Here is a 144,179-nt window from a genome sequence, read left to right as displayed (position 1 = left end):
GAGTCTCCGTCTATATATTAAATGTTATTATCAAACTATTTTTTATAAAAATCTTTAAAAATATTAAGTTCTGCATCTATGGTGCATAGAAAGTGTTCCTACGGCGTGTCTATTACTTAATACTCACCATTTCCACATTTGGGCCTCTTGGAACTGTACAGGGAGCAAGGTTATTTTGTAAAGAAAACGGCTTTGTTATTATTACTAAGTTATGGGCTGAAAGGGCCTGTTCACAGCCTTTCATGAGTCCATACGAGTCCATACAGTGTACAAGTTAGTTTGTTGTTAGTTGTTAGTCATACAATCCAGAAACATTCACACTGTGGGGAAGAAATATTTGTTAACACATCATTGTGACATTTTCAAAGACATGACATTATGTTAAAGTCATGACCAACCACTGAAATAAATAGTCAGCTAGACACTGATATGTTTCAGTCACAGAATTTCCACTTTAGTCTTTCAGACCACCCTATAACTAAACTGATATTGTTTATTTTGAACTTGCAACTAGGCTTGGTAGGATTTTTCCCTTCCGGCATGCGCGTCCACATGACGACATGAGAAAAATGTCTACTTCAGTCAAACCAAATCTCAATATTCTAAAGCTCAAATACAATTCCATTCAAAATTATAGATATATATCGCATAAGTATGAAATGGCTCTATTATTAGTACTCCTACTGTTTGTTTGAAAGAAGAACACAGTAGGCCATCAATGGATAACGTTCTTGACTTCTCTTCATATTGTGTGCTGCATCTTTCTAAATATCTAAACTGCTGATTGCTGATGCGAACTCTTCTTTATCCTAAAACTGTCCTAAATAGATTCTCACTTATCCTGCCTTTACACTTAATCGTTCAGCACACCAATTGTGTATAAAAGTAAATCTTATCATTTTGCTCTTGGGGACATGGGTGTCTTTGGCTGTGTATCGAGCTGCATTTCATTGATTTTAATATTATGCCTTTACTAAGTAGTAAGTGTAATAGCATTACTGCTGAATTGTTCATTTTAGCGCTACATAACTCTATTTACCAACAAAAGCCTTGGAGTACCCAGTTTTTCCAATTCACACTTGTAGCCAAAACATGGCATGATCTCATAATGTACACCAAAAGTACTGAACTGGTTCTCCACGCGTGCGTCTCAACAGAAACCTTCACTCACCACCACCCTTATAGATGGAGACTCTTAAGGACCATATATATGGTCAACCAAAATCACAACAATAAGTGTGACCAGAACCTGGCATACTACCTCTTCACCAGGAAGACGAAGTGGCATAAAAAAGGGCATAAAAAACATGTTCGACTTCACCAGGGCTGTAGTGAAGTCATGGACAACCTTGAGCCACCTTGGGGGTGATGAGGGGGGTGTTGGGGGTGAGGAGGGGGGTGTTGGGGGTGAGCCTAGACCAACTAGGAAATGCAGAGTCTGTGCCCGTAACGGAAAACGGAAGGAGACGAGGTTTTACTGCAAAGGCTGTAAGGTCCCCTTGCATGTGGGTCAATGTAACACAGTTTATCACTCTAAGAAGAAATATTTTTAATAGGATTTATTTTTTTGTCATCTGCAATGACAATATGCCGTGCTATACCTGAATGCACACGGTGATACTGTACTGACAATAATAATGTAATATTATATGCAATGTACGGTTACAGTGGTGTAAAGTAACTATACAAAACGTATACAAATCTTTTGAAAATAGCAGATCTACAAGCTCACAATGCGTCGCATTATGAGCTTGTAGATCGGCTATTTTCAAATGGACGAAAATGTATAGAGCTGAAGGGCTGAAGTGATATGTTTTGTGATAATAATCAAAATCTACAAAGTAACTAGTAACTAAAGTTTTCAAATAAATGTTGTGGAGTAAAAGTACAATATTTGGATCCGAGTTGTAGTGGAAGTAAAAGTATATCTTTTTTAAATAAAACTACTGTTGAGATTTCTGATTACATTCATGCATTAATTGTATGACGTGACGCACACTGGCTTCACTGTTGACACCTTCTATCTGTGGCCTTTCTTCTTTGTGTCCACAGTGATCATTTCGTCCTTGTGGAATGTGGAAATCATAGTGACGATCTTGGCTTCCTTGGCCCGCCATGCCACTACCATCACATCCCCTGGTGACGCATCAATGTGGACCCAAGTGCCAGCTTGGACTTGGTCACCTGGCTTATAGGTGGCTGCCCTCTATTTTTACGGAGAGTACCGCTCTGGAGGAGGGCTTTACAGTTCTTGACTGAGTTGAACAGGTTGTCCATATACAACCTGTACCCTTGACCTGTGAGGGATCCTAGCAGGAAGGTAACGGTCTGCTGGTTGGTAAACCGGAGGTCACAGTATGGCTTCATATTGTACAGGTAGCCGGTTGCAGAGTCACACAGCATGTATGACTTGATGCCATATTTTATGGGCTTTGCCGGGTTGTATACTTTGAACTGTAGGCCCCCACGGAAACACAGCGTACCCTCATCAATACTTATGTTCTGGCCTGGCAGATACATCTCCTGGAAATTTGCCAGGAGGGAGTCCAGGACTGGGCGTACTCTCCACATCGGGTCAGCAGGATCAGGAGTGTCACTGAAGTGGAGGTTACTACAAATCAACTGGAACCGGTTCCTAGACATGGTCCTACTGAAGTAGGGGGTTTCCAGGGGCTCATCTGTCGACCAATACTGTTCCAGGTCAGGCCTGATAACAAGGCCGGTCAGAAACAACAGCCCCAGGAAACACTTCAGCTCTCCAACGGTCAACGATGTCCACGCATTCCCTCTGGCATGTGGCAGCTCTGAAATGCTCCACTCAGCATAGATGTTGGTCTGATGACAGATCTCCTGGAGCAGAACATCAGAGAGTAGCAGCTCCGGGCGGTCGGACTGGCGCTCAGCAGCAGCACCCTGAGGGCCCGGATTCCCGGCAGTGAAGGGGATGACTGTCTGATGCCAGTCTGTGTCAGACCACTCATCCACAGGATCTGCAGCTGGACCGCTCTTACAAGCTGTAAATTATAGAAATACATAATTACCATGAAATACATATTTTTTTATTCATGTGGTAAAAGTGTGACAAACAGAAAAAGTGCTTACCTCTTTTAGTGCCGACAGGTGGTACAGGAGTAGAACACGTGGGCTCTGCCTCACTCGACTGTGTGTCTGAAATCGCAGTCAAAATACAGAAATAAAATCTCAAATACTTGGTAAATATTATGTACAGGAATATGCTCCTACCAACAGCCTCACAGCTTTGGAATGGCACACAGCAAGTTTATATTTCAGTCAGCTTCTTTATACTGTAGCTACATTAGAAGGCAGGTACATGTGTGGGTTGACCTGATTTGCAACTCATTTGTGTGATGCCATAAAAAAAGCAGATCTACAAGCTTGTAGATCTGCTATTTTTATTCTTTTTTTTTGACGGGGGGATAGGGCAGCTAACAGTGTACTCTGCACTATGCACTTTCTTGACTGATATTCTTTCCCTGTGTTTACTTTTATTGAGTGTTTTTAAGTTGTTTTATCATGCTTTTATTGTATTGGAGTTTTCGAGCATAAGTGTTTCACATGGATGTACCTAAACAGTGCATCTGACAATAAGTGACAATAAATCTGAATCCGTTTGCCTCTCTTCTCCTCTCCTCTCTCCTCGATCACAACACGCGATCTCCTCTATCTCCTCTCCTCTCACCAAGCAATCGCCTCTCCTCTCCCCTTCCCCTCCGCTATGCTCTGCTACGCTCCTCTCACACACTTTCATGCACTTTCAAACACTATCTCACACACTCAACCTGTCTCAACCTGTCTGACTCACCTGTCTCACTCACTCACTCAAAATGCTCTCTTACCTTTCTCAATCTGTCACTTCTTACTCCGATCTCTATTTGTCTTACTGTCTCTCTCTGTAATTGTTTGGGCAATGGGCACACAGAACTCCTCCTTCCACCGTCAGCTTTTTAACACCTTTGGGTGATCACATGACTGATCACGTGATTTTTTTGTTTTTTCTTCACCTAGAGCTACCGTATTAACGGACAAGCTGCGCAACAGTGCAATTTACGGTAAATCAATAAAAAGACCAAAAGACAGACTTGTCCGTCTTTGGCGGTTAACGGTTGGATTTGAAAAGACTTTGGCGGTGAATGTGTTCATATACAACTAAACCTAAATCACAAACTCACGGCTCCAGAGCCCAGGTGCTCAATCTCATTCCTCTTCCAATCGAGGCCCAGCCAGGCAGAGTGACGTCACTGTCCCTTGTCCAATCGGGGCTCCGGACGAGGTGAAGCCCCGTATGTGGTGTCGGTTGCCTGGCAACAAGTCCCGGTAAGCAGTGTGTGTCCCACGGCTATTCAGAGCCGCGTTGAAGTCTGCTGGGCCGTTGCGATCCAGGACCAAGGCACCAAGCGTGATGATGAACGTGGGCCACGGCCGTAGGTAGAAACTGAGGAGGAAACGGAAGCTCTGTAAGCGATGGTGGCAGAAATCAACGTAGCGTCACACTCACACAATTATGATGGAGCTCGGAAGGACCGTCGCTTTTAGGCCGGGTTGGCTGGCATGTAGCGGTAATCAATCTGCGTGGTCGCGGCGATCCTCAGCGGGACGTCGGGTGCGATCAACGCTGCTCTGCGGCGTTCAGGAGCAGAAACTGGGAAGGAGGATATAAGGTTCGTAAGTAACGGTCTGATTTGCATTATAGCACCACACTCACACAAAGCTGGATCTCGTGGGTAACGTACCTTTTTAAGCAGGGTTAACTGGCATATCAGCAGGGGCTCAGTGTTGTCGGGCGAGCAGCGTGGTCGTGGTGGCGTGCAGCGTGGTGTCGGGCGTCTGGTGCAGTCAGTGGCGTGTCCCTCTGACTCGCGCTGCCGAATAATGCCTCCTTTATACCGCTGCCATCCAATAACGGGGCGTCAGGTATCACCTCCGCCTGTTTCACCGCCCTCTCATTACCTGCAGCGGGAAAGGGGAAACATAGAACCAACACAGGCACTTGCCAGTATATTTATACGAGACACACACAACTATTTTTGACAGTTCAGCAAAAATAAATCATATTAAAAATATTTCTTCTTAGAGTGATAAACTGTGTTACATTGACCCACATGCAAGGGGACCTTACAGTCTTTGCAGTAAAACCTCGTCTCCTTCCATTTTCCGTTACGGTCACAGACTCGGCATTTCCTAGTTGGTCTAGGCTTTTTGAGAGAGGCTTGGAACCGCACCAGTTCATGGGCAGCAGTGTTGCCATCCGGTCTGCTGTCAGGGTCTGTGCTTTGTGGGGCCCTGGGGCTGGGTCCAGCTGGGTCATCATCGTGGTCTTCTTCCTCACCCCCCTCCTCACCCGCAACACCCCCCTCCTCACCCCCAAGGTGGCTCAAGGTTGTCCATGACTTCACTACAGCCCTGGTGAAGTCGAACATGTTTTTTATGCCCTTTGAGTGCTTTGCTTTGAAAAGCACAAAGACGTTGAAATAAGTGATCTGGATAAGGTAAGCAACACGTTTCTTGGGCCACCTCTTTGTCTCCTGGTGAAGAGGTAGTATGCCAGGTTCTGGTCACACTTATTGTTATGATTTCGGTTGACCATACATATGGTCCCTAAGAGTCTCCATCTATATATTAAATGTTATTATCAAACTATTTTTTATGAAAATCTTGAACAATATTAAGTTCTAAATCTATGGTGCATAGAAAGTGTTCCTATGGTGTGTCTATTACTTAATACTCACCATTTCCACATTTGGGCCTCTTGGCTCTTGAGCAAAGTTATTTTGTAAAGAAAACGGCTTTGTTATTATTACTAAGATAAGGGCTGAAAGGGCCTGTTCACAGCCTTTCATGAGTCCATACGAGTCCATACAGTGTACAGGCGTATTTATTGTTAACAAGTTAGTTTGTTGTTAGTTGTTAGTCATACAATCCAAAAACATTCACACTGTGGGGAAGAAATATTTGTTAACACACCATTGTGACATTTTCAAAGACATGACATTATGTTAAAGTCATGACCAACCACTCAAATAAATAGTCAGCTAGACACTGATATGTTTCAGTCACAGAATTTCCACTTAAGTCTTTCAGACCTCCCTTTAACTAAAACGATATTGTTTATTTTGAACTTGCAACTAGGCTTGGTAGGATTTTTCCCTTCCGGCATGCGCGTCCACATGACGACATGAGAAAAATGTCTACTTCAGTCAAACCAAATCTCAATATTATAAAGCTCATATACACTTCCATTCAAAATTATAGATGTATATTGCATAAGTATGAAATGGCTCTATTATTAGTACTCCTACTGTTTGTTTGAAAGAGGATTGGAGTAGGCCATCCCCCTCCTCAACCCCCTCCTCACCCCCTCCTCATGATTGGTCACGTCATGTGTCCACTGTACAATACTGTATATATTCTCTATGTGTGTATTAAACTTGAGAGCTTTTCATGTGATACTGCCTGGTGTCAAGTGGTTCTCCGCGCGTGCGTCTCAACAGAAACCTTCACTCACCACCACCCTTATAGATGGAGACTCTTAGGAACCATATGTATGGTCAACCGAAATCACAACACTTATCAACACCATTCATGTATTGCTTTTACAACGCAACGCACACTAGCTTCACTGTTGACACCTTCTCTCTGTGGCCTTTCTTCTTTGTGTCCATAGTGATCATTTCGTCCTTGTGGAATGTGGAAATCATAGTGACGATCTTGGCTTCCTTGGCCCGCCATGCCACTACCATCACAGGTGGTAGCTGGTTGCAGGGTCACACAGCATGTCTGACTTGATGCCATATTTTATGGGCTTTGCGGGGTTGTATACTTTGAACTGTAGGCCCCCACGGAAACACAGCGTACCCTCATCAATACTTATGTTCTGGCCTGGCAGATACATCTCCTGGAAATTTGCCAGGAGGGAGTCCAGGACTGGGCGTACTCTCCACATCGGGTCAGCAGGATCAGGAGTGTCACTGAAGTGGAGGTTACTCCAAATCAACTGGAACGGTTCCTACACATGGTCCTACTGAAGTAGGGGGTTTCCAGGGGCTCATCTGTCGACCAATACTGTTCCAGGTCAGGCCTGACAACAAGGCCGGTCAGAAACAACAGCCCCAGGAAACACTTCAGCCCTCCAACAGCCAGCAATGTCCACGCATTCTCTCTGGCATGTGGCAGCTCTGAAATGCTCCACTCAGCATAGATGTTGGTCTGATGACAGATCTCCTGGAGCAGAACATCAGCAGCTCCAGGAAGTCGACAGGGCGGTCGGATTTTAACAAGACATATACAACTATTTTAACAAGACATATACAACTATTTTAAGAAGACATATACAACTATTTTAACAAGACATATACAACTATTTTAACAAAACATATACAACTATTTTAACAAGACATATACAACTATTTTAAGAAGACATATACAACTATTTTAACAAAACATATACAACTATTTTAACAAGACATATACAACTATTTTAACAAGACATATACAACTATTTTAACAAGACATATACAACTATTTTAAGAAGACATATACAACTATTTTAACAAAACATATACAACTATTTTAACAAGACATATACAACTATTTTAACAAGACATATATAACTATTTTAACAAGACATATACAACTATTTTAACAAGACATATATAACTATTTTAACAAAACATATACAACTATTTTAACAAAACATATACAACTATTTTAACAAGACATATACAACTATTTTAACAAGACATATACAACTATTTTAACAAAACATATACAACTATTTTAACAAGACATATACAACTATTTTAACAAGACATATACAACTATTTTAAGAAGACATATACAACTATTTTAACAAAACATATACAACTATTTTAACAAGACATATACAACTATTTTAACAAGACATATATAACTATTTTAACACGACATATACAACTATTTTAACACGACATATACAGCTATTTTAACACGACATACACAGCTACTTTAACAAGACATACACAGCTACTTTAACAAGACATATACAGCTATATTAACAAGACATATACAACTATTTTAACGAGACATATACAACTATTTTAACAAGACATATACAACTATTTATACAAGACATACACAACTATTTTAACAAGACATACACAACTATTTTAACAAGTCATATACAACTATTTTAACAAGACATATACAACTATTTATACAAGACATACACAACTATTTATACAAGACATATACAACTATTTATACAAGACATACACAACTATTTTAACAAGACATACACAACTATTTTAACAAGACATACACAACTATTTTAACAAGTCATATACAACTATTTTAACAAGACATACACAACTATTTATACAAGACATATACAACTATTTTAACAAGCCATATACAACTATTTTAATAAGTCATATACAACTATTTTAATAAGTCATATACAACTATTTTAACAAGACATATAAAACCATTTTAACAAGACATATACAACTATTTTAACAAGACATATACAACTATTTTAACAAGACATATACAACTATTTTAACAAGACATATACAACTATTTTAACAAGACATATACAACTATTTTAACAAGACATATACAACTATTTTAACAAGACATACACAGATATTTTAACAAGACATACACAGCTATTTTAGCAAGACATATACAGCTATTTTAACAAGACATACACAACTATTTTAACAAGACACACACAGCTATTTTAACAAGACATACACAACTATTTTAACAAGTCATATACAACTATTTATACAAGACATATACAACTATTTTAACAAGACATACACAACTATTTTAACAAGACATACACAACTATTTTAACAAGACATACAAAACTATTTTAACAAGACATACACAACTATTTTAACAAGACATATATAGCTATTTTAACAAGACATATACAGCTATTTATACAAGACATATACAGCTATTTTAACAAGACATATACAACTATTTTTTACAAGACATACATTGCCATTTATACAAGTCATATACAACTATTTTTAGAAGACATACACAGCTATTTATACAAAACATATGCTGTCATTTATACAAGACATATACAACAATTTTTACAAGACATACACTGCCATTCATACAAGACATACACAACTCCTCTAGCCTTTTGTCCTCCCAGACTAACCCACAAGGCAGCGGGGGCAGTGGTTGGCTGATGCCAGGGCGGTGTCCACACCGTGGGCCTGCACATCACACCTCTGGGGACCACTGCAGCTCCGAGATCCCCTGCCACGTTGGCCTGGGGCCGCGGGGCCCCAGTTACCGTGCGTGGCCACGTGGAGGCCTGGCAGGAGTCTTGGTGAAGGAGAGGCTGTGTACTGGCAGGAGAAGACATACACCAGAGGCTGCTTCTCCGTTCACCACAAGGGGGCTAGCCAGTGGCAGTGTCTGAAAGCGAGAGGTTAGCAAGCAGGAAGTATGCATGCAACCTTCCCTCTAGCTACTGCACTAGACGCATCACAACACCCTGTAGGCTAGGCCCACACACACACACACACACACACACACACACACACACACACACACACACACACACACACACACACACAGAGAGTAAGTCAGTGGTACCCCTTTTCCCTGACAAATCCAATGAAGTGCCCCAGGCCTTTACCAACGTTATGTTTAGAAAACGACAAGACAAAAAACTTTGAGGGGGTTTCAAATGGCTCCTTACGGTGTGTAACTCTGAGAGTGTACAAATGAAACCAAATGGACCCCATAATTAGTATAATTGCGACGTGGATGTGGTTGGGACTTTACCGTCAACAGACACAGAAGAACGGGTAAAAATGGAGTATGCACTGGGCGAGCAACTCCATAGAAGTGAATGGGTGGGGATTTCCACACTTTTCGCCATGCTAAGTTACACAAAAGTAGCAAAAAAAGCCCATCTACAAGCTCAAAACAGTGCGACGCGTTTTGAGCTTGTAGATCTGCTATTTTTGCTATTTTTGAATTGGAATCCAGAATTTTGTTTTTGTCATTTTTTTATTGGAATCCTGAAAAGAAAATTTTGTATTTAATTTCAAATTCATTTAGTTATACTTATGTTAACTTTATGAACTTAAATACAAATACATTGGGCATAAAAAAGACCATCATTTTTTAATACTAGTCATTAAGCTACCAATATAGACTGAAGTAATAAAAGCAGGTCATTTTTGCAGGTTTGGAATTGTAACAATAATATATCACTATTCTGATATTAACCTGTGGGCCGCATTAAGTGAAGGTGGGGGCTGCATGTGGCCCCCGGGCCGCCAGTTGCCCATATATGAATTATATGGACCACAGCTGCATCAGAACAGTTGTTCAGAACCAAGCTGAACAGAACGGCACCGTGGGAAGAGGAAATTGAGCGCTATCGACCAGAGCGAGGACACGAAGCAGCAACATTATGGTTAATAGTAAACACACACACACACACACACACACACACACACACACGGTTGTCCAGAACCAATCGGAGAAAATGTGTAGGAGAAATTAACAGTAAATAAAGATAAGTATACATGTTTACAAACGAACAAACACTCTAGCAATGACTACTATCACAATATAGAGCTATTTAACACTTATTTTAACAAAAAATAAACCCTATAGATTGTACTGTAGGTCAAATAGTAAAAGCCATTGTAGATTGACTATGCATTCTGAACTGGACAATGACACACAACGGACACTAGAGGGAGCCAGATGTCAAGAAATACATAATACACAGCACTACCACTACAGCCGCCTTAGTAGTTGGATTTTTAACTCATATATTTTTGTAAAGTAGCCTACTTTTGGAATTTAAGCACAACTAAGCTTTGTCAAATGACCACTGGTAATAATAATGATGATAGTCTTCAATTCCACTGTGTTTAATGATATTACAATGGAAACAAGTCCACAGGACGTAAAATTGGAAATGCTCCAGTAAAGTAAAAATGCCTCAAAATTGTACGTAAGTACAGTACTTGAGTAAATGTACTTAGTTACTTTACACCACCGCAGACTGTACCACGTGCTGTTTACATTTCTGACTAATAAAGTATTCAATCAATCAATAATAATAATAATAATAATGGCACAAAATACCAACTGTAGTTGTGGTCAAAGTCTCTCCAAAATAAAGTAGTCTATAATAGAATACTAAAATAAAACAATGGTCAGGGACCACATGCAGTACCTCCATGGATGTGATGGGAGGGGGGGGTCCTTCCAGGGGGTCCTTCCATGAAGCTACATGATTGATAGTTAGGATCTGTACACTGAATGCATTACAACACTGGGGGTCCTTGAAATTAAAACGTTTGTGAAGCACTGACGCACAAGTTCACATTTAAGTACTGTCTCAGTTCACAAATATTGTATTTGTTTTAATCACAGTCTTTTGAATAAAATTCCATTTCCTTTCAGTCATATTTTAGTCATCTGGAATGTTTTAGTTTAGTTTTAGTCGACTAAATATCATGAGATTTTAGTCGACTAAATCTACTGTTGATTTAGTCGACTATAATGTATTTTGGCCGTGATGGCGTCGTAATGCCTGATTTATACTTTAGCTGTGTGCTGAAAATAGCAGATCTACAAGCTCGTTGTGAGCTTGTAGATCAGCTATTTTCGGAGCGCGACAACCGAGCATAAAATGGCTAGTGTTTGTTTTACTCTGGATCTTTTCTCCTCTAGTCCCTCCCCTGACATTAGGCTAGTTTTTATTGGTTGACAAAATTGCCAGTGTATTTAATCATAGTTTTTGTCTCCATAGCTTAGTCGTTATTCCGTTTTTAATTTTGTGTTTTTGTTGGTGAAAAAAGGTGGTCTACATCCACCACCTTTTTTCACCAACAAAAGAATTGGCAAACATGGTTTACAACTTGACAAAAATAGAAGAAGATCAAATACAAATGTAGATCTACTGACATGCAGCAGGTTCTGTAGTTCCATTCATTCAGGAATAGAGGAACAAAGTCGGTTCAAGTAGAAATATCTCCTTTATTTATTAATTCATGGACCACTTCAAAGATGTTCACACATATACGTATCTTATTAAAATATGTCTTCAAAAAGGCAATACTCATGTACTGTGTATGTGTATATATATATATATATATATATATATATATATATATATACTATACTGGCAGTGTGGGAAACCAGTCCACCTGAATCGGCTTCAGGTCTTAATGGGTTAAATTCGCCCTACTTTATGATATCAAGAGCGACGCACAAAAGTTGTGATAATAACCGATCTACAAGCTCACAACAAGGCGTTGTGATTGTGCTTGTGTTCTGTAGGTCAGCTTTTCTTTTCTCCAGAATAAAAAGGAACGGTTTTGGACATAGAAGGTTTCGCCCTGACAGAGACCATATACATGCTGTACATACACGCCAATTGTGGTGGAAAAGTAATTCTATCTGAATGGGAGCCACACGGTGTAGACGAAACCCAGGAGCAAACATTCCTGTGACATAATGATAACATTTATGGGCTAATAACGCTGCCAAAATATGTATCTATGAAAAGGGGGGATTAAAACATAAATGCCACCTCGTCACGTGAAATCACTTGATATTTTACATTCTCTACAATAGGAGCGGTGGGGCCAATTCGGGGAGAGGGGGGTCAAAGTGGGGCCCCTGCAAGTGCTGCTTACTGCAGTGGTTCTCAAAGCGGGGGTCCGGGGACCCCAAGGGGTCCTTGAGGGGGGTTCCGGGGGGTCCCCAGGAAAACTAGTTTTTAACAGCATCAGTAATAATCAGTAACAATTTTCATCCGATACATCGGGGTCCGAGGCCAAACACATGACATTTTGGGGGTCCTTGACATGAAAAAGATTTGAGAACCACTGGCCTATACAGCTTTGTGGAGAAACACTGGTTTGATTGACTTCCAGCCTAGTCTCGCGTAGCCAGACAACTATTCCACAATCTCTGAATGCTATATAGAGTCTGGAACTACAACTCCCCAAATCCGAGAGAGGAAACTGGCACTTCCGTTCACGAAAACATATTTTAAAATATCTTTAGATTTTATTATTATTTTTCCATTTCTGCTAAGCAGCAAGCTAAATATACTTAGATGATTTGTATTTATATTAGGATAAATTTGCGCGACTGTAAAGACGAAACGGAAGTGGGGAGGAGGCTTCATATCCGGTTTATATTTTAATCATGATCAGAACTTCAGAGTCCCAGACTGTATGACCAGAAACATTTGAAAATTGTGGGAGGCAACAGTCTGGCCACGCGAGACTACTTCCCGCCAGTGTTGATTTTGACAGCAAATGTTGATTTAGTTTTAGTCATAGTCTTTTGAAATAAACTCCTTTTAGTTTTTAAATCATATTTTAGTAATCTGAAATGTTTTAGTTTTTGTCTAGTTTTAGTCGCCTAAATATCATAAGATTATAGTCTACTAAATCTACAGTTGATTTTGCCGAATACAATGTATGTTGGCGGTGCCTTGATGGCGTCGTAATGTCTGATTTTACACTTGGTTGCATGCTGAAAATAGCAGATCTACTTGTAGATCTGCTATTTTCAGAGCGCAACACCCGAGTGGCAACCAAACATAAAATGACTTGTCTATTAGTTCTACTGGATCTCTTCTCCACTAGATCACTCACTAACATTTCAGTCAAATTTGTATTTGTTGACGAAATTGTGAGCATATTTAGTCTTAGTCATCATAGCTTGGTTTTTCGTCAGTGAAAAAAGGTAGTCGACGACCATTTTTCGTCAGTTTTAGTCGACTAAATCAACACGTGTTCCCGCTCAACACCACCGCACTTCGTGTGTCGTCATGTGACATGAACGCTTCTCCAGACGAGTGAAGGACAGACAGACATACTGTTCATACATTACATACAGATAATCATATACTACTATCATTTATTTCAGTGTTGACAGGTCCTGTATGGCTTGGCAGTTTTGGCACCTTTTAAAAACAAGTCTATCCTCTAGTAATCTATCATTCTTTAGAAATGGCATCAATCAGTAATTAAGGCTTTTTTTTTTCATTAACCCTGTTTGTTGTGGAGATCATATTATATGTCAAACATTCCATCTTAAAGTTTCCACGGCTCTGGGTCTAGAATATATCAAAAATATACTTCTTGGAAATAATGCTGCAGTTTGTCATTCAATCCAGTAACGCATCCATCCGTGTCATTTTAAGATTTATTTGGCTATTAAAAAAAATTGCAGATATACAAGCTCATAGCGCAGCACCGAGTGCCGCTCTATGAGCTTGTAGATCTGCTATTTTGGAAAAATCGCGAATCTTTTTGAAAAGCTTTGAATATATATATATATATATATATATATATATATATATATATATATATATATATATATATATATATATATATATATATATATATATATATATATAAAAGCAAACATTTGTAACTCAAATCTTTGCTTCTGGGGGTCCCTGGAACAAAACAAATTGAGATGGGGGTCCGCGGCCAAATACACATCTAAAAATGTTTTCTGCCCAAGCTCATGGCAGTTCATTTCCATAACTCTGTGACTGGTCAACATCATTTCTTATCTCATGGACAGTATTCACCTTGGAATCCAAGTTTTCCAGCAAGGTTAGATAAAAGCCTCATTGTTGACCATGACTTACTGCAACTGACCGTTTCCAGGAATTAAACACGTTAGCAGCCTTATTTAGGGGGTGGTGGGGGGGGTGAACAATCAGTGAAAATAGTAGATCTATAAGCCCACAACGTGTCATGTTGCGAGCCTGTAGCTCAGTTCACTTTCAGTGAAGATATTTTACAGCTGCACTCTATAACATTCATGTTGTTAGCCAAGATTTGACCCCCCCCCCTACACACACACACACATCATTGAGCTAAGAGAGCACAGCTCCTTTAACTCAATGGAGAAACTGCATTTTGACCTTCAGGCCGTAGTACCACTTGTCAACCAGTGGAGGTCACCCTACCCACAGGATCTAAATGTCTCTCAGTAGAAGGGAGACCAAATAAAAACACTGCAACAGTGTTATATCATATTAACATACTCTACTTATGATGGGTCATTATATATATATATATATATATATATATATATATATATATATATATATATATATATATATATATATATATATATATATATATATATATATATATATATATATATATATATATATATATATATATATATATATATATATATATATATATATATTCACTACAAACGTTACGTAGTGGAGCTTTAAGTTGTTGAAGTTATTCGGGCCATTTGTGTTTTTTAATGGCACGAGTCATTTAGATCAGGGGTTCTCAGAGTGGGGTCCGGGGACCCCCCCAGGGGTCCTGGAGGATTTACGGGGGTCTGTAACTGTGGGAATGGACGGATGGAACCAAATGGACCCTTAAGGGTCCATTTGGTTCCATTTGTCCACTCCCACAGTTAGGCTTTTGTAGTGTAGATTGGTGTCCCAGAGATCATTTTGTTTGAATCAAAATGGGGGTTTATCCATTAGGCCTAATGATGCTATAACTGGGGGTCCGTTAGGCCTAATGATGCTATAACTGGGGGTCCGTTAGGCCTAATGATGCTATAACTGGGGGTCCGTGGCCTAATGATGCTATAACTGGGGGTCCGTGGCCTAATCTAATGATGCTATAACTGGGGGTCCATTAGGCCTAATGATGCTATAACTGGGGGTCCTTGCAATTTACAAGTCTGAGAACCACTGATTTAGACAGAGGGCTTTGACTGTCCCTCAGTGAGCACCATGATGATTTCGAGCACCGACATGGAGGAATTCATAAACTCATATCCAGAAACAAAAGACCACAGCAAAACCCTGATAAAACCAACACTGACAATACTGCAGCAGATAGCATTTCTTTCTAGGCTTTGCTCACAGTACTGCAGCCAAGTCTGATTTGTTTTGCAAATACATTGTTTAGGACTGATTGTTGACAGCCCATAGTCAATTGTGAGCTTCATTAGAAATGAGCAATTCAAACCACCTAAAATCTTATTAGCAATTTTTCAAAATCTGTCGTAGTTTTTTGCTGTTCAGACTTGACGGAACCCTTCTGATTCCAGCTGGATCGGCCTTAAAGTGTTAAGGTCTGAAAATGGAACCGCTTCACCTGTGAACAGTACTATTCGGCCATAGTGCTGTTCACCCGTTAAGGGTCCATTTGGTTCCATTTGTACCCTATCTGAGCTACAGATGCCTAACTCCTCAAGGTCCCCACATTCAGAGAACAGGTGCCGTAAAGCAGAAGATTAAAGATTACTGGGATACCGGACCACTCGGGGACCACATAAGTCGGGAACGATGTACGCAAGTCGGGAACGATGTAAGCAAGTCGGGAACGATGTACGCAAGTCGGGAACGATGTACGCAAGTCGGGAACGATGTACGCAAATCGGGAACGATGTACGCAAGTCGGGAACGCATGCTAGTCGGGAACGCATGCTAGTCGGGAACGCATGCCCCACCTGGTTATGCAATACCTGTTGTACCTACTCGCTGTACCTGTTGTTAAGAGTACCCAGTGTTATTAGCGGTTATCACAGTACTAATAGTTATTACAATCAATGCGTTATTAGTTATAAAAGAGCACCGCCTACTCAGGAACGATGCAAGTTGGGAATCCCACCCCCAGTTTATGCAATGTCCGTTGTACCCAGGGTACCCAGAGCGGAACACTTACCCACTATCATACGAACGATCGACCATGCCGTCAAAAACTGCTGACATCGCGTTAATGACGTACATGGGTATGAATGAGAGACAGATAGAGAGACAGACATTTAGTTTACAGACATTTATGCATCTGTATATAACATTAGTTAGCTTTTCACTCATGCCCGTCTTGAGATATTCAAGTAGGAACATTTAGTTTTTAGAGGAGTCTCAGGAACACCTCAGGAGTAAAACAAGAGGCGCCTCCGGAGGCTCGTGCTACAAAGCAAATCCTACACACCCAGGATATCGTCTCTTTATCCGTCTTCTCTAAGAATCACAGTCACACGCTGTGGTCACATGACGGTTGGTGGTTAGCCAACTCGTTAAGTCAACCCAGGATTTCCCAATCTATCTCTGAGCGTGCTCACATGAAAGGGGGCGGGGTGTTTGTGGCAGCAGAGTGGCATATTTCACATGCAGGTAAAAAGCAAACTGTGATATCACACAACTAAGAACAACTCAAACTGATAAGGCCTAAAAGCAACACTGCTGCAGCTGCCAAATGCAGGAAGGCCAGCTGGCACAGATCACTGACTGTGTGAATGTTTAAATTAATAGGTTTGTAATATTTAAGCTAATAGGTTTATTATAACATCCCAAAATACAAGAGGACCGATGCCCACTGTGACTAAAGCCCATTTCGTCTCATACCATATATATGGGTGTGTATCCCTACCTTTGAGCAGGTTACTGAGACAGTGATCAAAAGGAAGTATATAAACAGAATGGAACAAATCTTAAAAGCACCGGGCATCACAGCTTTGGGTGTTAAGGGTGTTAAGGGTGTTCACTTTCAGTCAAACATGATTCCACTCCGCCCCTCCCCCTGTTCCTGAGGTAGTCATTGATTTAATGAAACCGAGCTTTCCCCCACGCATGAAAACCTATTGGTCTAGACGGATTGATTGAAAGGCCATCAAGCCAATCACAAACCATTTGACCGGGTCCAGCATGCTAGGTAAACAGTTGAGGTATGGTACAGTCATGTGCATGCATCCACAAATAGGCTCTATGCACAGCAGACATATTGGAAAGAAACTGGGCCTCTTCCTTACTTCCTTCACAGGTTGTTACCAATGATACTAATGAAGGCTCTGTTCCATTCTGGTCAAACAGAGTCAGGGTGTTGACTCACTGGAAACACTCTGCTACACCAGTGGGTCTCAAAGTGTGGTCCAGGGACCCTCATGGGTCCTTGAGGGGGTTCCAAATGGCCCCTGACGGGTGTGTAACTCTGAGAGGGTCCATTTGGTTTCATTTCTACACTCTCCGAGTTATGAGGGTCCTTGAAATTAAACAGTTTGAGGACCGCTGTGCTACACTAAATGGAACAGAGCCTTCATTCTTATCATTGCCTGTGAAGGAATTAAGGAAGAGGCCCAATTTCCAATATGGCTGCTTCGCAAAAAGCCTATTATGCTGCTTCAGTCACTTCAAGTCTAGTAGCTACGTCAGTACAGTGACACGGGCTTGCTAGGTGTTCACTTTAGCAATCGTTAAAGTTTACATATTAATATTAAAAGGCATAGTATGTAGCTTTTCCCTGTGTTTTTTCATAAAACAATGCATATTTTTTTGACCCATACTTCCCCTCTATAGCAGCAGTTATCAGTCACTACAGTAGTGTGGTGGTGTTTACCTACAGAAACACGGTCCTCTCACTGTATTTTGGTTGGGTTTGTTTTGGTAGACAGGGATGTTTTTGGTCCGTCTACTAAAACTTACAGTGAAAACACCAAACTACAGCGAGAGGACAGTGTGTTTCTGCAGGTAAACATCACCACGCTACTGTAGCGGCTGATAACTGCTGATATAGCAGGAAATGTATTGTATTGAAAAAAGTATTGTTGCGTTACGTAAACACAGGGGAAAGTAACATACTGTGCCTTTAACTCAGAGTTCCATTATGTTAATGGTACGTTTTTTTGTGTTTACTTTCTAGGATGGGGACATGTAGAAATGCATGGCATTAATTCATTTATTATATTTGGCATTGTATGCAGACTGGAACACGCACACACACACACACACACACACACACTCCACAAGGGCTCAAACTCAATGGAAAACGCCTAAATACTGCAATTAGTTTAAGGCCGTTAACAAAACCCAAATCTCCATATAGGTCAAATGAAAGGCAGTTTGTTTTTCTGTGCATGAGTTTAAACATGCCATAAATATCATAATCTATTCATAACTAGAGGTCATATAATCTATTAATATGTTTTCCTTATAAAAATACCCATAATCTCATTAGAAGAGGCCAGCATTTTAAACATGTACATTTACTGGCTGGAACTGATGCTAATACAAAATAGGTCAAATTAGCACCCAGCATTTCTAATGCTAAATCCTTCAAGTGAGATGTTCTTTTTCTCCAGCCAATCCGGGACAGGGATGACAAGTCACATGGTCTCTGCCGATTGGACCGTAGCCCTGGGGTCACTTCCTGTGAGGGAGGGGTCTTCTCGGAGGTCGCCGTGGCTACGGCGGTGTGTTGGAATACTTGTGAAGATATCTGTCAAAGGCGTCGTAGATGGCCTGCCTGGAGATGACACAATCACACTGGGTTTAGACCAGGGGTCTTCAACAGGGGGTCGGGGACCCCTAGGGGGTCCTCAGAGTTGCTAAAGGGGGGCCGGCCGATTAATTAAGTTACCGGCCGATTAATCAGCGCCAATATTTGTCTTTAACTCTTTAACTGCCAGAGTAAAATTGTAATTGTCACCCCAGTGCCAGCGAAAGCTAATGTTTTGACCTACCTTTATTTTCTGTGAACGCTGTCTACACGGTGATCCCCTGGATCACCGTGTGGACAACACGGTGGCAACGGTGAAAATTGCTGAACGTGGTAATCCGTTCCATAGTTGCGGCAAGTTGAAAATAGCATGTTTTGCCAAAAATACATAGTAAAACACAGGAGCCGAGATACAGAATATTTCCCTAATATTTTCAATTGTCAATGGCCATGTGGACCAAGTACCATTGACTCGAAAACGCGTCCATGGCAGTTAAAGAGTTAATATATATATATATATAATCGGTCGTTATTCCTTTTTTTTTGCCCGATTTCTCTCTGAATCTAATGATTTATGGATATCAGTCCAATTTCAGCCGATTATTATTAGTATTTTTTTTGGCCTATCTGTAGATAGAACACCAATCACAGCTTTCTATGTCCATGAGCAAGTGCACTGGTATCAAAGCACAGGTTCATAACTTGTAGATTTGTTAGTTTGTGGGAGAAAACTAGCAGCCAGGGCAGTTCTGCTTGTTTTTATTTTCACATTATTACTGATGCCGAAAAAAACAAACAAAAAAAGGTAATCGGTTCTTGATCGTCCATCGGACTTCCCTATACTCTCAATATCGGTCGATCACTACATCTATCCATCTACAGGTTACCTGAACAGGTTCTGTTTGAACAGTTTAAATGTTACGGTTACCTGAACAGGTTCTGTTTGAACAGGCATAATGTTGAGGTTACCTGAACAGGTTCTGTTTGAACAGGTAGAACGTTGAGGTTACCTGAACAGGTTCTGTTTGAACAGGTAGAACGTTGAGGTTACCTGAACAGGTTCTGTTTGAACAGGTAGAATGTAGAGGTTACCTGAACAGGTTCTGTTTGAACAGGTAGAACGTTGAGGTTACCTGAACAGGTTCTGTTTGAACAGGTAGAATGTTGAGGTTACCTGAACAGGTTCTGTTTGAACAGGTAGAATGTTAAGGTTACCTGAACAGGTTCTGTTTGAACAGGTAGGCACTGATGTGTCCTCCGTTCAGGTACCGGACCTCACATCCAGGCCAGATGTCCTGCAGGCTGAGGACTCCCGTACGAGGGATGTAGGCGTCCTCCTTAGCCTGGACCACGATGATGAGGCTGGGGTCCACGGGAACTGCAAGGAACAAGGGACATTTTAGATTTTAGATTAGATTGTAGCCCCACCCCTGCCAATATCCAGGTCCCTTATCGCCCCCCCCCACCCGATATTCAGGTCCCTTAGTGTTGGGTGGGAGGAGTATAGGACAAAGGCTCTACTGCGTCCTCTCGGTGGAGGCTCCTCACGGGCAGGTGAGTACGGGTCGGATCCATATTTTATCAAAATCACTCTGGGTCGGGTCGTATCGGTTCTATTACCTCGGAACTCGGGTCTGTCTATCATTATGTGTAATACCCGAGTGGATCCGCAAAAGACCCTGATCAGGAGAGAAACTTTAACTTTTGTGATGATTATGCTAGTCTGCGATCCGATTACAGCAGCGGAAAAAACTAAAAAAGTTGAGCTACGCAATGAATGTGCAGTTTGCGCACCATACTGCAAGGCAAGTCAGCTGCAGCTGCCAGGCTGATTTGAAAACTCAGATGTGCAATCATGGATTCCTCCGACACTGTTGTCCTCAACCAGGTGAAAGCAAATCTTTAATCAAAAAATTGTCATTGGTCAATAGGTCTATTATTTCATAAAGTCCACATTTATAGACAAAGAAAACGTATTAAATTAATAGCCTACCGATCTGCGCATTATTTATTTTTGTATTCGTTTCATGTGCGCTTTTTTGAAGGGGTGTCTGTGTCGGGTCTGTAAAATCTCGGAACCAATCGGAATCGGACCAAATTGTCACGGGTCCACTCGGCTCAGTGCCGTTATTTGAAGAAAAGAAAATCTTGGAACGGTTCAGAATGGGACCACAATTCAGGGGTCCATTTCGGTTCGGTCCGTTTTATTGGACCCGTGAAGAACTCTACTGTGATCTGTGCTTTATTAATCTGTGCCAGTGAGTCATTTTATTTTAGTTTATTGTCTGGCTGAATGCGGGTCAGCGGTGGGCCGTAGACTATGTTTAATGCTCCCGTCTGTTCGTCTGTGTGTCCGTGTCTCTGTGAAACTTTGCACGCACACTCCCAGAGTGGGCCAAGGGAAAAACTGGCCTCATGGTGGCGCTATAACAGGGCCCTTCACGTTTTGGTCTATAATGCTTGAACCTTAGGTCCTACAGTCAAACATTTTCCCTGGAGTCCTTGGCACCACTCCCCCATGTAGGCTACGGTGATAAGATTTCTTTGCCATTTTGCGTTTTCTCAGAGGAGCGCTCTTTTTTATGTTTTATGTTTAAATGCTTTTTGTTGCTGTTGGTAGTCATGGCTGCCAGTTCCCACCTGATGTTGTGTGGGAGTTCAGACTGCTCCACACCGTACTGAATGACCGCTAGCTTACATAACGTCTTCAGGCTAGGACTTAAGTCTAAGACATACAGGCAGGGTTCCCACACATTTTTACCAACGAATTTCCAAAACTTTTCCAACACTTTTCCAGAATATTTAACCCAATTTCCAAGCCTGTATAACATTATTATATATAACATTCAGCGCAATAATGAGTCTCTTACTCTTATGTGCAATGCCCAAAGACAGGCAGTGTAGCAAAAATAAAGAACTAAACTAAAAACTAAAAAATTGACTAACTACGCATCACGCTGCAGCACGTTGTGAGCTTGTAGATCTGTTATTTTTGTCACGTCCGGTATACATTAGGCTGCAATCACGCAGCCCGTTCGGAAAGAAAATACATATTTTGTGTAATGTTATAGATGTTTTGGAAAGAAATTGCCAAAAACAATGCATAGCCAAATATTTTTCCAGGACCCTTGATAAATCCCAGGACCCTAGACAAATTCCAAATCTTTTCCAGGACTGGAAAAAGATTTTTCTAATTTCAAAATATTTCCAGGAATTTCATGACCGTGGGTACCCTGTACAGGTCATTGGCTGTTTTTATTCCTCCTCCGAGGATGATACGATCTCCCACCATGCAACAGCACATCCTCCTCAACGTCGGAGACGGTCCTTTCCCCTTGGGTTCAACCTTCTTCCAGGAGAAGGTCTCTGGATTGAATTTCCACAGATCATTGAAGGTCTGGTCCCTGGTGTGACCACCAAATGTGTACAGCTCTCCATTGTAGGCAAAGGCTGAATGATCTATACATCCTGCTGGAAGGAGCTGTGCAGAAGGAATGTTCAGCCAGCAGTTGGTCTCTGTGTCAAACACTCTGATGATGTTGTGGTCCCTCCAGTCCCTGCCCCCAAATACAAACATCTTTGTCCCGATGATGGTGGCAGAGTGACGTGATGAAGCAGGTGCTGTAGTGCCTCTGGTGTTAATTAAAGACCAGACCATTGTGGTGGTGTCCAACTTGTACATGTCATTAGTCTCTCCAGTCAGCAGGGTGTATCCTCCATGGATAAACATGACCTTCCCCAAGACACAGGCTGAGTGGTCCTCCCTCCCCTCTGGAACAGACCCAGAAACCTCGGGTTTGGACCATCTGTGGGTGTCCACATCAAATGCATAAATCACAATGAAGGAACTGGACCCTGTAAAGAGGTAGATGATATCTCCTATCAGCACAGTCCTGTGGAGATGGCTCTCGGATTTAAGCTCAAGGTGACGTTCTCCTCTTGCAGGTGTCACCGGGAGCAAGTTCCTCCAGCGCAAAGACACCGAGTTGAAGACGTGCACGTCCGTCCGAGCCATGTCGTCGACACAGAGCCCGTTAAAGGCGTACACATAGTCTCCAACTGCGATAGTGGTATTAACAAATGTTATCGGTGCTCCATTCAGATGTACCGTCCAGTTAAACATTTCTCACGCCGTACTTTGAGTCGGATTTGGACTGAAATCACGGAGTCCCGTTATGCACGTTATCGCTTATATTGCTTCGTGGCACAAATGTCACGTAAAGTTTCACAAATCCACAAAGCCGATGAGTTGGGTTGGCCAATCGAGGAAATAGATGACTGTTGATCTCCTAATGTGGCAAATGTAAGCCATGCGCTACACAGCGGACAGTCTGTTTAGCAGTGTTCACAGAAAGATTCAGAGGAAGATGCTAGGCAGCTGGACTTGTCACAGCTAGATTTCATCCATACTGTATCCTTATCAAGGTGATGGTAAGACTTATTTAGGCTATTGTGTGGCGTTCATGTGATCAATATATTATGAATGAATACAGCGACATTGGAGGCTCGGTCTGTTGCCTCCTGCGTCATTAAGGCATGATTGTCTATTTTCATCATTACGTGAAACTGACACGCTGAGGCTAATAATTTAGCTCTAAATACAACTGATATGTAAATAAAGATCGGTTGGAATTTGTATCACGTCTATATAATATACATCCAAACAATAGATTGTTTAAAATACACATGTCTTTCTTGTCTTTTATGTGTGATGACAGATGTTGGGCGCAGCAATATTTTATTTGAGGTTTGGCAATATTGTAATTGAGTTTGCATGAAGAATAAGGCATTCTAATAACATAATACGAAAGGTCCATCTATCTATCAGGTCTGTCTCCGAGCAGCCCAGACAGACAGACAGACAGACAGACAGACAGACAGACAGACAGATAGATGTGCATGCGTGTGATGCTACTAACCAGAGAAGTTGGCCATGTGAGTGCATTCATCCATCACTCCCTTCATGAAGCACAGGGACTCTCTCTGTAAGGACTGCCTGTAAGGAGGGCTCTGGGCCGCGCCGGAGCTCTTCTGATGCCTGGTGTCAGCATGGAGGATGCTAAGAGGACACACTATATATAATAAATATACAAACAAACAAACCTTGATACCTCATTGGCCTCTGCAGTTCATTGGAGCGACCTGTATCGTGGCCGCCATTTTGGAGAAGGTAAGCTTGCTGACTACTGGCCAATCACAGCGCGTCTTTTCCGGGACTTGGCAGAACAAGTCCCGGAAAGTCCTCTACTGCAGGGGCCAATATTCTCTCTCTCTCTCTCTCTCTCTCTCTCTCTCTCTCGTTTTCACATATATATGATTTGTAAGCGGTTTTCGTCGGTTTTCTCAAAACAAAATAAGGCATTGGATTCCTCATATATGACAACCAAAAAAAAATTCAACCTAAAAAAAATTCAATCAAGTTTCTACCTGGTTTAGTCAAAAGGATATGTTTTTATACATTTCAGTATGGTGGTGGCCACTATCTTTAAAGGGCAAGACCACTTTGGTAGAGGTTTCGGTTGTGTAGTTACCTTGCCATGATGTAACTCCAAAGGTGGGCAAGAAATAAAAAAATAATTGCTCCATTGATTAGAAATTGATAATTCTAAAAATGCTCCTCATTGACTTACATTGTACGGTAAAACTGCTCTCAAAGTCACTCTTTTAGCACAAAAACGAACGCAAACAAAGTTGATTCAGACAATATAGAACATCACCAAACCTTTTTTTTTTTAAATAAAAATGTCAACTTCCTGTTGATTTTGCCATTTTTAATAAGTAGAAAACCCGGACTGGATCGGCGGATCCGGATCCAGATCTTCAAATAGTAAAATCAACAGGAAGTTGACATATATTTTTTTTGATGGAGGGGAAGGGAACTGGTTGGAATAACGTGTTCCTTCCACGCGCTACGTCCAACCAGGGAAACTACCCCCTGTCAGGTGACAAGAAGGTCAGTTGGCTCTCATGCATTGAAGGAGGCATGAGCTCGGCCCTGGCCTCCCTAGGTTGGCAGGGGACCGTAACATAGAACCTAACCTAAACCTAACCCTAACCATAACCTTAGTGGGGGAACATAGGTCCGGGGAACATAGGTATGACCCCGTTGGCAGAGGGAAGGTAGTGCCCAGGATTACATAGACAATTGGCACTGGGTGTAAAAAAATAGGTTTACAAAATCGTGGGATAAAAATGTAAGTAAAAAAAAAAGAAGTTGACATTTTTATTAAAAAAACAAACAGTACTGGGTTTGGTGATGCTCTAGATTGTCTGAATCAGCTATGTTTGGGTTCATTTATGTGCTAAAAGAGTGACTTTAAGAGTTGTTTTACCGTACAATGTAAGTCAATGAGGAGCATCTTTTGCATTATCAATTTCTAATCAATCGAGAAATTATTTTTGATTTCTTGCCCACCTTTGGGGTTACATCATGGCAAGGTAACTACACAACCCAAACCTCTACTAAAGTGGTCTTACCCTTTAAATGGTCCATTCTGAGGCATTAATAGACATGTTTGAGCTGGGCACACAGAAAACATAAATTAGCACGATTTGGCAACAGGGTAAAAAAATTATGAAATCTGACCTAGACTACCAAAGTTGACGATCATTTGAGGTTCGATTATTTATTTGACAGTCCTACAGTGTCAAGTTTTTGTCAGTGAAAAAAAATGGTAGCCGACGAAATGAACACTGCTCTACTACTAGAGTTCTCAACAGGCCTGAAAAGTAAGGCCCGGGCCCTATCTGGGCCGGCCCGAGGTTCGCCGATTTGTGTTTGTTTTAGTTTTGGCCATTGTCACACGTTTTTCTTAAATAACACCGGCTAAGACGTTCGGATGGCGACAAACTATATACCTGAGTAAAGTTCACTTTCAGCTGCATCCAACACATCCACTGCCATTTCTGTCACCCTTACCATTAGGCCACTAGGGGCAGTTGTACCGTTAGGCCGCTAGGGGCAGTTGTACCGTTAGGCCACTAGGGGCAGTTGTACCGTTAGGCCACTAGGGGCAGTTGTACCGTTAGGCCACTAGGGGCAGTTGTACCGTTAGGCCACTAGGGGCAGTTGTACCATTAGGCCACTAGGGGCAGTTGTACCGTTAGGCCACTAGGGGCAGTTGTACCATTAGGCCACTAGGGGCAGTTGTACCGTTAGGCCACTAGGGGCAGTTGTACCGTTAGGCCACTAGGGGCAGTTGTACCGTTAGGCCACTAGGGGCAGTTGTACCATTAGGCCACTAGGGGCAGTTGTACCGTTAGGCCACTAGGGGCAGTTGTACCATTAGGCCGCTAGGGGCAGTTGTACCGTTAGGCCACTAGGGGCAGTTGTACCGTTAGGCCACTAGGGGCAGTTGTACCGTTAGGCCACTAGGGGCAGTTGTACCGTTAGGCCACTAGGGGCAGTTGTACCATTAGGCCACTAGGGGCAGTTGTACCATTAGGCCACTAGGGGCAGTTGTACCGTTAGGCCACTAGGGGCAGTTGTACCGTTAGGCCACTAGGGGCAGTTGTACCGTTAGGCCACTAGGGGCAGTTGTACCGTTAGGCCGCTAGGGGCAGTTGTACCGTTAGGCCGCTAGGGGCAGTTGTACCGTTAGGCCACTAGGGGCAGTTGTACCGTTAGGCCACTAGGGGCAGTTGTACCGTTAGGCCACTAGGGGCAGTTGTACCGTTAGGCCACTAGGGGCAGTTGTACCGTTAGGCCACTAGGGGCAGTTGTACCGTTAGGCCACTAGGGGCAGTTGTACCGTTAGGCCGCTAGGGGCAGTTGAAATGTACTTTTTGGGGTTAATATATTTTTTTCTTCACTGAACCCGAGGCTCGGCCCGGCCCGACTAATTAGCATAGATGTTGAGGCCGGCCCCAAAACGTCTGGTCGTGTAGGGTCGGGTTCGGGCAGTATCTGAGAACTCTACCTCCTACAGCCAAAGACAAATAACACTGAACCTCTCATTACCGTGGTGTTGTTCCAGATGACAGCAGCGTGTCCACTCCAGCAGCACCGCGGCCCCCGTCAGACGGTCCACCCACGACCCCTGACCTGTGAGCAGCAGACTGAGACTGGGCCCCTGGGCCCCTGGGCTCCTTGTCTCGGGTCAGGCCCAGGAGGTGAGCCAGCGAGCCCAGACCGTCCGGGGAGTTCTTCAGCAGGTCCAGACCCATCTTAAAGGAATCAGCCTGAACAGAGAGACAGAGACATAACACCTGATTTATACCTGGCTGATCTCATGGATTCATCCATTATAAGACCGAACGCATCTGTGTCATGTTAACATTTATTTGGGCTATTCAAAAATAGCAGATCTACAAGCTCTGGTGCCGCGCTATGAGCTTGTAGATCTGCTATTTTTGAAAAATCTTGAACATTTGTGCAAATCTTTGAATATATATTTTTAAAGCGAACATTTGTAACTCAAATCATTTGAACACTCATTATGTTGTCCCAGCCCCCCCCCCCCCCCCCCCCCCCCCAGAAGCAAAGATTTAAGTTACAAATGTTCATGTTTAAAAAGTATATATTCAAAGATTTGCAAAAATGTTCACCATTTAAAAAAAATAGCAGATCTACAGGCTCATAGCGGGGCACTATGAGCTTGTAGATCTGCTATTTTTTAATAGCCGAAGAAATCTAAAAATGACACAGATGCGTTCAGGGTCTTAATGGGTTAAAGCAAAATAAAATCTCACGACTGAAAATGTTTGTATCCTAATGTACAATTAGCACCCTCTGAGACACAATCATCATGGTACTACAGAGAGCAGATCTACAAGCTCACAACAACAACACAGAACCCTCTGAGACACAATCATCATGGTACTACAGAGAGCAGATCTACAAGCTCACAACAACAACAACAACACAGCACCCTCTGACACACACACACTTTTTCACGTCAAGGAGCCACAAATTGATACATATAAGACCCCCATTTGAAAAGGTATGCCAGGGCCCCCCAAAAGAGACTTTTTTTAAGGTTATATAGCAGTGATTCTCAACCATTTTAATTTCAAGGAACCCAATTTGATATGCATTATTAGGCCATTGACCACCATTTAATTTTTTTAATCTCTGGAACCCGAAATCTACACTGAATCATCAATGTTAATCTAACTCAGAGAGTGTACAAATGGAACCAAATGGACCCCTCCCCCAACACCACTGACGTGCCCTTGTGCAAGGCACTGAACCCCCAACTGCTCCAGTGGAGCTCCTAAGGGCCAACAGTATCAGACTGAGGTTGTACTGGTCAGCTCCCAGTACAACAGTATCAGACTGTGGTCAGCTCCCAGTACAACAGTATCAGACTGTGGTTAGCTCCCAGTACAACAGTATCAGACTGTGGTCAGCTCCCAGTACAACAGTATCAGACTGTGGTCAGCTCCCAGTACAACAGTATCAGACTGTGGTCAGCTCCAGTACAACAGTATCAGACTGTGGTCAGCTCCCAGTACAACAGTATCAGACTGTGGTCAGCTCCCAGTACAACAGTATCAGACTGTGGTTGTACTGGTCAGCTCCCATGGTCCTAATAGACATGTCTGTCTGTGTCTATGTGCAGGGCGTTGCTGGAAATGAGCTTTTGTGCTCAGCTAGTATCCTGGATAAATAAAGAAATAAAACAATAAAAAGGAGACCTACCCCACAGTACTCCAACAGGTGGACGATCTCCTCCTCATAGACTGAATTGATGGCATACTGCTTCTCCAGCTGTCTCCAGCTCACCGCTTTACTCAGCACCCCCTACACACACACACACACACACACACACACACACGTAAACACACACATACACACACACACACACACACACACACACATACACACATACACACACACGTAAAAACACACACACACACACACACACGTGTGAATAAACACTGTTCAGGGCTACAGCTCCAGCAAGTGAACATGTGGTATGTCATGTACAGTGATGTTCAATTCTTGTTTTATTTATACTGTGTGTTCAACCTCTCAGCACATATGTGTACACACACACACACACACACACACACACACACAGACAGACACACACACACACACACAAAACTGTGGTGAACACACTGAATGCAGTGAATAAAGGTTATATAGTGTTATCTTACTGTGGTGAACACACTGGATGCAGTAGACCAGGAGAGGCAGGGGATCAGAGGGATGGGCTTAGGCCAGTTGGTCACTGCCAGGGACGCCATCTACACACACACACACACACACACAAAACACAAACTTCAATTTTCTTTCGAACACAGATTTTATGAAAGACATTTTTTTACTACAACATCTACTTACGTATCCTCCCATGGAGATCCCGGTTATTCCTAGTGGCCCGTAGCCCTCTCTCTCTAGCCAATGGAGAAGTGCCGCCGACTCCAGGATCAAAGCCCCGCCCATCACAAAGAGGTCCGACACGTTCTTCAAACTGGAGCGCCTACAATACCCAGCATTCCCACGTTCAACATGACAGCCTACAATTAACTGCAGTACTACAATACCCACAATTCCCAACAACACGACAGCCTACAATTAACTGCAGTACTACAATACCCACAATTCCCAACAACACGACAGCCTACAATTAACTGCAGTACTACAATAGCCACAATTCCCAACACCACGACAGCCTACAATTAACTGCAGTACTCAAGCCCCAAGAACAGAGAGAAAACTTAAGTCATGGTGGCCGATTCTGGTACTGCAGCTTACTACAGCTGGGGCCAGACACATGAACAGGCGAAAAAGGTTGCGACCAATGATAATATCTATAATATACCATCTCTGTGATATCATTAACTGCAATTACAAAAGGTCCACAATGAAAATAAGCTTTCCAGCTTTTCCTTTTCCCAGATTTGTACACATGTATGTTCATGCATATGCATTTGTAAAAAAAAAAACATACATCAAACATGAAACCCCAAAATGCTCCGACACACACAGAACTATGTGTCATTTTAATAATAATATAAATATAAGTTGACTTACATTTGGTCTCTGGGTTTCCGATAGCCATGTGAAGGTTAAGTCAAGGAATGGACACAAGACTGTGACAATGGATATAAACTAGTGTACAACTTATTTATAATGCTATGATGCTTAGTGACTAAAAGCTTTCAATCAAAACAATCTGTGTGTGAATACAACATAAATAACAACTGCGCTGGTTGGAGGTAACCTCATAACCTCATAACCTGTCACATTTGTGAGCTTGTAGATCTGCTATTTTCAGAATAAATCTAGCTTTAGTTAATCACTGAAGCCCAATTTATACTTCAGCATACGACAGCGTCGCATCGTGAGGAAATAGCCGAAAGTGATTGAATTAACACTCAGGATTTGACAGTATAAAGGATATAATAAGGGTGTTACAGTATAAAGGATATAATAAGGGTGTTACAGTATAAAGGATATAATAACGGTGTTACAGTATAAAGGATATAATAAGGGTGTTACAGTATAAAGGATATAATAAGGGTGTTACAGTATAAAGGATATAATAAGGGTGTTACAGTATAAAGGATATAATAAGGGTGTTACAGTATAAAGGATATAATAAGGGTTCTCCAGCAGCAGTGAAGCCATGGCCGTCTCTTTGATCATGGGTCTGGCCATCAGGGTCCGTCTGCGCCAGAAATACTGCACACATTATATAGCATAATATTATTACACTCATATAAATACTGCACACATATATAGCATAATATTATTACACTCATATAAATACTGTACACATATATAGCATAATATTATTACACTCGTATAAATACTGCACACATATATAGCATAATGTTATTACACTCATATAAATACTGTACACATTATATAGCATAATGTTATTACACTCATATAAATACTGTACACATATATAGCATAATATTATTACACTCGTATAAATACTGCACACATATATAGCATAATGTTATTACACTCATATAAATACTGTACACATTATATAGTATAATGTTATTACACTCATATAAATACTGTACACATATATAGCATAATATTACACTCATATAAATACTGTACACACATATAACAACATAGCCGATCTACAAGCTCACAACGCGTCACAGTGCGATACATTGTGAGATTGTAGATCTGCTATTTTCAGAGCACAACACCCGAGCGCAACCAAACATAAAATGACTTGTCTTTGGCCTGGCTCAATGTAGCCTGACAGCGCGTTGCGAGTTCGACTCCCGATCCCGACGGACTTTGCTGCATGTCTCTCCCCTTCTCTCTCCCCATTTCCTGTCAGCCTACTGTCATGTCAAATAAAGGCATAAAAGCCCCCACAAAAATAATAAAATGACACGTCTTTTAGTTCTACTGGGTCTCTTCTCCACTAGATCCCTCCCTGACATTTTAGTCTAGTTTTTATTTGTTGACAAAATTGTCAATATATTTAGTCTTAGTTTTAGTCATCATAGCTTAGTTATTATGTAGTTTTTATGTAGTTTTCGTCAGTGGAAAAAGGTAGTCGGCCAACATTTTTCGTCATAGTTTTAGTCGTTAAAATCAACACTGCTTATAAAGGGACCAGCATGAAAAGATAGATCCTTGATCTCACAGGCCAAGCAGTGGAGATCAGCTAACATGGGTGTGAGATATGTTCACGGTGTGTTTGTATTACGATGAAGGGTACAGATCTTACATGGTCTCCAGTCCCGGCCAGGTGGATGCATACCGGTCTGTTCTTCTTCCACTTCTTAGGAACTATGAACTGGAACCTGCAACACAGTCATCACACGTTTGGTTCCTAACTATTAGGCATGTAACGATTTATCGTATATCGATTTAAATCGATTCAAAGTGGTGACGATTTAAATCGATGCAATAAAATATGACATCGCGATGCAACCAGCAGAGGGCGCAATCGAGTCAGTCAGACTCCATTCCTTGTTATCCGCCTACTATTTTGTCCCCTCAGGGCCACCATAGCTCCCTCCGTCGGTCTCTTCTTCACTCACTCAATGGCAGGCTATGAACGGAGAGTGGGGTTCACGTCCTCTCAGTCTATGAAATCTAAACAACTAGGCGATCGCACTGCATAAAGAGGGAAATGTGCGTCGCATGTAAACATGTTTATTTGATTGATGAAAAGCCCAAACTATACCTTTTACCCCCTCCCCCATCTGACAATATTGTTAGCTGTTGTTAGCCTGTCTGATTTAAACTCTGTAGGAAACATACAACTGATAGGCTTCTAATGAAAACGGCTAATTCTGGAGCGCCTCGGTGCGGCTGCCGCTGCAGAGTACAATGAATAATAATCTATATGAATAATAATAATTTAACAATTGTATCAGACTGCTGACAACGTCAAACTCCTTTCAACACTGTCTTTCAGATATATAGCGAATTTCATTGATACTACTAATCAATTAATTATTATCTAATCTCATTTGGAGCAGTTTAAAACAGTTTCCCTTATTACATAAATGTGTTGTTTTATACAGAATGCTGAGAATGTAGCATAGATAAAAAATAACTTGTAAATCCCAAGGCAAAGCCTTAGTTTGTTTATTTGAAGAGGTTTTCTTTATCATTTATTTCATCTGGGATATATGTTTCAAAATTCATTTATTTATTTAGGTTTATTATTTATAGACTTATATATTTAAAGTTATTATTTAACAAATAACATGTCTTAATGTGTCAGTTAATACATGTACCTCATGAATAAAAAGGCTTTATTTAATTTCATATATTAAAAAGAGGATAAGAGAAAATATAGTTTTTAAAACATACATGATTTTTGTAAAATAAATAAAAATAAAGGTTTTTCAGTAATTTTTTTTGAAAATAAATGTGCTTAAAAAATCGTGAGAAAATCGTGAGAAATCGTATCGTGAACCTCGAATCGTGATTCGAATCGTATCGTGAGTTGAGTGAATCGTTACATGCCTACTAACTATCATTCATGTAATAGCTGGGGATCCCTTGGAGTACACCACACTGAGAACCCAGAGGCCCATCTTTTTTTTCTTTTAAATGTTCCTTTTCTGTTTTTTCTCTTTGCTCCACACAACAACAAATAACAAATAATGGAGCTTTTCACACAAACTAATTTCACCCACTTCTTCACACCTGTAAAGCTCTGATGTGACAATAACATTGATTCTGATCCTGCTTGTGATTCTGTGTCTATCTGAAGGTAATAACATACATCGTTGCATGTTTCATTAAAACCGGGAACGCATCTGTGTAACCACTTAAACCATTATTTTATACTTTGGCTATTCAAAAATAGCAGATCTACAAGCTCATAGTAGCTCATAGATCTGCTATTTTTGAAAAATCGTAAATATTTGTGCAAATCTTTGAATGTATATATATTTTTAAAGCGAACATTTGTCAAATCTTTGCTTCTGGGGGTCTCTGGAATATTTTGAGATGGGGGTCCGTGGCCAAATACATATAATTTTTGGGGGTCCTTGACATGACAATGTTTCTACTGATAATATAGCATTTTTTTAAAATCTGTTTCAGACTTGTGTGGAATCCACCAAATTGCAATTTCTTTCACGATTTTTCAGAAATTAGCAGATCTACAAACTCATAGCACGGCACTCTGTGCCGCGTGCTATGAGCTTCTAGATCTGCTATTTTTGAATGGGCAAAGACATCTTAAAAAGACACAGATGTGTTCCCGGTCTTACTGGGTTAAGGCGTCAGCATGGACAGCGGTTGTAAAGTTAAACTCATGCTGGCACACAGAAACACCTGAATGAAAAACATTCCATGTTATCAGCAGCTGTGTTTGTCTGTTAAAATGCCTGCCACCGTGAAAAGGCTCCATTGTGTACCTTCTAACACCATAACAGTCAGGCCGATAAGAAGAAAGGGTATACTATACTATACGCCATGTTGAACCCTTGGGTTGTATATAAATACCTGGCCATGATATATTAAGTCCAACTATTATTCATTGATTCTATGATTGAGGAACCAGAGGTAGTGACTCATTCTCTCATTTTATGGTGAAAAAGGTCAATAAAAAGCAGGGCGAACACTGGTCCTGTGAAACTGTCTGTGGTCATGGCACACGCGCACACACACACACACACACACACACACACACACACACACACACACACACACACACACACACACACACACACACACACACACACACACACACACACACACACACACACACACACACACACACACACACACACACACACACACACACACACACACACACAAGTTTAACAGTCTTAGGTTTTTATCTGTGATGACAGGGTTGAATGAAAGGCTGAACTTGAAACAACTGCAAAAACATTTCTCTGAACTTTGACCAAACTAATTCCTCAGAAGGCCAGCTCACTTTGTTTTCTGTTCAAACCACGTGAGACGCTCATTCAAATTCAAAAGCATCATAAGTAGCAGATCTACAAGCTCAAAACGAGCTTGTAGATCTGCTCCGTATGATGCTTTTGTGTGACGCTGTAAGCATGATCACGCAGGGCGTTCAATTTATGAAAAAAAACACCAAAACTTAAAATATGGAGATGATAGAGCAACGATATGGTAGTGTGGTGTGGTGTGGTGGGGTTGATATGGTACTCAGTGGTAGTGTGGTGTGGTGTGGTTGATATGGTACTCAGTGGTAGTGTGGTCACTGTGGTGTGGTGGGGTTGGTACCTGGCTTTAACAGACTCTGGTGGAAGGATCCCAGGGACCAGGTCTTCCAGAGGAGAGATGAAGTAGCCCTCATGGATGAGACAGTCTGACTGCTCCTCTGTCTGGGAATATCAACAATGATTATTATTACAATGTTAACATCGTTACCTTCAGCTGTGTTCACCTGTCTTTAATGTCTGCTGTGACAATGGTCTGTTGGGGAACCTTGAACAGTAGCAGCTACAAGAACAGTCATTATGTTAGTTAGTCGGTTTATGTTACGGTAGCTTTGATCCAGTGGCTCTACCAGTAAGACTTTAAAATCAGTGGCAATACATACGAGGACAAGACAAGCAATCAGATGAAAGATTAGCAGCATTTGATGTGATAATCTTTCCCATATTGTCGCTGTTGGGCAGAAACCTTTTTTGTCTCTGAGTTTCGAAGTTCCATGTTTTTTCATCAATTAAAAAGGTAGGGTAAGTGATTTACTTTTGTTAAAATAAGGGTTAAATATCTCTATATTGTGATAGTACTCACTGCTATAGAGTGTGTGTTCAGTAAAAGGAGTCTCCATGTCTCTTTAGCTCCAGCTCTTTATTAAACAGAAAATGCGTTTTCAGTGCTCTCTCCTGATTGGCTTAAATTGTGTCACCTACCTGAAAATGTACTATTATTATGTCTACTATTCTGTTTACTAAAGAGCTGGAGAGACCCCTGTGACCGAACAAAGGCTCTGTAGCAATGATTACTATATCAGCATATAGTACTTTAACCTTTTAACAACATTTTTTTTTACCAAAAAATATCACTTACCCAAACTTTAAATCCCCACTTCATCATACAAGAGTGTCGCACAAAAGTAGTGAAAATAGCAGATCTGCAAGCTCACAACGCTGCTCAAACGATGTGAGGCATTGTGAGCTTGTAGATCAGCTATTTTCACTATTTTCAAAGGCCGACGGAAATGGCAGTAGATGTGTTGGATGCAGCTCAAAGTGAACTAGGAATCTAGTTTGTCGCCGTCTGACCTTCCCAGCCCGTGTTATGAAAGAAAGACGGGTGACGATGGCCGAACTCAATTGAAAATGGCCGTTTTCAAGATGTTTTGGCCATTATCTCTGGAACGGAAGGTCCAATTTGCTCAGTTCGAAGCTTGTTGGATGTGTGACTTTGAGGACATTAAGCAAATAATTACACCTTTTTGGGTTTTTGGGCCTAAAAGAATAGTAATTGTTCAGGCCCGTTGAGAACTAGAAGTAACGGTTTTGGACAGGTTTCCACCTGACGGGGACGATTATGCCAGACAGACAGACAGACAGACAGACAGACAGACAGACACATACCTTGTTTATGTAGACAGGATAGTCTTTGGGGACCAGGTCCTTACACCTCTCTCTGTCACCAATGATCTTACGGAACTCAAAGATTCTGCAGAATTACACAAACAAACAAACAGTAAGCAGCTCATTCATGAAGTAGTCACAGAATATTTATCTATTATTTTAATATATTTATAACTATTAACAATCCCCTGATGGTTGCTAATCACAAAGGCCGTTGAAAATAGCACGTCTCGTCAAAAATACATATTAAAACACAGGAGGCGAGATACATCTTTCTCTGCTTGGTTGTTTTTTTCAGCGTTTGTGGCGAGAACAAGCTATATTCAACAGCCAATAACTAAAGAACGGAGGGTCGCGGTGACACGTTTTTTCCCCCCGATGGAAGCAGAGACACTCCTCTGTCTTTTGCGACACTCTGTGTGTCGATCGTCATGGAGCGAAATATTCTGTGGCTCTTAAAAGGTTAGTAAAAAATGCTCCAAAACACTGGCAAGGGCTGATTTATCTACTCATTCATTTATTTCCTGTGGGCAGTCAATGATTTAAGGGTTTTGCCAATTATCTGGGAGCCCACATGTTATATCCTCACGGCCCGCCAACGGGCCCCGGACCACAGGTTGGTAGATAAGACACTGAACCCCTAATTGCTGCCAATGAGCCAAGTTCGCTTCATATTTTCAAAACGGCTTGATGGAAAATGTATGTGTGTGTGTGAATGTGAGAATGTAATGCACACTGTAAAGTTCTTAGGATAAAGGTGCTATATAACATGCACTACGTATACAGCATGTCATGTTAGTTTATATAAATGCACCATGTATTACAGTACATTTGGTACAGCATGTCATGTTAGTTTATATAAATGCACCATGTATTACAGTACATTTGGTACAGTATGTCATGTTAGTTTATATAAATGCACCATGTATTACAGTACATTTGGTACAGCATGTCATGTTAGTTTATATAAATGCACCATGTATTACAGTACATTTGGTACAGCATGTCATGTTAGTTTATATAAATGCACCATGTATTACAGTACATTTGGTACAGTATGTCATGTTAGTTTGTGTTGTTGTGTTCCTCTGACCTCTTGAGGTCCTCCGGCTTCCCCCATCCCTGGATGAAGAGCTTAGTGAGGAGCAGCCGTCTGTAGATCAAATCCAGCCGACTCACACCCATGGACCAGCAGCTGGCATCTAAACACACACACACACACACACACACACACACACACACACACACACACACCTCATTAAATTATTAATTCAACAGGGGGTCAGGGACCCCTAGGGGGTCCTCAGAGTTACTACTACTAGGGGGGCCGCCAAATCTTCAGGAACCTTTTATTTACATTAACCACTTGAACCCTGGCATCCCTATTCTGAGGGGAACATGAACCGAAAATAGCCGATCTACAAGCTACAACGCCGTGGTGAGCTTGTAGATCGGCTATTTTCGGCAATGCGGTGTTCTACGTTGCCTATTGAGGGTGTAGGTGGTTAACTGTCTGAAAATACACATGAATCCAACACAAAACTGATGACAGTGCTGTCAAACAAGTCTATGAAACTATCTATGAAATGTATGGAGTTTAATCTACAACACCGTTTTATACAATAATATGTAGTGGGGGTCCCTTCTTCATCTCTCTCTCAGCTAAGGGGTCCTTGGGCTGAAAAAAAGACCCCTGCCTGAAAATAATTATTTATAGAGAACCTTTTTGAACCAAGGTCTTCACACACAGAGAATAAATACAATGATAAAGGTAATACAATTCAAAACCACATGACCTTCACAGAGAGGAAAAGACGAGGAAATAAAAGCATAAATGTTATGAAATAAGCATCAGATGTTCAGACATGCAGGGGGAAGGAAGGCTGCTCCGTAACTTTATGATCACCTTTAATCTAAGGCTGACATGCAGAATGACTGACACACATCTGAACCTGACAGGTCACCTGATAGTTTTACACAACTACATTCTGACTAGAAGTCCCGGAAAAGACGCGCTGTGATTGGCCAGTAGCCACTTTGAGTGGCAGTCGGGGCAAACTCTCGCCCCCCAAAACATGATTTAGGATTCTGTGCCATCGGTAGGCTTGTACTGTATGTCATAAAGGTTGTGTGGAACACAGACACACAGACAGTGTGATTGTTAACAACACACATAAGTACAGTGTCAGTGAGAAAGACATGTCTGCTTTCATAACATTGTTCTGTAATGTAATGTAATGTAATGTAATGTAATGTAATGTAATGTAAAGTATGTCCTCTTGCTCTGCTCTCTGTGGTTACATTTCCTCTCTCTACCTCACATGTCTTTTACTGTCAAAACTTTTCAGGATTCTGATTTAAAAATGGCAACAAAAAAAAAGCCGATCTACAAGCTCAAACTGTGTCACATGTTGAGCTTGTAGATCGGCTATTTTTGCTACTTTTATGTGACACTGTAGTGAGGAAGTAGGATTCATTTAGGGGGAAAAAAACATAAGTTAAAATATGAAGAAGATTAGAGGTTTCTCCCCGACAGCAACAATTTGTCATGTAATGTTACTGAATGTCCTTGTGTTCTACATACAGAACCATTACATAATACATGGTAACAGCATACAGAACCATTACATAATACAGGGTAACAGCATACAGAACCATTACATAATACAGGGTAACAGCATACAGAACCATTACATAATACAGGGTAACAGCAGACAGCATTGATCTCTGCTGTTACCATTTATTGTCTCCGCCAGGCCGAAAGGCATGGCGAGAGAGTATGTTTTACCCCCTGTCCGTCCGTACGTCCGTCCGTCCGTCCGTCCGTGTGTCCGTCCTGTCCGTCCGTTAGCAGCTAATCTCTGGCACCGTTGGCCCGGCCGCTGCGAAACTGTGCACGCACACTCCCTGGATGCCAACTCAGAACCTCTGGCCCAAATTTTTCAGATTGGCCTGTTATAGCGCCACCAGGAGGCCGATATGTGCAAAACACATTTATTGATACTACTCCTACAGATTTTGTCCAAACATCACACAAATCGGTACACAGTATCTCTATAGTCATGTGATCAACACGGATTTATCCGATTTCCCATATTCCATCCTGATTGCCTAAGATTGGCTTCCAAAGTTTGCAGGATTGTTCCGTTTTGAACAAAATGCCTCAAATCATGAACGCAGCTTGCGATTTCCGTGAAATTTCACACGCACATTTCTATTAGGCCGACGAAGAAATTCAACCCTTTTCACATTGGCCTGTTATAGCGCCACCAGCAGGTCTAATTTTGCAAACATATTTTTGGAACAAAATGCCTCAAATCATGAATGCAGTGTCCGATTGCAGTGAAAAGCCCTTGAACAAATGGCACCCTTTTCACATTGGCCTATTATAGCGCCACCAGGAGGCCACAATAACGTACCTGACCTGGCGGAGACCTGTGCTCCGAGGAGCACTTTTTCTAGTTATGTAATGGTTCTGTATGTCCTTTAGTCAGACACAACAGCAACCATTCATTGTCGGGTCTCTTCTCTACATGTAAAGTGTCTTGAGACAACTTGTTGTGATTTGACACTTTAATAAAATGTAATTGAATTCAATTCAATATGAACTGAAGTCAGACACAACAGCAACCATTCAACAACATGAACTGATGTCAGACACAGCTAAACCAGTGGTTCTCAACCAGTGGTCCGGGGACCACCAGTGGTCCTTGAGGGGGTTCCAGGTGGTCCCCAGCTAAATGATGGAGAGTTGGTAACCAAATGGACCCTTATACATCTTTAACTCTTGAGAGCGTAAAATGAAACCCTTACGGGTCCATTTGGTTTCATTTGACACTCTCAAGAGTTGAATTATTGTTAAACATCTGACTGCATTATTTCATTTCCAATAAGTCTAACACAATTAGAGAATTACATTATGTAGAAGAATTGTTATTTTGATCAACGTTTGCCTGTTATTTCTCCTATTGGTACCAACATCTATACAGCATGGATGGAATTGTGGACAATCGTTTCCAACGACAACAAAATATTCTACGTTTTGGGTCTCAGAGTCTAAACCTCATCAAACGGTGGTTCCGTGGCTCAAATGGCGAATAAATAATGGACCTTGATATTGAAAAAGGTTGAAAACCATGAACTAAACAACATAGCGGCCCAGACAGCTATAGTACATTAATAGTTTCAACTGGCTGACTGTTCACTGGATTCTATCAAACCAGCCTATGGTTCTTGCAAAACAAACAGCTCTCACTCATAGAAAGACAACATGCATCAAGAACATTCTATTTTCTCCATGAAGTCACAACACAGTTGCCCTACAAAGCCAACGTGCAGTAACTACTAACTGGGGGATAAACAATTAACTCCAGAACAGATGTACAATTAGTGTAATATCACTTATAATTAGATATCTCATTTGACTGACCAGTTGAATCTCTTTAAAACCCATTTTTCAGTGATTTTGTTTTTTTTCCGTAGTTACTGCACTTTGGCTTTGTAGGCTACACCAGATGTACTTCAATACCCAGAATGCCTCAGAACACATGACCGTCACCTGCCCCTGGCTTATATAAAAGCAACATTTTCCATGTTGTCTGTCTGTCTGTGCATGTAGTGTGTACTCAGTGACCCCGGCAGAATGTCATGATGACCTACTTTTAGAGAACAACCCTGACATGTTTAACATACTAACCCAGTGCACACAATGTACCCCACACACACACACACACACACACACACACACACACACACACACACACACACACACACACCTGTATGTAACCATACAAAAGTAAATATAACACAATATATATAAAACCATAAACACAATATACCATACACACAAATGTAATACACAATGTAACCTTACGTGCACAGCATGCACACATACAGCCATATACTGTACTGTACACACAAAGTGTACACACACCATATGGTAACCATGCATGTGTTGTTAAATCTGACTCATTCTGCTTGGACAATTTCTTGTCTGTTTTGTTTTTCATTTATGTAACTAAAGTAACTGTGTAACATTGTTCAGAATATAACCATGTACACAATATGTAACCACACACACACACACACACACACACACACACACACGACACACGATATGTAACCAATACAAACACACTATGCAACCATACACACAGCATATGAACCCATACTAATTCACAGAACATGCATCCACACACACACACACACACACACACTATTATGTATACTATTATATAACCCACATTACAGACATCAAACAGTGTGACTCCCTCTCTCCTACTTCTAAACCTCCATGAGAGGATCCCTGTCTGTACTGTGGAACTGATCCTAGAACAGTCTTCTTCTAAACCTCCATGAGAGGATCCCTGTCTGTACTGTAGATCTGATCCTAGAACAGTCTTCTTCTAAACCTCCATGAGAGGATCCCTGTCTGTACTGTAGAACTGATCCTAGAACAGTCTTCATCTAAACCTCCATGAGAGGATCCCTGTCTGTACTGTAGATCTGATCCTAGAACAGTCTTCTAAGCTTAGACATGTTTACTGCACATATACGTTTTTTTGCTACTAGTGTTGATTGATGTCTTGTATTTTATCGTATCATGTCTTTAAATGTCTTGATGAATTGAATACATGCATAGGAGGACCACAATGGAAACAAGCCCTGACGCAGGGCTTTCTGTGTTTTATCCTTTTAACAATCTTATCTATCTTTCTTATAATCTTATCTATTGTATAATGTACTCCACTACATCTCAAAAATATTTTGAAAATAGCAGATCTACAAGCTCACAATGCGACGCATTGTGAGCTTGTAGATCTGCTATTTTCAAAAGGTTTTTTATACATTTGAAAACTTTCTGCACAATCAGTACTTCTTACTTTGGTACTTTAAGTACATTTTGATACCAATGCTTTTGTACTTTTACTCAAGTAAATTCTGAATGTCTCACTCTTACTTGTAACAGAGTATTTCTACTTTGAGGTATTGATACTGTTACTTAAGCAAAAACATTTGAGTACTTTTTCCACCACTGATAACCATGCATTTCCACAACCAGTCATACATTAAAGACTCATGTTGACATCAATGTCAAACACAAACATGACATTAAACATGTGACATCTATGATATGATGACCTCATCTCACACTGAAACTGCATGTAAACTAAACACACACACACACACACACACACACACACACACACACACACACACACACACACGTTGTACTTAAGTAAATGTACTTAGTTACTTTCCACCACTGTGTACTACTTACCTCCATGTGTTTTTTCAGATTTGAAGGAGAGTTCTTGTAAGCCAGAAGCTCGTTGACTTTAGGTTTGAACACTAGGACACAGTTCATTCGCCAAGAATCGTTCTTTGAGCCGACACAATGGTAAAACATTTCTCGCAAATACGGCCATGGGTGCAGCAATGGCTGCTTGTGGTTGATCGTCTGATTCGTCTGGCTCGTCCTGCGTCGAGTCTGCAGTGTTGACCGTTTCAATGTCACTTTCCTCCTCAGTGTCGCTCATTTTTCTGCCTGGTTCGGTTCCGCAAATACGTGTAAACCAGAGTGTAGAAAAGAGAGTAACGACACGCTTTGATCTCGCCGCAAAGCGGGCTCCTATGGGCTATAGTTCCAAACATTGGAACTATCTCATTGAGATAGACGGAGCACTTCCGCATTCCATTCTTACAATGGGAGTCGACGCTAGTGTCAGAACTCTCTTTAAGGCTCTGGTGTAAACAACAACACAGCCGGCGGGTTGAGATACGCATGTGTGCATGTGTGTGTGTGTGTGTGTGTGTGTGTGTGGTGGTGGTCTGTGTTTCCGGGTTTATAGCCAATGAAATGTATTAACATCGTCAGAGGGCCAATCACAAGCTGCGATGTAGGGGACCACTAGTAACGCTTCATACGATTGGCGGAGACTGGAACCATCTACGGGAGCTGTTTTTTTATTGTCAAAAAAGAGATTCCTTGGTCTAATATTATTTTAATCAGTGTCATGCATTAAAATAAAAGTAACGAGCCTATTTTGAAAAAGTACTCAGTAGAAAGTACTAGTACTTGTGTTAAAATGTAACGGATAAAAGTAAAAAGTAGTCCGAAAAATAAGTACTCAGTAAAGTACAGATACTCGAAAAAAGTACTTCGTTACAACTTCCCATCTCTGGTGTGTGTGTGTGTGTGTGTGTGTGTGTGTGTGTGTGTGTGTGTGTGTGTGTGTGTGTGTGTGTGTGTGTGTGTGTGTGTGTGTGTGTGTGTGTGTGTGTGTGTGTGTGTGTGTGTGTGTGTGTGTGTGTGAATATATATGAATTGCACACTGTTTTGGTCTGCTTTGCTTTTTTTTTTACATCTAAACTTGCACTCTGCCAGAAAACACTCTTGTCTTAGACAAGGATTCACAACAAGAATGGTGCTATATGTATTTACATTATTTAAATAGTAAAATGTGTGAAACAAGTCCTAACAGGAAGTATTAGAAGAGCTGACAAGTATTTTAATGTTTTATTTAAAAGTTTTACATGGAAATAAATAGTGTAAAAACTGTAGGTCATAGAATATAAAGACTTAATAAAGACCACACACACACACACACACACACACACACACACACACACACACACCAGCCGTCTTGTCTCAGCACTGTAATTATTCGGTCATCTTGGATCTCGTACATTCACATACTGTAATCCCGTCCCAAGTCTCACGAGACTTTGTACCTCTGTTCCAGTCTGTTCATCTCATACAGGATGTTAGAGAGCAGAGAAAGAGGCAGTTAAACAGTTAAACTTCCTCTCCACCAACACTGGCACCATGCCAAGGAAACTGGCACCATGCCAATGGATGTGTGTACAGTGTGTAGGTTAAGTGTGTAAAGTAGGCCTACAGTATATGGTGTGTTGGATGATGTATTTTTGACCCCACAACTATTTATGAGTTTATGCTACATGTTACCTCCCCCCCCCCCATGTGATCATTTGGAACATAAATTAAATGTGTGGAATTATATGTAAGTTAAAGAAAGAAAAATATATGAGATTAAATGATCACAAACCTCATTGACAGCCATTTCTTTATTGTCTCCGCCAGGCCGAAAGGCATGGCGAGAGAGTATGTTTTACCCCCTGTCCGTCAGTCCGTGTGTGTGTCCGTCATTCTGTCATTCATTTTGTGTACAGCTAATCTCTGGCACCGTTGGCTTGATCGCAGCGAAACTGTGCACACACACTCCCTGGCTGCCAGAGCAGAACCTCTGCTCCAAATCTTTCACATGGGCCTTTTATAGCGCCACCAGGAGGCCGATTTGTGCAAAACACATTTTTGGACAGTACTCCTACAGATTTTGGCCAAAAATCCCCCAAATCGGTACACAGCATCTCTGTAGTCATTAAAAGAAACGGCTCATTTCAGATTTTTCATATTCCATCCTGATTGGCAAAAATTGCCTTTCAAAGTTTGCAGGAGTACTCAGTTTCTAACAAAATGCCTCAAATCATGAACACAGCATGCAATTTCCGTGAAATTTTGCACACACATTCCCATTTGGCCGAGGAAGAAATGCCATTTGAAAATGTGTTTTACCTATAACTGCACCGATCAGTGTAAAACTTTGTATGCACACTCTCTAGAGGCCAAGGAAAAACCTTTGCCCTGCATTTTTCACATTTGCCTTTTATAGCGCCACCAGGAGGCAGACTTATGTAAAACACATTTTTTGATATTAAGCCTTCAGATTTGATCCAAATTTCAAGCAAATCGGTACACATGATCTCTATAGTCATGTGATCAAGACAGATCTGTTTGATTTTTCATATTCCATCCTGATTGGCTAACATTGACATGTAATGTTTGCAGGAGTGGCCCGTTTTGAACAAAATGCCGCAAATCATGAACGCAGCGTCCGATTGCGGTGAAACTTTGAATGCACATTTGCACTACGTTGAGGAACAAATGGCACCCTTTTCACATTGGCCTGTTATAGCGCCACCAGGAGGCCATAATAACCTACCTGACCTGGCGGAGACTTGTGCTCCGAGGAGCACTTTTTCTAGTTCAAAATGTTTTTGGTAAAAATGTTGTAGGTCTATGTACAGTTAATCACATCCAATTGCATTTATTATTTAACTATTTTTTAACTATAATTAAACTATTTCATACAATAAGCATATTTTACAGAAGCACATAAAAAATAATAGAAAATTAAAAAAAATAGCTAAATGCACATTTAGACATTCTAATGCTTATCTACAGTATCATTAAAAACTGATCCAACTAACTAATAACAGAATAAACCTCTTAACTCCATTGGATCCTCAAACTGTCGTTCAAACCACCTAACTCCAACTCAGGTTTTTTCCCGGCTGACTTGGTCTCTTTTTGCTCGTACAGTTCCCATTCTGATCCGGTCTGGACGGAAATAACTTTATGTCATCAGGCGGCCGGAACCGGTGCCGTGCATCTCCAAAAGTATTCCCCTAGTTTAAAATTGGTTTAAATTGGTATAATCGTTTTGTTTCTTTTGGTATAATGATGGTTTGGTACATCCATCTTTTAGTCTAACTCGTAGCACCGACTAGCGAGACTAAACTAATTTTTTTTTTTTGTGACCATTTTTATTGTTCATTTTACATTTTACAAGAGCAACCCATTAGATTAACAGTGTAAGGACAATAGGACATACTGTACATATGTATTGCCTGCATGTGTGCAGAACACATGCACGTATACATCCACTATCACACACCTACACGTCCTGTCACTTATTACACTTTATGTTGTACACAGAGCTACCCTCCCTTCACTACCCCCCCCCCCACACACACAACCCCTCCCTCCTATTGGTTCCATCATAACTACAACTGAACAGACATTCTATAAAACACAATGATTACATATTATATATTATATACAGGCTGGTGATGACAACATAAAAATGTAAGCAAATTATACGTGCCCTTTGACCTTTTCTACAGCATGCATGAGTGCATCCATAGATTAGCTCTTTAACATTTCAACCCTAAAACATTCAGAATAGATAGTTTACATGTTTTAACAGAAAGGGAATGTGAGACTAAACTCATTGATTCTCATTATATGAGGAACAAAAACAATGTGACACCAACCAGAACCAACCACCAGAACAGCAGTTTTCTTTGTTTGTTTCTAAAGCGGATCACAAGGCTCACTTTAGAATGAATACCAGGCTTTACTCCTGGTGTAATGCAGAGTGATTTACAGTAAGCAAGGTAAACATAAGGTAATACATCTAATGCATAGAAATAGTCATCTAGGATCATAGGTAAACCAAGAACCTATCGTGTGTGTGTGTGTGTGTGTGTGTGTGTGTGTGTGTGTGTGTGTGTGTGTGTGTGTGTGTGTGTGTGTGTGTGTGTGTGTGTGTGTGTGTGTGTGTGTGTGTGTGTGTGTGTGTGTGTGTGTGTGTGTGTGTGTGTGTGTGAGAGAAGGAAACTTACTGGCAGAGAGACCTTGTTCTCAGAAACACATGAACATCTGTGGTTAACATTTAGTTTCCTTATATAGAAATAGCCTTTACATGTTGCACTTGTAGGAGGGGGGGGGGTATGTGTGTCCTTGTCAACAGTACCAGTTATGAAGGGACGACATGTTTACTCTGACATAGTTAGAAGAGCCACTGTGTTTCAAAAACTACATTTATAGTTTATTTTGACATTAATTGTGAGCCTACAATTATGTTTGTATTAGAAATGACATTAATATCAACACATTGATGCTGTCATCTAACTGTAAGTTCTGCTGCTTCAGACAGGTTTTAGACTAGACTAGAGTCTAACGTTGACACACACACACACACACACACACACACACACACACACACACACACACACACACACACACACACACACACACACACACACACACACACACACACACACACACACACACACACACACACACACACAGAGCAGTTAGTTCATAAAGCAGCTGATAGACTGACTGATGCTATGAACAGGAAGCATGTTTCCTCTACTCTGACCTCTGACCTCTCTGCACTGACTACCAGTTAAATACACTTAACTTGTATTATTGTTTTTTAAAGCATTAAGCTGAACACACTGTTCTCCTTTATGTAAACCAGGCTGATGAGTGAGCCCTGAATCTTTATAAAAGCATACAGTAACAGTAGGCTATAGTTATAGTATGTACAATGGGCCTCGTTCTAAAAACATATTTTTTCCTCTTTTTTTGGCTGTGGGTTTTGGCAGACGTACTCAAACTCACGTCTGCTCGGAGGCAGACTTACAGTATGTGCTTCAAACCATACGTATCTGTTATTAGAATGACTTATTCTTCATGAAAAATCTATTACAATAGTGGCAAACCTCAAATAAAATATGTATGTGCCCAACATGTGTCATCTCATATAAAATAAAATAAAAAAGATGTCTGTTAAACGATCTATCACTTGGATGCATATTGTAGACATGATGTAAATACAAACTGATTTGTATTTATTTTCAGTTACACACATAGAGCTGAATTAGGTCTCAGTGTGGTTGCCAGTTTGGCCACAGTTTCATGTATTGACGTAAATAAAGAGGTTCATCTGTTGCCTCCTGAGACATCAGGCTTGATAGTATAAATACAGTTTGAGGCCACATTTGCAGAAACGTCAGATGTTGAGGTTCCTACTAATTCAGCTTACTGAAAAAATAAATACAAATCAGTTTGTCTTTGCATCATGTCTATAATATGCATCCAAGCAATAGATTGTTTAGACATAGACATTCTTTTATATATGATGACAAATGTTGGGCAAATAAATATTGTATTTGATGTTTGCCAGTGTATCTACATGTGTGTCATATCATATCATTTAGCTTCTGAACCAATTATTCCTGATAGTCTTAAATTTTTTTCTAACTGCATGAGTTAAGTACATTACTGTAAATGCGAATGAATGAACAAAACAATGAATTGTCTATAGTAAAGTAATAGTAATAAATGACACACAATCATATCAGTAGTTATAAAACACAATGAAGGAAGATCAAAACATCAAAGAAGTCAACAGGACACATTATGATGTCTGATAGGCCAGTTGAGGACACACACACACACACACACACACACTCTCTCTCTCTCACACACACACACACACACACACACACACACACACACACACACACACACACACACACACACACACACACACACACACACACACACACACACACACACCCACCCACACACATCACCCAAGCCCATATCACTGACTTCTTGGAACTGTGTATACGTATGTGTGTACATGTGTGATGTGTGTGTCTATGTGTAGAGGTGGTGTGTTGTTGTGGTTTTTCTGTGTATCTGCTTCATGGATCACGTGACATTCAGACCCTCGTACTAAAAGCAGAGTTCAGTGGTTTTACTCTGAACGATGGAGGATGTTTTTTATCACACTTCTGACTCTGAGTAAACTACAGCTATAAGAGACAGGATGGGGGGGGGTGTGTGGTGGGACTATAGATTCTCATGAACAATCATGCTATTGTTTTCCACTTTTCATGTGTTTTTATCACTTTTTAGGACAGATGAGGGTCAAATGTTATAATTGTCTGGTCAGAAAAACCAAAAACTTTTTTTTTTTTTTAATGTCCTGTAAAAAAGACTAAAGCTTAGACTTGTGTTTCACACTGATTTATTTGTATTTATTAATGTATTTATATCTTATACTGTATGTATGTATGTTTGTTAGTGTCATATTGATGCTCTGGTTTCACTGCTAGATCAGCCTCTCAGACCTGAAACTAATGAACCACATGGTTACATCCTCTGTGTGTGTGTGTGTGTGTGTGTGTGTGTGTGTGTGTGTGTGTGTGTGTGTGTGTGTGTGTGTGTGTGTGTGTGTGTGTGTGTGTGTGTGTGTCTTTCTGCACTGTCCATGAGTCCACAATGGGGGAGGGGGGGGGGGGCTGATTGTATTGTTCACTCCTCTGTGTCTCAGAGTTTTTAACACAGTGTTTAAACTACAGTGTGTTTTGTTGAGAATGTGAATGTTTAACTCTCCATCCATCATCTACACATGATCACTGACTCTGTTTAGTCCAGGGATGTGAACCCTTTGACTCAGGAGTTTAGACAAACTTGTAAAAAACAATACATTATTTTGTGAAATATAACAGCATTTTTTTTTTTGCACTTTATGCACTTGGGTGTAATTCTGCGTGGGGGAGTCCGGCGTGGTCGGTCTGAAGCCACTCTGCCCTGTTAGAGCTTTAGAGTCGTACGTCAGGGCCACACGGGCCCACAGAGTAATGGACCAGCTCTTTGGGTGCTGAAGCAGGAGTGCTTGGACCACTGTTGAAGGCTAGGCTGTCCCACTGGATCACAGAAGTGATCCAGCGGGCATACAAGCAGGCAGGAGGACCGGTGGCGCCTGGAGTGCGGGCACACTGACTCCACCTGTGTGACGGTGGCCTCCTGGATGCTGTGGAATGGTGTGTCTCTGACAGAGATCTGCACAGCAGCACAACATGGTCAACTCTGTCTACATTCACCTGGTTCTACCGACTGAACGTGGCTGTGTCCGCTCCCTTTGGGGAGTCGGTCTTATGTGCTACTGAGCGGTAGGTCTTATGTGCTACTGAGCGGTAGGTCTTATGTGCTACTGAGCGGTAGGTCTTATGTGCTACTGAGCGGTAGGTCTTATATGCTACTGAGCGGTAGGTCTTATGTGCTACTGAGCGGTAGGTCTTATATGCTACTGAGCGGTAGGTCTTATATGCTACTGAGCGGTAGGTCTTATGCTACTGAGCGGTAGGTCTTATATGCTACTGAGCGGTAGGTCTTATGTGCTACTGAGCGGTAGGTCTTATGTGCTACTGAGCGGTAGGTCTTATGTGCTACTGAGCGGTAGGTCTTATGTGCTACTGAGCGGTAGGTCTTATGTGCTACTGAGCGGTAGGTCTTATATGCTACTGAGCGGTAGGTCTTATGTGCTACTGAGCGGTAGGTCTTATGTGCTACTGAGCGGTAGGTCTTATATGCTACTGAGCGGTAGGTCTTATGTGCTACTGAGCGGTAGGTCTTATGTGCTACTGAGCGGTAGGTCTTATGTGCTACTGAGTGGTAGGTCTTATGTGCTACTGAGCGGTAGGTCTTATGTGCTACTGAGCGGTAGGTCTTATGTGCTACTGAGCGGTAGGTCTTATATGCTACTGAGCGGTAGGTCTTATGCTACTGAGCGGTAGGTCTTATGTGCTACTGAGCGGTAGGTCTTATATGCTACTGAGCGGTAGGTCTTATGCTACTGAGCGGTAGGTCTTATGTGCTACTGAGCGGTAGGTCTTATGTGCTACTGAGCGGTAGGTCTTATGTGCTACTGAGCGGTAGGTCTTATGTGCTACTGAGCGGTAGGTCTTATGTGCTACTGAGCGGTAGGTCTTATGTGCTACTGAGCGGTAGGTCTTATGTGCTACTGAGCGGTAGGTCTTATATGCTACTGAGCGGTAGGTCTTATGTGCTACTGAGCGGTAGGTCTTATGTGCTACTGAGCGGTAGGTCTTATGTGCTACTGAGTGGTAGGTCTTATGTGCTACTGAGCGGTAGGTCTTATGTGCTACTGAGCGGTAGGTCTTATGTGCTACTGAGCGGTAGGTCTTATGTGCTACTGAGCGGTAGGTCTTATGTGCTACTGAGCGGTAGGTCTTATGTGCTACTGAGCGGTAGGTCTTATATGCTACTGAGCGGTAGGTCTTATGTGCTACTGAGCGGTAGGTCTTATATGCTACTGAGCGGTAGGTCTTATATGCTACTGAGCGGTAGGTCTTATATGCTACTGAGCGGTAGGTCTTATATGCTACTGAGCGGTAGGTCTTATATGTGCTACTGAGCGGTAGGTCTTATGTGCTACTGAGCGGTAGGTCTTATGTGCTACTGAGTGGTAGGTCTTATGTGCTACTGAGCGGTAGGTCTTATGTGCTACTGAGCGGTAGGTCTTATATGCTACTGAGCGGTAGGTCTTATGTGCTACTGAGCGGTAGGTCTTATGTGCTACTGAGCGGTAGGTCTTATGTGCTACTGAGCGGTAGGTCTTATGTGCTACTGAGCGGTAGGTCTTGTGTGCTACTGAGCGGTAGGTCTTGTGTGCTACTGAGCGGTAGGTCTTATGTGCTACTGAGCGGTAGGTCTTATGTGCTACTGAGCGGTAGGTCTTATATGCTACTGAGCGGTAGGTCTTATGTGCTACTGAGCGGTAGGTCTTATGTGCTACTGAGCGGTAGGTCTTATATGCTACTGAGCGGTAGGTCTTATGTGCTACTGAGCGGTAGGTCTTATGTGCTACTGAGCGGTAGGTCTTATGTGCTACTGAGCGGTAGGTCTTATGTGCTACTGAGCGGTAGGTCTTGTGTGCTACTGAGCGGTAGGTCTTATGTGCTGCTGAGCGGTAGGTCTTATGTGCTACTGAGTGGTAGGTCTTATGTGCTACTGAGCGGTAGGTCTTATGTGGTACTGAGCGGTAGGTCTTATGTGCTACTGAGCGGTAGGTCTTATATGCTACTGAGCGGTAGGTCTTATGTGCTACTGAGCGGTAGGTCTTGTGTGCTACTGAGCGGTAGGTCTTATATGCTACTGAGCGGTAGGTCTTATGTGCTACTGAGCGGTAGGTCTTATGTGCTACTGAGCGGTAGGTCTTGTGTGCTACTGAGCGGTAGGTCTTATGTGCTACTGAGCGGTAGGTCTTATGTGCTACTGAGCGGTAGGTCTTATGTGCTACTGAACGGTAGGTCTTATGTGCTACTGAGCGGTAGGTCTTATGTGCTACTGAGCGGTAGGTCTTATGTGCTACTGAGCGGTAGGCCTTATGTGCTACTGAGCGGTAGGTCTTATGTGCTACTGAGCGGTAGGCCTTATGTGCTACTGAGCGGTAGGCCTTATGTGCTACTGAGCGGTAGGCCTTATGTGCTACTGAGCGGTAGGTCTTATGTGCTACTGAGCGGTAGGTCTTATGTGCTACTGAGCGGTAGGCCTTATGTGCTACTGAGCGGTAGGTCTTATGTGCTGCTGAGCGGTAGGTCTTATGTGCTACTGAGCGGAAGGTCTTATGTGCTACTGAGCGGTAGGTCTTATGTGCTACTGAGCGGTAGGTCTTATGTGCTACTGAGCGGTAGGTCTTATGTGCTACTGAGCGGTAGGTCTTATATGCTACTGAACGGTAGGTCTTATGTGCTACTGAGCGGTAGGTCTTATGTGCTACTGAGCGGTAGGTCTTATGTGCTACTGAGCGGTAGGCCTTATGTGCTACTGAGCGGTAGGTCTTATGTGCTACTGAGCGGTAGGCCTTATGTGCTACTGAGCGGTAGGCCTTATGTGCTACTGAGCGGTAGGTCTTATGTGCTACTGAGCGGTAGGTCTTATGTGCTACTGAGCGGTAGGTCTTATGTGCTACTGAGCGGTAGGTCTTATGTGCTACTGAGCGGTAGGTCTTATGTGCTACTGAGCGGTAGGTGTCACCGTCACCTTCACCAGTCAGGTCAGCCTTGCGTCTGGCGGGCTGGCTTGCGTGGCCCTTCACCCCGGTGGTCACTGGCCTTGGCGTCTTGCGGGACCAGTCTCTGGGTAGCGTCTTGCGCCCGAGCATCTAGCTGTGGATGGCGTCTGGCTGTCCGGCCTCTCAGAGGTTGTAAATATTTTACATTGAACATAATTGTAAATATTTTAACGTCAGTATGTGCTGGGGCGGAGCCCACTGGTGTTGGCTCTGGGGTTCTGGGACTGCTTGGCTTCCTCACAAGGTGTCTTACAGAGTTCCTCATACATATAATGATGTTGGGTGGAGAGATAGTCTGGATACGATAGAGAACGTTCGGTTACGCTGTAACCTTTGTTCTCTGAGTGAAGAGACTATCTCTCCACCTCCATGTCGCTCAGCAGCAGTGTTGATCAAGTAAAACCAGTGTAATCACTCACTGGGCCTTATATAGCTGGGCATGCCTGTAGGACTGGTGTGTCTTACAGAAATATCCACGTTTAAAGCGAGGTCCCCACCTCGCTATCCCCCATATATAGCGTAACCGAACGCTATTTGACTCTACATCAGTGTTTCCCAACCTTTTTGGTGCCAAGGCACACCTGACATAGCCAAAAGATCCCAGGGCACACCTATATATACATACATACATACATACATACATATATACATACATACATACATACATACATATGTAGTGGGTTGAGCTTTTCCCTAGTTGTGTAACGCCCCCCTAATCACTCCTATTCAGGACAGCTGAGACACCTGGCTGCTGGCTGATTAACAGGGAGCTGCACCTGGCCATGAGTAGTGAAGCTGGCTGGCCTGTGTTTGCCTGGTGGTGTGTTGGGTCGTAGGTGTGGGAGAATCCTGAGTGTTCTTTGATCTTACAGGCATCTGACGGTGGGGTAGGTTGTTTTCCCCCCACCTGTCGTACAGCCTTGTATGCCAGTCTGCATGGGGAGCTGCTGATGACTGCATGGCGTCCTCCCCTTTCTAACCTGTTGAATAGCCTCTCATGCCAGTCTGCATGGGGAGCTGCTGATGACGGCATGGCCTCTCATTTCCTAGTGTGGCTCTTTTGATCTGAGGTAAAGGGCTGCCTATATTATGTTTGTTATGTATATTATGTATATCTGTTTTAAATTGTGTTGATCAGTGTTTATTAATATTGTCTTTTGTCTTATGAGGAGGAGCTCTGTGCCCCTGCTGTTTTTGTCATTTTATTATTTTGGTTATTTTATTTGGTTATTTTATGTTGGTTTATTGTGCTGTGCAAACCAGCTGTTTATTTCTGTGAGGCTTAATGATAAGAAACGTTGAGCTGCCAAGTCTCACCCTTTGAGAGTGAGAGTCACGCAATTTAACCTCTTTCACACATATTGTTTGATGGCAATGACTGATACAAATGAAAGAAGACCCTAAGACACTAAATAGAGACTTTTACATTTTAAGAATCGCGTGCATGTGTGCGTCCCTGATGAGTCTCACTCCTAGATGTTCCTGAAACTTGGCAACCCACCATAGTTGTAGTCCAGACAGGGTGGTTGGTCACGTGTTGTAGGCTGTGGTGGGGTTTTAACTCTAGTGCATGATATCCTGCTTCCATGCTTATTGTTATTGTGAAGAAACCCAGTGTTTATTTAACATTATTCTCGTGTGTGTGTGTGTGTGTGTGTGTGTGTGTGCGCGCTCCTCACTCCCTGCCTCCCTCCTGTGTGTAAGGACACCTGTGGTACCCCCCCCCCCCCCCCCGGCTACTGGTATAGTAGGATATAGTCATGATACATTTTGATACATTTTGTTGTACATTTTAAATAGTCTTTAATTAGTAAATATATTTTCTAACCTCATGACCTTTTTCCACTTTGAAGTCTTATTTTTATCTGCTTTACTCTGCCTTGAATTATAAATAAAACAATTATTATTTTTAAACTGTAAACACACGTCTCTGCTCCTCTTCTTATTTCCGGGCAAGTGCCCTGGCTACACATACATATGTGTGTGTGTGTATGTGTATGTATATATATATATATATATATATATATTAGAGATGCGCGGATGGCTTTTTTTGTCACCCAAATCCTCGTTAACAAGTTCATTATCCATCCGCCATCCACCCGCGGTACTTATATCATCCTATTTATAGATCCGCACCAACCGCACCAAATAATTGTTATTTTCCTGACGTTAGTTTTCTTATAAACAGTGTTACTCACCACTGTCGCGATGCAGTGACTGTATACAATCCACAACCATGGTAACAACAAGCGCACGTCTTCATTAAGTTACTTTCGCTTTCAACCACTTTGTTGCCATGTCGGCTTTTTATAAGCTTTTTATAAGCGACTTTTAAAATAATAAACTTTATTTATAAAGCACCTTTCATGACATAAATGCAGCTCAAAGTGCTTTACAGAAAAAGAAAGAAAAAGTGAAAACAAAACACAGAGCAAAAACAATGCTCTGCGTTGCGACTTTTGGGCTTGTTTGGCACTTGTTTTGGGCTTGTTTTCATAGACCTGGCTACTTATTTCTCTCGCAACCTGGCAACACTGGCTGCTTGCAAAGCAACATGTCGTGAGCGGCTATTTTTTGCCTGGTGTAAAATGACGTAATATTAAAATACTACAAACGCACACACGGTGAAATTTAGTGCTTTTTAAAAGCTATTATAGGCCTATAGATTGATATCATTAATTTAATTCCCGCATTATTTCACCCGCGGTTTATCCAATATGAATTAATAATTATATTTGATTGACCCAAATCCACCCAAACTGCGGTTAACTGCGGCAACCGCGGCTAAAACCGCGATCCGCGCATCTCTAATATATATGTATATATGTATACACACATATATATGTATACACACACATCTATGTATACACACACATCTATGTATACACACACATCTATGTATACACACACATGGGCCGGCCCAGCCCGAACAATTACCATACTTTTAGGCCCGAAAACCAGAAAAAAAAGAAAAGGTGTCATTATGTGCTTAATGTCCTCAAAGTCACACATCCAACAAGCTTTGAACTGAGCAGACCTTCTGTTCCAGAGATAATGGACAAAACATCTTGAAAACTGACACTTTCACCGATTTTCCATTGAGTTTTGGTCATTGTCGCCCGTTTGTCTTTAATAACACGGTCTAGGAAGGTCGGACGGAGACAAACTAAATACCTGAGTAAAGTTCACTTTGAGCTGCATCCAACACATCCAACACATCCACTGACATTTCTGTCAGCCTTTTATTTTATTTTAAACAGAACACCAAGGCATCTCAGACGGCACACTATGTAGACCCCGGCTGGATAATAAGGGTGAAGCCTTTAGGGTGCAGTCACACCAAACTTTAAGTCTGCCTATGAGGGTGGATTCTGACAATGCTTTTCAATGGGAACCGAGCGTTTTTTTCCCCCCGGAAATCCTTGATTGGCAACAAACCTCTCTGTTCCCTTTGAAAAGCATTAGCAGAATCCAACCTCTAAGGCGTGTGCAACAAGTGCAACAACTCTATACAACAGCACACAAACAGAAATAAAAACAGACAAATGATGAAATGAAACAAATATTTATGACCAAATACACAAATAATGATTAGTTAATGTTGATCAGCCCACACTACAGCACCCATTCTATGTTGAAGTGTCCAGCAAGACACTTAACTCCTAACCATGTTTTAACCAGGACTTTACTGTTGTTGAAAACATTTTAATATAGACTGCTTTAGCTGGCAGGTAAGGAATTTCAGAGGGTTGTGCCTTTTTAATTAATTGATGCAGTTTGTGCAAAGTAAGTCTACTATGTTTAGTTCTATAATTTCCTTCTGATGTACTTCAGGTGTTAGTGGAAATACACAGAATTATAGTTCTGATGCTAGATGGAGACATTTACATGTAAGTGTAAGGATGGAATAATTAAGTCAAAACTAAGAGGATATCATGTTAAGCAGTGTCTGATTTACCTAAAGGTTTGAACATTGACCCTAACAGTTTGACCAAACTCCTTCTTTTATGTTCATCAAACCTTAGCTGAGAGTCCCAAACAATTCCAAGATACTTTCTTGTAGTCTAGACTCTGTTACTAGTTATAAAGTAGACCCTCATTATGAACTCAAGTGATGTGATAGATCATTATAATTCTCGTTCAATAATGTCTTTCAAAGCAGGAAGCTTTCAAATTCAAATCTTTATTAGAATGCACTTTACATCATGCAAGGAATAGAACAATTACAATAGTTTATAATGATTAATAATGATTAATATTTCCAGATGTACAGACGTAAAAATGAAAGAATTGAAAATAGAAGGAAAATGTAATCTTTTTTGCCTGTACAGCTTTACACACACACACACACACACACACACACACACACACACACACACACACACACACACACACACACACACACACACACTATCAGATAAAACAATAAACTAACAGATAAAACAATAAACAAAAATAAACCAAATATGAACGACCTAAACTTACCTAATCAAATGAATCAGAAATAAAGAAAACACCTGACCTGTAGACATGTTATCATCCAGGATGTACAGTATATACAATATTTACATGACATTACATTTGATTTGGAAGGGTTATGGTTCCTAATAACGCATACTGTGTGTGTGTGCGTGTGCGTGTGTGTGTGTGTGTGTGTGTGTGTACTTTTTTCACACCCCCTCAGACAGATTTAACTATGCTGGTAGTTGGTACCTGGGTTTATTATAAATTAATAGCGTGTCATATGGAGTTGGCATGAAAGTCCAAATAAAATGAAATGAATTATTGAGCTCTAAATGAATTCAGCTCTAAATTAATTGAGCTCTAAATGAAATGCGTCAAAATAAATACAAATCTGTCGAATTTGCAATTTTGCATCATGTCTATAATATGCAAACAAAGAACGTTTGACATGTTTTCTTTCTTTTCTATGTGTTTACAAATGTTGAGCACATAAATATTTTATTTGAGGTTTGGCACGATTGTAATAGATTTAGTATGAAGAATAATACATTCTAATGACATACAGTATACATAAGCGTTGGTCCCATAAGTCATGCCTCCAAGCAGACGTGAGAAAGAGCGGCCCTCCCGTAAAATTGACAGACAAAAATAGATTGATGAATCAGACACACAATGAACTTTCACTCCCTACAACACTAACCTTACGCTTAATGACAAACCACATACAGTGTCACTGACTTAACACACTGCTGCTAATGTAAGCTGCTAAATGATAAGTCATCGTACCCGTCTAACCCTAAGCCTAAAGCTCCTTACACACCGGGGCCATTGTTTTCATGAGAATAATACCTTTTTTAAAAAAACCTTATAAAGTCAATGCAAGCTTCCATGGAGCGAAAAAGCGTCTTTTAATTATTCGGGACGTATATTTGCATATTGGCCGGTGTGTAATGACCTTAACTCTTGCTTACGTTGCATCCAGAGACACATTGCATTTACTGTCGGGCAGAAACCTCTTATCTCCGTTTTTTTACTTTCTCCATAAATTAATGCCGTACTTCGCCATTCGCCATTCAAAAATAGCAGATCTACAAGCTCAAAACGCATCGCAGTGTGGCGCGTTTTGAGCTTGTAGATCTATTAATGCTATTTTTGAATTGGAATCCTGAAAAGCAACATTTTTATTTAAATTAAAATGCATTTAGTTATACTTATGTTAACTTTATGAGCTTAAATACAAATACATTGGACATAAAAAAGAGAATGTTAATACTAGTCATCATTAAGCTACTAATATAGACTGAAGTCATTAAAGCGGGTCATGTTTGCATGTTAGGAATTGTAAATCAATAATCAAGCTGAAATCAATAATAAATCAGTTTTCTGATATTAACCTGTGGGCCGCGTTAAGTGAAGGTGGGGGCCGCATGTGGCCCCCGGGCCGCCAGTTGTCCATGTATGTTGTAATATATAATTACGTTAAAATGTTCGTCCCAATAGCATTTTGCTGCTTGTACTGTAAGTTAAATAAAGGTCAAATATGTTATATTCAATGTACAGACTATTTATTTTTGGATAGTAAACTGTTTAGACTGATGATAGGTTGTTGGTTTACCTATGATCCTAAATTACTATTATATAATTATTATATTACTATTATATATCATACTGTTTAGACTGATGATAGGTTGTTGGTTTACCTATGATCCTAGATTACTATTTCTATGCATTTGATGTTTCTATGTTTGATGTCTCCTTGTGTTTTCCTGCTTACTGTAAATCACTCTGGATTAAGAGCTGATAAATGCCTAGATTGTATACTGTACATATAATCATAATCATAAACACAATCATAATCAGAGAGAGAGAGAGAAATCCACTCGTGACTGTGACAGGCAGTGCTTTGCTGAGCTATCACCTTCAAACACTTCTGATTGGCTACTCAGCTACCTGCATGATGACATCATTGGCTCTTCTCCTCCTCGCATTGGCTGCTGCCTCTGCGAGAGAGAGAGACAGACAGACAGACAGACAGACAGACAGACAGTAAAGATCATATAGAACACTTTATTATTTGTAGGTATTATTTACAGAATGAAAGTCAATTTATTCACCAAGTATGTAGATTATAAACAAAAGATCATAAGCAAGATTATAACAGTTAGAGATCCTCAGAGGGACAGTGTGTCACAATCTGTGTCATGTTGTGTCTCTTGGTGTGTTTTCTTGTTGTGTTCATGTTTCTTATATTAGTCATAGTTAACGTTTTATGTTACAGTTGTGTTCCTTTAATTGTGAAGAAATGTGTCTTGTTTCTTAGTTTGAATTAGGTTTTTACGTTATAATTGTGTACCTTTATTTTGTAGTGATGTCGTAGTGTTTCCTGTTCTCCTTAGTTACTCTTACGTTACCTGTCCTGTCTCACCTGTCCTGTGACTGTATTGTTCTATCCTGTGTTCATTATCCATTGAACTCTTTGGTTATAAACCCTCAGTCCCTTGTGTTCTCTGACTGTCTGTAGATGTTGCTACAGTGTTCTGTTAGACTTATATTATTATTATGGGGTTATTATTTCCTAGTCCATTCCTACAGTCCTCAGTGTATCTTCCTCATGCTCCTTGGGTTCCTAGGTTATTGGGTGAATAATTCCTTTGACACTTGACCTGCTCTGCCTCAGCCTGTCCTCTGGTCCTGTGGCTATAAAAGGCCTGTTAAGAAGGCCACACGCTAAGGTGTGTTTTATAACATGTTTGTCTCAGTCTCACCTCTGTGTGATTCTGTACATAAGTATCATTATGATGTTAATATGTCTCTATATGAGTATCATATGATGGACACAGGTTGGTGTTTATATAAGGTGTGTTTATATAACTCACCTCTAGCTCTAGCTCTGTCTCTCAGTATGATGGACACATTTTAATATGTCTCTATATGAGTATCATATGATGGACACATGTTAATATGTCTCTATATGAGTATCATATGATGGACACATGTTAATATGTCTCTATATGAGTATCATATGATGGACACATGTTAATATGTCTCTATATGAGTATCATATGATGGACACATGTTAATATGTCTCTATATGAGTATCATATGATGGACACATGTTAATATGTCTCTATATGAATATCATATGATGGACACATGTTAAAGTGTTTATATAAGGTGTGTTTATATAACTCACCTCTAGCTCTAGCTCTGTCTCTCTGTATAGAGAAGTAGAGGAAGGTTGAAATCACATAAGGCGTGGCCACCAGTATCTTAATGATCAGTTGGTTACGAGTGATGAGGGGGGGTTCAGCAGACTCAGAGGTTGAATTGGAGGAGGAGCATGAATCTGTAAAGAGAACAATGGCTTTAGTATCCAAACACTGCTTTATCTTCTCATGATGATAATGGTCAAATAATAATAATAATAATAATAATAATAATAATGATAATAATAATAATAATAATAATAATAATAATAATCTGACAAAGACTCACTTGGCACTTCCATCCAGCTCTCTGGTGACTCTCCAAGGTCAGAGATGTTACACTTGTAGAATCCTTCATCAGACTTGTTGACATGGTGGATGGTCATCTGTCCTGTAGTCTCTGTTCTGATGAGGGATCCGTTTAGATAGAAACCAGCTGGGAGGTCAGAGGATGGTTTACCAGATGTCTTGTCTTTGTACAGGCAGCGGAATGTGGCGTTTCCTCCCTCTGGTACAGGAAGTACAGGACTCTCTAGGATCACATCTAGAACCAACATCAGGTTGAGTTATGAACATCTATATCAGGGGTGATGCAACTTTGATGATGGAGAGGGCCACTATATTTCCACACTCACTCCATAGGGCCACATTACATATACTGTCGGGCCTATGTCACACAAAAGTAGCAAAAATAGCCGATCTACAAGCTCAAAACGTGTCGCAGTGCGACACGTTTTATGCTGGTAGATTTGCTATTCTTGCTATTTTTGAATTAGAATCCTGAAAAGTTACATTTTTATTTAATTTCAAATGCATTTAGTTATGTTACTTATGTTAACTTTATGAACTTAGATACAAATACATTGGACATAAAAAAAACTATTTTAATACTATTCATTAAGCTACTAATATAGACTGAAGTAATTAAAGCGGGTCATGTTTGCATGTTATGAATCATAACAGCTGAAATCAATAATATATCAGTATTCTGATATTAACCTGTGGGCCGCATTAAGTGAAGTTGGGGGCCGCATGTGGCCCCCGGGCTAACAGTTGCCCATGTATGATCTACATTGTTTATATGTAGATGTTCATATTTAATACATTGTTGGATGTGTCCACAGAAATGCAGGTTTTTAGTACATAAATGTACACTTGAAAATAATTAATAATAATTAGGATATACGTAACCAGGAGGATAGCCAGAAACTGGCACTTCCGTTCATGAAAATATCTTTACTTTTTAATTTCCATTTCTGCTAAGCAGCAAACTAAATATACTTAGGTGATTTGTATTTATATTAGGATAAATTTGCGCGACTGTAAAGACGAAACAGAAGTGGAGAGGAGGCTCCACATCCGCTTTATATTCTAATCATGATCAGAGCTTCAGAGTCCCAGACTGTATGACGGAAACATTTGAACATTGTGGGAGGCAACAGTCTGGTAACACGAGACTATCAGGAGGATCTTTATCAAGGAGGAAATGGGATGGTGGCACCAGGACTTTAATGCATTTATTATATTAAAGTCCACAAACTACTTTCAATCTAGTATCCCTATTATCTGCATGTAGGTGACAATTTTCAAAGATTTCCAAACTATTCAAAAACATTTAAATGTTTTCAACACAAAAATAGCTGATCTACAAGTGATTTGCACTCTTTGTCACATGATAATATATAATTGGATGAAGAGGTTAAAGTGTTGATCAAACTCTATATTATCTTTGAACTTATCTGTGAATAAATAAGTAAATTATGATTGCCTGTCATATCAGCCATGTCTGAGGTTGGATAACCTGGGAGAGATAATCCTATAATTTATGTTTCAAACATTCAAACAAAAACGTTATTTTTTATCAAGAGAACACAATAATGAATGAAAATGAACCTATATCTGTGTTAAGAATGATAAAACGTGAATGTTGTCTGTCTACCTTCTACAATTTATAGATAACATTGATGTAATTATGTTTTTTTTTTTTATCTTTGTGTTTATTTGGCATTTTCAGCATGTTAGACAGGGGATAAGCATCATATCATATCATTTCTTCACATATTCTTTCTTTTGTTTTTTCCCCCCGAGAAATTATGTTGAATGTACCAGAGATGGTGATGTTGATGGACCGGCTTTTCTCTTCTGATGTGGACTGACACCAGTAAACTCCACTATCATGAGGATACAAGTCATCCATGACACAGGATGCTCCTACACAGAATCACAATGAAAAGAAAGAAACATATCAGTTAAAAGTTCTGTCTGTCTGCCTGCCTGCCTGCCCATCCATCCATCCATACCTTTGGATTCTCCCCATTCCTCGCCACAGGGTCCATTCCTAGAACTATTGCTCTGTCTTCTCACATTCCGTCCTGGTACAGGATTCTGTTCTTCCTCACAGCTCAGTGAGATGGACTCACGTTGAAAGAACTGACATCTGTCAGGACTGACTCTGATAGACACTGGAGAAGAGGAGGAGGAGGAGGAGGAGGAGGAGGGGGGGGGGTACAGGAATGAGGAGAGATACAGTACATTCTACCTGTCCAAGAGTTATAGGCCAAAACGTGAATCGGCCTGTTATAGCGCCACCTTGAGGCAATCGGACGCATCGGAGAGCGAATGATTGCGACCCGGTTTTGTCTCACTGACATTACCCACAATGCAATGTATTGAAGTGGTCTCACCCTCTGGTTGAGCAGGTCCACAGTAGATGAGGAGATACACCACTGTAGAGAGAGAGAGAGAGACAGACACAGACAGAGTTAAAGAGAGTTAACTATGATGACGCAGACAACACAGTTGCGTTGGGGCCCAGAGTCATTTGAGGCCCACCCATGCCGTCGGTTAAATTAAAATAATAAATACATACAGATGCAATGACAGTTGAGTTGACCAAGCTTTTAAATGGTGGTTGCTGTTTTTTGGGCTTGTTTCTGAAGTGTAGTTATTTGGGGCTTGTTTCCTAATGTTGTTTAAACCAGTGGTTCTTAAACATTTTCATGGCAAGGACCCCAAGATTAATATGTATTTGTCCATGGACATGGCCCTCCATCTGAAAAAAAAACGCTGGGAACATCCCTAGTGAGTTCTCTGCAAGGGCTCAACTGTACTAAAAATAAACCACTTCGCTACTCACCGAAACAAAGTCTGTTTTGTGTTGTTGAAAGTCTATTCTCCAGGGTGGGGAGCCTCTCAGCACCCCACCTTCTATGTAAAATACACTTTATGGGGAGGAAAATAAAATGTGTCCGCGAGATGGAACCACTGCGCCCTCTACAGATCTGGTCAATGGTAATTCATCTTGACCAGAGCCCCTGGCAGGACAGTGGAATTCCTTGTCTATGAGTAGAGCCGAGCGGCTGGCAGGGCGTTAAGGTGACTCTCCATCAAACAGACTGCTTCAGACTGCTTCAGACTACAAAAGACTGGTAGTCGGGTGGCAAAAGTTGGCATTTAGTTCAGCACAAACTGTCAGCCGATGCGCACATTGTTGTGCTAATGCATTGGAGCTGGCAGCACTGATCTGCAAGATCCTGCCAGTGTTGCCAGGTCTGCTTATTATAAGCGACTTTAGGCTTGTTTCCCTTGTCCCCCCCGCCCCCCCAGCCGCGGCCGAAGTAAAAACATTTCTCTGTCTGGGCTATTGTTCTACAGTATGTGTTAACGGCGCGTTAACACCTATCTGCGCCCCGCTATAGTAATGGTATTAGTACTGTAAGTTTGAGCCTGACATCTGAGATTCATGAGGGGGCTGACCAATTGAGCGTGGGGGCTTTGGTCCCGAAGCCCCCCCTATCGGCGCCTATGCTCGCAACTACTGTCCAGCTGCTGTCCTCTTGGTTTATGGACCGAAATGTGTAGTTTGGGCTTTTTTCTGTGTTCTGTTCTGTCTCAAATGTATTGTGCTTTCTCTTCTATAATAAAGGAAACACAGAGAACCGACAATTCTGTCAACAATTTTTCTGCAAACTGATAATAAAGTATTCAATCAATCAATCAGGTAGTTCTCACACATTTCCATGTCAAGGACCCCAAATTGATACAGTATAAAATAAAAAAGTGACTCCTTACTCTCCTTCAAAACCGCTCTAAAAGAGCATTTACAGGTGGAACTGGCCCCAGTAAAAATCCTAAGCTTATCAACAGACATGCCCCCCCCCAACTACTGTACATATTTATCTTTTTGATTATTACTCGTTTATATGATGTTTTTGCATAGTAGGCTACTGTATATTATTGTCTGTCATTAAATGTTTTGATGAATTGAATTCTCAGGACCCCAATGGAAACAAGCCATAGTGCTTTCTTGGGTTTAATCCTCTTAACAGACCTTGTATTATTAAACTGTACTTTCTGTGCTTTTTAGCAAACTGTTAATAAAGTATTCCATCGATCAATTAATCAATCAATCAATCAATCAATCAGTATGTATTAGGCCACGGACCCCAATCTGAAAAGGTTTTGTGCCAGAGATCACATGAGAGAATATCATCATCAATATAGTTGTTAAAATGTTTCAAAATTATTCCACATTTTTTAAAGATTTTTCCAAAATATTAGCCGGAGTATAAAATAGGGTTAAAGTAGTTAAACAGATTTTGATGCTATATTAGCTAATTTAGCTGGGGACCCCCTCAAGGACCCCTGGGGGTCCCCGGACCACACTTTGAGAACCACTGCTCTATCATACAGACCACAGACCTAAACACTTAAAGCACATTTAACTGGAACATAAACTCCTGATAAAGAGAAGTTTGCTACTGAGAGAATCTCAGGTTAATTAATGTTACATCTACACCTCAGAACAGCCACAGCTCCACATAAACACAACTGTCACTCCAGCACTTTAATAACAAAAGCATAACTACCCTGAGTGAGTGAGTGAGTGAATAAATAATAAATAACTGATTTGTGTCATTAAATACATTTAAAAACAAATGAGTGCAAAGCAAAGTTCTCTGATGCTCTGCCTTGGTTAAATAAAGTGTAATAGTTAAAGTGAACTTAAATGAGATATAAATTAAATAAAGTACTCACTTGATATTATGTAGGATGATGTAAATGTCATGATGACAAACTGACTGACTGACTGACTGAGAGCAGAGTTGTGTGGTTTATAGACCCTCTGCTGCTGCATGATGAACAGTCCATTTCCTTTGTGGTAAGATGCTCTGACACACACACACACACACACACACACACACACACACACACACACACACACACACACACACACACACACACCTACATATATTTATGTGAGCACTGTTTTTGTTTTAATTGAATGAATTAATGTATCTCTCAAAAGAATGTTGGAAACATTGGTAAAGCATCAGGCTTTATAACCAAGGACACTGACTGAAGAGTGTTTGCATACATTTCAATATTTGCAATTATCGTTTCTATGCTTCCTGAGAATTCAATTGTGAACTGCTTATTTACGTACTTATTATTTGAAATATGAAGGCTTTTAACACAATTCACTACCAGGCTGTACCAGCAGAGATGTTAAATAAAATATGTGTAATGACTTCACGACCTTGTCCACTTTGTTTTTGTGCCCAGTGTTTGTTTAGTGCCCAGTTTTCTCCTGGGCCCATATTGGTGCCCACTAGGCTACTACTAGGTGCATGATTGCATTACAACAGCACTTCACTAGAACAGTGGTTCTCAACCTGTGGATCGGGATCCCCAGGGGGGTCCCCACATGTTTTTTTGTTTTTTTTGAGTAGGGGTCCCCAGATGACAGTGAAGATGTCATTTAGGGACTTTTAAGACATTTATAATACAAAAAAGAAAGAAAGAAAATAAAAAATACTATTACTGCATCAAAAGTAATCAACAAACTAAACTATAAAAACTGGTCAAACATCGGTCAAATTACATAAGAAAAAGGCGTGAAAATAGCGATCTACAAGCTCACATCGCTTTGCAACGGGAGGCGATGTGAGCTTGTAGATCTGCTATTTTCACAATATTTATCTGTGGAACCGAGTCAAACAAAATGTAATGCCTCAATTCCTACATTCCAAGTGCTTGTCAGGGTGGGGGGTCCCCAGTTCAAGTATGATTATTTTGGGGGGGGGGGGGGGGGGGTCGCGGCCTGAAAAGGTTGAGAACCAGTGCACTAGAACACAATAAACATTGAACATTGAACAACAGTGACCTCTACTGGTACACAATGGTATATATGTGTATATATATGCCATCAATGAAACAGACCGTGTTTTATTCTTTAATAAAATGGCGTCTAACTTGAAGTCCTTTGTTTTCTCTCTACTCAGTGTTTGTGTTAAACCATGGACAGGGATTTATGTCAAACTGATCCTGATCATATGGAGCAGCTGTTACAACACACCTGTGACAGGTAACTTTATGGTTATTAATACAGAGTTATGATGGAGTTATGATAACAATAAGGGCGGGGTTGCAGAAGTTGTGTTAAACTAAGGGCGCGTTCGAAAATACAGCACTGAGCGCACTGGCCAATACAAACTAATAGGCGAGTGTGCTCCGGTGCGTAATTTCCGAACGCACCCTAAGTTAGGCTATTTAACTCTTCTCCACTTCTCGTTTCCTTCCTTCTCATTGTTTATAAATGTTTTTCCCTGATCAAATGTAATATGTATTTGATGCTGAAGTAAGACAGTAGGCTATTAAAATAAAAGTTTGTTTTGGTAAATAGACCTTTAGGCTTATTCCCTCTGCTCTGTGTCTCAGTTGCTCAAAGACAATATAGACCTATTATTTGTTTACCAACATTGAGACTGGACGCACAGGTGATTGTTTCATGCAATCAATTCTCTGTTGTTTCGGGGTGCCCAACCCGTAATATTATACCTCTATGGCCCAACCCCCTCGTGTGTGTTGGCTAGTGCTGCGCGTCCTAGCGAGACCTGACAGAATGGGTTTCATTTGGAACCAGTATGACGCTTGCAACCAGTGTGACGTCGTCTGTTGAGGGGTCTATAAAAACGTCACAGTCAGTCATATCAAAATGATGATGCATGTGCACTTAACAACAAGTAACTTCATCTAAGTTGCAGCTTACAGAAAAGTCTTGTTATATCGTTGTTTAATACAATCATCAGATATAATAGGACTTTTCTGTTTCATTAATTGGCTGTCATGGTTCACATGACGCTCGTCTGTCACAAGCGTCATGGCGCTACTTGTTCCTGTCTCCATTGAACGTGCAGATTTCATATATAAAGTGCTGACCCCACGGCCATGGATGAAACAAGTTAAAACGCTCGGGTCTAAGTACCCGTATCTTCCATATTGTTCAATAAAAAGCATTTTAATCTGATCGGTGGCCATTTTCTCAGAATTTTCTCCATATGCTTTCAACTACGCGACCCTATTGGTTGGGAGGTGTACTGCACTCTGATACATTATAACTCTATGAGAAAATGGTCGCCGATAGGAGTAAAATGCTTTTTATTGAACAATATGCAGGAAACGGGTACTTAGACCCAGGCGTTTCAACTTGTAACATCCATGGCCGTGGGGACATTACTTTATATTTGAAATTTTAACGTTTATGTAGATGTACGGGTTGTAAATGGAGAAAGTGCCAAAACCAAGAACAAGTAGCGCCATGACTGTCATGATATGACAGTCATGTTTCAGGGCTACAGATAGCATAGTGGCCCACCGCTCTGAACCACCGCTATATAGCTTGGAGCGAATACAGGATAGGTGGGCACTATGGACATTTGGGAACCATATTTTTGGGATGACTGGGCACCAGGAAAGGTGGGCACCGGGATAACTGGGCACTAGGAACATGTGGGCACCTGGAAGAGTGGGCACTTAGAGGTGGAGATAACTGGGCACTAGGAAGAGTGGGCATTAGGGACATGTGGGCACCTGGAAGAGTGGGCACTTAGGGACAGGTCGATTTTTAAAGAAGGATACCCCTGGAGAAAATGTATGTACCTTGATCTAAAATGCCATGACCCTCCCTTAGAGTAAAAAAAATGTTTTAACCCTCCCCGCCTAGGAGTGAGTGTCACGACATATTGTCCCACGATATAGCCTATTGTGGTATTAAAATGTGACGATAGGTATTGTCATGATGTCATACTGTATCGTAATAGGTTTTTATAATTTTTTTAATAAAAAAAAAAAACAATTTTTTTTGCCAGTGAAAGTTATAGGAGTTCTTACTGTATGGTGTATGATATGAAATGTAAATCTTATCATAATCACAGTAATTATTAATCATGTCTTCCATCGTATTCAAGGTATTTTGGAGAGAAATTAAACAGACTCCAGTCACTTTCAGTTTAAAGCACTGCAGAGGGGAGGTGTTGTGTGTCAGCTGATGCTCGACTCGTTGACGCTCGTTAATGTGACATGCATCACAGCAATTATTCCTCTGCACTCTCAAATAGGCCTAAGATTGTTTACATGGTATTATACTGTATCTGGTATTATAGATTTTTTTTTAGCTGTTGGAAATAACTAGGCTGCACTTGGTTGGTAAAGTCCAAATGACAAAAATATGAGGTTTGTGGAACTTATAGTTATGCAGTGTTATATTATATTATATTTGTTATATTAGTGTCTATCTGTCCTCTGAAACAATGCCTCAAATTGCCCTTTTCCCAAAAGACCCATTTGAAATGTGGCCTGCCAAACATCTGTGGCCCTTATCAAGACAAACATTTGACAAATAATTATGATTTCAACAATCATAATTATTATTTATAATAAAAATGTTAATGAGCTGGCTGCCATCAGTCAGTTTTAGTCTCACCTGATGCAGTGATGTCAAATGCCCTCCCAGGGGTCATCAACATGTCTTGCCACGGACAAACATGTCCGTGGCAAGACATGTCTTTGTCCGAGGCACATTTTTTATTTTGAAAATAAATTCTAGATATATTCTATATATTTTCTTCATTATAATGTAGAACCATATAAAAATGCGTTTGAATAACTTGACCAAAATCACATAGGCCTAGCCCTAAATATATAATAATGGACTCCTGTGCCATATTGTCTACTCTATTCCAGGGCGCTACACATTTTTAAACAAGCCACTTATCAAATAAATAAATAAAATATTATTTGGGGGAGAAAGCTGATCCACAAGCTCACAACACATCACAGCATGTTGTGAGCTTGTAGATCAGTAACTTTTTAGCCTATTTAATGACATGCCCAAAATTGGGATGTCAGGGTTAAAGTGGTAGCTATACTTTCGAAAACCTGGAGACTGGGAAGTTATCCACTGTATTCTGGCAGGTGGCATTCCTGAGACAGGCATTAAATGTGGCATCATGGTCCAAGTATATTCCATGTCTGGGATTTCAATAATTGGGTCTTATCAGTACAGACAGTGCTTTCATCTTACATTGCAGGAGCAAAAGGGCCATACTTGAGAGGACAGGAAGAGATCAAGTTCTACCAGCTAAACTAGTTTTATGTGTGTCAACTTTAAGAGTTGTGGTTTCCATTAAGGTGAACAGGTACTAGCTATGTTGATGAGAAAGTCTAAGGTATGCCGAACAGATAATTATGTACAGTACACGATGAGTGATTCATGAAGGGCATGGCAGGACTTAAAGGAATGCAGTGTCACAATAGTTTGATGCAAAGGTGCCTAACTTTGATCAGAGGTGAGTGGGAGGTCTGATGGTGAGGCTGTGGATCAAGGGTTTCCATGGATTATGATTGAGTGTTACTATGGTTATTATTAGCATTATTGGACACTTTGAAACGCTTTCTCTCAACTGACATAAATCAACTTTACTTTACTCCAGTTCTGCCCTCCTTTGCCTCGGTGCTCCTTCTCAACAGATGACATGCCTTCTCTTTTTGCTCTTTTCCTGCACCATGTTTCACTGTGGTCACTCACATTACCGTTAATTGTTTCATTGTCTGACACACCTCACACACTCCATTAATCCATTGTCTTAAAAAATATAAATACTAGTATCCCACAAAGGATTGAACGGATGTTTTGACATTTTCAGGTAATCTTGTTGTCTTGTTGTTCTCATATGATCAATCATGTACAGATAAAACATACAATACCACAAATCTCCTGCATATACATTAATGAGAATGTCATCCTGACACTTTATGAGTCACCAAAATTATTCAAACACATTCTTTTAAGATTCATTTGTGTATTTTAGAATATGTTTTTACATTATAATGAAACATATGTAGACTATATATATTTTTCTTTAAAAACAAAAAGGAAAAAAAGAGTGCCACGGACATAGACAAGTCTTGCCACGGACATGTTTGTCTATGTACGGACATGTTGATGACCCCTGGTTCAGAAGGAGATATTTGCTACCAAGGCAAAGGAGGGCAGAACTGGACAAGTAAAGCTGGTTGTCGTTAGTTGAGAGACAGTGTTTCAAAGTGTCCAATAATAACAATTATAACAACTATAATAACTATAATAACACTCCACAATCATAATCCATGGTAACCCTCCATCCACAGCCTCGGACCTCCTCCAACCTAAAAGTTAGCTCACCTCAGATCAAAGTCAGGTGCCTCCGCATTAAACTATTGTGACACTGCATTCAATTAGAATCCTGTCATGCCCTTCACTAATCACTCATCATGTGCATATTTTTTTTGTCTCAAGTTTCCTTGTTGCAGTGTTCCATTGGCATTTTATCCTTGACGTTTCCGTGAGAAGCATTTACCATGTAATTATTATGTCTAATAAATCAAAAACAAATCAAGTGTAGCTTGTAGGGTGTGTCTTACATGTGCATGCCTTGGACTTTCTCATCAACAGAGAATACCTGATCACCTTAATGGAATGCACTACCGTACCCTGCCAAAGCAAATGGTTTAGCTGGTAGAACTTGATCTCTTTCTGTCCTCAAGTAAGACTGTCTTTTGAAAAGCCAGCAATCTCTATATTAGCCATATGATGTATAATACGCACCCACTCACCTTTGCAGCTAAGTGGCCCTTTTGAGGTTGAAGCACTGTCTGTACTGATGAGACTCAACTATTATAATCCAAAATAATTAGGATTTAATTTGTTGGTCGTTCAGTAGTTAAAGCAGACATACTGTACTATTGTTTTAAAATGTGCAGCACATTGGAATAGACCCTATGACACATTAGGAGTCCATTAGTATACATTTAGGGCTAGGCCACTGTGTTTTTGGTGCAATGATTATTTTCATGTCCGTGGCAAAAATGAAATATTAATGTCCATCACAACCTGCCATGGTGATGACCCCTGCTCCCACCTCATTATCCTTGCAGCTGCAAACAACTTGATTTGATACAGGCAGCAAGCATGTTAAGTTCACTCCCCCATCAATCAATTGTTGCTTTAAGTTTTACACTTCACGTTCTGTGCCGATTAGCTAGCTTTTGTTAGCTTAGTTTGTACAGAGTCAGGTTCATTGTTTCACCCTATTTCCAATCTATGTGATAATTAAGTAAACTGGCTCCTGGCTGTAGCTAGAGAATTATTTCTCCCTGGTCTGCTACTGTTGAAGCATGCATGTTACTGCATGCTGCATTAGTTTCTCACCTCAAATGTTTTGCAGGTACATATTTTAGTACATTTTGATCTTCACCTGCCTTATCCGTTTTATTTGATCATTAGTATTGAAGAATGAAAACGGGAATGATGGCCAATAGGCTACATAGAGAAATCTTAATTATTTAAATTTGTACATGGTAATGAGAACGTAATGCTTATTTTACTGAAATTTGCACTGATGAAAGTCCCACATGGACTGAAGCTGTCAAATGAAATTGTAGTTACTTTGCCCTCATCTTAAAGTTAACGTGTTAGGCTGTTTGTGGTATGATTCAGGGATAACGGGATAGCTGGGCACTAGGGACATCTGGGCACCTCGATGTAAAATTGGCTATTCTGTCCAACATGTTAAACAAATAAAATATTTGGAAAATGTTTTGAAGTAAAGTGTACATGATTAGAATATGCTTAAATATTCGGCAATTAAGGTCTAACATTTCTACAATTGCTACAAATTGCTAGAAAACAGATCCAGTCATTTTGGGGCATAAACAAGAAGTTGAAGGATAATCTGATAATGATGTACCATGCATGTTCACATCATGTATACTTTACATTACTTTCAAATATATAAACTTTTAAAATGTTGGTCAAAATAACATGGCCCATGTCATTACTGCCATTACCCTCAATGAGGCAGAGGAGAGGGTACTGGCAGTAATGACATGGGCCATGTTATTGTGGAACATCTTGCTCCATTAGCATAAGACATCCAACATACTACATTTCTGGTGTGAAATGGCACGAGGGACTAGCCTGGTAAACCCTCCCTCCGGAAATCTCAATTCCATTTGATTTCAGGAGTGAGTCTGGCCTGATCCGCCTGTCTGCAATATTGGCTGTGCTGGAGTTGGGCGGGAGAAAAATGAAAAAGATGGCTGCCGTTCGTGTTTTGGGCTCACTCGAACTCGCCACCTGATTGGCCAACGTAAGCTGTCAATCACAGAACAATGAGCGACGACGCTGATAGGCCCGGCCGTTTGGCATACAGAGCCAATATTGCAGAAAGGCGGATCATGCCAGACTCACTCCTGAAATGAAATGGAATTGAGATTTCCGGAGGGAGGGTTTACCAGGCTAACGAGGACACCCACAAAAACACCACCCCAAAAATCGGTGTGCGCATATCTGACCTTTCGTGGACATTTTGAGCAACTGCCCCTTCAGCAGTCTCTGCACGGCCCTGTTCCACATTGATTAGAACATTACAGTAGCCAGTCTTGTGCACAGTGTAGTGTCTGTAGTGGTGACAGAATGGATAGTGTTCTCAACTTACATGTGGTAAACCCATTGAATCCTGCCTGGTCAGATTGAAGAAAGTTGAGTATTTGGTAACCAGTAGTTTACAACTTTTTGTCACTCTGCCCTTTTAATTATTAACTACAGTGACTACACTGTTGCCTAACATAAAACAAATTAGGCTATCAATTATGGCCAGATTATTCTGGTTTTATTTGTGGAGCTAGGCTGGCATCTATACACAACTGTCCATATGATTATGAATATCCAGTTATAAATTGGTCATTGTAACCTACCTGGTGTATGTAATTCTATGAGCAACAAAAACACACTTAAAAGAGGATATGTCTGTGTTGGAAAATAGGATAATGCATCTCTCCAATATGCCTAACGCCTGTTGAAGTTTTGCTTAATTGTTCAACCACCATCGTTAAGACGCTGAATAGATTTGACTGGGTCGTTCACACTGGCTGTGCATTGATGGCTTGTTAACGACCGTCATTGATTCTAAACAGACCAAGGTGTACTTGATTTGAATTCTTTGTATCCTTTGAAATAGAGAGGGGTCATTGACCACTTTTCTGCTGTACTAAAAAGGTATATAAAAAACGGACTACTTTATCAATTCAAAATTGCATGACCCTCCCTTGGATTCAAAGTAAAAATTGCTGACCCTCCCTTGGACTAAAATTAGAAAGGCATGACCCTCCCCTATTTTCCTCCAGGGACCCCCTTCTGTACATTTCGACTGGTCCCTTAGAGGTGGAGATAATTGGGCACTAGGAAGAGTGGGCATTAGGGACATGTGGGCACTTAGGGGTGGAGATAACTGGGCACCAGGAAGACTGGGCACCAGGAAAGGAGGGCACTGGGAAGACTGGGCACCTGAATTAGGATTTGTGTCCACAAGTGTTTTTTTAACATAGCTTTACATAGCATGCTGCTTTGTTGTTGGTGATATTTAACCGAATGTTCTTTAAACCCCCAACATCAGAATCAGAATCAGAATCAGAATCAGTTTTATTGTCACATCACAGGTTTACAAGGTAAAGAAGTGGGTGAAATTCGTTTTTGTACATCGTTCCCATCGCAACGTTAATTTCCATAGAAAGAAGAGGGGGGAGAAGAAGAGGGGTGGGGGGCAAGTGGGAAGGAGATCAAAACAAGAGAGCAACAGAAGGCCAGACAAGTTATCTACATATTTACAAAGTACCTGAGATAATAAAAAACTAAGGTGCCTGAGCATAGCAGCAATGTATGTATACTGTGCATGTTATACTTATACTGTGCATGATATACATATGGACGTTAAGGTGCTTAGAGAAAAAAAAGCACAATAAAAAAGACAAAAAAGTCAGTGCGTTATACATGGGATTAAGGTGCAAAAGCTCAGTGCGTGTCCACCTAGGGTGGACTGACCCTAGTATAATCCGCAAGTAGCTCCATGAGGGAGTGCAGCAAAAAAGTCATTTGTACCTGGTGTAGTCCACAGGTGTGTCCGAGGGGGAGCTAAGTCCAAGTCATTGTCCCTGGTATAATCCACAGGTGTGTTCAGGAAGAGCCAGAAAGGTTTTGCACCGCCTGCTGTCAGGCTGCTGAGCAAGGCTTATGCCTCATTCAGCATCCTGACAGCAGCCGGATTAAAACTACACCAGTACCTGGTGGTGGAACTCTTGATACTGCGTAGAGCCCCTTGCCCGGTCGCGGTCGTTGTAGGGGTTTGAACAGTCTGTGACTTGGGTGGTGCTTGTCCTTGATGATGCGCTTGGCTTTGACCACGCACCGCTTTTTGTACAGTTCCTGGAGCGCTGGGAGCTCGATTCCCATTATCCGCTCTGCCGATCGCACTACTCGCTGTAGGCTGATCTTTTCTCGGGCAGTGCAGTTCCCGTACCAGGCCGTGACACAGCCTGTTAGGATGCCTTCAACCGAACTGTTGTAATACAGCCTGAGGATGCGACGTCCTACTCCGAGCTTCTTCAGGCGGCGGAGCCAGTACAGTCGCTGCTGAGCCTTTTTCCTCACGTGTGTGGTGTGCGTCTCCCATTTGAGGTCCTCCTCGATGTGTACTCCGAGGAACTTGAACTCGCTGACCCTTTCCACTGCAGCACCGTCGATGAGGATGGGCGCATGGTCTCTCCGCGGCCTCCTGAAGTCCACGATCAGTTCTTTGGTCTTGTCGACGTTAAGAGAGAGGTTGTTCTCCCTGCACCAGCGTGCCAGTGAGTTGATCTCCTCTCTATAGTCAGACTCGTCGTTGTTGACGATTCGGCCTATCACTGTCGTGTCGTCCGCGTACTTTATGATGGTGTTGGAGACATGTGTGGCTGTGCAGTCATACGTGTACAGGGAGTAGAGGAGAGGGCTCAGCACGCATCCCTGGGGTGCTCCGGTGTTGAGGGTCAGGGGGTCGGATGTGATGCTGCCCATTCTCACCACCTGATGTCGGTTGGACAAGAAGTCCTGTATCCAGTCGCACATGCTTGGGTGTAGCCCTAGGTCTCTGAGCTTTTTGTCAAGTATTGCTGGGACAATGGTGTTGAATGCTGAGCTGTAGTCCACGAACAGCATACGTACATATTTGTCCTTCAGCAGCTTGTTGTCCATGTGCGAGAGGACGGTGTGGAGAGCCATGGCAATAGCGTCGTCGGTGGATCTGTTTTTGCGGTATGCATACTGCCACGGATCCAGCGAGGCAGGTAGCGTGGAGCTGATGTATTCCCTCACCAGTTTCTCGAAGCACTTGCTGACGATCGGGGTGAGAGCGACAGGTCTCCAGTCGTTCAGGCATGTCACTTTGGCCTTTTTGGGAATGGGCACAATGGTTGACATTTTGAACCCTGCAGGGACCACAGCCTGGGAGAGGGAGAGGTTAAAGATGTCAGCGAAGACACCCGCCAGCTGGTCTGCACATGCCTTAAGGACCCGGCCTGGAATCCCATCAGGTCCGGCTGCCTTGTGGATGTTGACCCGTGCGAAGGCTGTACGCACTTCTCTCTCCGAGATGGTTAGAGGGTTCTCCTCTGCTGGTGCTGCTGATGGCCCCGCTTGGCTGCCGCGGTTGGGGCTGATCTCAAACCGGCCATTACATTACAACAATGAGGTCAAAAGTACAATATAAGAGTTTATTTGCCAAAATAACTGAGGTCAAAAGAGAGATAAGCAGGTTTACGTTATGTATAGATGTCTAAAAAACTGAATCAAGCTACAAGCAAGTCTATCACCAACTCTCATCCATGACAAATCATTATGCATTATTTCAATACCAGTCCTAAATGAGCAATGCAGAGCTAGTCTCACAGTTTAGATGCATTGGGTGATCTTATCTACTGTGGCTTACAAGAACAGAGTAAACAACATAAACTCTTTTGAAATAAGTAGGCAGGCGGTGAGGTAGTTCTAAGAAAACAATTAAGTGCTACAAAGTAGGATAGCAGGTAACATTAAACCTTCAATCTGTCTAAACCAGTCTTCTCAAAATATTTTGGGGGTCACCAGATGATTAACTCAATGTGCAACATTGTTTTCTCACTTTAAACAGTAAACAGTAAACAAACCAACATACGTGTATATACAGGGTATCTGCACATTTATAAAGTGACAATTTAATTACTTTCAAAGACCTTTGTAATACCGCTAACATTTTTTTTAAAAGAACGAAAATAAGACCATTACTGCGTCAAAAGTAATCAACAAACTATACTATAATAAAATTGGCCAAATTGTGAAATATTACCTAAGGAAAAAGGCAAACATTTTGAAAATAGCTGATCTACATGCCACAAGGCGTTGTGGTCTTGTAGATCTGCTATTTTCAAAATTTGCATTTGTGGAACAGAGTCAAACTAAACATAATGCCTCAACGCCTACAATTACAAGTGCTTGTCAGGGTTCAAATATGATCATGTTGGGGGGTCCCCAGTTCAAATATGATTATTTATGGGGGTCCCCAGTTCAAATATGATCATGTTGGGGGGTCCCCAGTTCAAATATGATTATTTATGGGGGTCCCCAGTTCAAATATGATCATGTTGGGGGGTCCCCAGTTCAAATATGATTATTTATGGGGGTCCCCAGTTCAAATATGATCATGTTGGGGGGTCCCCAGTTCAAATATGATTATTTTGAGGTCGCGGCCTGAAAAGGTTGAGCATCACTGGTCTGATCAACATACTAAGATAGTATTGATGACATGTTAACAGCATACATACATCTATCTAAATCTAAATAAAGATGAATATTTTAAGATCATTATCACCACTAAAGCAGTTTTATTTTGTTTTGTTTTAAGGTCAACAGGTCATCGGGTCTCAGCCTGTTCTGGCCATAGAGGGAGATGATGTGATCCTTCCATGTCACATTAAACCATCTCTCAACATGGAGAAGAAGACGATGGAGTGGACCAGACCTGACCTGAAGCCAGAGTTTGTGTTTCTCCTCCAAGGAGGACGTCACATCACTGACGTTGTGAACCCCTCGTACCAACGGAGGACGTCCCTGTTTGCTCAGGAGCTGCAGCATGGTAACATCTCACTGAAGCTGACCAGGGTGAAGCTCTCAGATGAGGGGACCTACACGTGTTTTGTTCCAACCCTGAGGAGCAGCAGTTTGATCCAGCTCCTTGTTGGTAAGATGTAATGGTCAAAACCATTGTTGGGCTCATTACAAATTATTGCCAGACCCAGAGGGTCGGCCTACATGAGGCTTTGTCCCTATTTCGTCCATATATGGGGATAAATGTCGGTCCATCTTTTGTCCCCCTTTCGTCCATACATGGGCATAGACACAGGCTGACACGTCATGTGAAGTCCGGCTTAAGGCCCGTTCATAGTCCCTAGATGGGTCTAAAACGTGCGTCAGGGGGTGAGGGATTCCGTCCGTTCTTTACAGACGCATGCATAGTCGCTGACGTTAAATCCGTAGGAATTATAACGTTGGGCGTCGTACACCTATTAATCCACTAGATGGCAGCTGCGAGGTTTTAAATGTTGTGAAAAGTGTTGCCATGTCCGCTTATTATAAGCGACTTTGGGCTTATTTTTCTGTAAAGTTACTTGTAAACAAACATTGGTGGTTGCGGTTTTATTTGGGCTTGTTTCTAAAGTGTAGTTGCTTATTTGGGCCAATTATTATTTAAACCAGTGATTCTCAAATAGATATTGTAGATCTGCTATTTTCATGTGATGTGGCCTAGTCGATTATTTTGGGCTTGTTTTCATAGACCTGGTTGCTTATTTCTCTCACAAAACCTGGCAACAGCGCTAAAATGGACGCCAAAACAACGCAATAAAAGACACAAACTAGACAAAAACAATGGTTGTCTACAAAACGTGAGTTTCGACCCATACTGCACTGTGCTATATTATTTGTGTGTGTGTGTGTTTAGGGAATGGCTGGCTGGGTTCATTTTGTCACAGTAATTAAGTACATTTACTCAAGTACTTCCACCACCAACGTGGGTCTTTTTGTGGAGAAAGAGTGCCCAAGGAAAACTTTTTTTCCCTGATATACTGCCAACGGTTTCCACTGGTACTACAGGCAACGTACAAACGAACGTACGTCGGCCTGACGGTGAATGTTGACTGCACGGACGGAAATCCTGGAGCCGTAAGTGACGGAGGGGGAGACAAAAACGACAACGCAAGGAGCGCTGGCGCTGGTTACGTATCCTTACGTCCGACTATGAATGATACTTTAGCCGTGACGTAGTGCTCTGATCTTATAAAGTACTTATTCTGGGTCTGGCAGAACCAGGTCTCCTGGTCTTGTATAAATAAGATAAGATTATATATATATGTGTGTGTGTGTGTGTGTGTGTGTGTGTGTGTGTGTGTGTGTGTGTGTGTGTGTGTGTGTGTGTGTATTCACACCGTGCGTGGCACCGGGCGAGCGCGTGGGTGGCCCCGGACGAAAAAACGGCTTAGGACGGGAGAGTGACAGACCGGGCCCGACAATCACCGCCGTGGACGCGTTTCGCCCTGGCGGCTGGGCTCCGTTTTGTTTCCTTTGTGGGGCAGACCTCAAAGGGACCCGGTCGCGGCCCGGCCTCCGGCGGTGTAAAAAAAGGCGCTCCCTGTTCTGTTTTTCTCACTTGTGCTGGTTTCTCACATGTACTGTAACATATACGTATATATATATATTGAAATAGAATAAATTATATATATCCTATATTAAAATTGGCTTAAGGGAGGACCGGCCAGCGGGCGGGCAGACAGACCTAGATGAAATAGCCATTAAAACACTGTTACTGCAGATGGTGGTGCCCACCAGAAATAGCAGATCTATAAGCTCATAGAGCGTGGCACCAGCAAGCCGCTGTGAGCTTGGACATGTTATATTGTTGTCATGAAATGAAGTATGAATCAGGTTTATCAGCTCAGAGCAGACGTGACTCAGACCATGCCTGCTTGCATTGTGAGCTTGTAGATCTGCCATTTGTGACGAACGTTCCCCCCAGAATAGGGATGCTGGGGTTCACATGGTTAAGGGGGGGGGGGGGGTCCAAAACACGCACTAATCGCTACACATTATCTCTGAAGTCATGTGATCAAGATGTATCAGTCAGATCGTTCAGATTCTATAACAAGTGGCTTTGAACTTTGAATTACTTCAAAGCTTGTGGACCCTGGATAGACAACCCTGTTATAAATTAAAATAAGCCAATACTATAAAAGTGATGATCAATTTGATATCAAACTAGACAATAGTGTGGAGTTAGTATGGTTGAATACAGTGTATAATGTCAGTACACAGTAAACACTAAATATTATAGTTAAATACTCTGTAATGTAATGAACATAATGTACACAGTAAACACTAAATATTATAGTTAAATGCTCTGTAATGTAATGAACATAATGTACACAGTAAACACTAAATATTATAGTTAAATACTCTGTAATGTAATGAACATAATGTACACAGTAAACACTAAATATTATAGTTAAATACTCTGTAATGTAATGAACATAATGTACACAGTAAACACTAAATATTATAGTTAAATACTCTGTAATGTAATGAACATAATGTCAGTACACAGTTAACACTAAAGACTAAACAGTAATACATTTGTAACACTATATTTGACACATATCTCAAAATGATAGATTTAAATAAAAAATCTGGTAAATGTTAAGAGACCCCTCCCCAACTATACACAGCTAAGACAAAGTGTAAAGTTTAAAAACACACAAAGGCATCAATAAGTCCATCTAGTTAAATGCCTTGTTAAAAATAAAGGTTTTTAGTCTCCTTTAAAAAGCATCAACAGACTGTGGTGCTCTCAGATGGTCAGAGAGGGCGCTGTTCCACAGCCCAGGAGCAGCTGAGCTGAAGGCTCCCATGGTGCAGAGCTTAACCATAAACAGTGTTTATGGTTAAATGTAGTGTATACTGTTAGTACAAAGAGCACAGTGTGCAGTATCTAATTCAGTCCATACTGTCAGTAGACAATAACAGAGAACAGTGTGTAGTGCCAGCAGTCACAGAATACACTTAATCATGTTCATGTGTTTTTACAGGGTCAGTGTCTCAGCCAGTGATCTCTTCAGACGGTGGTGTATCTTTGTCATGTGACTCTGGGTGCTGGTATCCACAACCTGAGATGTCTTGGCTGGACGGTGATGGAACCCTCCTCCCTGCTGGACCCTCAGTGACAGAGAAACCTTCTCTTCACTGTTATGATGTCCAGAGGAATGTGACAGTGAGGACAGCAGGTCATGTGACCTGTAGAGTTCACCTGCCACACTTCAACCACACTGTTGACACACACCGTGTCATCTCAGGTAATGAATGTTTAATCTCTGTTTAACACCTTGAAGAACCTCTGTAAACACCTCTGTCAGTATGGAGGCCCAGAGCTGACATATTTAAAAATAAATACATGAATAAATGAAATACTAATGAAATACATGTAGAAATAAAAGTGCTGGTTAATTAGAAAATAAATAAATATGCACAGAAATAGAAAACACTTTTTTAATGTATTTATTTCTGTATTTCTTCACCCATTTATGTATTATTATTATTTTGAACTATTCAGGCATTTAGCAATCAAATGCCCCCCCCCCTGTTCACAGTGTTCAGTTGAAACTGTAAAATATAATGAATATTTAGGTAACTCTGTTTGTTGTGTTGCATGATAAAGTAATAAATGCAAATTTTTAATGTTTATTAAATATAATCAAAATAAAGTCATAAATATAAAGGTTTATTTACATAGAACAGACATCCATCTCTCCTGGGAATTAAGGCCGGTCCATTCTATTCCCTACGGCCAACGTTTAGTTCAGGAAGGTCAGGCTTTACACACTGACAAAAACATCAGAAAGACAATGGCCCCGATTCATAACGAGGGTCGTATATATGGGGTAAATAAAGTTCGTAAAGGCCGGTCGTATTTTGGTAGTCACAAACGGACGTGCAATTCCCAAAGGGGTTCGTATATCACAGAGACGTGCGTATGACCAGGTGTAGGAGCTGATTAATGTCGAAGTCTGCATCCAACAGCATCCAACTTTAACGTCACTTTACGGCACAGTGTTGCCATGTCCGCTTATTATAAGCGAATTTGCGCTTATTTTTCTGTAAAGTTGCTTGTAAATATTGGTATCAGTGGTGTGCGTTTTTTTGGGCTTGTTTCTAAAGTGTAGTTGGTTATTTGGGCTTGCTTCACAATTGTTCAATTGTTTTAACCGGTGGTTCTCAAATATTTGTATGTCATGGACCCCCAAGTTAATATGTAAGCTAATTTATCCCTATAAGCCCCATCTGAAAATGTTTTGTGCCAGCTGGAGGCAGATTTGTGTTGTTAGAATGTTTAAAAAATCTTCCAAATATTCCACATTTTATTACAATATTTGTTTTTTAATATAGCAGATCTACAAGCTCACAAAGGTTTAATTAAAGTGCTTATAATGGCCTAAGTGCCAGTTGCTTCTTTTGGGCTTATTTTCATAGACCTGGTTGCTTATTTCTCTCACAAAATCTGGCAACACCGGAGTTTAACTTCTCGTCCAGACTTACAGCTGTCGGCCCGGCCGCATTGCCTTGACACTGACAGAGAACTTGAACACCATTCTGATCTGTCTGAAAGCGAGTCCCACTATTGCACGATGGATCAGCTGAACGTTATGTGTAATGTTTACAAGGTTTAACCCCGCCAGCAAATAATAGACTAATAACCTGGAAAGGATATAACATTGCTCACGTTTACTAGGTAAAAAGATGATGAAAATAAATCCACTTTGGCTCAGATGGCCCGCTGGCAAACACACTGAGGGACCTATATAATTCAGCTCTAAATGGAACTGATAGCCTAGAAAATAAATAAAAAGCGGTGGAATCTACATCATGTCTATATTATGCATAGGCTACAAGCAATACATCGTTTGACATTTATTTTTTATTTTTTATATATATGTGTTGACAAATGTTGGTCACATATATATTTTATTTGAGGTTTGCCACTGTTGTAATTGATTTTGGCATGAAGAATAAGGGTGCGTTCGAAAATACAGCACTGAGCGCACTGGCCAATACAAACTAATAGGCGAGTGTGCTCCGGTGCGTAATTTTCGAACGCGCCCTAAAGCATTCTAAAGACATACGCACATTTCAGCCCTGGTAAGACAGCCTCGGGGCTGACCTGAGAACGTGCGCACCTGACGCACCAAACACAGACCAAAAAACGTTTATGAATCCGACTGCAGGTGTAGGATTTGTCCTAAATGCCAGTACGTACAAAATATGGTCGTAAATCCCTTTATGAATCGGGGCCAATGACGTCCATACTTCCCTCTTGTTTGGGAAATGGTAGAAAAGGTTAGCCCCCCCCCCCCCCTCCTTCTTGTGAATATTGCAGCAGTGTTGCCAAGTCTGCTTGTTGGCTATTTTCAAAAAGCCCATGTTTATAGATTATAAGTGGCTGATCTTGATGCTATATTAACTCACCTACACATTGTACAAGACAAGACAAGACAGCTACTGTGTGTGTGATGTGGTCTGAGCTGGTCGCTTCTTTTGGGCTTGTTTCTGTAGACCTGGTTGCTTGTTTCTCTCGCAAAATCTGGCAACACTGGTGAATGGCAAGGCAGAGTGTGCAGGTTGCAGATAGAGAGACAGGACATGTAGCACCAGGAAGAGTGAAACTACATTTTAAAATGTGGTTTTAAACATGTTTAATGTCAGCGGTGCTCAGTGCCGATTAACACACGTCAGTGGGACCCTAATGCAGTTATGAGTATCATTGAAATCTCTCTGCAACTCTTTAGACAGTTTAGAGTCAGCTCCTGTGAGCGGTCATAATAAACCTCCTGTAAATGCTGACCATGGATTTGCTGGAGAACGTTTTCTATTCAGTGCTCAGATCAGGTCTAGAGTCCTATTCTAGTTTAGTTCTCATTTGTCTCTGATCTGTCAATCTGGCTAAATGTCTGAATGTCATTGGCTGTGGGAAGGTGGGCGTGTCTACTAGTGACTACAGCCTCTGGTCTGAGAAGTGTGAGCAGAGAAAACATAAAGTTTGGTATGTGGTTAATTGGTCTAATCATCTTAACACACACTTTACATCAGATTATTATAAGTATTACTGTGTCTCATCTCAGTAAAATAATTATACAAATAATGATACAATTGATTACATTGTAAACAGTGTGTAACAGTGAGTTTTCTGATGACTGTAAAGGCACGTAGAGGTGAATAAAATAAACCATATGAGCAGCATTGTTTAACATTATTATATTGATATGAAGCTCAGCTGAACCTCTTACTTAACTCTTACCCTGCCAGAGTTTTTTCAGAACAGTCTGTAGCCTCTGCCAGGGTTTTGACCGATTTTGGTACCTTTTCTATTTTTCTCAAGTATGATTGATCCCCAGAAAATTTCTAATCACAGATGAGATTCAGGTGTGGTTTCACAAATGTCAACGAGGTCAATTTGACCTTGTTGTCATGTGTTGTTTGATGTTTGAAAATAGCTCAAAACCAGTAGTTTCAAACCAAAAAACATTGTGAATTGTTTGTCCGTTTCAATTTTAACATTGAAGTGGATGGAGCAGCAAATCTTTGGAAATTGTTATCTCCTTATTCGTTTGGAATATCGAAAAGGTGTCAATACTAAATAATTAGAGAATCTTTTTAGAATTTTTTTATTTATTTTTTTCAGGACGTTTTTAAACGTCTTTGGCAGGCAACAGCTAATTTCTCAAAGACGTTTATAAACGTCTTTGGCAGTTATAGAGTTAAAGGGATACGCGATTACACACCACATATTTTGGATTTTGTCGCATTCCTGAGCCAATAATTTGATGACAGGCGGTGTCTCCTGTAGGAGACTCAAAGTGTCAACTTTGAGTCTCCTACAGGAGACATTAGCATCTTTCCACCGGTCATCAAATTATTGGCTTAGGAATGTGACAAAAACAAAAACATCTCCATGAATTCAAGGCATGTAATTGATTTAAAATAAGTCTGAACTATCCCTTTAAGCCCCACTGTATATATTATGGATGTAACTGGTGAAAGCTCACAACACATCACATTGACAACACATTCAAATATAACCTGATGAAATGAGCAGATCTACAAGCTCACGATCTGCAAATGTCATTAGGCTGTTGTTGAAAAATGGCATGAACACCGAAATAGGTTAAAGTGTCTGTCTGTCTGTCTGTCTGTCTGTCTGTCTGTCTGTCTGTCTGTCTGTCTGTCTGTCTGTAGGCTACCCCGTATGGGGACAGTTCTCCATTCCGAAACACCCCCATTCCGAAACACCCCCATTCCGAAACACCACCATTCCGAAACACCACCATTCCGAAATGTATTTTTCGGAACGGTGGGGTTTCGGAATGGTGGGTCCTCACCATTCCGAAACACCACCGTTCCGAAAAATAAACTCTCAGCCACCTCCACCCACCCACCTCCACCCACCCCACCCACCTCCACCCACCTCCACCCACCTCCATCCACCTCCACCCACATTCACCACTTTCCCAACCTCCACGCACCCCCACCCAGCTCTACCCACTTTCACCCACCTCCACCCACCTCCACCCACCTCCACCCACATTCACCACTTTCCCAACCTCCACCCCCACCCACCTCTACCCACTTTCACCCACCTCCATCCACCTCCACCCACATTCACCACTTTCCCAACCTCCACGCACCCCCACCCAGCTCTACCCACTTTCACCCACCTCCACCCACCTCCACCCACCTCCACCCACATTCACCACTTTCCCAACCTCCACCCACCCCCACCCAACTTTACCCACTTTCACCCACCTCCACCCACCTCCACCCACATTCACCACTTTCCCAACCTCCACCCACCCCCATCCACCTTTACCCACTTTCACCCACCTCCACCCACCTCCACCCACATTCACCACTTTCCCAACCTCCAGCCACCCCCACCCAACTTTACCCACTTTCACCCACCTCCACCCACCTCCACCCACATTCACCACTTTCCCAACCTCCACCCACCCCCACCCAACTTTACCCACTTTCACCCACCTCCACCTCCACCCACCTCCACCCACATTCACCACTTTCCCAACCTCCAGCCACCCCCACCCAACTTTACCCACTTTCACCCACCTCCACCCACTTATACCCCCCACCCACCTCTACCCACTTTCACCCACCTCCACCCACATTCACCACCTTCCCAACCTCCACCCACCCCCATCCACCTCTACCCACTTTCACCCACCTCCATCCACCTCCACCCACATTCACCACTTTCCCAACCTCCACGCACCCCCACCCAGCTCTACCCACTTTCACCCACCTCCACCCACCTCCACCCACATTCACCACTTTCCCAACCTCCACCCACCTCCACCCACCTCCACCCACCTCCACCCACATTCACCACTTTCCCAACCTCCACCCACCTCCACCCACTTTTACCCCCCACCCACCTCTACCCACTTTCACCCACCTCCACCCACCTCCACCCACATTCACCACTTTCCCAACCTCCACCCACCCCCACCCAACTTTACCCACTTTCACATGGAATTCTGGGTAACGCATTAATAAACAAACGGCCTGCAGTGACGGTAATGACCAGCAGAGGCTGCTAAAAGTCGTTATTTTGAAATTTGCACAGTAAGACTTTAAGGGTCAAACGTGCCAATAGAAAAATTGTCCTTTAGTGACATAGGGTGTTTTTCTATTGGCACGTTTGACCCTCAAGGTTTCAGCCTCCAGGAAGAAACTCAAAGTAGTCAGAGAAGACATAAAACACCATAAAAACACCACCAGGGGGCTTAATAAAGTTCTATCAACCTCATAGACACATGAAAAACAGAAAAAGTGCAAAACCATGGCACCACCCTTTAAAGAACTGGAGGCGTGTCCACATAAAAACGTAATTTTAACAATTTCTGTACACTTTTTTTTAAAAACAATCGTCCTCCTAGTATAACCATACCTGATGATTATGTTTTTGGGGGGGGGGAGCACTGAAAATCACGCACCCCATCTTTAAACTATTTTAGCTTCTTAAGGATTTATAAATATACCTTGTAGATAGCCAATTGATCACTCACAAACTATTAGTAAACCAACGTATTAACTGTATGCTAATGATTTATAACAGCCTTATAACTCTTCAAAGGATTAGCATACAGTTGATAAGTCAGTTTACTAATATTTTGACAGTGATGTATGTTATAAAACATATTTAGTTTATGAAGAATCTATTAACTACATATAAAGCATAGTTATAACTCCTTAACTGTTTTATTATATATTAATATATATTTTAGAAAACATGAATAACTAATTTACTAATGATTTATAAATTATCTATTAACTAGTTATAAGGCATCGTTATGAATTCTTTACTAGCTACTACCAAATGCTTAATAAGTCATTAACAACTCATTAACCAACAGTTTATGAATGATCTATTAACTACTTACAACGGATAGTTATGATAAAGTGTTACCGTGTGATAAATAGCTTTCTGTCAGAAATACACTGTGATTCGTAGCTTTGATGATAACTTGTGAAACGGGACACTCTGCATAACAAGTACTTTTACTTTTGGTAGCCTACTTTAAGTATATATTGATGCCAATACTTTTTGTACAATGTAGACTCAAGTACATTTTTAATTTTAGGCCAGCGGTATACATTGCTGTCACCTTAGCGCATATAAAGACAGTGAACTGATAGTCTTGAGTTACAATATATATAATGATTTGTATATTTACACGAGTAATGATATGACAGACTGATGAAGACATGACACTGCTTACCTTATGTAAATGGAACAATTAACATCGGGAGGTTCCCAGCGCGCGTAATGACGCACATAATACATTAGTGGATTTCAAGTGCAAGCTGTAGGCTAACATTACATAGCCTACAATACACAACATACTGTAGCCTACTGCAGCCTATATTAATTAATTAAAGCTCGCCCAAGCACTGTCCCACATTGTCCCACATTGTCCCACATTGTCCCACATGCACGCGCGCGCATGTGGGACAGAGGTGCGCTCCCCCACTTCCAAAGTTAGCACTACAACACTGGTTACAATGTAGATTTATATCATTACATCCCTAACCACTTCACCCCTATAAGTTGGCTATTTGAAAATAGCCGATCTACAAGTACACAATACAATACTCAATGTGATTCATTGTGACCTTGTAGGGCCTACATGTGCTAGTTTCAAAGGTCGCGACCTCCCGTTAGTCCCGTTAGTCTGTAGGCATACATAGTTTCTGACTCACCGAACAACACAGATGAGTGTTCGTGCATTATTTTGTGGAGATATCAGAACCATTCCCACCAGCAGCTTTTTCAGAGCGCATTGGTAACACGCAGAAAGCAGCGCAATAGACAGTGCTTGGGCAGTGCTTGGGCGAGCTTTTATTAAGAGCTTTAATTAATTAAAGTTCTATATATATGAGTGAATAGTTGATCAACAATATAGGCAGCATTGTGCAAAAACATGTTTATATAGGTGGGAATATGACCATTCCTCTCTATAACAAAAATAGACTAATTGGACCCAGAAATGTTGTTTTTCTATTTACTATTAATATTGAAATGTAATCTATAGGCCTATTGTATGAAAATAAACTTTGTTGCTAAGAGTTGAGTGTTGAACAAACGGTACAATGTCATAAATGAGTGTCCTACTCTCGCTCTGCAGCCGCACCAGGCACGCCCACAGCCGGGGGCGGATATTACCCGATGTTTGCTTTCTAAGCTTGGTCTAGCCTTTGATTGCCTTTCAATAAAACCATATTTGATAGACATAGGTATCACCTACATGTTACTGATTACAGGGAATGTTATATTATTGTAATCCGTTTAGGGCTGACCCAAATAACTTGAATATTCGAAGCTTCGTTCGATGGCACAAGATTCGAACTTTTTTTTAAAAATCGAGTAATCGTTTTTTAAATGTGATTATTTTTTTCTCCAAACATGTACAAATGCAAAATATAAGGTGCTTACCCGCTTGCCTCAAATGTTAAATAGGTGTCCGGAGTATTTGTGCAATGTATTAGTCCATATCTTTCAATAAAGAAGTGTTTTAATCCCGTCTGTGGACGAACGCCATTTTCCCTCCTCGTTTCATTCCTGTTTACATTGAGTGTAATTCCGGCTTTCACCGGATGCGCCCCGTCACTACCGCCAATTGGGAACTTCTGACTTAAATACTTCTTGAAAATATGGACTAATATATTGCACAAATACTCCGGACACCTAGTTAACGTTTGAGGCAAGCGGGTAAGCTGTCTGTCTCTGTCTGTCTGTCTGTCTGTCTGTCTGTCCGTCCATCTATGTATCTGCACGCAGCATGCACGGCACATCTGAATATATCTTTCTGTCCATCTATCTATCTATATGCAGGCAGCATGCACATCTGAATATGATTTCAACGGATCCAATCATTATTATCCTGACAAACAATGAATCATTGACGGACAGAGAGCCAATCGAAAGTCTGCGCATATAGTCAATAAGATGGTTATTATTCATATTATTATTCATATTATTATTATAATGACAAACAGTGAATGACTGACGGACAAAAAACCTTCTCGAATGATGCCCCGTTGAAATAATATCAAAACGAAAACATACAATGCTTGTATAACGTCCCATGTGTATTGTATTATAATCATTATCATCATAATAATCATAATATTAATCAAACAGACATGTGTGGCACGCATGTGTCATGCGCAATTACGCGTGACTGCAACCATCATATAACAAATAACATAGCAGGCACAGTGACAACTGGATCAACTGGGTCAAGCTCGCGGCACAGTGCGCCTTGCGCACCCGTTATTTTTTACCTAATCACTGTCATATGAGAGAGAGAGAGGTGTGCGCTTCTTATGGTATAAGAACTATATAGCGACTGGACTGACATGAACTTTTAACACTGCCAACTTTCCTACTCATTCCTGTGTGCGTCTTTGACCAACCAACCACACCCCATTTACAGAAGGAATATGCTATATGTCTGTTATTGAGCTCGCCAGTAAACTCCACTTGTCTTGGATTTGGTGACGGTGTTGTGATCATTCTGTTTGACAACCCAGGACGAATGCCATTGAAATAGCCTAAACACCTTATTTAATAGCCTATAAGAACTGTATAGTTCTTATAGTATTTACCTTCATCAGATAAATACTAATGTTACTGGCCTATTTGAAGAATGAACTGTCCGGACCTGGACCATGACATGTATTTGGGCTGCTGTGCGTAAAATGGATTGTTTAGCTATTTTATGACAATAATAATAATAATAATAATCATAATTTAATGGCCGCTCATTCCCCGGCCGCACACAGCTCGCTACAAACCTCCCGACAGTCACCGAAACCTACGATCACTGGCATCCATTCATGCCTTGTGCGTCTGTCTACAAACTAAGTGCCTTTGATCCTAATCACCTTTTATGTGTGCGCGAATGGGCCATCAAGTGTGTCTGATCTCCCAGTGGGGAGTTAACGACCGCTGTTGATTCATTGACTGAAGCAATCAACACCTATTTAATTGTTTGTTTTTTTCCTCGAAAGCAAAGTTGTTGAAAGACTCATGGAGAAATCGCATGATGTCATCTCAATCACCTCAATCAGATGACTGTTTAACTTCACTAGTGCATGTACGCAGCTTGTTGTCAGCTGCTGTCTTGTCTTGCTGCTGTCTACTGACGTCAGGTGCACTAGACTAGGCTTGTGACACGTTACAACCATTACAATGTATAAAGGAGACTCTTTATTTTACATTAAACACATGAAAAGCAGACAACTTTTCAACATATAAATAAATAAAGGTAATTTATGTTGCAGAGTTATTGTAATAACAGAAGTGCAGGAGTCGTTGCCACGCCATAACATTACGACCAAAAAAGAAATAAAATTAAAATAAAGAAAAAATAATCAACATTATGGCCACTCCGCTTGGGTCTCAGAAGTGTGAGTGATAAATGTAAATTATATGATTAATATGGCCTGCAATTATGTAGGCTAATGCTGCCGGAGAGAACCACAATGTTATGTTTTGTGTGTGTGTGTGTGTGTGTGTGTGTGTGTGTGTGTGTGTGTGTGTGTGTGTGTGTGTGTGTGTGTGTGTGTGTGTGTGTGTGTGTGTGTGTTGTTCGGAAATGCGTGTCTTTAGCGCCCTGTTGGTCTTACCAACATATCCTCGACCGCATGGGCATTTTAGCAGGTATTTAATATTTTTGGTTGTGCATGTTATAGTGCCCTTGATATCAAAACGTTTCCCCCCGTTAGTGGGTGCGTAAACTTTTCGGTGAAATTACATTGTGCGCAACGGGCGCATCTGTAATTGCCTTCGGGGATTTGAGTCAAAAACCTTGATGTTGGTTGGGGATTATGGAGCTGTCTATAGTCTCATAGGACTCAGGGACCAAATATGAAAAAATAATATTTTCGGAATGGCAGGGCCTTATAGAACACTGGAAAACACCCCCATTTCGAATAATAGAAGTCAATGATAGGAATGGCGGTGTCTTTCATTTCGGAATAGCAATGTTTTATAACAAAATGGAAAACACTGCCATTCCGAATAATAGAAGTCAATGGTAGGAATGGCGGTGTTTCTGAATAGAGAGGTGCACCCTACACGTATATGGATCTTTTACTAAACGGATATTTTAGTCCTCCGTTTTTAAAAAGAATCCCTGGCCACATGACAAAGATAAAAAAAATCCCTGTCCACACGTAGACGCAGAAACGCATTGATCAGCTGCAAGTTTCAAATTTATATCAGATTTTATATTTACATTTATTTTATATATGAGGGGCCAAATACATATACATATTTTTAATCACATGTTAAGGCCCAATACTGCAATAGCTGCATTATTTTAATAGCATACGTGAACATAAACGAAAACAACATTATTAGGGCGCAGCTGCAGCGCAAACAGTAGCCATGGTTCACATGACGCTTGTATACAAGCATCATGGTGCCGAGTCCCTGGTTTATAGTGGTGTTCAATTTGTTTTACATTGCCAACTCTCACATGTGCATAAACGTATTGTTCAATAAAAAGCATTTTAATCCCATCACCGGCCATTTTCTTTTTCTTTTCTTTTTCTTTTGTAATGTATCAGAGTGCAACACACCTCCCAACCATTAGTGTCGCATGGTTGAAAGCATCGGAGAAAATTTTGAGAAAATGGCTGGCGATCGGATTAAAATGCTTTTTATTGAACAATACGGGAGATACGGGTACTTATTGCGGTCCGGATCGCCTTGTAACGTCCGTGGCTCAGGGGTAAGCACTTTATATTTGAAATCTGAACGTTTATGTACATGTGAGAGTTGGCAATGTAAAAAAATCGAACACCACTATAAAGCAGGGACTCATAAGCACCATGACTGTCATGGTATGACAGTCATGTTTCAGGGCTACTCAAACAGATTACATCGTCCCAAAACTCCCCTCCCCACGCACCTTTTGAGCGGGCCACCCGCGGCCGCTCCATCGTCGCTGGATTTTGACCCGGGGCGATTGTGTTTTAGGACGACAGACAGACCCCACATTCAACACGTGTGCGCGCCGTGTGCGCTACTCGGGGCAGAGAAAGGCAGAGGGGTTTCGTCACACAGTGAATGAAAACGAGCTACTTTTCCCACCACTGTCTTATTATTAATTATGACATTATTTTGCCATAAATGAGCGTGCCTTGTTTCATAGACTGTAAGTGTTGCTCTCTCTCTCTCTCTCTCTCTTCATTTATTATTATAATGACCATGAGTGGTCCGGTGTTTATGTGTTATTATATTATGCATTATTATAATGACCATGTGCGAATGCGCGATGACGTCATCGTTTCTCAAAATCTCCGGATTACATGTCCACACAGATCCACTGAAACGCATGTTTTGGACAACCTTCACTTATTTATCCGTTTACAAAAATATCCGTTTTAGCGGCCAAAAACACTGTTTGCGTGTGGCTTAAAGGCCCAAACGCACACAAAAATGTGCGTTTAGAAAAAGATCCTTGTACGTGTAGCCTAGGCCTAATGAGCTTGTAGCTAGAAAATTGTCTAGTATGTTTGCCCACTTGGTCCCTGGCCGTGAGACTCACTTAATCCTTGAGACCCTAACCCTGAACATTATTGTTTTAGGACCTTCTCTCATTTAATCCATAAGACTGAACATTATCGTTTGAGGACATTCTCTCATTTAATCCATAAGACTGAACATTATATGTTTAATCGACATTGACTCACCATCATTTTACATGGCTTTTTGACAATAATTGGTAGACATTGTAGATTGATGCCAATTCAACTTCCACAACTAGGATATTTTAGGACTTTTAGTATGTTGTTCTGGACAGCTCATTGAAATGATGTATGGTGAAAAACATTTTGTTACAATTACTTTGATGTGAAAGGCTGCTAGAATTTCTGGTAATAACATCCTGTAGTTCTGTTATATTGGTTCAAAAATGATTTTTTTTAAATCTGAATTCCTCTCCTCAAATGTATTTGGAAATCAATTGAAATCTCAGACGAATGATAATTGGACTCACCATCATTTTATAAATGGCTTTTTGACAATAAATGGTGTCCATATTTCCGCAAGTAGGATTTCTTAGGACGTTTAGTATGTTGTTCTGGTGACTACATAGAAATGGTCTGTGAAGAAAAAAACTATTACAATTACCTTGATTTTGAGGTCCAAAATGAGCTAGGTTGCCTGGACTATAGATGGGTTTCCGCGCGACGTCATCACAGAGCAGAGTGCGCAATCTGCGCATGCGTGGGGTAGAACGAACCGGAAGCGCCATTCACTCTGTTGTTATTTTCGGGATTTAGATAGGCATAATGCTGCTATTATAGGCATAATAGGCATAATGCTGCTATTATATACAAACAGATCCAACTTCCGACAAATCATTTTTATTGAGTAAAGAAGATATTACAAACTGCATCATTTAATCTACTTTGATTAAACCCGGTGAAGACCATTTCTTTTATGAATGTACATTTGACTAGAGCTGCTGCGGGTAATAGCGCCCTCTACTGCTCAACCCTCCACTGCGCGCGCATCATCCTCTCATGTTTACAAACAGGAAACCCATCTATAAGGACACATTATCTGACAATGTCAACTTTGATGAGGCAGTATCGTGTTGTTTTTAAATATGTTTATTTAATTTATTTTATTTTTTATTTTATTTCCTGAAAGGTTGATATTTTGGAAACCAACTATGGTTGGTTTCTGCCAACCATAGGCAGATATGCAAACTATGCAAATCTATAAATGAACACTGTAGTGTTACTGCCTTAATGCTTGACTTGCTTGAGCCTGATTTTCTTGAAAGCAACATTCTTTATAAAGACGTTAAATCAGATGTTGCAACAGAGCAGGTGTTTGAGATGGAGAGAGATTTCAGTTCAATGAATGAAACACATTCTAGAGCTGTAGCTCTTTCTATTTAGTGCTGCAGCTCTCATGAGGAAACTCCTGTGAGCTTTGGTCTGGCTTCACATTAACACTAAACAGGATGCAAAGATAATGTTCTGTTAGTCCTTGGATGTTTTATGACACCGTGAGGGAATTATATCAATATATGCGTAATGAGTAAAAAGGCTCAACAAAAATACAATAGAATTCAGTGGGTGGAATAAGTACTTGAATGGAAAGAAAATTACTTGAGTAAAAGTACACAAGTATTGGTATCAAAATGTACTTAAAGTACCGAAAAGTAAAAGTACTAAAATGTTTGAAAATAGCAGATCTACAAGCTCACAACGCGTCGTGAGCTTGTAGATCTGCTATTTTCAAATGGCCTAAATTTATAAAATAGGGCTGAAGTGGTTAATGTATGTTTTATAATATAATGATTTATATCTGCAAAGTAACTAGTAACTAAAGTTTTCAAATCATTGCAGTGGAGTAAAAGTACAATATTTGCCTCTGAGATGTAGTGGAGTAAAAGTAAAAGTATAGACAATTGGAAATACTGCAGTAAAGTAACAGTACCTCAAGATTGTACTGTACAGTACTTGAGTTAATGTAATTAGTTACTTTACACCATGGATAGAATTATAATGTTTTTTCCTGCTCATCCGGGGCCCCCTGGTGGCAGAGGCCCTGTACTACAGACCATGTAGCCCATTGGGTTAATGCTGCCCTGAACACATGTTTAAAGATAAATATCCTTTAAGTTGTATAAACAGCACCATAACCTTGGCTTCAACACTGACCTATGAAAACTAAATGGAGGCGCTACATAGCTTATTTCATATTTTAGGCTTAAAAACAAAGAATATTTTTCTCTCAAACTTCTCTCAGTGGTAGGAGGTAACCCCCGACATCCTCTGTCGGAATACCTGGAACAATATTAACCACATTCTGTTGCTATGGTGATAACATGCATGAACCTAATTAGAATACTACTATCCATCTGTGTGCTCTAGATAAAGTACAAAAAATGGCAAACTTTTGTCATAACACAAATGTGACATCAGCCATTAGAAGCAACACAATACAGAGATACATTATAATATCTACAATCTCTCAGGACTCTGCTCAGCCGTTTACAATGCTCATTTGATCATTACTTTTTCTCTCAAATTAGTTTTTTTCCTATGGCTTATTGTGCATTTTGCATATTGCATATCACATTGCTTTCCCCCGTATTGGTGCTTGTATATTTATATTATTATTATTATATCTTTCAGAGAGGGACATCCCTACAGAGATTATTATTATTATTATTATTATTATTATTATTACATTTATTACATTTATTACATTTATTACATTTATTATTATTACCCTTATTATTATTATTATTATTATTGTCGGAGAGTATGTTTTCGCTTCGTCCCGCTGTGTGTTCACCTCCCTCCTAGCCAAGCTAACATTGGTCAAGCTCCACGTGACACGTGTCAATATGTTGACACCAATGCCTTTGATTGGCTAGCGAGACGCATGACGAAATAAAATCCTATAAATAGGTGTGTCACTTGAAAAAGCCATTTATGTTTTTTGAAGTGAGGTAAGACAGGATCAATCAGTCTTGATTGGAACAGTACCTTCCAGTACAAATCACCCGTCCGTGCGTGTGTGTGTCCCTCTGAGAACACCTAACATTGGTCAGATAATATAATTGCTATGATATAGTAACATGTTCTATTTTACGTAAGAATTAGAACATTCCTAGAGAACTATGGTTAAAGATAGGGTAAGTGATTTAATTTGATTAAAATAGCATTAAAACTGCATTAAAACTGCCGGTGGAGACTTGTGCTCCGAGGAGCACATTTTCTAGTTATTATTATTATTATTATTATTATTATCATTATTATTATTATTATCATCATGTCTTTCAGAGAGGGACATTCCTACAGATGGAGGATCAACAGGAGGCAGAGGAAGGACAGTGATTGTTATTCCAGTGATCATCAGCATCATGGTGGCAGCAGTACTGCTGTATTTATACTGGAACCAGAAGATACTGAGTAAGACTAGAACTCATTCTGTATTTATACTGGAACCAGAAGATACTGAGTAAGACTAGAACTGATACTGTATTTATACTGGAACCAGAAGATACTGAGTAAGACTAGAACTCATACTGTATTTATACTGGAACCAGAAGATACTGAGTAAGACTAGAACTCATACTGTATTTATACTGGAACCAGAAGATAACTAGTAAGACTAGAACTCATACTGTATTTATACTGGAACCAGAAGATAACTAGTAAGACTAGAACTCATACTGTATTTATACTGGAACCAGAAGATAACTAGTAAGACTAGAACTCATACTGTATTATACTGGACCCAGAAGATAACTAGTAAGACTAGAACTCAAACTGTATTTATACTGGACCCAGAAGATAACTAGTAAGACTAGAACTGATTTAACTAAACTAAATTTAATATAAGTCATACCTCTATGTATCTATAATGATAACAATGTGAAGATGAAAATGATTCTAGTGTCTCCATACTGACCAATCACTGTCTCACATCTCAGCTTTGACAGGAGAAGAGGAGACAAGACCAGACAAAGCCTCCGAACTGAGAGGTGTGTGTGTGTGTGTGTGTGTGTGTGTGTGTGTGTGTGTGTGTGTGTGTGTGTGTGTGTGTGTGTGTGTGTGTGTGTGTGTGTGTGTGTGTGTGTGTGTGTGTGTGTGTGTGTGTGTGTGTGTGTGTGTCTGTGTCTGTGTGTGTGTGTGTGTGTGTGTGAGAATTAACAGAATAAAGAAACGCTTCAACATCAGTCAGATACAGTATGTAATGTGACAGTTACAGTCTAGCATGTATAGGATCACAGATCTACAAAGTGTCAACAGGGAGAAAAGACATAAATGTATCAGTAACAATTATAAGCTGATACACTCCTCTGTCACACAGCAATATAAGTTAGCAGTGCAAATACATCATCCTAAATAAATGGAGAAAAGAAACAGTAACTCGGTCTGAAAAGTACTTAACGTCAATAAAACAATGAACTAAAGGACTGTTTGTTATTTAAGGGGGGGGGGGGCGCTATGTGCCCTGACATACAGTAACATGTCATGACTTCCTCTGACAAAAACAAATAATTAAAATTTTTTTCTTCTATTGTCCCTCCCCTCCAAATAACAAATATAACATTTTAAGTTGATAATAATGTTATCACACTGTTTGTGTTCCACATTGATTAGAAACGCTGCTCTAACGTAGATATACAAACCAGCTGTCTGCTTTTGTAGTACAATAGTTAGAATAAATACCTTTTGCATGAGACGGGTTGGTTTCACAGCCCGGTGGTGTTCATTTGAGGCTTTTGTGACCAACTTTTGTCCCTTTGATGGTCAATGGGTTATTAAATGAAAGAACTAATTAAATATTAATGAATGATTAACCTACAGTGACTGGCCTACAGTGCAGCTTACAGAACATAAATTAGGCTATTTTAGTTTTACTTGTCAATCATAGTGGAACTTGCTGGTCGATAGGAAGAGACCAAAATACAGAACAGTGGAGGGGGGGGGGGGGGGGGGTTGATCATCTGAATATAGACATACAAAAAGCTATTGTGAAAAAGACCATTTCATTGATTAAAAGTGGATTTTGATGACCTTCCCCTGGAGAGAGAGTATGTGTGTGTGTGTGTGTGTGTGTGTGTGTGTGTGTGCGTGTGTGTGCGTGTGCGTGTGCGTGTGCGTGTGCGTGCGTGCGTGCGCCCGTTTGTGCATGTGGAAATAACCTTAATTTAAAACATTATTTGTCTTAATTAATCAAAGGTCAGTACAGAAACATTACACAGCTAGACTAGACTATAATTATTCCAATAGATGTGTTCATTAATGTCTAGAAGGAGAGTCCATCTCTTCACAGCACTAACCTTTTACTTTCATTTTCTATGGAAACATAATACTGTTGTTCTCAAACAATACTTTTATGGCCGCGGATTCCTAACTGTTCTATAGAGTGATATTGGGGGAACAATCATGATTAATTGGCAGCAACCATAAAAAGAGCCTCTGAGAAAGAGATCTGCCTTTTATGTTTCATTAACCCATTAAGACCTGAGGATTTTTCAAAAATAGCAGACATACAAGCTCATAGCGCGGCACTCGGAGCAGCGCTATGAGCTTGTAGATCTGCTATTTTTGAATAGCCAAAGAAATCTAAAGTGACACAGTTGCGTTCCAGGTCTAAATGGGTTAAAATACTACTTCTAATAGCTGAGACTCCAGTGAGTCATCTCTGTCTTTTCAAAACAAAGTTGTTTGCATCTTGAACTAGATGACTGAAATGGAAAATGTTTTATTGTGTTATTGGTAAACAATAAGTGTGTGTGTGTGTGTGTGTGTGTGTGTGTGTGTGTGTGTGTGTGTGTGTGTGTGTGTGTGTGTGTGTGTGTGTGTGTGTGTGTGTGTGTGTGTGTGTGTGTGTGTGTGTGTATATTCATATTACTGACGATGAAGACAAGCTTCAACACAACATGGACATTTCATATGTGAGTATAAATTTGGGCACAGGGCCTGGGATCATGTTTAAAGACATCTACATCCCACTCTACAATGTAGACATCAATGTCACAGACATCCACAGACATCATGAGGTCAGACAGATGGAGATGAAGAAGGCAGGAGAGGAAAAAGAAATCCAACTCAGTGAAATGTTCAAAGACCCTTCTGGAAGAAACAAAAGAACAGTGCTGACCGTTGGCTGTGCAGGAATTGGCAAAACATTCCTCGTACACAAATTTGTCTCTGACTGGGCCAAGAAATGTTTTCCCCAAGGTCCACACCTCGTTTTCCCGCTCAAGTTCCGCCAGTTAAATCTGCTCAAAGGACAAAACTTTAGTTTGGCAAAGCTAATTCACACATGCATCAAGGAAACCAGATTTATTGAGGAAGACGTTCTTAATGACATCTTCAACGAATTGCAGACGTCAGGAGACGACAACAACAGCCCCTTCAAAGTTATGTTTGTTATGGATGGTTATGATGAGGAAAATTTTCAGTTCGATTTCAGTAAAACAAATAGCTTCACGCAAGTCACAGAGTCGTACCCAGTGGAAGAACTCCTTCTAAACCTCCTCAAGGGGGAGCTGCTCCCCTCTGCTCACATCTGGATAACCTCACGACCTGCAGCAGCCAATCAGATCCCTAAGGAGTTTGTTAACAGGATGACAGAAGTACGAGGGTTCATCAGAGATGACCAGAAGAAGGAATTCTTCATGAAGACGTTCAGTGATGAGAACCTGGCCAGCTCAATCTACTCACGCATCAAGGAAACAAAGATCCTCCACACCATGTGTGAAATCCCAGTCTTCTGTTGGATCCTTGCCACCGTTGTGCAGAACATGGGGATGACAGACAAGCTGCCCAAAACCCTGACTGAGATGTTCTGCTACTTCCTGACGGGTGAGACCAAGCGAGAGCTGAAGAAGAATTCTGCACTAGATGAGGAAGACAAAGAGAAGGTCATAATAAAGGATGTTCTTCTGAAGCTGGGCAGGCTGGCGTTTGACCAACTTGACAAAGGCAACATCATTTTCTACCAGAAAGACCTGGAAGAGAGTGGTCTTGGTGTGAACAAGGACTTGCTGAACTTAGGTTTTTGCACAACGTTTTTCAAAGAAGACGATGTGTTCTTCCTCCAAACGGTCTACTGCTTTGTTCATCTGAGCATCCAGGAGTTTCTGGCTGCAGTCTATCTGTTCCACTGTTTCACACAGAGGAACATGGAGGTCCTGAAGACATTCCTGGAAGATGATGATTACAACAGTGACAGTTCCCTGTCTGACTTCCTGTGGGCTGCTATGGAAAAAAACCTGCAGAGTGAGAGTGGACACCTGGACCTCTTTGTCCGCTTCCTTCATGGTCTCTCACTGGAGTCCAATCAGAGTCTGTTAGGAGGCCTGCTGGGTCAGACAGAGAACAGTCCAGAGGAGATCCAGAGAGCCATCAACAACCTGAAGAAGATGGGCACTGATGATGATAATGATGATGATGATGGCTTCTCTCCTGACAGATGTCTAAACATCTTCCACTGTCTGATGGAGATGAACGACCCCTCAGTAAGTCAAGGTATCCAACAGTTCCTGGAGTCAGAGAGCAGATCAGGGAAGGACCTCTCTGAGACCCAGTGTTCAGCTCTGGCCTCCATGCTGCTGATGTCAGAGGAGGTTCTGGAGGTGTTGGACCTGGACACATACAACATAGTAAATTTGACTGGGCGACAGAGACTGGTCCCAGCTGTGAGGAACTGCACAACTGCCAGGTTAGTATTCATCTGAATGTCAACATGTTATACTTTCACTCTCCATTCATACATTCAGTATACACACACACACACACACACACACACACACACACACACACACACACACACACACACACACACACACACACACACACACACACACACACACACACACACACAGGGGGAGGGGGATGGAGAGAGAGAGATGGACAGAGAATCATCACATTATAAAAGACACTGATTGGTCACACTGGTGATTCATTCTCCAGTGTTTATGTCTATCAGCGGTTCTCAAACCTTTTCATGTCGAGAACCCCAAATTAATGAACCGTATTTATATTAATTATTACATATTTGTCCACAGACCCACATCTGAAAATATTTTGCCAGGGACCCCCATACAAGATTTATGTTAACATTGTTCTAAATATCCCACATTTTTCATTTTTTTTAAAGATTGTTTTATTTTTAATAGTCAATCTACTATTTTTTTTTATAGTCAATCTACAAGCTCAATGTGCTTGTAGATCGGCTATTTTTAAAGAGCTGATGCAGGGTTACAGTGGTTAAACCCATTTTTTTTACAAGCTCATAGCGCGGCACCCGGTGCCGCGCTATGAGCTTGTAGATCTGCTATTTTTGAATAGCCAAACTAAAATATGGTTAAGTGTTTAAAATGATTGTAAACACTAACAACTAATTTTGCTGGGGACCCCCTGGAACACCCTCAAGGACTCAGGTCCTCAGACCTCAGACCCCACTTTGAGAAGCACTGATGTAAACAACACAGGTGGTGTAATACAGCCTTGAGGTGCTCCAAGATATCCTCACAGGGCGGGGGGGTATTTATCACTTTTCTTGAAGCCCAAAACATAAGAGATATTAATTAAACACTGAAGACCTCAGAGAGGAGACACAACACAACACAAGAAAAAAAATACCAAAAAATGAACGGCGGCGCCGGCAGGCGGCAGGCAGTTATCCCCCCCAACCCCCCTTGCCTCTGACTGTGAAGGTCTAATAGTGGCCAAACTTGTTCTGTGAGAACAATGGCCAAGTCATGTCTAAACAATCAAGACAAGAGGAGATCAAGAAATAAATCTAATCACCCACGCTGGCACAAACATCAGTCTAAAAGTGTATTGATCCCTGCTAACCAGCGCTGCCCAGGGAAACAAGGACGAGGAATTTTATTGGCTCACTATTGGATACATCGTAACATCGCTTCTTTAAGGGGACCGTAAGGGTCCATTTGGTTCCATTTGTACGGGTGGTTGCGTCGTTGTGTTTACATGTGCGGTGGAATAACGGCCGTTAAGAGAGAAACACTCAAAAGTTTCACTCGTCCTCTGTCTCCGTTGACAATTTTAATAATCCAAATGATAATAATCTGTTTAGGAAACTCTTAAAAACTCCCTGCGAATGAATGACTAGTGTCGCCTTGCGTGACATATTCAATGTGCGCTGTCTTCTCAGTCTATCTACCGAAAATGGCAGATCTACAAGCTCACTACGTGGTGCGAACAGACGCGTGTGAGCTTGGAGATCGGCCATGTTTGGTGCGTGACACTGTTGTACGATGAAGTATAAATTGCGCTTTTAAAGTGACAGTACACACATTAACCAGTTAACAGTTTCTTCAATATTATTTTCCAAAAGTAAAAAGGTCACTTGCCTTCTGTCTGTTAGAAAAGTACTGTATTTGAAGACCCTAGTAAAATGTAGTGCAAGTGATATATTTTGGCTAAAACAAAGACAAAAGAATAGATTTTTTTTTGTTTATAAAGAGCTGAAGAGACATGGAGATTTTATAGTAATTATTACAGTAGGCATACTATTCATAATATAAAGCCATTTAACACTCATCACTTATCACTAATACTTAATGATAGGCAAACATATGTTTTACTAGTCATCTTCATTTAATTTTAGATGGTGGTCAGCCACAAACACAGTCACAACTGGCCGGTTCTGTTCAGAATTTGTCCTCTCACGTCTTTCCACAAATTAATAGAAAAAGATCAATAGTGGGCTCGATAAAAGCTCTGCTCAATAAGCAGGATCGATAATGTGCTCATTATCAATAAAAAATAACAAGCTCCATCCCTAGTAATGAACATCAACAAATCCAAACTGCGCTCACAGTTGACACATGGACATCTAAATGACATTATGAAAGTTACCACTGCTCAGAACCTGGTCCCTGATGTTGACAGGTTAGTTAAAGCAAAGAGATGTCAGGTACATCCTTTTTTTCCTCAAAGTGGGGTCTGAGGACCCCCAGGGGTCCTTGGAGGGGTACCAGGGGGTCCCCAGCAAAATTAGTTATTATAGTGTCACAATCATTTTAACCACTTTAACCATGTTTTATAGTTTGGCTATTCAAAAATAGCAGATCTACAAGCTCATAGCGCGGCACCGAGTGCCGCGCTATGAGCTTGTAGATCTGCTATTTTTGAAAAACCCCTGGCACAAAATATGTTTGAGATGGGGGGGGGGGGGGGGGGGGGGGGGGGGGGGGTCCTTGACATGAAAAAGTAGAACCACTGTTTTAAACAATGGTCATTACTTGTTTACTCAGTTTAATGAGGAATTACCAAGTTACTAAATACATCAATGTAAGTTACATGCTTTAACTTAGTTCCCTGTTCTTACTGACATCCTGTTAATGTCTGGAGAACTACATAGATAGAAGATCTCTTAGTTTACTTCCTTCACAGTGAACTGTGACTGATCTGTTTTGATCATCTCCCCGATTTTACATTTAATCTGTCATTACAGACTTGTTGGCTGTGACCTCCAGAAGGGACACATTGAAGTTGTGGCTTCAGCTCTCAGTTCTAATCCATCCCATCTACGCCACCTGGACTTAAGTTCTAACGGACTGGACCTGGACCTGCTGGAAGCTGCACTGAAGAGCCCACACTGTAGATTGGAGACTCTGAGGTCAGATGAATTTACATGATTTATTTTCATCAGTGAATTACAGTATAATATTATAATATGAATACTGTGTTGATACTTCTTTTGATTATTGTGAATAAGGTTGACATAGTAACACATTGACTAGAATAATGATAAGGTACAGTGACTATAGTATGTACATGTTACAATTACAATGAACACTTACATGCATTCACCCACAATCCCTGCAATTTGTATTTTTACATGTTGAGCCTCTGACACTTAAACTGATTGAAACCTTTATTTATTATAGAAAAGAGCATTGAGGTTTACCCTCATTACAATGCTGCTGACATTACACACACACATCAACAATTAAGACACATACAGATATAAAACACAGAAACAACACAATAAGACCATAACAGGAAACTAGTAAGTTAAAAACAGTTACATAGTGAGGTAGAGAGATGTAAGAGCAGGTTATTAAATAAAGGATATTGGGGCATTAATGTTTATCATGAGTTGTAGATTGTTCCATGAAATAAGAACATTATAGCAGAAAGCAGATTTTCTCAGTTCAATCTCAAGTGTAAGCCTGTTGTTTGAGTGGATTCACATTTATATTCAGACACAGAGTAAGATGTGTCTGTCTGTCAGTGGTGGAAAGAATATTCTGATGTTTTACAAAGTAAAAGTAGCAATACCACAATACAGTAATACAGTAATACAGTAATATAGTAATACAGTAATACAGTAATACAGTAATACTAAACTAGTAAAAGTCCTGCTTTAAACATTTTACTTAAGTAAATGTAGGAGCCATTTCATTTGATTTAATGTTTTTTGACTAAATGGCGCCCCCACTGGTCGCCTTGGAAAATGGCACCATGGTTCTCTATTAATCAGGAAACAGCTGTGTAGCAGAAACACACACACACACACACACACACACACACACACACACACACACACACAGCGCAGATTGAATGAAAGACTTTGTTTAGAATCATTTGTGAGTTTATTTGAACCTTTATGCTGCGCCTGTTTGTTTTGAAACCCTTTTAGTTAAAGTCTGGAGCTTGTTCTTGTTTCGTTGTTTGCCCCGCCCCCCGTTTTATTTGAAACTTTTACATAAATCAACCTGTTTGAATCCATCAAGATGCAACAACCAACAGTGAGTAACAAGAGGACCAAGTCAGCTGTTGTGAGTGCGTTGAAAAGACGTATCCTGGCCTAGATTGGCATATTGGCCCTACAATCAAAGTACCAAAGTATTGGTACCAAAAGTAAAAGTACTGCAAGTACTGCATGTATTTTAGAAATTTAGAAAATAGCAGATCTACAACAATAAAGTATTAAAAATAGTGATATTCAAGTAAAGTAAAAGTACCTAAAATTGTGCTTAAATACAGAAGTTGAGTAAATGTACTTAGTTACATTGCACCACTGGTCTGTATTGTCTCTTTCTCCAGCAGATGTTGTCCTTCCTGTATGTGTGACATCAGCAGTTATCAGCTTCACGTCTTAACCTGTCCACCAGCTGTCCTTTGACCTGTCCATCATCTGTCCTTTAACATGTCCATCATCTGTCCTTTGACCTGTCCATCAGCTGACCTTTGACCTGTCCATCATCTGTCCTTTAACCTGTCCATCATCTGTCCTTTGACCTGTCCATCAGCTGACCTTTAACCTGTCCATCAGCTGTCCTTTGACCTGTCCATCAGCTGACCTTTGACCTGTCCATCATCTGTCCTTTAACCTGTCCATCATCTGTCCTTTAACCTGTCCATCATCTGTCCTTTAACCTGTCCATCATCTGTCCTTTAACCTGTCCATCATCTGTCCTTTAACCTGTCCATCTGTTGTCAAACTGTTGCTGTTTACAGTTTTTCCATTGTTTTCATTTTTTCCCCCATTTAGACTGATTCACTGCTGGTTGTCACAGAGATGGTGTGAAGTTCTGGCCTCGGCTCTCAGCTCCAATCCTTCCCATTTGAGAGAATTAGACGTGAGTTTGAACAGAATTCTGGATTCTGGAATTGAACTTCTCTGCGTTGGAGTGAAGAGTCCACATTGTCACCTGCAGACCCTGAGGTAAATGATGTTTTCTTCTCTGTGTGGATCTGTACTTCATGAACACCAACAGCAGTTTGTTAAAGTGTTTATTTCTCTGCAGGTTGTCAGGCTGTGGGATCACAGAGGAAGGCTGTTCTTCTCTGGCTTCAGCTGTGGCCCTCAACCCCTCCCATCTGAAGCATGTGGACCTCAGCTGTAACCACCCAGGAGGAGATGCTGTACAGACACTGCTCTCAGCTGGACTAGAGACTGTCAAGTGAGTAGATTTAGACTGCGTCCATGTTGGTTAGTGCAGCCATTCCCTTGTTTCATGTTCCAGTGGCTAGGCAGGTACTTCATGCTTTGTATTTATATATATTTAGTTAATACTATATACTCAACAAATGAATAATGCTAGATTTATGCCTCCTACATTTAATTGAATCGTCAAATTATTAAAAATATACAGTATATAATAACATAATACTTCACATTGTAAGCTGTCATTTGGTCAATCTAACCTATTTTAGAGGAGTCAGTGTTTTAACCACATGATCTATATTCAGGGTGTGTCATAATAGTCAAGCATTCATCAAACATTGTGAAAATAGCAGATCTACAAGCTTGTATATTGGCTGTTCTGTAGGGCAGTAGAGTGAAAAAATGAGGTGACAAGTATAGAGCCCTGTGGGACCCCTGTCAGTGAAGTATACAGGGTATAATATACTGTAAATGATAAATCTACATCAGTGTGAAACATTAAAAGATGAACAGCTGCTCTCACTTTAGTTTGACAACAACTAGTCCATACCCAGAGATCAGTGGTGGATTAACCAACGGGCTTTAGGTGCTGAAGCACAGGGCACCAACCTTGGGGGGGGGGCACCAAACAGCGTGAGAAAAAAACGGCGAAGAACGCCGAAATCTAGAAGCAGGGCTGCTAAAGGAGCGCTACAACAGTGAAACGCGCCGGTGAAGCGTCATTCTTTTTCACAGAGAGAGGTGTTTGTCCACGGTCAGCTCACGTCGTTCGTCAACTTGAAAATACTTTAAACTAGAAAATGTGCTCCTCGGAGCACAAGTCTCCGCCAGCAGACTATAGCAATTATATTATCATAGCAATAACTAATGAGATACAGTAGAGTAAAAGATATATACTGTAGTTAAATAAAAAGGTGTATCTTAAAGAAATATTTATTTCTCGTGTTATGTGCTTGTTGATGTTGTCTTTCATTATTTAAATACTCTGACCAGTTCCTTTTTTTCCTTTCGATGTTCTCTTCAGACTCTTCTACTTTTTCTTCCAGAGATTGTAGCAATCTTTGCTGTGTCATATTGTAAGCATTCATGGCTAGTCTTCGTCTTTTGTCATTTAGCGATTTTTTGTCTCTGATTAATTTCATTCTTTCTTTATGATTCTTAGCTCTGTTTAATTGAAGCAATGCTCTGTTTACATTGAAGCAATCTATCATATGGGAGTCGTCATAATTGACTGGTTTGTTCAAATACTTGTCTGTCTTCTTCATCTTCATTGTCTTGAACAGTTTCAGCAGTTGATTGGTGTGTTTGATCAGCTTTGGCCTTCTGCGCCTTTGTTTGACCAATGTTAGGTGTTCTCAGAGGGACACACACACGCACGGACGGGTGATTTGGACTAGAAGATACTGTTCCAATCAAGACTGATTGATCCTGTCTTACCTCGCTTCAAAAACGTAAACGGTTTTTTGAAGTGACACACCTATTTATAGAATTGTATTTCGTCATGCATTCCTCTAGCCAATCAAAGGCATTGGTGTCAACATATTAATACGTATTAAGATTTCGGTCTTGTTGTGGGATCAATTCAACTCTAGTCCTCTTCTGTGTTACTGTTGTAGATGAGTATGCTTTCTTAGCTTTGGCCTTCTGCGCCTTTGCTTGACCAATGTCAGGTGTTCTCAAAGGGACACACACACGCACGGACGGGTGATTTGGACTAGAAGATACTGTTCCAATCAAGACTGATTGATCCTGTCTTACCTCGCTTCAAAAACGTAAACGGCTTTTTGAAGTGACACACCTTTTTATTATAGGATTGTATTTCGTCATGCGTCCCTCTAGCCAATCAGAGACATTGATGTCAACATATTGACACGTATTAAGAGTTCGGCTTTGTTGTGGGATCATTTCAACTCTAGTCCTCTTCTACGTTACAATTGTAGATGAGTATGCTTTCTTAGCTTTGGCCTTCTGCGCCTTTGCTTGACCAATGTTAGGTGTTCTCAGAGGGAAACACACACGCACAGACGGGTGACTTGGACTTACTGAAGGTACTGTTCCAATCAAGTCTGATTGATCCTGTTTTACCTCACTTCAAAAAGTAGTGGCTTTTTGAAGTGACACACCTATTTATAGAATTTTATTTCGTCACGCGTCCCTCTAGCCAATCAGAGGCATTGGTGTCAACAAATTGACACGTGTCACGTGGAGCTTGCCCAATGTTAGCTTGGCTAACAATGTTTGCTCACACAAAGCGAAAACATATTCTCCACCTTCGGCGGAGACAATAATGTACTTTTTGACACATGGTGAGATCACACATTATAAGCTCTGAATGTCTGCTGCTCTGTTGTATCAATGAGTAAACAACACGCTAACTCTGTTAGCACCAAGAGCTAACAGCCTGTAGCCCCATAGCTAAGTCTACCCGGAGACTGCCCACTGGTTGGGACCGTGACAACAGAGTACATCCCATAGTCTGGGGAGCGTAACCGTGACAACAGAGTACATCCCATAGCCTGGGGAGCGTAACCGTGACAACAGAGTACATCCCATAGTCTGGGGAGCGTAACCGTGACAACAGAGTACAGCCCATAGCCTGGGGAGCGTAACCGTGACAACAGAGTACATCCATAGCCTGGGGAGCGTAACCATGACAACAGAGTACATCCCATAGCCTGGGGAGCGTAACCGTGACAACAGACCCCGTGGCACATGCTCAGTAACTTCCAAACTCTTACATTTGGGAAAAGTGAACAATGGTGTTCATGAGTGTGTTCACATGGTAATGATCATATTCCTGTGTGTAAGTTCAGATCAATTACTGAACCCACTGAGGACAAAAACATGTTCAGACAGACAAAGAGTTGTAGAATATGTAGTTAGATAATATAGGAATACAATGTATGAAAATATGTTTTACAACAACAATAGTGAAAAAAAAGATGTTTTGTCCTCACTAATCATGACCATGTGAGCAGCCATCAGCTGGGTGAAGCTGAAACAGGATTAATAACAAAGGACTATGTGTCTATCTCAACTCAACTCAACTCAAATTTTATTTATAAAGCACATTACAATGACCAAGGCCAACCAAAGTGCTATACAACACATCAAAACAACAATGTTACAATACATACGGTGCAAAAATACAATATAAAAATACAAAATACAAGCACTGATTAAAAAAGCATAACAAGATAGTGAGGTAGAAACAATAGTTGTGGTGTAGTTGTTTAACTATGTTCAAAAGCCAGGGAAAAGAAGTAGGTCTTTAGTATTAATAACAAAGGACTATGTGTCTATCTTATTAATAACAAAGGACTGTGTCTATCTTATTAATAACAGAATCAGAATCAGAATCAGTTTTATTGTCACATCACAGGTTTACAAGGTAAAAGAGTGGGTGAAATTCTTTTTTGTACATCGTTCCCATCGCAACGTTAGTTTCCATAGAAAGAAGAGGGGGGGGGGGAGAAGAAGAGGGTGGGGGGTAAGTGGGAAGGAGATCAAAACAAGAGAGCAACAGAAGGCCAGACAAGTTATCTACATATTTACAAATTACCTGAGATAATAAAAACTAAAAAAAACTAGACTAAGGTGCCTGAGCATAGCAGCAATGTATTGTATACTGTGCATGTTATACTTATACTGTGCATGATAGACAATGGACGTTAAGGTGCTTAGAGGAAAAGGAGCACAATAAAAAAGACCAAAAAAAAGTCAGTGCGTTATACAAGGGATTAAGGTGCAAAAGGTCAGTGCGTGTCCACCTAGAGTGGACTGACCCTAGTATAATCCGCAAGTAGCTCCATGAGAGAGTGCAACAAAAAGTCATTTGTACCTGGTGTAGTCCACAGGTGTGTCCGAGGGGGGGCTAAAGTCCAAGTCATTGTCCCTGGTATAATCCACAGGTGTGTTCAAGGCCTATGCCTCATCCAGGCTTATTCCCCATTCAGCATTCTGACAGCAGCCGGATTGAAACTACACCAATACCTGGTGGTGGAACTCTTGATACTGCGGTAGAGCCCCTTGCCCGGTCGCGGTCGTTGTAGGGGGTTGAACAGTCTGTGACTTGGGTGGTGCTTGTCCTACAAAGGACAAAGGACTATGTGTCTTATCTTAGAAAACAGAAAATAGTGGATCTAGCTTGTAGATCAGGAACTATAATTAAGGCCTCCTCATATCAGCTCTGCTATAGAAAATAAAGGGGAAATCAAACTTATTTTGGGAAAGGTTTTTAGATGTGATTTCAATCATTCTAACATTCTATGGAAACATAAATGTTTCAACTGATTTACACAGACGCTGTAGCAGTTTGATTCAACATGACAAACCATCCAAGATGTCCTGGATTTAACATTATAAAATGTGTTCTTTTTGATTTAATGTTGTTCTTTGATCTGCTTTGTTGCTGTTTTTAACATGTTCTGTAAAGCACGTTGTAACTTTGTTTGGAAAAGCTCTATACAAATAAATACATTATCATTACTTCCTACAGTGTGAATCATGGAGGAGAACACTGGATAGAACACTGGATTAATCCTCAACTCCTTGCCAGATGTGAGTGTCTGTCTGTCTGTCTGTCTGTCTGTCTGTCTGTCTGTCTGTCTGTCTGTCTGTCTGTCTGTCTGTCTGTCTGTCTGTCTGTCTGTCTGTCTGTGTCAATATCACACATTAACATTATAGACTGTTTTATACTCTGTTGGCCCCTCCCTCCCTGGATGTTGTCCTGAAAACTCTTCAGTATCTTCCAGTGAATTCAGGAGGTTTCTCTGCTCTTGGTCTGGTCCTCAACACCAGCTGATGCTTGTTTACAAAACACTCCTAGGTCTCACTCCTCCCCACCTGACACACTTTCTGTTCAACCCCCATGTAAAACACTCCTTCTGCCCTGTTCAACCCCCATGTAAAACACTCCTTCTGCCCTGTTCAACCCCCATGTAAAACACTCCTTCTGCCCTGTTCAACCCCCATGTAAAACACTCCTTCTGCCCTGTTCAACCCCCATGTAAAACACTCCTTCTGCCCTGTTCAACCCCCATGTAAAACACTCCTTCTGCCCTGTTCAACCCCCATGTAAAACACTCCTTCTGCCCTGTTCAACCCCCATGTAAAACACTCCTTCTGCCCACACATTCTGCTTAATGTCCCCAAAACACACTTGTCCCTGGGTCACCCCTCCTTTCGCTTTAAAGTCGCTTTACATAAAGAAAAGGAAGGAAGATGACTGGAGAAAGTGACTGCTAAAAACCCTTTATCTCCATTCCTGTTTTCAGGGACACTATTAGGATCATTTTGGTGACACCTGCAGATGTTTTGCATGATGTCCCTGTCCTGTCACCCCCCTCTCTGTTTCTTCTCTTTGTCCACTATAGTCACGGTCTAGTTGTCAAGTCCTCTGGCTAGCTTCTCTTTGCTATGTGCTGCTATGTGGCATGTGTGATGTCATAGGCTACATGTGATGTCATGTGTGATGTCATAGGCCACATGTGATGTCATGTGTGATCTTTGAAAAGAATACCAGGACTCACTTTCATCCGTTTAGGATCTTGTTTTTATTCACGGTCTTATCGCCCCCAGCAGCAACTCATTAACCGAACGTTTCGGCCTCACAGGCTTTCCTCAGCGTGTGTGAAGCATACACACATCAGTGTCACTTATAAAGGGGACCTCGGTGCAACATACAAGGCAGTCCGGGTGATAATAATATTTGCATGTTTACATCAAGCACAATATTTCTAAAGGAAGGTCAAAAAACAAGAAAGCAAAAAGCAAACAAAAAAAACAACAAAATAGTCAATTTTTAGAACACATTTTTAGAAAACCCATGTCTATGCGAGTTAGAAACCCCTATATAAAGACAGACTCAGATTATTATCAAAAATAGCACCACAGTATTATAAAAGACTCTAAGCACATTTTAAAAACCGCAGTACATACAGTATCAAAAGAAAGAGGCATAACCCTTATTTTCCGTTTTCTTTTAAAGACACATAACTTATTGCACTAAACAGTGTAAATCCTTTCACCATTATAGCACTTCTCTTCTGACAAAAAAAGGCCCACTTCTATAAAAAAAACAGCCAAGCAACAGTTCTTCATTAAGCCCTTTAGGGTGTTCAGTCTATAGGGTGTGTATCCACCATGTCTCTCTCTGTAAGAGAAATCTCTCACGATCCACCACCCCTTTTGCTGAAAAGCCTCTATACCCTGAAACCTCAGCGAGCAAACTTCATGTCCCACCGCATTAAAATGTCTAGCCACAGGCGATGTTTCATCCTTGTTTCTAATATTACTTTTATGTTCTGAAATTCTCACTTTAAGTTCTCTTTTCGTTTTACCCACGTAACACAGTAACACGTAACACAGTAACACGTAACACAGGCCACAAGGGCATTTTAGCAGATATACCACAAACGTAGTTTTACAGGTGATGATGCTTTTAACTTTTTTTTTTTTCTACCTGAATGTGGGTGTAAAATATGATTACCTCTGGCTCTGATCATTGCATTACAATGAACACATTTAAAACACGGGAAGTTGCCCGTAGGCAAATCGGACATAAAATGTTGCGGTGGAACATGACTGCTCTCACTAAAGAGTCCCTTACATTTTTGGCACGTTTGTGCGCAAAAATGGGGGCTCCTTGAATACATGACCCACATTAGGATCGCTTGATAACAAATACCAGTGTTTCTTCACGGCATTCTTAATGTCAGAACACAAGGGTGAATAAGTAGTAGATAAAACCATCTTTGACTCCCCTGCTCTGACTCCCCTGCACGAGCAGGTTTAGGAGTTAACAGACTAGTCCTCTCTTTCTCTCGAGCTCTCTCTAAGTTAGTACTAAGCACTTTGTCACTGTAACCTTTAGTTTTGAAACGTTCACACAAGTCCTTCGCTTGCCTCTCAAAAGCACTGTCAGAACTACAGATTATTTTCGTCCTCAGCAGGTAAGCTTCACTTTAACCCTGAAGGGTGATAACTAATCTGTATAGTGGGGTAGCTTAACAAGTTAACAAGTTCCGAAATGAAGCGGATAAAAGTGCCACATTTTTTTATGAGGCTTCACTTTTTGGCCTATAACTTTTGAACCGTAGGTCATAGCATAAAAAAAATCATGACGCAACTTCCCATATAGGTCCCACCCATTTCCGATTTCAAGATTTGCCGCCATTTTGCGTTATCTTCAAAACATATATTTTGCTATTACTCCTACAAATTTGGTCCAAAACTCACACAAATCGGCATCATAAAAAAAGATTCTTTGTTTCGATAATGTAAAAAAATGGACTGTGGTGTCTTTAACAAATGAAGGAAGCTTGGCTACCAGCTGTTTAACATGTAGATCTACTGTATATATTTTGACATAGGTTCAGTCAAAGTAGTCCCTGCTACTATAGGACGCCCAGGAATAGGTTCCACAAGACTTTTGTGTATTTTAGGAAGAGAATAGAAAATAGGTCACACCGGATGTATTTGAAACATGAAGTCATATTAGTTTTTAGAAATCAATTGATCATCCAGTGCCCCTTTGAGAAACAATTGTATTTCTTGAGAGAACTTTACAGTAGGATCAACACTTAAAGGAGTATAAAAGACACAGGTTCAACTGTCTTAAAATGTCAGCTCTATAAGAGGTTTTATTCAACACCACTATAGCCCCTCCTTTGTCTGCATTAGGTATCACAATTGCCTCATCTTTTGCTAAATTAGCCTCTCTTGAACAGACACATTAGAGTGAACTTTACACTGCTTGTTAGCATGCAAAACAGTTTGCAAAAACAATTCTGCAAAAAGTCGCTACGGAGTGATTAAAATTCGGAGGAATGAAAGTACTTTTCGGTCTTAAAGTTCTTGTGTTTTCAGAACTCACTGGTTCTTGCACTTGTTTAGTTTGTAGTGCATTTACAGTGTCCGGAGCCTCTTTAGCAAAGAAAGCTCTCTTGATAATTTGAACTTTTTAAAGAGTTTACTCTCGTTAGAAACATGTCATCTTTTTTAAAAGGAACAAAGGACAAACCTTTTGACAGGATGGTGGTCTCATGCTCAGTCAAAGTTCTGTCGGACAAGTTGATCACGTTCTCCCCCTGCCCGCTCTCCGGGCTCCTCTGCCTTGTACTTTTTGTACTTCAAACTACTCGTCTGATGAGTGCTTGCTTCTTTATTTTTCATGTCATGTGTGATGTCATAGCTCATGTGTGATGTCATGTGTGATGTCATAGCTCATGTGTGATGTCATGTGTGATGTCATAGCTCATGTGTGATGTCATGTGTGATGTCATAGCTCATGTGTGATGTCATGTGTGATGTCATAGCTCATGTGTGATGTCATGTGTGATGCTGTACTGTATTGTGTGTGATGTGTGATGTCATGTGTGATGTCATAGCTCATGTGTGATGTCATGTGTGATGCTGTACTGTATTTTTATTTTTCATGTCATGTGTGATGTCATAGCTCATGTGTGATGTCATGTGTGATGTCATAGCTCATGTGTGATGTCATGTGTGATGTCATAGCTCATGTGTGATGTCATGTGTGATGCTGTACTGTATTGTTTATTAGTGTGTGTAGTGTGTGATGTCTATTGTTGTGATGTTATGGTTCATGTTGGTTTGTTGTCTCATATCGTCTCTAGTCTGTCAGGCAGAAACCTCGTATCTCCAAATTTCAACTTTTGTGAAAGTATTTAACCTCTTAAACCCCATATGGTAGAGCTCTATACTAGTGTCTTCTCTGTTTTCTGTTATTGTGTGTGTGTGTGTGTGTGTGTGTGTGTGTGTGTGTGTGTGTGTGTGTGTGTGTGTGTGTGTGTGTGTGTGTGTGTGTGTGTGTGTGTGTGTGTGTGTGTGTGTGTGTGTGTGTGTGTGTGTGTGTGTGTGTGTGTGTGTGTGTGTGATAATAAAATATGTAACTACTGAAAAGTATTAACAGCAGCTTGTGACTAAATAATAACTACATTGGATCCATTGGAACACAATTACACAGCACAACTACATATTCTAAATTGTCTGTCTCTCTCTCTCTCTCTCTCTCTCTCTCTCTCTCTCTCTCTCTCTCTCTCTCATATCAGATCTCCATCCTCTCACTCTGGACCCAAACACAGCGAGCAGAACACTCTGTCTGTCTGAGGACAACAGGAAGGTGACAAAGGGGGAGGAGCTTCAGTCGTACCCTGATCATCCTGACAGATTTGATGATAAGTCACAGGTTCTGTGTACAGAGGGTCTGACTGGACGCTGCTACTGGGAGGTAGAGAGGAGTGGAAGGGTTGAGATAGGAGTGTCTTACAGAGGAATCAGCAGGAGAGGAGAGGGTAGTGAGCTTGGAAACAATGACAAGTCCTGGGGTCTGTACTGTAGTGAAGATCGTTACATTGTCCTTCACAATAGTAGGGCCACTCACCTCCCTGTCCGTCCCTCTGGCTCTAACAGAGTATCAGTGTATCTAGACTGGTCTGCTGGTACTGTGTCCTTCTATCACGGGTCCTCTGACTCACTGACACACCTGTACACGTTCCAGACCACATTCACTGAACCTCTCTACCCTGTGTTTAGGCTTTATGATGTCTCCTCCTCAGTGTGTCTTTGTGAGGACAGATAATGTCTCTGATGAGTTGACAACCAATATAGTTGGTCTGGATATGTGGGCGTGTTCTAATACATGTCCACTTCTACAGGTATATAGTTTATGTATATATGTATGATTTATATTATACAGTACAGTCAGGGTTACATTTGTAGAAGAAAGGAAGGAAGGAGGGAGGGAGGGAAAAGGAAGGGAAGAGAAGGAAAAAAGAGCAGATAATTTTCTTAACCATTTAAGCTCATACTCATACTTTCTCATACGACAGATTGCAAAACTAGTGATCTACAAGCTCACAACGCTTCACAACATGTTTGTAGATCAGCTATTTTCACTATTTTTGACATTTAAAAAAAAGTAAATGAAACCATTTGAAGATCTTTTTAATTTAATTGTATTGTATTGCCCAAAATAGGGAGCAATGGTGGAAAAGGTACTCAATTGCTTTACTTAAGTAAAAGTATCAATACTGCAATGTAGAAATACTCAGTTACAAGTAAAGTCTGGAATTCAGAATTTACTTGAGTAAAAGTACAAAAGTATTGATTGGTATCAAAATGTACTTAAAGTACCAAAAGTAAAAGTACTCATTATGCAGAATGTCCCATGTCACAAGTTTTCAAATGTTTAAAAATAATAGATCTACAAGCTCACATTGTGTTGCATCGCGAAATGTAGTGGAGTAAAAGTACAATATTTAGATCCGAGATGTAGTGGAGTAGGAAAAAAGAAGTATTGGAAATTAGAAATACTCAAGTACAAATACCTCAAAATGTTACTTTAGTAGAGTACTAGTACTACTAAATGTACACTTAACCCCTTACTGTGTGTCTGGTGAGTTGATGGCACAACGCTAACGCTACCAGTTGAACCACATGAACCCTAGACTCTCTATTCTGGACATGTCATCATAGAAAATAACTGATCTATAAGATCACTGTGAGCTTGTAGATCGGCTATTTACAGCGGAGAGATTTGGTGTAGAGCAGTGGTTCTCACACTGTTTGAATACAAGGAAAACCCAGAACTCTGAGAGTGTAACAAATGGAACCAAATGGACCCGTTAAGGGTCCATTTGGTTCCATTTGTTACACTCTCAGAGTTACAGACCTGTAAGGGTCCATTTGGTTCCATCTGTTACACTCTCAGAGTTACAGACCTGTAAGGGTCCATTTGGTTCCATCTGTTACACTCTCAGAGTTACAGACCTGTAAGGGTCCATTTGGTTCCATTGGTTACACTCTCAGAGTTACAGACCTGTAAGGGTCCATTTAGAACCCCCTCAAGGACCCCTGAGGGTCCGTGGACCTCACTTTGAGACCAACTGGTGTAAAGGGAAAAGAGGAGGGCACCAAGTACAGACCCCTGGGGGACCCCAGTCAACACAGTATAGATTTAAAGTGGTTTAAATGAATGAGACGTTTACAGACGTAGGAAATAAATGTGTGATTGGAGAAGGTTTTTTCTTAGTTCCAATCAGATTGAGTTTACAGTGAAGTTAGTCCAGTTGTCTGACACAGAGTTACATCAATATCAATATAAAACACATTAAATTACATTAATTCACATTACAGTTACATCAATATCAATATAAAACACATTAAATTACATTAATTCACATTACAGTTACATCAATATCAATATAAAACACATTAAATTGCATTAATTCACATTACAGTCACATTAATATCAATATAAAACACATTAGAACATAAACATTGCTACAAAATAACTTGAATTGAATATGAATTTAGCCTAAAGTTATTCCTTTAGACCGGGAACGCATCTGTGTCATTTTAAGGTTTCTTTGGTTATTCAAAAATAGCAGATCTGCTTGTAGATCTGCTATATAAACGTATGTTGCTATAATCAAAGTTCCCAAACTTTTTCATGTCAAGGACCCCCATCAAAACATGATATGTATTTGGCCGCAGACCCCCATCTGAACATGTTTTGTTCCAGGGACCCCCATCTGAACATGTTTTGTTCCAGGGACCCCCATCTGAACATGTTTTGTTCCAGGGACCCCCATCTGAACATGTTTTGTTCCAGGGACCCCCATCTGAACATGTTTTGTTCCAGGGACCCCCAGAAGCAAAGATTTCAGTAAAATGACACAGATGTGTTCCTGGTCTTAAAGGGTTAAATATGGTCATCATCAGATATAAACCAGATAGATATACTATGTGTAAATATGTAGATACATTGTTATTGTTTTTTAGTCTCTTTTTTATGGAAATAACTAAAACGATGGAGCTTGTTTTCACCCACTGTTTTACACTGTAAACTGTGATGTGACGATAAAGATGATTCTTATTACAATATTATCTATAAATGTATATTGTAATTGTCCAGCATTCAAAACCAGCTGTATTTACAATGCTCTGGAAGCCTTTCTAAGTGTTACAAAATGTAATAAAATGTATATTGATAATATAAGTGTTCTTGTATTTATTTCAGTTGGTGAGTTTGTCAACGTGCTCTTTGGTACAGCCTGTGAACAGCACAATGATTAACAAACTATTATATTATTATTGTTGTTTATTGTTTATTATTATTATTATTGTTATTATTATTATTATTATTATTATTATTATTGTTATTATTATTATTATTATCATTATTATTATTATCTACAGGTCACTTCTAACATGGTCTCCTGTATGGGAAGCTCTCAGTCAGAGATACTGTAGGAACAAGCTCACCAGGGGCCTGTTCCTCAAAAGGTGAATTAAAAAAGCCTGGCCTTAAGCCAAATCCAGGCTTGACAAAGTCGGTTCCGAAAAGCCTAGTTTATTCCGTTCCTCAGACGCCAAGCCAGGCTGAAAAGGAGCAACTTTGTCGAGCTAGGCTATGTCAAGACAGGCTGTGTCCAGCCAGGATAATGAAGCCAGGCTGAATGGGCGGCGATTCGCCAGCGACGTATTTCTATAAAAGACCATGAACTCGAGCGCAGATTCCTTGAACTTGACCAATCACGGAGTCCAAAACCAGAGCAGCGTTCTTCTCTGTGGCTGAATAGCAGCACTGCAGCAGCTCATGAAATCATACAAGGAAGTAAAATGTATTTAAGCAAGAAAGGAAACGCGACCGCAATAAATAGATCCAGGGAGAAAGCATGGCAAAGTATTGCAAGCACACACAGTGTGTGTGTGTGTGTGTGTGTGTGTGTGTGTGTGTGTGTGTGTGTGTGTGTGTTTGAGACGGACGGGCAACGGGACGAACGGGACGAACGGGACGGGACGGGGTGTACTGCAACGGGGGCCACAACGGGACAGGACGGGACGGGACGGGACGGGGGACGGGACGGGGGACGGGACGGGGGGGGGGTGGGTTGACCGCAACAGGGGGCCGTGACCGTGACGGGATGAGCGGGGGGGACGGGACGGGACGAGACACGCAATAAATAACCCCACATTTGCAAGACCACTTTGGTAGAGGTTTGGGTTGTGTAGTTACCTTGCCATCATGATGTAACTCCAAAGGTGGACAAGAAATAAAAAATAATTTCTCCATTGACTAGAAATTGATAATTTAAAATATGCTCCTCATTGACTTACAAAGAGGCTCCTTTAAACCCATAACTAATAATTTATATATATATATATATATATATATATATATATATATATATATATATATATATATATATATATATATATATAAATGATTAGTTACGGGTATATGTGTGTGTATGTATGTGTCAGACATTTTTTATAATATTTAAAAAAAATATATATATATTATCAAACATCTAACAACAAGATGAACTATAGTGTTAACTATAACAGAGTGACAATTACATTTCACATGAGTCATTGTGAAACAATTATGATTATGATTCATGGTCACACACTATTTCAGTAATTAATTTGATTATATCTTATTGTATTTATTTCATTTTATTTGAATGCAGGGTCATTAAAATGAGTCCATATACAAACACATGTTTTGAATTAACTGTGGAAAAACTTGAAGAACAAGGCACTAGATTAAGTAAGCTTGGCTGTTAGCCTGCTCCTGACCAGGCTAACTTCACAGCTAAATTGCCATGGTAACTAAGCTAGGCTTGCTTCAGTCCAGTAGAGCAGATGATCTAAGGGAACACACTGGCACACATAGGGTTCTACCGTATCACATACATAGTTGTAGTCCAGACAGGAGGTTGGTCTCAGGGTGGTATATAGTATCACATACATAGTTGTAGTCCAGACAGGAGGTTGGTCTCAGGGTGGTATATAGTATCACATACATAGTTGTAGTCCAGACAGGAGGTTGGTCTCAGGGTGGTATATAGGCTGTATTGATGTTTGAACTCGGCTTGGTTGAATGCTCGATTCTGATTGGTCAGTCATCGGTCATTATTTCTGGATAATGACCGATGAGCTCTATAACGGACCGCTGTGTAATCAGAGACTCAGAACACCTGCTCATATCAATCTGCGCTGCTTGGTTTTATGCTTTATCCAACATGACAGCCATGTAAACAAACAAACAATGTCATTTACAACTAAACGTTGCTCTCAAGAATGTTTTTGAAAACATTTGAGGTGAGAAATAGACGATGCAATAACCGAAAAGTGATCCACTGCACTTCCTTGTTTATCGTGGCACAACAACGGGGGAATACCAAAACGCTCGCCCCAAAACACAGTCGTCCCGGGGCAAATCCGGTGGTATTACAGGCAAATCGGCGGTATATAGAATGGGGGCGAGTGTGTTTTGGGGCGAGTTTTCCGTTTATCTTGTGGAATATGTCATTTGTTTTCCGAGGCAAACTTGTCCGCCCAGCCCAATACTTATGGAATACTTTCATTGCCGTAAGCAAGGAAATACTTTGTTTTGTTGTTAGTCTTGGGTCAATTTATTTATGTATTTATTAAGTAGCCGTGTAAGTGTAATTTAAAGCCCTTCAAGGTGGTTTCAATAACGACCACCTCCCCATGCATTATCCCTTGCATGATATTCTGCTTCCATGCTTATTCTCATTGTGAAGAAACACAGGTGTGTGTGTGTGTGTGTGTGTGTGTGTGTGTGTGTGTGTGTGTGTGTGTGTGTGTGTGTGTGTGTGTGTGTGTGTGTGTGTGTGTGTGTGTGTGTGTGTGTGTGTGTGTGTGTGTGCGCTCCTCGTGGAGGTGAAACCTTTCTCCTCACTCCCTGCCTCCCTCCTGTGTGTAAGGACACCTGTGGGGGGGGGGGGGGGGATACAGGCTCCAGTAGGATACAGGCTCTATGCACAGGAGACATATTGTAAAGAAACTGGGCCTCTTCCTTACTTCCTTCACAGGTTGTTACCAATGATACTAATGACGGCTCTGTTCCATTCTGGTCAAACAGAGTCAGGGTGTTGAAACACTCTGCTACACCAGTGGGTCTCAAAGTGTGGTCCAGGGACCCTCATGGGTCCTTGAGGGGGTTCAAAATGGCCCCTGACGGGTGTGTAACTCTGAGAGTGTAACAAATGGAACCAAATGGACCCGTACGGGTCCATTTGGTTCCATTTGTACACTCTCAGAGTTCTAGGGGTACATTGTGGCTACACTAAATGGAACAGAGCCTTCATTAGAATCATTGGTAACACCTGTGAAGGAAGTAAGGAAGAGGCCCGGTTTCTTTACAATATGTCTGCTGTGCATAGAGCCTGTTGTCATTTTAACCCTTTCTGATACACTTTTGATACAATGTTGCGGTACATTTTAAAAAGCTCTTTTTGTAATTGATAAATGAATATATTTCTAACCTCATGACCTTCTTTTCCAGTTTGAAGTCTTTATTATAGTTACTTTACTCTGCCTTGAATTATAAATAAAACAATGATTATTTTTAAACTGTAAACACACGTCTCTGCTCCTCCTTATCATTATCAACCTGTGGTCTGGTATTCAGTGTATATGGTGCATTCTATGGTATTCTCTGCTCCTCCTTATCATTATCAACCTGTGGTCTGGTATTCAGTGTATATGTCACAGGGTGTTTGGAGGACCAGGGTGATTGAAGACAGAGCGCTTGTTTTTAGGCACTGTTCAAAGAGCTGCGTCGGTCATTCTACAATGTCACCGAGAGGAGTGTCAGTGTTTATTTGCGATTGTGTGAGGCATGTCAACTAAAACAAAAAAAAATTAAAAAGGGTGTTGTGGTCAAGCCTATCATTTCCAACTACATGAACTCGCGCTGTCAGGTGGATTTAATAGACATGCAGAGCAATGCTGACCGGGAGTACCGTTTCATCATGGTCTATCAGGATCATCTGACCAAGTTTGTCTGTCTCCGACCTCTGAAAACAAAGCGAGCAGAAGAGGTGGCCGACCATTTACTTCACATCTTTAGTGACAAAGGTGCGCCACTAATTCTTCAAAGTGATAACGGCCGTGAGTTCGCTAACAAACTGGTTGAAAGGGTTGTCAGTATGTGGCCAGAATGTAAACTTGTACATGGCAAGCCCCGTCACTCTCAAAGCCAGGGCTCTGTAGAGCGTGCCAACCGTGATCTCGAGGACATTCTAGCAATGTGGCAACGGGACAACCACACGTCTAAGTGGGCTGACGGGCTGTGGTTTGTCCAGTACGCCAAGAACAGACGCTTTCACTCTGGAATAGGAAGGAGTCCATATGAGGTTTGTTGATGTTTCATCTTCTGCTATTCTTTTTCAGAATGTTACCATTGTAGTTCTATGCTTTATCTAATAACGTTTTTTTTTTCAATCAATCAATCAAGGCCATGTATGGGAGGCCCATTACAGTGGGACTAGAGGGGCTACCAAAGGAGGTCACTTCTAACATCACCTCAGAGGAGGAACTTATGTCCGTTTTTGCTGATGGAGAACAAGAAAATAAAGACCCCTGCTTGTGTGTGTCCTGTCAGCAAACGACCTCTGGTGGACATAAGTGCGCCATCTGTGGCCAGGTCAGTGTAAAATGTCTTTAAGTCAAAGACGCCTGATTATGGACCCACATGAGTTCTAGGACAGAACAGTCTCCCATTGTGTCTTGATTGGCTCCCTGGCAGGCATAGCTTTACTGAGGTAAGGTTTAGGGTTAGGTTTAGGCATAGTTTTACTGAGGTTAGGGTTGAAAGAAAGTCTTTTTGGGATCTTGCCATTTTTCAATTTTAATGCCCTTATAATTTCACATTCTGTTTAACTAAATATTTTCCCTAAGTTATTTTTAGCTGTTTTACCTTTCCTAGTATAATTATTTAAGTATAGTTTTGGACCAGACCGCGACGGAGGGGCGCAGTCTCAAGCGAACTTGAGCCACGAGAGGCACCACCGAGAGCGCTAAGGCGCGCGAGTTGCCGTGCCGAACGTTGCGAAGTTCGCTTTGAGCCTACTCAGCCCCGTCCGAATTATGTACCGATAGGCACAGAATAGTAAATGATGTTGGTGGGGACTGCGTTTGCCCCAACTGCCACTCCAAGTGACTACTGGTCAATCCTAGTGCGTCTGCTGGGACTTAACACAACTCTTCATTTCTGCTACAAAGGGTTAGGGTTAGGGTAACGACATATATAACAGCATAATTACATAACATGTGTTTTATTTTTCACTGTAATTTTATTCTGTAGGTATGTCATGCGATTCAGCCCTGCAGTACTGCCAGGGGTGATGAGGAAGGCTATGGGGCAGCTGTTGTGTGCTGTCACTGACACACAGCTGAAAAACAGAGGGAGCACCGCACAGCAGCCAAGAGGAGGCAGGAGAAGCAAGCCGAGAGGATGTTGGAGATGTCTGCCAAGCGCTTTAAAGCGGCTGAGCTTGGGCAGTCTGTCAGGGTCTCAGTTCCTGATGTGGACCGGGCAAAAAATGACCCACGCAACGTGTTGGCTGTTGTGCTCAACATGTCTGAAGATGGGTTCTACAGATTGGGTACAAAAAGTGGGGTCCTTAAACAACTATATGCACGCAACCAATTTGACCCGTGTTTAGAGTCCTTTATAAGCATTGCAGATGTGCCCACAGATAAAGAAGTGTCTTTGCGTCAGGCAGCCACTGCCCAGTCAGAGGGTAATGGACAAGGTTTCCAGAAGTGTAACTGCAGGCAAACCAATTGTTGCACCACTAACAGATGCAACTGCAAAGCAAAGGGGCTGCTGTGCAATAGCAAATGCCATGAAGCAACCTCCTGCTCCAATAAGTAGGTTATGACATAGCGTAGCACATGTCATAACAGCAACTGAACATGTAGGCCTACCTGTATTAAAGAATATTTATTTTGGACTGTTTGCACTTGTTTTGCACAATGATTTTGCTTTATTTATTTAGTTGATGAGTTATTTAATTTAAAGGATGAATTATTACATTTATGCAATTGTTTACAGCATGGATGACTTTTATTTATTTAGTTGATGAATTATTTGATTTAATGGATGAATTTGGTGGTATTCCAATAAATGAGCAGCATGGATCTGGTGTTGCTGCACTTTACTTACTTTAATGGATTAATTATTTGAATGCTCATTAATGAGCTATTGCAGAAATAAACATTTCCAATTCCATGAAACTGTTATCTTATTATATGTTATATATGTTGTGATTGATTAATGAATTCATGTGGGGGAAATAATTAATAACATTAAAACGAAATGAAGACCAGGGAATTTAATTTAATTCATGTGTGGGGAAAACATTTGACGGCGTCACCGGCTCGCCAGCTCTAGAGCAATATAATGGAGACAGTATGACACTAGCGTAGCGTCGACTCCCCATAGTCGTATAATATAACTCCCATGGTAAGCATATGCAGTCCGGAAGTCCGCTACTCTCTCCATTATAGTGCTGTAGCCAGCTCCCAGTTTACATTAGCTGCTAGCTTTGAATAATAGCTAGCGATTTTCATTCATGTGTGAGTGTGTGTGGGGAACATTATTGCTACGGGACTACTTCTCGGCCGGCGGGGACTCGATCGATCGCCGAGAAGACCTCCTTCTTTCCTCAGCGTTTCCTAGTTAAGTCACGATAGGAACAGAATAGTAAATATTGTTTCCGGGGAGACTGCTTGTTGTCGCACTAGATTCCGGAGGGAGGGTGCGCGCGCGCGCGCGTGCACACATGTGCGTGCGTGCATGCACGTTTGAGCATGCCTGTGTGCGCGTGCGTGTGCATGCATGCGCGCGCAGGTGTGTGCACGCATGTGTGCGTGTGCGCGTTGGAGCATGCGTGTGTGCGCGGGCGCGTGCATGCGTGCGCATTGTGTGCGCATGTACGTGCGCATGTGTGTGCATGCGTGTGCGCGTGCGCACAAACACACACACACACACACACACACACACACACACACACACACACACACACACACACACACACACTCCCTCTAGTCTCCCTCTAGGCTTGCATTGCCCTCTAGCGTTGGTTTTACAGAATTGCCTGAAAACAAGTGCTCCTTCTTCAATCACCCTGGTTCTCCAAACACCCTGTAACATATATGGTGCATTCTATGGTATTCTCTGCTCCTCCTTATCATTATCAACCTGTGGTCTGGTATTCAGTGTATATGGTGCATTCTATGGTATTCTCTGGGTGAAACTCCCAGGGTGGCGTAGTCTGGGATCCTGTTTCCAGGCCTAATACGTTTGGCGTAAGTGGGTGGGACAGAGCACTGGGTGGGAGGACCTACAGTAGGTGAGTCACATCATGGCGAGGAAGTGATTTTCATTGGTTTGATCAAAGTAATGACCCTAACCCTCTGATAAGACCCTAACCCTCTGATAAGAGATGCCAGGCTGAATGTCCCTAACCCTCTGATAAGACACTAACCCTCGGAAAGTACCCTATCCTTCTGATAAGACCCTAACCCTCTGATAAGACTCAGTGTGTTTGTCCCAATACCCCTGTGTGTGAGTTGAACTCTCAGAGTTACACACCCGTCAGGGGCCATTTTGAACCCCCTCAAGGAACCATGAGGGTCCCTGGACCACACTTTGAGACCCACTGGTGTAGCAGAGTGTTTCCAGTGAGTCAACACCCTGACTTTGTTTGACCAGAATGGATTAGACCAAATGGACCCTTACAGGTCTGTAACTCTGAGTGTACAAGTGGAACCAAATGGACCCTTATGTCTGTAACTCTGAGAGTGTACAAATGGAACCAAATGGACCCTGTCACGGGGCAACCCGTGCCCTATAGACATTAATAAGGAACTTTGCATGCACACACACGGCATAGCCCTAGAATGTCTGTGATCTTACATACATTTCAAGTATTCCAAATACACAGTCATAGATCTCTCTCGGTCCCCCACTGTGTAGTGCCTATCTGCGCGGCCATAAAAGTGCTCTAAACTCCGCACAAATGTTTGGGACACACAATTGGCAGGTGATGATTCATTACCCCACAGCAATCACAAGCACCTGTCAATTGTGTGTCCCAAACATTTGTGCGTCCTAAAGGAAGTTACGTATATTCAGTGCTGCAATCACTCCTGGCCCCTCGCGTCGTACAGAAACACGTCCGTGTGCAGCTCGTGAAAAAGTGGAGATATTTGACTAAACACACTTTTTCTGGCAGAACTTTCACATGGATATGAAACTAGAGGACAAAATATGACTACACGTCTTAGGAATTAATTATTGGGTGAGTACAGACGGAGTTTAGAGCACTTTTATGGCCGCGCAGATAGGCACTACACAGTGGGGGACCGAGAGAGATCTATGACTGTGTATTTGGAATACTTGAAATGTATGTAAGATCACAGACATTCTAGGGCTAACACACGGCACAGCTGCTTCCCAATGCATTCACCAGCAAGCCGTCTGGGAACAGTATTTAGTAATGTTTGTTGTATTGCATGTGTCCTTATATGTATATATGTGAAGACATTCTAACACTCAGTGACTGAAAGGGTTTTTAAATGTTTATTGATGGACACTGTGTGTGGAAGTTGAATTGTTTGTTTGGTCACATGACTCTCCTCTGCAGTGCTGGCAATCCTGTTGATTGGACTGGACCAAGCACTGTAGAGGAGGAGGGGTGTGTGTTTATGTTGATATTATGTTTTGCCTTTAGTTAATAATCTGTGAATGAATTGGCGCCTGGAAAACATTGTAATGAACATATTTAACTTACTTCATTATGACGTCATTGTGTAAAATAACTCATGGGCCTTAGGTAGCCTTGTTTGAGTTAACAGAGTTACCAGTTAGTAATCATGTGATGGTTTGTCTCACCTGCTTAAAAGGCTACAGGTGAAGATATTAGTTCAGTTTGTCTTGAGGCTAGCTGTGGAGAAATCCAGGGGAGAGCTACCAGGACCTTTGGTATAAGGTTTTCCCTGCTATAGTTTCTTAAAGGGATATTCAACTTAAAAAATATAAAAGTGGTCATTTTATCGTCTACTCAAGCTTGTGGGTTTACCTCGAACAGTTTTTAAGTTGCTTGATTCAGTATTTAGATATTTGATATTCATTGTATCAGACACGCCCCCTTCCTATACAAACCCATTGTAACTTCAAACTCCATTTTAATCATGATAGATTCATTTAAAACGCCGTCCTTGGTTCTGGTGACTGATATTGTCTGTCTAATACCATGAGGAGACTTTGTTATTCCAATTACTTTTTTCATTTTTTACAAATATATTTGTTGTAAAATAAACTATTAAATACAATACAAAAAGTAAATTAAATAAATGAAAAAAGTTTATAAAAAAAACATGAACCCCTCAAGTATTAGGAGGGCAGGATGAGTCACCAGAACCGGACGGGTGTTTTTGATGAATCTAACATGTTGCCTGCACTGTAAATTATCCTACACTTTGGAGAGGGAAATAAAATACAAAAACCTGCCTTGGTTTTTGGAGCCGTGGCCGTTCAAGCCTTTTCACAGACTTTTACAGGTCTGTAACTCTGAGAGTGGACAAATGGAACCAAATGGACCCTTACAGGTCTGTAACTGTGAGAGTGTACAAATGGAACCTTACAGGCCTGTAACTCTGAGAGTGTACTAATGGAACCAAATGGACCCTTACAGGCCTGTAACTCTGAGAGTGTACAAATGGAACCAAACAGGAATACAAGGCTGTATGTTTGGTGTTTCATCATCCAGGTAAGACATGCATTTATTTACTAACTGCTGATACTGTTGTGAATGTCTATATATTAATATGATGCTGTTTGCCATTTTCTGGTTCCACTCCAAAATAGTCAATGCATTTTTCCCATTGACATTTCCAAAAATATTTATATCAATTAATTTAACCCTAGAATCAAGCCCTCCAGTGTCCTGGTGAATCATGAGTAGGCTATTCAAAAAAAAATCTGTGATTTTTTAAATTTTTATTTAGTACTTTTACTCAAGTAAAATGTAGAATTCCTGACTTTTGCTTGTAAGGGCGCGGTCCCAGCGCACTTTTATTTGACCTATGGGGAGGAATCTGTCGATGCTTTGTCAATGCAAATGCATGGATTCATGGTCTTGCACATCTTTCTCTCTCAGAGGCTCTGAGGCTCTATAGTCTCTGCTACATATTATAAAACTCTTGTTCCTCCTAAAGGCCTTTATGAAGCCCATGTCTATAATGCATTATGAACACAATTATAATGCATTATAAACATACATACATACAATGTTTATATTATGTATATTATAATCTGAATCTATAAGCACTCATAAATATTCATAATGATTTAAATAATAATCATTACACATAAAGCATTCTATAAGGATTTATAAGGTTATACGTATCATGACATTTTTGGAAGGAGCATAGTTTTATCATTCTTATGGCTGAAATATATTATCATTTTATTATGTATTAATAATCACTGTTTTCAAACATTCTAGTGTGTCTAACATTTTATTCATATATTTAATTTATTTTGTATTCACTCAAAACTTAAAGCACCCACTGACCACTTATAATAACTATGATATATTACAATGTACATCTCAAGTAATGATACTTAACCTTATTAGTCGCTATAAAAGGCTTTATAATGTGTTATGATTGCATCAGTACTTAAGAGTGTTTATAGATATAATTGTGTGTGTGTGTGTGTGTGTGTGTGTGTGTGTGTGTGTGTGTGTGTGTGTGTGTGTGTGTGTGTGTGTGTGTGTGTGTGTGTGTGTGTGTGTGTGTGTGTGTGTGTGTGTGTGTGTGTGTGTGTGTGGCAATAATGGTGGCGCTTTAGTACTGTAGCCACTAGGTACTTATCTTTAAAGAAGTGTTCCTACCCGGTCTCTATATAACAACCCACCAGCACGTCACTTCCTGTTTACATTCCATACTAACATGGCAGCAGGAGGTCAGAGCATAGTTAGAACATTTTAATGTTCCATTCATGTCAGAGAGGACTATGAACCATGAGACACACTGAGGAGGAGACTAGAGACACATTAAACTATGAACCATGAGACACACTGAGGAGGAGACTAGAGAGACATTAAACGGTCAACACTGCAGACCTCCATGAATGAGTACAAATTGGACCCCTATAGAGCACCGAAGTCTGACGTCATTGACTCATCCTACCTGGGTCGCGGTTCCCCCCGTTCTGAATCCCCATAGACGTGTTTAATAATAAGAAGAAGTGTGTTCCATAAATAAACTAATAACCCGGAGGTTTGACTCTTATGGATATGAAGCATCAACTGACGGTGAGAAAACATTAATGTTACTTCAGACAAAATGAGTTAAATTTTCTCCATAAACAGACTGTATGAAATATGAGTGACTGACTATCATAAACAATACAAAGCCTCATCGACAACAGCGCCGAGACACTTTGTTTATTTATGGATCATAATTCATATATGAGACGATTTGAAGACCCGATGTTATTCTCTCTAGAGAAATGACTTCCACGACCCAGAGGATGAGCCAGTGACGTCAGGACTTCTGTACTCTATGATGACAAGCCAATGGCTTTCTTGGGTTTTTTAATTCCTATTAGCCATAGTGGTGGAAAAAGTACTGAAATGTTTTACTTAAGTAAAAGTATCAATACTGCAATGTAGAAATACTCTGTTACAAGTAAAATTCTGTGTAATCAAAATGTACTTGAGTAAAAGAATCGGCATCAAAATATACTTAAAGTACCAAAAGTAAAAGTACTCTTATTATGCAGTTTCACAAGTTATCGTGTCTCTGAAATGTATACAAATCTCTTGAAAATAGCAGATCTACAAGCTCACAACGTGTGGCATCGTGAGCTTGTAGATCTGCAAGTGAGATGAGATGGAATAGTCTTTTCTTCACTGTGGAGAGGATGGTAAGGATCCTGAGAGAACAAGGAGAAGGATCCATTACAGTCTGTGTTCTCTAAACATTCCTATGTGAGTATATATACCACTCTGTTTATAAACTGATTGACTGCATGAGGTGATATTAGTCATCAATTCATGTCTTATTTACCATTAAGGACAGATTAAAATGGACTATTTTGTAATGAACATGTTTCCACTAACTACACACACACACACACACACACACACACACACACACACACACACACACACACACACACACACACACACACACACACACACACACACACGTTTTATATTTGTGATGATGTTGTGTTTTGGTGTTATTTTTTATGCTCTGTTGATGAATTGAATTGAATATATAGGACCTCAATGGAAACAAGTTGTGTTCTCCTTTTAGACTAAGTGTTTGACTGTACTGTGATGTTTGTATTTATGTCTAATCAAATATTCAATCAATCAATCAAGGCTAAGCTCCAGCAGCTCTGCATACTGTGGGTCTTTGGTAGATGCTCTTCAGGCAGGACTGGAAAGGTGTTTTGGATGCTTGGTGATCCAGAGGTTCAGGACCTGCTGGACACGTGATGAAGACATCCTATAACATGGTAAATGCTGCTGATGCTCTTTACTTTATTGATGATGAGGACATTTTGTCATTTGAAGTGTCCATAATGTACTGAGATATTGTTTCTGTCAATGTAAGTCATGTTTACTTGTGAAAACTAAATGACAACCTTTACTAATCCTCATGTGTATGAAAAGTCATTTAGCAAAACATTTTAGCATTAAAATATCTAATTCCATGATGTATTGTTTTTATCTAGGTATTAAAACAGTGTTTATTGGGGAAAAGCTTAAATCCTTTGGTTTTGTGGTTTTGTTATTCCATAGGCCTCGACTACATCCAAAGCCATCTGAAGGATCAACCCACGGTGCATTCAGGTCCCAGTCTTCAGATGAGGACGACTTCTTCTCCACCATCAAGCAGGGTAAATAATGCACATGAAAACACAAGCAGCTGCAGTCCTACCTGACCGGTCCAGATGATACCATGAACGTCCTCTAGTCTTTACATCAGTGTGACACCTGGCTCTCAAGCTCTCAAGCTCTCAACACTTTGATTGATTTATTGATTGATTGAATACTTTATTTAGAAATTTGTGTTTTAGTCCGGCTGAGATAATCACCTCTCACCTCAGGGACACACAGAGGAACTTATGGACAGTTCTACCTCCATTCAGAAAGTGCATAAATACTATTTCATTGAGCAGCTAGCATGGCTCTAGAGTAACCTCATTGTGTTATGTGATACTGTAAGTAAGTACATTTTATTTATATAGCACTTCTCACAGAGAGGACTCACAAAGTGCTTCACATACAGAGAGATTCAAAACAAAACAAGGTATTAAAGCAGGTAGAACAGAAGAAGCTCTACAATTCATCTCAATCAGGACAGCAAATAACACAAACGTGTAAATAACATCATGTAACATGTGTAAAAGCTTGTTGAAATGGCAGCGTTTTAAGGTTGTTCTTAAACATGTCCACAGAGGCTGTAGTTCTCCAGACATGTGGAAGAGCGTTCTAAAGCCTGGGAGCTACAGCCTGAAAGGCTCTGTCTCCTTTAGTTCTTAGATTAGTGTGTGAACTGTTACCAGACCCTGTTCAGCAGACCTTAGGGCCCTCCCTGGTACATAACGTGGGACCAGGTCGGTTAGGTATTCTGGGGCCTGACCACGCAGAGCTCTAAAGGTCAGTTTTATCTTGAGCTCTGGCCTGTATCAGTTATTCTCTTGTTTTGTTTGGCAATTGTCTGGCATTTTGACTGGTTTTAGTATTAGTGTTCCATACACCTTCAGGACACCTGTAATAGAGTACGCTCTTAGAGCTGACGTTGTTTTGCTTTTTTCCAAGAGACTATTATGACATTATTATGTGGAGGGATTCTAGTGGCGATCTCCCTATTATTTAGACCCTGTTCAAACAAAAAAACACTTCATGTCCTATACTGTAGCATGTCACTGTGTTCCCCCTTTTTCCAGTACCTGTTATATTTATAATTAAATGCATTCATCTTGGGATACTTTTAAATGTATATTTGTATATTTGTATATTGCTATTTTGGATGGTGGGATGGGTGCACACTGTTTATATCTAGATATATTGTTTACTTTATGCAAAGCCAACCTCCTGTTGAGTTGACTGTGACCTCACTTACCCTATTGGGGTGAGCCTATCAGTGTGTAGATGTACCCTATATAAACATGTGTGTTCCCTTTTCCACTGTATCTGTCCTGATGAAGGTCTGAACAGGCCCAAACGATGACAAACGCAATAAATACAAAGCAGAGCTTTTTGCAGTAACGTTTAAAATGCACTTTATTATTGTCTACAGAATGCACAGCCATATATGTCACTTTATTATTTACTGTATCTCCTTTTTAGGAGAGGAGTTTACTACACATGAAGTATGTTTTTGTTCATGTACTTATGTTGAACGTTTGAGCTTCACTGTGCAGTGTTCACTTTTATCTGCTTGAAGTAAGTTTCTCTATGACTAGAATGCACAGCCATACGTCACTTTACTGCATCTCCTTTAGGACACAATAGTTTAATTACTACACATTATGTGTTTTTGTTTCTGTACTTCAGTTTAACGTTGGAGCTTCACTGCACAGTGAACACTGCACAGTGTTCACATGTGCGTCTACTTGAAGTGTAAAGTTTCTCCACAATGACTGTTTGACTGCTGATTAAAACGATTGATTTCAAGAGGTGGGTCTACTTACATGATTCGTCACATCACAGTTTGGAAACCAATGTGTGTTTGGTGAGGATCTTTTCCTTCAAATGATATGACGTATGAGGTTACATTTGGCTTTGCACATTCGGTTAAAATACTTTTTACTTTTACTCTACATTTCAGAGCCTGTATTTTTTACTTTTAGTTGAGTGATTATTGGAATGAGTACTTCTACTCTTACAAAGTCGTTTTTACACAAGTAATTGTACGTCTACTCGAGTACAGAATGACAGTACTTTTCCCATCTCTGCAGAGGACTGATGGGTCCTTGAAATAGAAATGATAAAACTCCCTGTAGGCTGCAGTCGCTCATTATAACCAGCAGGTGTCATCAGAAAACCATTTCATAGACTGATAGACTTTTTAGACATCTGAAGATATCTGAACTATCATCAAAAGTATACTCACAGTATCTAATGTAAAAGTACTCTTTGTGCAGAATGGTTAATTAAAAAAATGTAATGATTGTATTGTAATTAGTAATGAGTTAATGTGTTCATTGTATTTAAAGGGACAAATGTCATGTCAGTGGCTCTGAAGATGAAGAACTATTTCTGTTTGACATGTAGCAGTGAAAAGTCTCCTACGTAGTTATTGTAGAGTCAATATCATATATACACATATATACACACTACCTTTTTATTCTTCGTCTCATAATGTACTCTATAGAACAAATACAATAGACAGTGTGTTTTTATACAGTTTACAAGTCATCAACACGCTGGAAATGTTGTAGCTGTTGTTAATAATAATAATAATAATAATAAGTTGGGACACCTGTAGGATTTTTTTGCATCGACTTTCAACTTCAGTGCTTCTCAAACTTTATTATTATGACATTACAAAATTATTGTGTTTTTAGGTTAAATAAATTAATATGTATTTATATAAATTAAAGGTAGGGTAAGTGATTTGCTTTGGTTAAGATAAGTGTTAAATAGCTCTATATTGTGATAGTACTCATTGCTATAGAGTGTTTGTTCAGTAAAAGGAGTCTCCATGTCTCTCCAGCTCTTTATTAAACAGAAAATGCATTTTCAGTGCTCTCTCCTGATTGGCTTAAATGTTGTCACCTTCCTGAAAATGTACTATATTCTGTTTACGAAAGAGCAGGAGAGACCCCTGTGACTTTAATATGTATTTATATAAATTATTATCTATTTTCATAAAATAATATGTATTCTAACTATTTCCCCCATCTTTTTCGACCAACTCTCATTGGAGTCTTAAAGAATAGGTCATCTGCTATAGAAGATGCAACTGTCATTCAGTTTTTCTGCAACCAGTTCTTTGTGATAGTTGCCAGTAGGATCTTAATCAGATATGAATCATCCTGACTCAGTCCATCTGGGATTTGTCCCAAAGATACAAGGATACAAATGTAGCTGATACTGAAACCCAGAATGTTTTAAATAAGTGTTGATACTTCCTTCCAGAAAGGTTGAATTACAGGCAGAGTTCATGGTGGACATTTTTGTCAAAATTCTATTGTTGCCATGGTCATACAAATCTGAGCAGAAACAGACCTGTATACTAATGCTGTGGTCCTCAAAGTGGGTTGAGGGACCTTCGGCGTCCTTGAAGGTGGTCCAAATGGAACAATACAGGTCTGTAACTCTGACCCAGCTACCCCCCTCCCCCCCCCCCTCCTCCTAAAACTGTCTATTGTACATATTTTCTTGTTTTTCATACCAGTAACCTGTAAGCTGATTGTATGGCGTTCTGCATAGTAGTATATATTTGTATGTCTTAAATGTCATCATGATTTCAGTGCACGGAGTTCTCATTTTAAATAAGCCAAGTGCTTATGAGCGATCCAGTTTAGAGGACCCTGTATTGTGAATTGTACTTTCATGTACTTTTACCATGTATTTCTAAATAAAGTATTCAATCAATCAATCAAAGCTAAACATGCTAACATACAAGTAGAATCTAAATCAGTTTAACCACTTTAACTTTATATACATCATGTATATAAGGTTACATTTGAAAAAGAAAACAAAAACAATAATAGTTAAAATGGGGATATTGACAGTTTTGAAAATGTATGTCAGGCATATGGATTGGCTAGGCAGGACCTTTATAGATATTTACAGTTAAGGGATTATTTTTTTTTGCAAAAAGATAAAAGAGTCTAATCCAGGGGCCACACCAATTATTAATATATTTACTGATGCTTATAACTCAGGAAGTAATAGAGGTCTTGTAAGTAAGCTATATAATAGAATTGTATCATTGAATAAGGACTCCACAATATATGAAACAACGATGTGAAAAAGAGCTGGACGTTTATATAAGTGAAGACGTGTGGAAAACACAATCCATGTCCACTAATTCTCTGACCTGGAGAGACTTTAGTTGGAAAAAACAGATCTGCTTCTTTATCACTCCCAAACAGAAGTCTATTATTATTTTGATCATAAGACCTAACACCAATTAAATTATTGAATGTCAGTCTCCAGGTTTTCTTCATATTATGTTACATAATACATAATTTATGTATACACTGATTTACTATGACTGTATCTGTATGGCACATAGTACATAAAAACAATGGAATGTACTTTATTTTTGACTTAATGTGTTCATTGTATTTACTCGTTACATTTTAACACAAGTATCTGTATTTTCTACTCCGTACATTTTCAAAACAGGCTCCTTACTGTAATTTTAATGCATTAAAATGATTTAAAATAATATTAATATATATCTTTTTCGACCAGAATAGCTGGTTCCAGGCTCCGCCAATCCTATGAAGCATTACTCGCGGTCCCCTACATCCAAGCTTGTGATTGGCTCTCTGTCAATGTTGTGAAATGTCATTGGCTGTAAACCCGGAAACACAGACCACCACCAAAGATTGTTAATTTATGAAGATCCACCATCCCGCCTGGAGCCACTAGAGGCGACATGGTACATAAACCCTACACATGGTCTCCTAGTGGGCGCCGGCGTCTGACGGCAAATCTCGCGAACGTCCAATGTTTCTCTGTTTACTGGTGCTAGATCCCGCGAGAGTGTGTTGCTGGGACAGAGACATGTCGATAATAAGGTAGATTTTCTCCTGATTCAGTCTCTCTGAAAAAATACATTTTAGTGTGAAAAATGTTGTACATATTATGTGTCTTGTGACGATCTGGTCCAATATTTAGTTCAGTGACCATGGAGCTATAGAATGGTTTAGAAGCTGTAATAATAATAATAATAATAATAATAAAGAATGGTTCAGAAGCTGTAATAATAATAATAATAATAATAATAATAAAGAATGGTTTAGAAGCTGTAATAATAATAATAATAATAATAATAATAATAATAATAATAAAGAATGGTTTAGAAGCTGTAATAATAATAATAATAATAATAATAATAATAATAAAGAATGGTTCAGAAGCTGTAATAATAATAATAATAATAATAATAAAGAATGGTTTAGAAGCTGTAATAATAATAATAATAATAATAATAATAATAATAAAGAATGGTTTAGAAGCTGTGATAATAATAATAATAATAATAATAATAATAATAATAATAATAAAGAATGGTTCAGAAGCTGTGATAATAATAATAATAATAATAATAATAATAATAATAATAATAATAAAGAATGGTTCAGAAGCTGTAATAATAATAATAATAATAATAATAATAATAATAATAAAGAATGGTTCAGAAGCTGTAATAATAATAATAATAATAATAATAATAATAATAATAATAATAATAATAATAATAAAGAATGGTTCAGAAGCTGTGTTCACGTTCACTCTCCCATTAGCTTTAGAATGAATACTCCAACATGCTTCCGGTCTGTTAAAAAGGCGTCCCGCCCACTTCACACAGAAACAGGAAGTAAACTGGAGATGGTGGGTCTTTATTTCCCTAAACCTATGTGACGCATCCTACTGGGTCGCGGTTCTCCGTTCTGAATCCCCATAGACGTGTTATAATGTAATAACAAGAAGTGTGTTCCATAAATAAACTAATAACCCGGAGGTTTGACTCTTATGGATATGAAGCATCAACTGACGGTGAGAAAACATTAATGTTACTTTAGACAAAATAAGTTAAATTTTCTCCATAAACAGACTGTATGAAATATGAGTGACTGACTATCATAAACAATACAAAGCCTCATCGACAACAGCGCCGAGACACTTTGTTTATTTATGGATCATAATTCATATATGAGACGATTTGAAGACCCGATGTTATTCTCTCTAGAGAAATGACTTCCACGACCCAGAGGATGAGCCAGTGACGTCAGGACTTCTGTACTCTATGATGACAAGCCAATGGCTTTCTTGGGTTGATTCCTATTAGCCATAGTGGTGGAAAAAGTACTGAAATGTTTTACTTAAGTAAAAGTATCAATACTGCAATGTAGAAATACTCTGTTACAAGTAAAAGTCTGTGTAATCAAAATGTACTTGAGTAAAAGTACAAAAGTATCGGCATCAAAATACTTTTGTATGGTTTAAAGTACCAAAAGTAAAAGTACTCTTATTATGCAGTTTCACAAGTTATCATGACAAAGTTTAAATACTGAAGTGGTTAATGTATATGTGTTAATTGTAATAATTCAAGTAACTAGTAAAGTAAACATTCCCATATGAGTATATATACCACTCTGTTTTTAAACTGATTGACTGCATGAGGTGATATTAGTCATCAATGGACTATTTTATAATTAACATGTCCTGCAGAGGACTGATGGGTCCTTGAAATAGAAATGATAAAACTCCATGTAGGCTGCAGTCGCTCATTATAACCAGCAGGTGTCATCAGAAAACCATTTCATAGACTGATAGACTTTTTAGACAACTGAAAATATCTGAACTATAATCAAAAGTATACTCACAGTATCTAATGTAAAAGTACTCTTTATGCAGAATGGTTCATTTAACCATTAAATAATAGTATTGTAATTAGTAATGAGTTAATGTGTTATATAAATGGGACAAATGTCATGTCAGTGGCTCTGAAGATGGAGAACTATTTATGTTTAACGTGTAGCAGTGAAAAGTCATGTTCTTACAACACAACAACAACTCCTACATGTAATAAGTACATTACTGAAGTAAATGTTAGTTAGTGTCCATCACTGCTATTAACTATGATAAACATGAAATATAGTATTATATTCAGTGGAGAATCCACTCAGTAGATTTAGAGATAAGATCCAACAATGCATTGCAGATATGAATGTATGCCATGCTCAAATCCCAAGCGTTTTGAGCTTGTAGATCGGCTATTTTTTTGTTAATGCTACAAGCTCAAAACACGCACGTTTTGAGCTTGTAGATCTGCTATTTTTGCTACTTTGGAGTGACATAGAATGGCGAAGTAGGCATTAATTTACGAAAAAAGTTAAAATACAGAGATCAGAGGTTTCTGCCCGACAGTATATGCAATGTGTTCCTCTGGAGTGAGTGTGTAAATATATAGAGGCCCTCTCCACCCTACTATAGACCAATAATCATTATACTGTATTATGACAATAACTTTAAATAATCTTTACTTGTGATACTTATATTATTGTCACTTCCATGACCAAGAGGATTATGATGAGCAAAAAGCAAGATGTAACAGTAAATATAACAGATTAGATCTGACCATCATAGTAAAGACTATGTATGTATATACATATGTATTAGGGGTGGGACGATATGGGTACCTCACGATACGATATATATACGATATTAGGCCCACGATAACAATATATATCACGATATTCGACGATGTTCGATATATTGCGATATCACGATATTCGATATATATTGCAAGAAATTTCACCAACGATATATCACGATATCTGAAAATATCGATATATTGCGATATCACGATATATTGCATGAAAATTCACCAACGATATATCACGATAGTCCTTGTATTCAATTCATAAACACATAAAATAGCACCAAACAGTTCAAAATCATCATTACACAAATACAGAGTAGGAAAAACAACGTATCACAAACTTTACAAAAAAAAATATATATATATATATATATATATCGATATTTTTCGGGAGGATATCGATTATTTATCACGGGAGAAAGTATCGCGATATATCGATATATCGTCCCACCCCTAATATGTATATATGTGTACATATGTATATATGTGTGTATGTATGTGTGTGAGTCTTGGGTATGACGTTAAACTGCATCCGACGGTGGGGGCCTGGACCTAGGGGACAGAATGAGGGTACCCCTAACCACTGTTATACCTCCGGGCGGCCTTTGGCAAAGGCTCAGTACCTGACAGCCCCCCAAACCAGGGTTACGGTGAAGTTCTGGGCAGGTGGGGCTCAGAGGCCTGGGAAGGCAACCCGCCCAGGAGAAGGGAGACTCCAAAATGAAACCTCCACTGCCTTGTGGCAATACCCTACATATGGGATGGGCTTCTGGAGTCAACCCCAAGGACCTATAGGTGGTCCGCTGCTATCTCAAGCAACGTTCTGGCAACTCCTGCGATGACGTTGGTGCCAAGCTGTATTGGCTTCTGCCTCTCCCTTGGATCCTACCAGCACAGTGGAAAGGGGGGACCAGCTAAGTGGGTCTCCCCACTTAGCTGGTCTCCCATACCTTGAAACCCAGGCTTGCGCACTGGAGAGGACACTCCGGCGTCGCTTCACCGCGACGGCACAACACGGGGAGCAGCAGTCTACCGGTGATAAGCCTCGCTTGATTGGCGTAAATGCGAGGCGCCAGGGGTTGCTCCTGACGGTGGGAGAGATTGTTAAGTCTCGACTGAACAGCTACCGCCCGCCTAAAGTATCATTTATAGTCGGACGTAAGGATACGTAACGAGCGCCGGCGCTCCTTACGTTGTCGTTTTTGTCTCCCCCTCCGTCACCTGCGGCTCCAGTTTTTCCTTCCGTGCAGTCGACATTCACCGTCAGGCCGACGTGCACGTTGGTGGTAGTACCATTGGCGCCCGTTGGCAGTATAAGGGTTTCAATCCTCCCCCAAATTCATAGCATGATAAATGATCACCGTAGCATCAGGTAAATCAGTAAACTGCATGGTTTTGTTGTTGTAGTGACCTACCTCCTACCACAGTGCAGTGTGTACCAGTGACTGACGATGCTGCTGCTTTGTTTGGGCTGAAACATGAGCTAAATCAACCAGAACCCTCATTGTGGCCTTTACTACAGACACTACTTGGTCTTAATGCTTTGCATCTGTGGCCTGCATGGTCATATTGGTCTGAAATTATAATTTTGTTGTGTTGTCTCACTTTGACTTACCTCCGGGCTATGGTCGATGCCTACACCCCTGCCCGACCACTTCGGTCTGCCACCTCGGGGCCTCGTCACTCAAGGGTCCTTCTGGCCGATCCACACGGTCACGACTTTTTTTCTGTTCTGGCCCCACAGTGGTGGAATGGACTTCCCACTGATGTCAGGACAGCAGAGTCACTGCCCATCTTTCGCCGCAGGCTGAAAACCCACCTCTTCAGGAAACACTACCCTTCCTCTTTGCCTGGCCTACTTGTTGTTAACTAGTTGTACGAACGCATGTTTTATTGTTGTATTGTTTTATTGTTGTATTGTTTTATTGTTGTATTGTTTTATTGGATCTTGTTTAGTCGATACAATTATTTGTTTTAGCACCTGCTCATTTGATTTAGCTATTTTGTCTCATCTGTTTAAGGAAATAGGTAGCTGATATATTGCACTTTTACCATAGCGCTAGGTATACTCTTGGTTGCTTCTTTTTGCAGAAAATGCACTTCAGACTTCTGGTGATTAGTAGTTTCGTTCCCTACCTATGTTGAATGCACTTATTGTAAGACACTTTGGATAAAAGCGTCTGCTAAATGACTGTAATGTAATGTTTTTAATTTTTTAATTTAATCTAATTATTAATCTGTTTTGTTTCTGGTTTAGGACTTGATGTGGGCCCAGGCTGGGTGCGGTGCTGCCTGGTGGTGATGGCTGTGTGTGTGTGTGTGTGTGTGTGTGTGTGTGTGTGTGTGTGTGTGTGTGTGTGTGTGTGTGTGTGTGTGTGTGTGTGTGTGTGTGTGTGTGTGTGTGTGTGTGTGTGTGTGTGTGTGTGTGTGTGTGTGTGTGTGTGTGTGTGTGTGAGGTTGCTGCACTGTGGGGGTCTTCTCCACACCAGGTTGGGTGTCCGTGTCCTGGTAACCCCCCAACCCAGGTCTGGTATGATTGGTTTGTATCATGTTCTGTTCTATTATGATTTAATGTAGTATATGATGTTATTTACAGTTCATTGTGAGTCTGTGTTGTCACCCTGTCACCCCATCACCCTGTCAGAGCTCATAATAACTGTTTAAAATGTGAGTTCATACTAACTTTTACTGTTGCCTGTCTGTGAAATAAAACTACTGTATGTAAATGTGTACTTTATGCCACGCCTCTGCCTCAGATCTGTACCAACCAACCTTATGGGAGTAATTCTGTGTAATCAGAGTGATTCTGTGTAATCACAGTAATTCTGTGTAATCACAGTAATTCTTTGTAATCACAGTAATTCTTTGTAATCACAGTAATTCTGTGTAATCAGAGTAATTCTGTTGAATCAGAGTGATTCTGTGGAATCACAGTTATATATCTTAGTTGTAGAAGCTCTTGTTTTATTGGATCTTGTTTATTCTATACACTTATTTGTTTTAGCTCTTGCTCATTTGGTTTTCCTATTTGTCTCATCTGTTTAAGAAAGTAGGTAGCTGATATATTGCACTTTTACCATAGCTCTAGGTATACTCTTAGTTGCTTGTTTTAGAAGAGAATGCACTTCAGACTTCTGGTGATTAGTAGTTTCCTTCCCTACCTATGTTGAATGCACTTATTGTAAGACGCTTTGGATAAAAGCGTCTGCTAAATGACTGTAATGTAAGTGGTCCAGTAAGTCTTACTGGACGAGCCCACTAGGTGGAGCTGTAGGCCAGTGGTTCTCAAACATTGTCATGTCAAGGACCTCAAATTAATATGTATTTATATAAATTACTATCACATGTATTTGGCCGTGGACCCCCATCTGAAAATACATATTTTGTGCCAGGGACCCATTGCTTTATTTTTTAAATTAGTTGTACTTTTTCTGTAATTGTATTCTTGCTCTGTAAAGCACTTTGAGCTGCATTTCATGTCATGAAAGGTGCTTTACAAATACAGTGTATTATTATTAAGAAGATTTGTATTTTTATTATTCAAATTTACCCCCCCACATTTTCAAGATGTTTCAAAAACTAGATCTACAAGCTCACGATGTGTCGTGATGGGACACATCGTTATAGATCTGCTATTTTCAAACATGTTGCCAAAGTATAGAATAGGATTGAAGTGGTTCAGACTGATTGAGATGCTTCTATATTAAGTCAGTAGCAGATCTACAAGCTCAAAACACGTCGCTTGTAGATCTGCTACTTTTGATGCTTTTGTGTGACGCTGATCAAGTAGGACAAAGTTAAGATCTGGAGATCAGAGTTTTCTGCCTGACAACAACTATCACTCATTCTTGACAATTGGGGCAAATCATTTCCTACCAAAACATTTATAATTATTTATTAACTAACTCATTTTAAAGTTTGGTGAAAATATTCTTAAATTATTTGTATGTGTATATATATATATATGAATTGCACACTATTTTGGTCTGCTTTGCTTTTTTTGACATCTAAACTTGCACTCTGCCAGAAAACACTCTTGTCTTAGACAAGGATTCACAACAAGAATGGGTGCTATATGTATTTACATTATTTAAATAGTAAAATTTGTGAAACAAGTCCTAACAGGATAGTATTAGTATTAGAAGAGCTGACAAGTATTTTAGTGTTTTATTTAAAAGTTTTACATGGAAATAAATTGTGTAAAAACTGTAGGTCATAGAATATAAAGACTAAATAAAGACCACACACACACACACACACACACACACACACACACACACACACACACACACACACACACACACACACACACACACACACACACACACACACACACCAGCCGTCTTGTCTCAGCACTGTAATTATTCGGCCATCTTGGATCTCGTACATTCACATACTGTAATCCCGTCCCAAGTCTCACGAGACTTTGTACCTCTGTTCCAGTCTGTGTTCATCTCACACAGGATGTTAGAGAGCAGAGAAAGAGGCAGTTAAACAGTTAAACATCCTCTCCACCAACACTGGCACCATGCCAAGGAGACTGGCACCATGCCAAGGGAGACTGGCACCATGCCAAGGGAGACTGGCACCATGCCAAGGAGACTGGCACCATGCCAAGGGAAACCCAGAGAGGAAACTCTGCTACGCCTCAGCATGTCAGGGAAACACTTCTGAACTATAATATTATTGTATGAACTATTTCATACAATAAGCATATTTTACAGAAGCACATACACAATAATAGAAAATAGAAAAAATGTGCTAAATGCACATTTAGACATTCTAATGCTTATCTACAGTATCACAAACTGATCCAACTAACTAATAACAGAATAAACCTCTTAACTCCATTGGATCCTCAAACTGTCGTTCAAACCACCTAACTCCAACTCAGGTTTTTTCCCGGCTGACTTGGTCTCTTTTTGCTCGTACAGTTCCCATTCTGATCCGGTCTGGACGGAAATAACTTTATGTCATCAGGCGGCCGGAACCGGTGCCGTGCATCTCCAAAAGTATTCCCCTAGTTTAAAATTGGTTTAAATTGGTATAATCGTTTTGTTTCTTTTGGTATAATGATGGTTTGGTGCATCCATCTTTTAGTCTAACTCGTAGCACCGACTAGCGAGACTAAACTAATTCTTTTTTTTTTGTGACCATTTTTATTGTTCATTTTACATTTTACAAGAGCAACCCATTAGATTAACAGTGTAAGGACAATAGGACATACTGTACATATGTATTGTCTGCATGTGTGCAGAACACATGCACGTATACATCCACTATCACACCTACACGTCCTGTCACTTATTACACTTTATGTTGTACACAGAGCTACCCTCCCTTCACTAACCCCCCCCCCCCCACACACACACACAACCCCTCCCTCCTATTGGTTCCATCATAACTACAACTGAACAGACATTCTATAAAACACAATGATTACATATTATATATTATATACAGGCTGGTGATGACAACATAAAAATGTAAGCAAATTATACGTGCCCTTTGACCTTTTCTACAGCATGCATGAGTGCATCCATAGATTAGCTCTTTAACATTTCAACCCTAAAACATTCAGAATAGATAGTTTACATGTTTTAACAGAAAGGGAATGTGAGACTAAACTCATTGATTCTCATTATATGAGGAACAAAAACAATGTGACACCAACCAGAACCAACCACCAGAACAGCAGTTTTCTTTGTTTGTTTCTAAAGCGGATCACAAGGCTCACTTTAGAATGAATACCAGGCTTTACTCCTGGTGTAATGCAGAGTGATTTACAGTAAGCAAGGTAAACATAAGGTAATACATCTAATGCATAGAAATAGTCATCTAGGATCATAGGTAAACCAAGAACCTATCATCAGTCTAATGTGTGTGTGTGTGTGTGTGTGTGTGTGTGTGTGTGTGTGTGTGTGTGTGTGTGTGTGTGTGTGTGTGTGTGTGTGTGTGTGTGTGTGTGTGTGTGTGTGTGTGTGTGTGTGTGTGTGTGTGTGTGTGTGTGTGTGTGTGTGTGTGTGTGTGTGTGTGTGCGTGCGCAGACAGACAGACAGACAGACAGACAGACCGACCACATGTATAACTTTGTCTTGTTTTCTTTTCATGAACAGTAGAACTTCATATAGTGTCCTCTGGCTGGTTGTCAGTCAGGATGAGGTGTAACACTGGAACATACAGCCATGTGTTATTTTCTCTCTC

The 144,179-nt window shown here is 40.6% G+C and overlaps 4 protein-coding genes and 1 long non-coding RNA gene across 5 annotated transcripts; 2 read left to right on the top strand and 3 right to left on the bottom strand.

Annotated features, from left to right (window-relative positions):
- Positions 1–18,612: 18,612 nt before the first annotated feature.
- LOC308076516 (protein ABHD18-like) lies at positions 18,613–37,464 on the bottom strand. The gene is made up of 13 exons (XM_080416847.1): positions 37,360–37,464; positions 36,267–36,351; positions 34,942–35,042; positions 31,946–32,021; positions 30,838–30,924; positions 30,274–30,299; positions 29,581–29,719; positions 29,394–29,483; positions 28,933–29,034; positions 27,250–27,470; positions 24,209–24,348; positions 20,505–20,667; positions 18,613–19,316 (listed from the first exon to the last, which is right to left on the bottom strand). Exons 1-13 carry the CDS (start codon positions 37,449–37,451, stop codon positions 19,256–19,258), a joined length of 1,383 nt encoding a protein of 460 aa, XP_080272973.1. The 5' UTR covers positions 37,452–37,464; the 3' UTR covers positions 18,613–19,255.
- On the bottom strand, positions 22,486–23,412 carry LOC308076378 (kelch domain-containing protein 3-like; the record flags this gene model as incomplete). The annotated part of the gene is made up of 1 exon (XM_080416611.1): positions 22,486–23,412. The coding sequence occupies one exon, from the start codon at positions 23,410–23,412 to the stop codon at positions 22,486–22,488; it is 927 nt and encodes a 308-aa protein (XP_080272737.1).
- Positions 37,465–58,744: 21,280 nt separating the features above from the next.
- Positions 58,745–63,316, bottom strand: LOC308075737 (uncharacterized protein; the record flags this gene model as incomplete). Its single annotated transcript, XM_080415683.1, has 5 exons — positions 58,745–59,274; positions 60,468–60,620; positions 60,770–61,024; positions 62,587–62,691; positions 63,313–63,316. 5 exons carry the CDS (start codon positions 63,314–63,316, stop codon positions 59,213–59,215), a joined length of 579 nt encoding a protein of 192 aa, XP_080271809.1. The 3' UTR covers positions 58,745–59,212.
- Positions 63,317–66,740: 3,424 nt separating this feature from the next.
- On the top strand, positions 66,741–115,524 carry LOC308076481 (NACHT, LRR and PYD domains-containing protein 3-like). Its single transcript, XM_080416792.1, has 11 exons — positions 66,741–66,847; positions 77,553–77,888; positions 80,785–81,048; positions 96,143–96,271; positions 96,796–96,846; positions 98,738–100,541; positions 103,305–103,469; positions 105,351–105,524; positions 105,607–105,762; positions 110,245–110,306; positions 114,821–115,524. Exons 2-11 carry the CDS (start codon positions 77,639–77,641, stop codon positions 115,348–115,350), a joined length of 3,585 nt encoding a protein of 1,194 aa, XP_080272918.1. The 5' UTR covers positions 66,741–66,847; positions 77,553–77,638; the 3' UTR covers positions 115,351–115,524.
- A 13,263-nt stretch (positions 115,525–128,787) lies between these two features.
- On the top strand, positions 128,788–130,502 carry LOC308076522. Its single transcript, XR_013932293.1, has 3 exons — positions 128,788–128,920; positions 129,998–130,134; positions 130,421–130,502. It is a non-coding gene; the product is annotated as an uncharacterized lncRNA (long non-coding RNA).
- Positions 130,503–144,179: the final 13,677 nt, after the last annotated feature.

The sequence above is a fragment of the Gymnoscopelus braueri genome (genome assembly GCF_963280865.1).
Source record: "Gymnoscopelus braueri genome assembly, chromosome: 20".
In the NCBI taxonomy this organism is placed as follows: Eukaryota; Metazoa; Chordata; class Actinopteri; order Myctophiformes; family Myctophidae; genus Gymnoscopelus; species Gymnoscopelus braueri.
Note: the sequence above shows the minus strand (reverse complement) of the source record. Positions and strands in the feature narration are given on the sequence as shown.

Bases quoted from the DNA above. Each gene is read 5' to 3' on its own strand.
- LOC308076481 (XM_080416792.1), top strand. From the start codon at position 77,639: ATGGAGAAGAAGACGATGGAGTGGACCAGACCTGACCTGAAGCCAGAG. The intron at 105,525-105,606 runs GTAAATGATGTT...ATTTCTCTGCAG, and splicing joins TGTCACCTGCAGACCCTGAG to GTTGTCAGGCTGTGGGATCA. The intron at 105,763-110,244 runs GTGAGTAGATTT...TACTTCCTACAG, and splicing joins GCTGGACTAGAGACTGTCAA to TGTGAATCATGGAGGAGAAC.
- LOC308076516 (XM_080416847.1), bottom strand. From the start codon at position 37,451: ATGGGTGTGAGTCGGCTGGATTTGATCTACAGACGGCTGCTCCTCACT. The intron at 30,300-30,837 runs ATCCTTTATACT...TAACCTTCACAT, and splicing joins TGCTGGAGAACCCTTATTAT to GGCTATCGGAAACCCAGAGA. The intron at 19,317-20,504 runs GTAACCTTAACA...TGTCATCTCCAG, and splicing joins TTCAAACAGAACCTGTTCAG to GCAGGCCATCTACGACGCCT.